The 123,975-nt window shown below is 30.8% G+C and overlaps 9 protein-coding genes and 1 pseudogene across 15 annotated transcripts; 4 read left to right on the forward strand and 6 right to left on the reverse strand.

Moving 5' to 3' along the window:
* Positions 1–15,358: 15,358 nt before the first annotated feature.
* Positions 15,359–18,992, reverse strand: LOC114173231 (uncharacterized). Of its 2 annotated transcripts, none has more exons than XM_085669702.1 (4): positions 18,713–18,992; positions 16,651–17,771; positions 16,097–16,237; positions 15,359–15,810 (listed from the first exon to the last, which is right to left on the reverse strand). In XM_085669702.1, the coding sequence occupies exons 2-4, from the start codon at positions 17,568–17,570 to the stop codon at positions 15,585–15,587; spliced, it is 1,287 nt and encodes a 428-aa protein (XP_085525828.1). In that variant the 5' UTR covers positions 17,571–17,771; positions 18,713–18,992; the 3' UTR covers positions 15,359–15,584. The 2 variants fall into 2 exon arrangements, with proteins under 2 accessions (XP_085525828.1, XP_027913298.1); XM_028057497.2 differs by having other exon boundaries at positions 16,651–17,774.
* An 8,361-nt stretch (positions 18,993–27,353) lies between these two features.
* On the forward strand, positions 27,354–34,569 carry MGT3 (magnesium transporter 3). Its single transcript, XM_028057535.2, has 7 exons — positions 27,354–27,550; positions 28,232–28,844; positions 29,159–29,229; positions 32,787–32,915; positions 33,006–33,341; positions 33,629–33,676; positions 33,785–34,569. Exons 2-7 carry the CDS (start codon positions 28,415–28,417, stop codon positions 34,013–34,015), a joined length of 1,245 nt encoding a protein of 414 aa, XP_027913336.1. The 5' UTR covers positions 27,354–27,550; positions 28,232–28,414; the 3' UTR covers positions 34,016–34,569.
* Positions 33,658–39,937, reverse strand: LOC114173261 (Purple acid phosphatases superfamily protein). 2 transcript variants are annotated; one of them, XM_028057534.2, is made up of 13 exons: positions 39,621–39,937; positions 39,168–39,347; positions 38,931–39,022; positions 38,721–38,787; positions 38,457–38,579; positions 37,921–38,013; positions 37,564–37,693; positions 37,372–37,453; positions 36,824–36,956; positions 36,149–36,354; positions 35,933–36,058; positions 34,725–35,034; positions 33,658–34,474 (listed from the first exon to the last, which is right to left on the reverse strand). In XM_028057534.2, exons 2-13 carry the CDS (start codon positions 39,336–39,338, stop codon positions 34,169–34,171), a joined length of 1,839 nt encoding a protein of 612 aa, XP_027913335.1. In that variant the 5' UTR covers positions 39,339–39,347; positions 39,621–39,937; the 3' UTR covers positions 33,658–34,168. The 2 variants fall into 2 exon arrangements, with proteins under 2 accessions (XP_027913335.1, XP_085525992.1); XM_085669866.1 differs by lacking the exon at positions 39,621–39,937 and having other exon boundaries at positions 39,168–39,359.
* Positions 39,938–47,495: 7,558 nt separating this feature from the next.
* Positions 47,496–49,360, forward strand: LOC146888450 (uncharacterized; annotated as a pseudogene).
* Positions 49,361–51,229: 1,869 nt separating this feature from the next.
* Positions 51,230–56,776, reverse strand: LOC114173288 (uncharacterized). Its single transcript, XM_028057577.2, has 3 exons — positions 55,925–56,776; positions 53,362–54,655; positions 51,230–52,829 (listed from the first exon to the last, which is right to left on the reverse strand). The coding sequence occupies exons 1-3, from the start codon at positions 56,719–56,721 to the stop codon at positions 52,731–52,733; spliced, it is 2,190 nt and encodes a 729-aa protein (XP_027913378.1). The 5' UTR covers positions 56,722–56,776; the 3' UTR covers positions 51,230–52,730.
* Positions 56,777–58,685: 1,909 nt separating this feature from the next.
* LOC114166753 (ureide permease 1-like) lies at positions 58,686–61,594 on the reverse strand. The gene is made up of 7 exons (XM_028051549.2): positions 61,056–61,594; positions 60,710–60,848; positions 60,342–60,516; positions 60,195–60,232; positions 59,993–60,093; positions 59,289–59,663; positions 58,686–59,077 (listed from the first exon to the last, which is right to left on the reverse strand). The coding sequence occupies exons 1-7, from the start codon at positions 61,281–61,283 to the stop codon at positions 58,925–58,927; spliced, it is 1,209 nt and encodes a 402-aa protein (XP_027907350.1). The 5' UTR covers positions 61,284–61,594; the 3' UTR covers positions 58,686–58,924.
* A 12,124-nt stretch (positions 61,595–73,718) lies between these two features.
* On the forward strand, positions 73,719–78,060 carry A3 (probable ureide permease A3). 5 transcript variants are annotated; one of them, XM_028058253.2, is made up of 8 exons: positions 73,719–74,009; positions 74,716–75,021; positions 75,933–76,071; positions 76,299–76,473; positions 76,635–76,660; positions 76,753–76,853; positions 76,985–77,359; positions 77,645–78,060. In XM_028058253.2, exons 1-8 carry the CDS (start codon positions 73,998–74,000, stop codon positions 77,816–77,818), a joined length of 1,308 nt encoding a protein of 435 aa, XP_027914054.1. In that variant the 5' UTR covers positions 73,719–73,997; the 3' UTR covers positions 77,819–78,060. The 5 variants fall into 5 exon arrangements, with proteins under 5 accessions (XP_027914054.1, XP_027914057.1, NP_001362973.1 ...); XM_028058256.2 differs by having other exon boundaries at positions 73,725–73,744; NM_001376044.1 differs by having other exon boundaries at positions 73,747–74,009; positions 76,638–76,660.
* Positions 78,061–88,957: 10,897 nt separating this feature from the next.
* Positions 88,958–95,157, forward strand: LOC114173239 (alpha/beta hydrolase domain-containing protein VTE7-like). The gene is made up of 10 exons (XM_028057504.2): positions 88,958–89,324; positions 90,430–90,524; positions 90,609–90,706; positions 90,808–90,857; positions 91,354–91,449; positions 91,568–91,657; positions 91,954–92,046; positions 92,981–93,076; positions 94,573–94,638; positions 94,817–95,157. The coding sequence occupies exons 1-10, from the start codon at positions 89,151–89,153 to the stop codon at positions 94,970–94,972; spliced, it is 1,014 nt and encodes a 337-aa protein (XP_027913305.1). The 5' UTR covers positions 88,958–89,150; the 3' UTR covers positions 94,973–95,157.
* A 16,452-nt stretch (positions 95,158–111,609) lies between these two features.
* Positions 111,610–113,661, reverse strand: LOC114174709 (PLASMODESMATA CALLOSE-BINDING PROTEIN 2-like). Its single transcript, XM_028059548.2, has 4 exons — positions 113,394–113,661; positions 112,904–113,143; positions 112,755–112,791; positions 111,610–112,190 (listed from the first exon to the last, which is right to left on the reverse strand). Exons 1-4 carry the CDS (start codon positions 113,443–113,445, stop codon positions 111,917–111,919), a joined length of 603 nt encoding a protein of 200 aa, XP_027915349.1. The 5' UTR covers positions 113,446–113,661; the 3' UTR covers positions 111,610–111,916.
* A 5,489-nt stretch (positions 113,662–119,150) lies between these two features.
* Positions 119,151–121,260, reverse strand: LOC114169053 (PLASMODESMATA CALLOSE-BINDING PROTEIN 2-like). Its single transcript, XM_028054073.2, has 4 exons — positions 120,951–121,260; positions 120,430–120,669; positions 120,281–120,317; positions 119,151–119,760 (listed from the first exon to the last, which is right to left on the reverse strand). Exons 1-4 carry the CDS (start codon positions 121,000–121,002, stop codon positions 119,475–119,477), a joined length of 615 nt encoding a protein of 204 aa, XP_027909874.1. The 5' UTR covers positions 121,003–121,260; the 3' UTR covers positions 119,151–119,474.
* Positions 121,261–123,975: the final 2,715 nt, after the last annotated feature.

Below are 123,975 nucleotides of genomic sequence, written 5' to 3' on the forward strand. Positions count from 1 at the left end.
GTTTTTTTTTATAGTTACAATATAATTTTATGATTAATTTCATGTGATCCCCTGTTTTTCTTTCCTTTCTTATTTTTCATTTTTTAATAAAATCTTAATATAATAACAACGATATCTACCATGACTTTATTAAAAAAATGTTATATTATCTATCAAAACTTATATGATATATTATAAATGAAATCATTTATTTTTAATGATGAAATATGATTATGTTTCATTCTTTATTATTTAACCATTTAATAAAGAATTTAATAAAAGAATATTTAGTGTTGGATCTTCCTTTAATAGTTATATACACTAAATATCGAATGTAACTTGTTCATCATGTTTTATCTTATTTTATTATATATTTTTGGGTTAAATATGTTTTTATCTTTTAATTTTTATTGAAAATTAAAATTAGTGTTTTTTTTAAATTTTGGTCCAATTTAATTCTTTAACTTTATAATTGTGTAGATTTAGTCATTCTAACCAAATTTTGTTAAGTTTATTTAATGTTTTAAATGCATTTCATGATAACATTTGAGTTGTTTTCACAGTTTGACATATTTTTTGTTCAACGCTAGCTAAGAAACTATTATGAAATGTCTTTGAAACGTCAAATAAACTTAACAAAATTTAGTTAAAAGAAGTAAATTCACACAATTCTAAATTAAGGACTAAATTTGGTCAAAATTTTGAAGATAGACTAATTCTAATTTTCACGAAAAAAAACATACTTAACCCTTTATTTTTCTATCAAATAAGTAATTTTTCTTTTTGAATTTAGCGTTTTTATTTAACATATAGAAAACCCTTTATTTTTCTATCAAATAAGTAATTTTTCTTTTTGAATTTAGCGTTTCTATTTAACATATAGAAACAATTTTATAAAATGTTAGGAGTTGAAAATATTTAAATATTCAGTTTATGAAAATATTGATCAGTTAACTTGATTTTCTCCACCATAATTGTTATAAATTATCTTACAATTGGAGAAAGAAAATGTGGATTGCTGCATCTATTTTGAAGAATACAGATCCTTATAAGTTATCTCATTCTACAAAGTACATATCATTCAAAATATTCCATCAGAACTTGTTTGAAAGAAAGTATTTTTATTCCATTCAAAATATGACACCTGTTAAATAGAACTTTCTAGTGATGCTAACGTGGGATTCTTCTCTTTGTACGTAGTCAATGCAAATTAATTGAATTTTCTCGGTTCAACTTAACTTTTTACTTTGTAGAATTAGAAGTGGACACATAGCATTAGCCTCTGCAATCTATTCCTAGACCTACTTTCTTTTATTGGTACCAAACATTCACTTCCATCATATTACCAATTTTAACATAAAAAAAAAGTTGTTTGAGACTCCTTTAGAAAAAAAATTTATTACAAACTTTTTTTAATAATATAATAACATATATTATAATTTTTAATTAAAAAAATATAATTATAATTAAAATATTATTATTTAAAAGTGTCAATGTCACTCTACCACTGCTCATCAAATTTGTCTAAAGATTATTTTTCATTACAAAATTTGACTGGCATTTTCAGTGAGATTTATTTTTTGAATCACATTTCATCTCTATTTGATAGAGAGAGAAAATAAATTAGATAAAATGAATAAAAATAATTCAAAATCAACTTTCAAACTTGTTAGTACTTCAAATTTTTAAGGTATGACTTTATCTAGCATTATTATATGGGTATATTTAATATCAAAATGGTATCATAAATAAAATAAAATATAACATAATGTATAATCAGTATCAAGTGATAGTATTTTATAGAGGAAAAGTAAAATGTAGTGAAAAATAAATTTATTATTAAAGTGAAAAATAAATTCATTATTAATAAAGAACAATTAATTGAAAAGGCTTGTATCACTTTTAATCCAAATATAAAATTAGTTTGTTTAATGAGTAATTTCAATTGCATGCATAATAGCAATAATACGCCTCAAGTGCAATAGGTTTAATCCATAGTAACATCTATATATAACTACAAAAAATCCCACTCAAATGTACTTCCAAGGAAGTACCATCACTTGCATTTAACCCAATCACACTCACTAGATTTCCAATATTACATTGATTACTACCTATATTAAACATGGGTATATATAGCATTCTTAATTTTATCATATAACCTACAACATCACTAAATCTAATCAAATTTTATTATGCTAGATTTTAAAAATGACAAACAATTATGATAATAAAAAACAATTTTAACTCGACAAGTATAGTAGTTATGCACTATAGAAAGAACACAATTAATAGAAGAATACTCAATATATATATATATATATATATATATATATATATATATATATATATATATATATATATATCTCGCTATTATATTTTTTGTGGTCATGTTATCCACATCCATGATATGTTTAAAAAAATAAATTATTATTTTTCTTGTAATCATATTATTGTGACTATTTTATCCACATTCATACATATTTTTCTCTTTATGACTTATCAAGTGATGTTTCAAGCTTACTATTAAATCTACTATTTTGAGTCACTTTTTCTCCACCATTTTTCTCCCTATGTTTGTAATATATATGGATCTTGAAGAATCTAATGTAGTTATTTTCTTACTTGCACTAATATGGTATGTTGATACCTATTTTTGAGATTTGACTATAAAATGGGTAAGTTGTCAACAACATTAAAAGTTGGTTGTGTAAGACCTTAAAAAAATATAACAAATAATAAACTAGACTAATGGTGTCTGGGAAAGAAAATAATATGTGAAGATAAAAAGTATATAAATTAAGAAATTTATAAAAGGTTATGAAGTGATAGAAACTAGATGTAATTACAAAGGTCAGACGATATATGAAATTATACTGGATAGACAATATATTTGACAAAAAGACCTCTTCCATCACTTATAAAGGGACTCTTCTAGACTTGTAAAAAGGTTGCATATTTGGAGTTTATATATAATATATTTGACAACTTTGTAAGAGTTCTCTCTTAAGGGTGATCATTCTCTTTGTCTTATCTTGATTCTAGAGCTCAAGTGGCAGCATACACCATTAATCTTGAGTTTGGTGAGTGCCCTCTTAACTGGTGTGTCATCATCTTTATCCCCCCCCCCCCCTTTCTAGTCTTTCATCCTTCAATTCCATATTTGGTTCTATTTTGGTTTGTTAATGCATGTTCTATTTGGCATTTATGCTTATCTTTGTGTTCTTGTTTTTGGTTCCTTTTAACTTAATCATCTTATTCTCTTGAGCTCCTAAAAGTGAACCTTCACATCTATATAGTCTTTGGTTATTTTAATGTCCGGTGGGGATCTTCCTTGAGCTTTCTTCACCATCTTAACACCATATTTACTAAAATGAAAATGGGTCTTCATCATGATATGTAACTCAGAGGCATAAACGATGCATCAGAAAAAAGGAAATGGAAAATGCAGAGTGCTTTATCAGATGTTTGGTTAATATAGACCTATTAATTTGGCCAAACCCACATGACTTTGCCCTAACTTACATGGGTCAAGGTAAACAAGTCCATGTTTTGATTTGTACATTCAAAGATTTTCAGTTTTGATTTGTTCTTTCAAAAAATTTCAACTTTGAGATTCGAAGATCTTCATTTTTGATTCGTTTGTATATTTATCTTTATTTTGTTTTTTTTTGTTAAAATAAATTTACTTTGGTTTTTTATGACACTGGTGTGCAAAGGTTAGATCGTATCAGTTCCGGCGCTCGCGCTTCACAAAGTAGGATCGTGTATGCTCCGACATGTCTATGGACAATGTCGTGTCAAACTCAACAATATGTGTTCAATATCACATCGTATGCGCTCATATTGTGTCTGTACCCGTATTACGTAGGAAGCGAGGAAACATGGTCACACCATCGAGTCAGAGCTTCATAGACTACAAATTGCTTAAACTTTACTAAACTAAAAAGTACTCTAAAAACAAATTATTAACACATTTACGTAAAACACTAACTTTTACAAGAAAATCTAAAAATCAATTAAAATCAAAGAATTAAAACAAAAGAACACCCAAAAGAAGTGCATTTAACTATAAAAACATGTCAAATTTGGGATTTAATAGACATTATCTATTGTGAACGAAAAGATTTTGTCTTACAAACGAAGTCTAGTAATGTTTTATACTTTATGTTTTGTAAAATGCTTAATTAAAACATGGACTATTAGACTTTTTTCTAATAAAATTTAATACAGGAAGTTCAAACCTATTTGCAAAAATCCTTAATAATCAAATAAAAAATATCACTATAATTCTTGACTATAAGGTATTCACATTTTTCTATAGTCATACAAACCAACAAGCAATAAATCAAGAGAAATTTACTCTAAACAGAAAATTGATAAGTAGGTTTGATATTTATTGTCGAATGAAATAAAATATATTAAGGTTCTCTAAATTTTGAAATATAAAGCACAACTAGGCCGGATTCTCAAAGGACCCTTATCCAATTGTATTTAGTCTTTAGTGTTGTTCGTTTAGAAAGTAATTTTAAAACAAAAAAACATCAGTTTTAAAACAAAATTAGTAGTCTAAAACCAAAATTAAAATAATTAAAACGTATCAATCACATATTCAATAACGAAATTTAGAGAATCACTAGTTTAATCTATTAATCAATTCAATTAATCAACTAAACCGATTTATACAAATTAAATACTAATATCATTCAATCTTATTCATATATTCAATTATAAATCAATATCCAATAGATTTCTAATTTGAAATTTGATTTCATTAAAGTAAATTGGTATCACAAGAATAAACCGAAATTAGAGAAAAAAAGCCAAGCTTAGAGAAAAGAACTATCCATGCAAAACTCAATGTGTGTTGTTTGATCTTGATTTCATGAATTGATCAAGAGATTTATCTCTCCATTATTATTGAATAAGAGAAAATGCAACACAATAACATAAAATGAATAAAAAGAGAAGAGAGAAAGAGAAAAACTAAAATTGAGCCTAATATGGACTTTAATTATATTCTTAGGCTTGATTATAAGAGTTTTACCTAAAAAAACAAAAACTAATATGCATATAGTAAATGTAATGCAACTGAAATCATTAAAAAATAGTACTTACATAGAATATTATAACTAAAATAGTGACTAAAATCACATAAGATAAAAAGAGAAATTTAAACAAACATGTAAAAAGAATCCAATTTATTAATAATGAATGGAAACAATTTAAGAATAAGAAGTGCATATGAAACATATAGAGTATTCTATAACAAAACTGCAAATTTTTAAATAAACATTTACAATCCTTATATTTTTAATCAACAAATACATATATTTGTATTTTTAGGAAAATGATAGTCAGTTCTCCTATCGTATTTAGAAAATATGTTTTTGCTATATTTTGGTTTATAAATATTCTTAATTTTCCATTTTAAATCTTTTACTTTTTCTATTTTTTATTAAATGTTAGTAAATATATGTTTTGAATTAAAATAAGATAGAAAAAAGTGTTACTTTATTAGTAATATAAGATACGTGAGTATTGCATATTAAAGTTAATAGTTGTGAAAAAAGAATTTATGTTGTTAGAGGAAGAAATGGAGAAAGAGTGTGATTGTTGACCCGAAAACAGCATCAAAGAAGAAGTCAACGAAGGAGGGTGGAGGTGGGTGACCGGGAGAAGCGGTGGAGAGAAAGAGGAAGCGACACGTCACATGGTCCCAAAGAGAGGGTCATGATGGAAATGGGACCCACATGCCAAGTTGCACTTATTTCGATTAAAATAGAAAAGGAAAGGGATAAGAAAAGGGTCTGAAAAGAAAAGGACAAGCAAAAGGACTGGTGTACGTGGGAATGCCACGTGTGTGACAGCCAGAGGGTGCCACGTGGCGCCTCGGGTGAGGGCGAGTGTTCTGTGCCACCGCACATCAATCAACTACAGCTGAGAGCGACCTTTCGGTGTCTCTTGGAGCCAACGTGTTACGTCATCATGCGCACGTGTCACTCTTACCTCACGTTTTCGAGTAAACCCAAAAACTTCCATCTGTTTTTTAATCTAACCATTTTCTTGAGTTTGGTAAAGAAGAGAGAGAAAGTTTCATCTCTCGAACGTGTGAAAAAAATGTTAAACAACTTTTTACTTTTTAATTATTATATAATTATGATGTTAAATTATATTATATAATATTTAATCTTTCTATTTTGTGAAATTATGTTCCTAATAAATGATAACATAAAGAATTACTTTATGTAAAATAGAGTTTAAAATAAATTATAATATAATAATTACGTATTATTTGTTAAAGAATTATTTTACATGATTTTCATAAATTATGAAAATAAAATATATTGTCATTTAATCTAAAGATGTAATATGATATTTTGTATCAGTTTAAAAAGAATGTTTAATCTAAAACCATAAGAATCAAAGTTTTAAATATTCTTTTATTATTGAAATTAGAGTTATCAAAACGGATCATTTGATCCAATCTACTATAAATTGGTCACCTAGTGAATAAACCCAAAGCGGGTCACTTATTAATAAGTCAAAAAAATTCGAGTTCGGCCCGTCTCACCATGAGTTGGTGGGTTAAATAGGTTGATTCACTTAATTAAAAATAATACAATTTTTTTTTAAAAAAAATTAAATTATAATTCTGATTAAGATCTAAATGATTTTCAATACCATCCAAAATGATATTAAACTCCAAATACAAACAAAAATTACAAAAATACAAATTACCGATCAATATTAGTCATAATTCCATAATCTTCGGAGTTATCACCACATGATTGACCGACGATGATCGGTTGGTGTAACACATAATTCCATAATCTCTAGAGTGATCGCCACATGAAATGTTACATAAATTTTCATATATCGAGCATTGTAACTTAAACGTTGGGGGGCCAGTCGGTCGGTAGTTGATAAGCCGACCGACCTATACAATACACTTTTTTATGAAGAAAAGTACAATTTTGAATATAATTATTTCAATTGTTTTATCACCTTCAATTATATTATTTTAAATTCTCTAATTTTGTATTTGTATCTATTTTGTTGGTTAATATACATTCCAATTAGAACTATTAAATTTGGCTAGAACCCGTGAACTAACCTACCCCACCACGGGTTTGGGTTGGGTTAGGATAATTTCATTTTACAAATTTCAGTGTGATAATTTTTGATCTGACTCACCCAAGTTGAACCCATAGTGAGCGAGGTTGGCTCACCAACCCGTTGATAAAGGCTCACACATGCAATTGGGTCATGATTAAGCCAAACCTAATCATGAACTCATGTAGAAAACTATAAATAGAAGTTAAAGGTGTGATTGTTGGAACTTTTTCTCTCAAATTTGTTACAACATTAATTGCTAATCCTCGATTGCAATTGGGCCATGATTAAGCCAAACCTAACCGCAGACCCATGTAGAAAACTATAAATAGAAGTTAAAGGTATGATTGTTGGAACCTTTTCTCTCAAATTTATTACAAAATTAATTGTTAATCCCCGATTGAAACAATGTCGACTTAAGCATTAAAGCCTTTTTAGTAGGTACCCCAATGGAAATAAGAACCGAGCGAGCGGAAGGATCACCGATCGAACGACTGAAGCGAAGACCTGAAGATTGGAGAGAATTGTTTAAGTAGATGTTAATCCCTTACACCCGAAACATTTTGGTATCCACTGTGGGGTCGAGAATTTATCGAACAACAAGAAACATGACAAACAATGTACAAGTGGAGGACACCTCGGATGACCAGACAAACACAAGGGATATCTTACAGAGGATGGAGCAGCGCATGGATGAGATACAACACAACTATGAGAAAGAGATTTGAATCCTAAGGGATGAGAATGCAGCGATGAGGCTACAAGGGGTTGAGAAAGACCTTATCCTTTCAACCCCTACCTTGCCTAGACTACCTAAGTAAACTCGGGTAGAGCCTGCCCAGGAGAGGGAGGAACAACCTCAACCTTCTTGGGTGCAGCCCATCAATCAGGCATAAGAGGAGTGCACCGGAAAGCACTGGTGCCAACAATGGCTACAACCCATGTAGAATGATAGTCCACACAGATGGGGATTTCCCCTTAACACAAGAGGTCTTAGAAACCCTGTTACCCAAGCGGTGGAAAATGCCCCAGTTTGAGAAGTATGACAGAACCGAGACTCTTGATATAAGTAATGGGAAATGGTATACTTCGTTGGGGCTTGCTATGAGAGAAATGGGAAGTGAAATCTTTGGTAAATTGTGTAAGAGAATTGGTTGGGTGGTTAATTATGAGATAACGTCATTTCGTTTAATATTACTTGGTGGTAATATGTTGACAGTGGCGAACTATTATAAGGGCAGAGGGGCCATGGCCCCCCAAAAATTTTGATTTATTTTAATTTATGTATTTAAAAATTTTAAAGGTTTTTAAATTATGTATGCTAAAAAATTTTGATATTTTTTATAATTTATGCAATTAAAATTTTTGAAACTTTTTAAAGTATGTATAGTTTTTAAAGTTTTTTAAATTATGTGTAGTATATAAAAATCAAAGAAAATTAAATTAAACCTTTTTTATTTGACTTATAAATCATAATATTTAATTATTTGATAATAAAATTTGAAATCAAATATAATAAAGAATAAAAAATTTATTAAGATATTTTTTATCTGTCTCCTGAGTTTCTCCCATATTGTTCTCATTTTTTACTTTTACTTGTTTTTTTTATTTTTAAAGAGAAAAATAAATCGTTGTCTCTTATCTCTTATATGTTCTATTTCCTTCTTGAAAAAAAAATATTTTTTGTCTTATTTAGTAGTGAAATATTAGTTTAATAGTTAAAATTATTTTTTATCTAACGAACTTTTTGTATATAGTTATTTTCTATGTATTTTTTTTATAACCGATTTTTAATTGTAACTTAATTATCATGAATTTTTATTTTAGTATTTACGTTTCTATTTTTTATTAGATTATGACAAATTATTCTTTAGTCTTAGTCTTTAAAAAAAAATATTGGTAAATAATAAAAGAACAAATTATATTTTAAAAATGATAAAAAAGGAAATTGTGTGAAGATGAAAAAGACAAATTCAACTTTTTGACATATATTCTGAACCATGATACCTCATTTAATTGTCCAATTATAAATTTGTTTTTCTTAAAGTTCAAAGAATTACAGGTGACTCATTACTATAATAGAAAAATTGTTTTTTGTAATGAAAATTATCAAAACAAGATTGTTGAATAAAGATGGAAGGTGATTTTTTTTGCTGACAATTTGTTTGTTTACATTGAAAAAGAAATAGCTGGAAATTTTAGTTTTGGTCCAATTATTGATGAGTTTAAGAATATAAAAGAACAAATGACAATAATTATTATTTCTTTATATAGTTATGGTTATACTAAATTATGTATTCATTATCTTTGCCTTAGTGACAATAATTAAATATATAAATTTTAATTGTATTATTTTGGCTCCCCCTAAAATATTAACAAGATCCACCACTGTATGTTGATGATTACATGTTGTGGCTTTGAAAACATCTTATAGTTGATAGCTTGGATGAATTATCATATATTATGGTATGATTGGTGAGTTGTATGTTGATTTACATTATTATGTGATATGTTACATAGTTAGCTCACCCTTGCATGTTTATGGTTTTGGTTTTCACTTGCGATGATCGTATAACTTGTGTTATACGGTAGTAGATATTTTGATGCATATAAAGTTGGAGAAGCTTAGTTGTGAGGAGCTCGTACGGATGCTTTTGGGAGCTTTTCTTTTTCATTTGAAAATTTTATTTCGAATAAAATGTAACAGTTAGTCGTTTTCAGTTTTGGACTTGAAAGACCTTGTCTTCAGTTTCATTTTGATGATTTAAACCAATTGGTGGTTGAACAATGTTTATTTCTGGAGAATAAAACTTGTTTCAGTCAAACTTTTGGCAGGTAATGTAACATCTATTACGTAATGAAGAAAATTTATAATTAAAAATAAAATCGAACATAATTATTATCCCCAAAACATGGGAAAATTTAAAATCCTCAATGGCGGTAAATAAAAATAAAAATAAACCGTTAACTATTTATTGCAGGCTCGAAAGCCAAAGCCAACTAGTAATTAACAATTACAAGTTCTAAAAACATATGTTTTTCATAAAACCCCAAGCTCCAGCCCTCGGTCCTTCTCGATGCCTCACCATCAGCACTTGAATCATCATCTACTCCTGTGTGACAAGTCATAGATCATCGTCAAATACAAACAGAAAGTGTGAGCTAAATAAACAAACTCACATAAATAAAGATAAATACCCTTCACCCAAAATAACTTAACCATGTTATCATTTTTAAAGACCTTCATACCATAAGGTACAATGAAAACCCTATTCTTATAACTTCTATTAGATTAACACATAATCAACCATGGTCTTAGGGATTTCATATGCTTCCACAAACCCGTCCACTCATGGTCCAACTCTATGAACCTCTCCGCTCGTAGTCTGACTCTACGAACCTCTCCGCTCATAACATCCTCAAGTGTGAGTACAAAATATATGAACCTCCCCGCTCGTATCCCCACACAAGAGTACATTCAATGCGAACCTCCTTGTCCATATTAATCACATGTTTCCAACTCCATTATGAACCTCCTCGCTCGTAATTCATCCAAGCATATTCCAAACCAAGACCCTCACAACAAACCATACAAAACACACCACAAATGCACCCTGTCACTAGACTATGACCTAGCACAGCCAGGCGAAGTTTCAGTGTAGATCGCCTGCCGATCCCAACACGTTGTTAGGCGTCACTCGCTCTAGGGACTTCCCTGGGTAACTTATCGCCTAGCAGTCTAACCAGTACCGCCAAGCGCTATACCAGTTGCGTGAGCTTCTGGTTTAGCACCCCAATGCAAGTTTTTTTTTTCACCTCAAACGTCTTAGGTACAAATACAGACTACCAATTTACATGTCTATACATTACAACGTGATTCAAAATTACACTATCTTCATGCACACCAATCATATAAGATCACATATAGTCAACCATTTTAACTCATGCCAATGCTTGAATGGAACCAAAAATCAACCATGCTCTTATACATTATGAAACAACAACATATTCATTTATTCATACAAGGAATAAAACTAAATTCAAACAACACCTATAAGAACTCCCCTCTTACCAATTCATCATGTCAACCCACAATTAACATCACACTTAGTCTTATAATTCCACCTATTAATTTTACATTATGCCCCCTAAGGTATATTCCAAAAATAGAACTCATCTTCTACAAATAACTCATACCAACAATCATACTTTACCTCAATCCCATCTGCACTAATTCCTTTACTCGATTACATTACCAATTCCAACTTAGCATCGTCCCCCATTCATGTCCCCATGAATTAGATACACAACAACACATTTTGTCCAGTTCCTATTACTACCACATGTATGATTCAAAATAAGCTCGAACAAAACCCACCCACAACACCACACACCAAACACACACCCTGCTGCACTACAAGCGTCGCCTGGCAGGGCCTTACTGGCCGCCAGGCGGTGCATCAAAGTTCTTGGACATAACTTAGATTTCTGCACCTGAGGGAAATTCCAAAAATCACAACAACTCGACACAGGCATTCAATTAAACAAAATCCACATTAATTCATGTTCCTAGTACTCAGATACATCCAACTTAACGCATACCAGTACAAAATTACAACACTTTTCACATTCAATCATGATTTTGATTCAATCCCCAAATCCTCATTGAACCCACATGGTTGTGTAATCACATAATCACCGGAATAACAACACAATAGCTATTTTCAACCCTTTATAACGAAAATATTCAACAAGCATAAAATCAATTTACCCAGAGGATCAACAATGACCCAAAAATCCAACAAAAACACAAAAAAGAACAACACTATTTGTGTCGTCTAACGGGCCACGATTGTCACCAGGCGGTTTCTGGGAAAACCCAGGAAACAAGTTTATTCTACACGCGTTGCCTAGTGGCCCAAGAACACCACCAAACGATTTCTGGCAGAAATCCAGAAACATGAGTTTTATAGCCTAAAGAGAAGGGAAAATCATGCAATCATGCTTCAACATATCATGAAACACATAACTAAAATTAAAATCAAGAAGTACAACTCCCCTTACCTGGATTTTCTGCTCCAAACTCGCACCTAGAACCCTTCTTGCACAACCCTTGATCTACCATTGACCTCTTAACAAAAGAACTATCTCTAGTCCTCTTGCACTCGTTAGATCAGGTTTTTAGTGCTATCACAATTCACCCCAATAGTTGTATAGAAACCCTACACTTTCCCGTTAGTAACTCCTTCCTTTCCCCCTTTTCAGCCCTAAAATAATTAAATAAAAATAAAATACAAAAATTGGGATTTATTGCCATTCAAGTGACATTACTTGGAGGTTTTTCCTATTTAATAACTGAACTACCGACTCTAATCATCTACCAACGTAGCAAAATAATTCAAGTGCAAAAAGGAACTATTTAACGCCAAATAAGGTTCAAACTCACCTCCACCCAGTTACCAAACATATGCACAACCAACAAGTCATTTCATATTTCATGTTATTTCATGCTTATAAACCAATACAAGGACACATCACACGTTTACGCATACTTTCCAAAAATAAAATAAAATAAATAACACATTAATGTTGTACACAAGACTTAAACCTAAGTCCTTTCAACACATTTAAGTACTCTCAGTCACTTAAGCTACCACTGATCCTTTTCATGATTGGCTCATTTAATTCTTTTAAATGTATCTCCAATCCACAATTATTGATAATTAAAAATTTATTTATATTTTATTTTCACGGGTCTTACAAGTGATATTTTAAGATAAGATAATTGTGGAAATTCTTATTTAATAGGATGGTATCAATGATTGTGTTTTAAAGTTTGGAAAACAAAACAACTTTCACATGTGACATCTTGAAAGGGGTGTTACACATGAAGCCATGCCATATGAAGTAAAGGCCAAGACAAGTGGAAGTTAGAGTTGCCATTTGAACTATTTGCTCAAGATAAGGCTTAAAATGAAAGCAACACTCAATTACTCACAATTTCAACAAATATTCTTTATCATATATCAAATTTGAAAAATACAAGAGGTGTGGCTCTCTATTGATAAATGAGAGGCCAACTAGATTAAGGAATTTAAAATAGGTTAATTCCTAATTATGTGCCACTAAACTATTATCTTTAAATCTAAAACATGTTGCAATTTAGCATGTGCACAATGCTAGCCATGTGATTCACCTTTGTAGAAGCATTTCTTTTCCTTGCAAAGTTAACATATACAGAAATTTGCATCTTACATGTGTGCATAATGCAACCCATGCTCATCTAGACGCACCTCCATCCCTTATGTTCAAACCATATGTTCCTCATCTCCTTTTGGATCTAAGGAAACCCAATGTGCTTGCTCACTCCTAACACACCTCCCAAACTATTGCTTGCACCTCCTTTGCTAATGACTCTCCTTTTATTTGTTATTTATACATTTGGGTTGATTAAGATTTCATCATCCTCCTCGGGTTAGAGAGAATTCGCCCACGAATTCTAAAACACCGTAGACACTTTATTACCTACACACAAACATACAAACATGAGTTATAAAAACATGCAAATCTAAATTAATCCAAAAACAAAAATCTTTTTAAATTGAGAATTGGATCTTATGAGAGACCAATCTCTTATTATGAAGGTATTGGAAGATCGTCCTCGAGGATCAAATACCAACGTAAAAAACACATCAAATACTTTCAAAATAAATGCTTTGTTTACAAGGGAACACAAAAGAATATCCATACAAACAAAAAAAGTAAAAGAATGTCTCTGAATGTTCATAGAAATTTTATGAAAGGACAAAAAGATACAAGTTAGTAAGTTTTCCCAATGAAAAGTAATAATTCTGATTTAAATGGGAACAACACTTCAAAGTATTGCAATCACCTTTAAAGGATTCTTTCTCAACCATGTATGTAACCGATACTTATCCTCTTTTTTGAAAGTTTCTAACATTCTTCTTCTTCTTTCATGATCACGCTTGCCTTTAGAATCCTCTAAGCAGTAGAATCTTTCCAGCATGCTACACATGTCTTCTTCTATTTGAGCGAATGTTCTCTTTTTTTCTTCTACTTCCACCATAAGGTGAGCTTTATGAGGTAAAGGTGAATTGGAAATGTTCCTTGAAGATTTCCAAGACACAGTTGTTCCACAAGAAACAAAAAACAAGTCAACGAAGACAGAAATAGTTAAAACTTTCTCTTCCTCTCTCTCTCTAAGTGTACCTCTCGATCAGATTGGTGCAAGGAGGGTTCACTCAAGAAAAACCAGAATGTCACTTCAATTTAGGTAAGTTCTTAAGCGAGCAACTCAAATCCAGGAGGAGCAACTCCACTCCATGTTAACATAAGATGCTGGAAAACCCCATTGGACGAGCCAAACATCAAGTAGGTTTTGATGATAACAAAATCCATAATGAAAGAAGAAAGATAAGTCAGTATAACAATGTTCCAAGATAGATAAAGATAATTAGAGACCAATTTAGACACTAATTCCTTTAGTAGTAAAAACATTGGTAACTAATGCTAAAGAACAATTTAGTAACCAATTCACAAATCAATTATAATTTTTTATTCATAATAAAGACTATTTTAAATACCAATAATCTTTGGTTTATAAATTAATATCTAAATTGGTCACTATAATAACTAATTATTTTTTGTCTTTAAAATTAGTTGCTATTTAGACATTTTCTTGTAGTGTTTATCGATAAATATTAGTATTTTAAATTTCTAATATTTAATTAAAGTTAATATATTTAGAAAAAAAAATCTAACTATATCACAAAGGATTGCTTATGTAAATACTCCATAGCTTACGTAGCAATGAGCCATATGATCACATTTTTTACTTACAATTAATTTTATGCTATAGATCAAGACGATATATGGCTTAAAATTTCATGGTCAGATTAATTAAATTTGTCAGTATGTTAAATTTTATACTAATGATAAATGATGTCTCTATGAAACAAATTGCAGGATTTCATTGAAATACAACATCAAAACGATCTCTGGATGTCTTCAAATTAAGTCCTCCACAATTATGGAATGATTTGTCAATAAACCTAGCAAACTAGTACCAGAATCATCAAGTAGTTCAATTTTTAGAGCAAAGTCAGATTGCAGGTTCATGGTGATTTTCTTTATGAGTGCTCCTATCATACCCAAACACTCTAAGGGTTTTGGTATGCTTGCCTTTTAGACCTTTAATGATTTTGAACACACCAAGAAGAGACACTAAGAGAGAGAGAGAGAATTTCTCAGGAAGTGTCAAAACCATTAAATTTTCGATGAAACCATATAATTTGTCTTTACTCATTATGAATCTAGCCCTCATATACATTCATAGGTACTCTTTGAAGGGAAGAGTGGTTCCATGAAGCTCCAACATATGTGTTCATTGCCATGTGATCAAACCTATGTACCTAAAGGTGGTGTTAAACTATAAACAAACGAGGCATCTGAATTCTGTAAAAGATCTCTCAACGACAACAAGGTTTGGAAGGAAGGTTCCATGGACAAGAAAAAGAATGGAGCCAATTGGATTTATTGTCTTTTGATTTGGAAAGCACTTTGGATTCTTGTTTAGTTTGGATGGCTGTAGAGTCCGAAGTCATTCCTGATTCTTCTTTATCTGATTCATGTGGTTTATCTGATTCATGTGGTGAAACATCCATCTTCGTAGAACCATTTCCTTCTTCTTTCAACCTACAATAATTCCATAACAGATTCAAATCAATATGCGTGTACAGTTAGACCTGAAACTAAAAGAACTTTTTCAGAGAATCTCATGACAAATTATAATGCCTCAGCGTGTGCAAACATCAAAATAGATAACAAGGACATACTTAATGCAATAAAAAGAAGCATGTTTAACAATAAGGTAAATAGAATGCAAAATGAGACATGTAGCAAGAACCAAAGAACAACTTTAAGTTGTTTAACTTGATGTCTAAATAATAAATGTGATATCGGTGAAGAGGAGAAAACATACGTTTGGGAGGTGTGATGATGACACTTTGTACGATTACAACTCCAACAAGAGGAGAATGATGGGCAACAACTCAAACACTTGCAGCTCGGCCACAAATTGTTCATCCAGCCACAACTATAAGAGTAGCCTTTCCGCCTCTTTCTGCAATGTACATAAGGGGATATTCCTCAATAATTGGATTTGGCTGAGTTTTGAATATCTATGGATCAATGTCCTTGTAATTTACCATGCTAATAGTTAACATATATGCTTGTCTATAAATCAGTTGTAAAGGATGTGTACAAATATAAGAATTTCCACATGGACATTGGTTTGGTCTCCTATTTTGTATTTTTTTTTTTTTTAAATATAGTCTGGGAATGGTGTAGCTGACTAATACTCGCTGATATGCAAACCTAGTTAGTATTGTAGTCAGAATGGTGATGCTTTAACATTTTTGTTTTTTTACTAAAAAAGGTACAATCCATAGAAAATATATATATATATATATATATATATATATATATATATATATATATATATGATTAAAGAATTAAAGATGAAAATGAACTCACAATGGAGGATCAGGTAAAATTTCATTGTCACTATGAGAGGGAATAGACACTTTGGACTTGGATGATTTCAAACTTTTTGTTTCAGGTGATGTCTTAGTTTCAGGTGAAGTCTTTGTTTCAGGTGAAGTCTCTGTTTCGCTATTGTCTTCAAGGTGACTTTCTCCTTCTAACTTGAAAGATCCATATGTTGTTGCTTGCAATTCCTTTTCGGTAGCATTATTTTCGGTAGTGCCTATCTCTTGTCGTATAACTGAAGGTGCTTGGTTGTTCAGCTCACCAGATTTGGTCAATTCCGTTGACGAGCATAATTCACCATACATATGCGCTTTTTCTCTGTTCAAACTTGGTTGCCCTATTTGAATACTAAATAGTGAATCATTAGAAGCAATACTCCATTCTGAAGTATTAGCATTTGCTTCAAAAATTGAAGATGGAACAATAGATGCATCATTACTTCCAGATCGATCCATCACTTGGATGGGGGGACTAGCAGTTGGTGACATATCCTTTTGGCTGTTGCTCAAATTGTTCATTTCAGATGTTGATGTTGGAAGTACAAAGTTGTTGTCAACTTCAGACTTGTCAGAGCTCTCAGAACTAGAAACATGATCTTTCCCAGATTTGGTGTACTTAAATGATTGGTCCATTGCAAAGAAATCATCTGATGATGATTCGGATGAAGAGCAAGAAGTTCCCGTTCCAGCTGATGGAGATATGATTTTAGTGCCATCGCTATGTGTGTCAGAGTCTTTAGCCTTATCACTTTCAACTTTACTGATGACATAAATTTGCTTTTCTGAATCACTACTGCTTCCACTCTCACGGCTGGAATCTTTACTTCTCGGACTATCACCGATAGTTTTTGAAACTTCTTTTGCTTGTTTCTCTTGTATACTATGATCAAATGACTCTCCATCCATTTGAACACTTTCTACTTCTCTTCCCTCACAAGATTTCAAATGGTCGGGCTTGGTTTTCAATGCCCCAAATCCCTTATAAATTTTGCTTGAGTACCTGACTTACGTTATACTATATTTCCACATTTCAGTGTCAGGATATTGACATGTAAACTTGAAGTGCATTTCCATTTGTACTGCATGAATAAGCTCAAAAGCTTGTCTCTTCTGAAAAAAAACGAAGATATTATAGAAAGATGACAAAGAGTAAATGGTGTTTCAGGATTAATAAATATCACATGAATTATATATCACGTAAAAACATTGAAAATTTGGAATTTTCTATGTGACCCAACAATCAGAGAAAAAACAAAAGACCTTGAGAATAATAAATTTGGGCAGACTAGTGCAAAATTTAATGACTTCAAAGCATATCAGCAAACAATATATGAGATATTTAATATTAATGATTAAGAATCACATTATTAAAACACCTTAACTTAATTAAGCTCACTGGAATTGTTATGTCGTTTGTTATTGAGCTCTAGATAGACTACTTCTAAATATATAATCTCACACTGGTTTGGTGGAGATTCTACATTAACTAAGCACATGACCAAATCATAACATAGAAGTGAGGTACATATCTCCCATTTACAAATTAGCTCACTTTCAAAGAAACTAACCACAACGGTGTTTTCGACCGTAGTGTTAAGTTTTTTGGGGGCTCGACGGCTGCAACACAACAACATCGGTTGTATTTAACTGACGCTTTAAGCAATAACAAGGATTGCTGCAAAACCACAGTTAAAACCTTGAATCCTTAATCTCATTATTCCAGTATCCATTTGCAATGTACGCTTTCAAATATTCAATAACACAAAATTTAATAAAATTGTTATCATCCCGTATCTTGCTTCATTTCTCACGTTACTCATCTCCAAAATGAAACATATTCAACCTCAGATACCCCTTTCCGAAGATTCCACCCCCGTCCCCTTTTTGATATACACGTTGATTCATTTGTTTGTAAAAAGAACAAAAACCAAACACAGAATAATCGAAAAAAAATTAAAAAAAAAAAAATCTAGATTTCAAAATTTAAAAATTGTAATTACCCAAGATACAAAATCAAACGGATTTGATTGAGTAGATAAGAGATGCACCTGAAAAATCAAACGACTGAGAAAACAATTTTGTGTCTGAAACCTTTGCTTATTTGACGTTGACGATTGCAGCTGGCTACAAAGATGTTGTTGAATTTGAAAGGGGGTGGAGAAGAGAGGAATGGCAAGTTGATTAGAAAGGAAAACGAGATGAGAAATTAGGGTTTGCAGAAGAATCAGACGGAGAGGGTTGTTGCGACAATAAAGGAACTGGGTTCTGGATTCCATTCTGTGAACAACCATTCCGTTTGGCGCCAAATCTCCAACTAATTGTCTTAGACACAAGGTATGTCAGGTAACTTCCAGTGACAGAAGATAATTGTATTTTATTAGTTTTTAATCAATATTGTAATTAATTTCAATTTATTTGCTTTTAGTTATATATATATATATATATATATAAATAAACGACAGTCAACTTATAAAAGGGTCTAATTAATTTTTTATTCATGATAAAACTTAGGATAAATATGGTTTTTATTAAGATGAGAATGAAAACAAGAACATAATGAAGATATAGAATTTTATATTTGTTCTTTGTTATTAGGAGATCGATATAGTATCTTGTAAAAATCTCAAGACTTATGAATAGATCTTCTTCTTTAGGTGGTGATCGTCCTTTTAAGTTCTTATCCTTTTTTAAGTCAAAGATGAAGATGTAATTGCAAAAGGTACTCCATTGCTCATGTCAATTGATAATTTTTTTTCGGTGGTCAAATTTTTAAGATTAGCGATCAATGACAAAAAGTTGGGTCCACATGTATTTATACTAATTTTCTATGAATTGTTATTGACATTTTACAATCTTATGTGTATTATGACTTGGTTATGGGCTTGGACCAAATTATGAGCCTTGTGGGCTTGATGTTGGAGGCCTGATTTATTAGAAAGTTTGTTCGATCTTTAGCGAATTCTTCTAAGTTACGTCTATGAGAAGGGGTTACATACCTACTGATTTGTCGACAAGTGTCCTACTACTGGCCGAGCATCTTGTCACTGGCCGCTTACTTTGTATAGTTGCTTAGTTTTGGTGTTTATCCTATTAGGGTTGTTAAGTGGTTAGTCTAGACTCTTGGAAATGGCTACTCTTGTCGACCTTCGGAAGTGTGTCAACTTCTCGGTTTCTTGTGGGGTTATTATGCTGAAAGTTCATGATTGACCTTGCTTTTGAAAGAGTGGGTAAGTATCTGACCTAAGGTCTAGCCATTGTCTGGAGACTTGTCAACCTTATACGACACAATATTTATTGGGTATGAAGTTTTTGTCTCATCCTCATTTCTATTGGACAATGGATATACATGTATCCATAAATAAATAAAATTTCATAACAACCAAAATATCTATCAATTTTAAAAATATTAAAGAAACAAAGTTGATAAAGTTAAAAAATATTTCGAAAGAATATCAAAAGAAAACAAATATGTAAGTTTAAAAATATTTTAAAAGTCTATTTACTTCTTTCCCTAAATTGCAATGAAATATCTTTTTTATTCATTAATAAAGATTATAATACACTACTTAAATTAAATCACTATTTCAAAAAATGATTAAACTAATAATAATTCAAATTTATACATAAAATTTTCATTTTTTGAACTTCATGATAAGGAATGACAATGCGGGCCAACTCAGCCTGTATAGGCTCGTCCCTCATTTGGTCTGTTGGGCTAGGCCGTCCCACTTTACAAATATGGGTTCAATCTTTTGACCCATCTGACATAGATCCTGGCTCGCTGGCTTGTGGGCCATCATGCTTTAGTCGGTGCCTTCCGTCACCAATCAATAAACTATGTAATCAGGAACCCTTGATAAAAGAACAAACATTATGCAGAAAAATTAGGGCGCTCACTATTTCGCAACAAAAGCAATTCCGACAACCACAACAACCATCTAAAAAAATGGCCACCACACTCCCTACACAAGGGAAGAGAACTCCCCATAAGTATCACCACCAACAGATCGGGAAAACAAGACAATAGCAAAATCACTACACAAACAAATGGGAACCACATATCCTAATATGATCTTGAATGGTCTTTTGAGTTTTCTTTATAATTTTTATCTTTTAATTAAATATAGAAAATAATGATTCATATAATGAGAATTAAATGCAATATTAATGGGTATTAAATATTAGTTATTGAGAATTAATATGGAATATAGAGGATCTTGTCTAATTCATCCTATAAAAGAGTACACTTGTAATACAATTGGGATATATATGAATTCTAAAGAAAATTGAGTATAGGAACCCAATTTTTTTGAAGTTTTTTGAAGTTCCAAGTTATAAGAACCCAATTTTGATCTTATTTGGATAACTTGGCGATCAACCTCATGACTTATCACTCAAATTCTCATCTTTCTTGAGTGTGACGTTAATATCCTTCTCCAAACATAATACCAAAATGGTGCCCCCTTGATTTCTCATTACCTCTCTAGATCGGAACCATACACAACACAATGATGCAAGTGAGAACAAATAAAAAATGTCACAAGATCCCTATTGTTGTCGTGAGGATGGAACACGAAAACCCTTATCATTGTCGACAAGGGTTGAACAAACTAAGAACTCGTATCGTCGTTGGTAAGGATTGAACAATCTGAGAACCCCTATTGTCGCTAGTGAGGATGGAACAGACCTAAAAACCCATGTTATCATTAGTAAGGATGAGATGGCAAATAAACCTGCCCCGTGGGTATTGCTCGAATCCGTCCCCGTTTTGATGGGGAATCCCCGCATTGACTGGATATGGGTATGAGAAATCCCCGATTTTTTCAATTGGATATGGGTATGGGTATGGGTATGGGTATGGGTATGGGTATGGGTATGGGTATGGGTATGGGTATGGGGATGGGGATGAGGATGAGGATGTACATATATAATACCCGTCCTCGCCATATTTTCATCCTCGTTTAAATTATTAAAATATTCACAATTAATTAGGTAAATATATATATATATATATATATATATATATATATATATATTCTATTTTTTATTTCTTCTAATTATTTGGTTTGTCATGAAACTCATTCGCATCTCCAATATATTTTTATCTTATCATAACCTTTATGTAATTATGTTAAAATGATGTATGTCAATTAAAAAAAATTTATGTCTAACATTTAAATATTTCTATTATTTTTTAATATTTTTATTTATTGTATATTTTCCTTTCACATGAGAATGTTTAATACTCTCAATTTAAGTGTTTAATAGCATAAACCTTTCATTTACTAGGTAATATAAAAAGAAATTCTTTACTTATTATTATTAATTTTTGTTTCATTTGAAGAACTTTTTTCTTTCACTAAAACAATTAAGATATTTTTCATCTTATCATACCCTTAATTATACATTTGTTTTCTTTTGTGCGATTATAGTCTCCAAATTGTTTATAAGACACACATTTGTTATTTTTTTAATATTTTTATTTTCATCATGTAGAATACTATTTCGATAAATTTTATCTAATTATTTTTTATTTTCTAACTCATTACAATCATACTTTAATTTTTCCACTATAATTGTATAAATAATTTTTATTTACTACAATATAAAAATTTAATGTAATTGTCATGAATATTTTTTTTATCATCATTCAACATATATTGGAGTTCAAAAGATACAAGATCTATGTTAAAATTTTATTGTTATATTTATTATTTGTTCTTTGCGTCATTTTCATCAAGTGATGTATTATAACTTTTATTAATGTATAAAAAAAAGAGATTCATTATAATTTAAAAAATTGAAGTAAAAAAACATTTAAAATATTTTTTAATTTGATTTTTTTTCCTTTTATATTTTTTAAATTTTATCAACTAGGTTTCACTAATGTTTGCAAATTTAATAAATGTTTTGGTTCTCATGAAATTTTATTTGGTATTCCAATCTAAAATGTAAACAATTATAATTTATTTCAAAGTATTTGATATCAAAGAAACAATCATCCTCATAATATTGAATATTTGATAATTTTATGTTTCCTTTACCGTAATTTTTTATTATGTTATAAAAATTAATTAAAATTAATATAAAGTAGTAAGAAAATGGGTATGGGTATGAGTATGAGATTATACCTGTTATCCGGTGGGAATGGGGATGGGACAAAAGTTTGATACCCATTGGGTTTGGGTATGAGAATGTGGATGATTTTTTTTACGGGGATGAGTATGGGATAGCGAAACTCGTCCCCACCCCGCCCTGTTGTCATCCCTAGATGACACTAACCCAAGCTCCTAACTTTGGACTCTAATTGATTGAGAGAAAAGAACTAAACAAAATAATATTCACAGGGACCAAATTGAAAACAACCAATGATATGCTGACATGTGACACGACCAAGACCTGATATGTGACATTTTTTTTTTGCATTAAAAAATAAAAAATTCCACAAATTGACACATAACAAGACATGACGTGAAATGTGATAGTTTATGTTTTTTTTTAACAAAAAAAGTTAAAAAATTAAAAAAATTAAAAATTTCACAAAATAACATGTGGTATGTACGAGCATGAAGTTAATGTGAACTTGACATAAATAATTAAATTGAACATTTTGAAAAAATTGGAAGACTAAATTGAACCTAAGAGAATAAAAATGAACCAAACTAAAAATTAAAGAAGTAAATCACTAATTGAGCCAAAATTAAATTAAGTATCTATTTAAAGTTTAGGTTATTCATTTTAAGAAAATTACCTTTAATAAATTATATATATATATATATATATATATTATTTCCCTTCATCATTTAATTCACTAATTTTATTGAACACTTATAATAATGTAATTAAATAATCTATGTACTCCAGAATTTATCTTGGGTCCTTTGTCTTCGCGTTGTTGTTTAAGACTAATTAATGTGAATGAAAAAAAGGAATAATTTAACATTTTAAGAAAAACATAAGAGAATTAATATCATTTGCCTTTAACAAATATATATATATATATATATATATATATATATATATATATATATAATGATATTTCCCTTCATCGTTTAATTCACTAATTTAATTAAACACTTATAATTTAATTAACCAATCTAACTACTCATAATTTATCTTGGGGTCCACTGTCTTCGTTGTTATTTAAGACTAATTATAGTGTGAATGAAAAAAATAATTTAACATTTTTATTAAAAACAGTGAAATATATTATTAGACATAGTAATATAACTGTTGTGAAAAAAAAAACTAATATTTCAACTGTTATAAAATAAAGTTAATAAATAGAGAAGAATAAAAAAAATAATGGAGAGTAACTTTTACGTATATTTTATCATTTTATATTTATAGATACAAATTATAAAAATAAAGGATAGAAAATGAAATAGTTAATGCAAATATTATAAAATATTATAAAGACTAATTAATTATATGAGTAATCATAGTAAATCAATTTATCAATCATATGTATAAATATATCAAAACAATGGACGACTATTAATTCATAACACTCCTCTTTGAGTATCCATTAAGAGAATGTGTCTCATTGAAACCTTACTAGGAAAGTCTCTTTGGGATAAAAGCCTAGTGAAGGAAAATTAGTACAACATTCTATATTCTTTAATGCAGTATGAACCATTCTCTGGGTTCTACAATGTGATGCAAGCCCTGTTGATTATTTTCTATGGTTTTGGTTGGTACTGTGGCTATATTGATTTTCTAAATGTTTTATTGCGTTTTGTCGAGTGATCAATGATATGAGTTGGTGAAATTCTACTATGTAACTAGAACTGTCAAAATGGGTTGGAACTTGCGAGTCAACCCGACTCACCACGGGTTTGGGTCGGATTGGGTTGAAATTTTTTTACAAATTTCAATAGGGTTGATTTTTGACCCGGCTCATCCGGGTTGAACTCGTAGTGAGCCGGGTTGGCTCACCAACCCGCAAATAAAAGGTCACACAAATGTTTTCTGTTAAGTTGAGCTTTGCATTTGGGTCATGCTAAGTTGTTTTTTTAGCCAACACATAGATAATTTGTATTTTATGATTTTTGTTTGTATTTGGATTGTATTAAAGTTTAATTATATTTTAATTAGAATTATAATTTAGTTTTGACTGAAAAAAATAAAAAATTGTATTTTTTTTAATCAAGTGAGTTTGTGAGCCAATCTGTTTAACCTATCAACCCGTGATGAGCCGGGTCGGGTTCAATTTTTTTTGGCTCACTAATAAGTGAGTCGGGTTAGGTTGGCTCACTAAGTCATCAATCTGTGGTGGGTCGAGTTGGAGAGCTTCGTAACTGGATGTGGTCACACGTCTTAAACTATGAGTGGGGAGGTTCATAGAGGTTGGACTACGAGCGGGTAGATTCGAGAGGTTGGACCACGAGCGGGTAGGTTCGTGGAAGCATATGATATCCTTAAGGCCATGGTCGAGTATGTGCATGATGTGATGTGATGTGCTGGTCTCATATGGTTATGAGACTATGAATGTATTTTTATCTTGTGTTATAAGGTTTTAAAGGTGTCAGTATTGCCAAGTGAAGTTATTATTTCCTTTAGGTGAGGTATTTATGTGGTCTATGCATATTTTATTCTATTTGAATTCATCCTTTTTTTTTGTGTTTGACGATGATCGTGTGACTTGCCACACAGAAGCAGATGTTATTATAGGTGATGATGGCGAGGCATAGAGCCAGAGTGAGGGCTAGCTTGGGGAATCTTATTAAAGAAACAAGTTTTAGAATATTTGTATTTTGGATTTTCGATTTGTATTAAATTATTTATAAAGTATTGCCTCCTTATACGCAATTATTAAATTTTAAATTTTCCTGCGTTTGGGAATGGTATCAAATGTTGAATAGTGATTTTTAATGATATTTTGCTTGATTTGCTTTTTAACACTCTCATCACCAATGAGGTGATCAATAATGTTTCCATTTGGTTTAACAGAGAAAGCAACAATATAAAGATGAGTGACATCCATATCGTCATAATCAAAATTACTATCATCATAAGCAAAATGTGTTTCTATGTTCTTCTTTTTATTTTTTAAGATGTTTTAGCGCGCGACAAGTACAACTCAAATTACCTTTACCACCGTAATATAACTTATATTTTCATCTTGCCATTACTTTCACCTTTTTTTTTCCTTTTTTCACATTTTGTTTTACTTCTAATGATAAAATCCCTCTTTGAAATTTCCTTTATGACCATGTCCACAACCATGATCCCTAGCACGACCACAACCACAATCAAAGTCACGACTATGACCATGAAAATATAAATCAAAGATATATTGCGACATTTACTTTTGGGAATTGAGCATAGCCAATTCATCGGGTCTTATGATTTTTCATTCATCCATAAGAATACATGAAATAAATTCAAAATATTTGTGAACTCCCTTTCCACAATATTGTTGTTGCAGGAGGAAATTAGTTTCTTAATTGCTTTATTTATTTTTGTAATGGCAGCACCAAAACTCATTACATCTACATGTATTTCAGCATCTAATATTTAATATAAGTAATTCTTCCTTGTAATAATAAAGGACCACAAATTAGGTTTGACATGTTTAGAATTACCACATAAAATAAAATTGTAAATGAACAAAGGATTAGAAAGAGTCTAGATAAAGACACGTAAAATATTGTCTTTAAAGAGAAATTGCCTCCACTAGTACTCAATTGGTTGGAACATCATATTGATAACATGTTATAAAATAAAACTAATAATATAGAAAAAAAGATAAGAAAGAGAGAATGGGAAACAACTTTTACTTTTAGGTGTATCTTACTAGTTATACGAAAAGTCTCATTTCTAGATCAAAATGTAACCAATAACAAATAAAGAATACAAATTGTTAATAAAATATTTAAATCTGATAACGAGTAATCATAACAAATCAGTCAATTATAGCAGTCATTGTATCAAATCAATGAACCATTGATTCATAACATCAACTATTAATAATTTTCATCTTTTAATTAATTTTTAGGTTACATATTTCTTTTTTCAACGTAAGAAGAGAAGATAAGGAAGGAACATTACCTTAGTAGGAATTGCATTATATTTTCTCATACAAACAAAAAATTTAAATATGTCTTTTTGCTTTTAAATTATTTCAAAAATATATATTTTATTTTTAAATTAAACTATAAAATATTTAATATATACTTTTAGGTTACAAAGCTGATTTTTTTTACCCATATAAGAAGATAAAGAAGAAACATTACCTTTATCATACAAACAAAAAATTTAAATATATTTTTTTTGTTTTTAAATTATTGTAAGAAAATATATTTTATTTTTAAATTAAAATATAAAATATTTAATATGAAAGTAATGTAAAATATCATTCTAACAAATTATATGTGAAGTATGTTTTTAATAAAAAAAAAGAGAGATTCACACTTCATAATATAACACACACATATAATTTATTTAAAATATTATTTTATAAGACTTTTATATACAGCAAAAATAAATATTTTATAATTTAATTTAAAGATAAAACACATTATATATATATATAAATATATTTAATAAGAAAACATATTAACTAAATTAAAAAATTACTTAGATGAAGAAACCTTTTGTGTACCGCATAACATATACAACTAATAACTACCTTTGTCAAGCTGTTTTACTCTTTCAAAAACATAAAAAAAAAGAAGTTAAATTGCAACCCAAAAGGTTAGTAATCAAACACTTAAAGCAATTCGGATGAAAAGCGCTTACGTACATTTCATAATTTCTTTTCTCGTAATGCAGTGTTCGTAATCTTCTTCGTCTCTCCTCTCTGAGAATAGAAACCCTTTCGCAATCTTACTTCAACCCATCTTCCACCTTTCAAACCTTTTCTGCATATTCTCGACCTTCAGGTAACTCTGGGTTTTCGATTTACTCCACTGTTTGAATCTGATTTGACAAAAATTGTTAATGGGGTGGTGGTATTTATGCAAAAGATGAAATCTTGTATGAGACTCGGGAATTGGTGGGTGCTGTCAGTAAAAGGTTAAGGAGTGGGAGTGTGACTTAGTGTGAATTGGTATTTTGGCACAACGTTAGTGTTGGCAAGTTTAAAGGATAGTGGATGAAACTCATCTATTAGTATCTGGCCGAGTTTACTGGCAAAGCAATTTTTTGAATCTTAATACAAATTATGTATTGAATTGAATGATGGTAATTATCACATCATTGCGTTTTTTCCCCCTTTCGTTTTTGTTATTGAAACTCATCTATTATTTTTATGTATTGAAACTCATCTATTAATTGATTGCTTATTTTGGTTAAGGTTTTATTACTCAATTCAGTTGAAACTACTTGTCTGTTGCTTGCTTCTTCAATTAAAGCGTGATATGTGGTTAAAGTGTAACATTCTTTTTCCTATTTGTTAGTTTTCATATCGACTCATGCGTCACTTTGCTAGTTTTCTTATTGGTTGCGTTTAATTCTCCAATTAGATGGATTACGTGAATATGGCCTCTTTCTGTATTTCTTTTATTTTATTTTTTTTCACATTCCGTTGTCCAGTAATTTTCTTGTTGGGGTGCCAATTTCAGGTTTTAATTTGAGAAAGGCACAACGTATGGATCACCTTAGATGCAGTTCTTGATCCGGTTATCACCTGTATGTCAAGGTTGTGGTGGAAATGAATGCTGAATATTGAATACTGATGGAGACTACCACAGTTAAGAGTAATTCTGTATCAGTATTGCAAGTGAGAAAATTATAATGCAATTGCTATGGATGAAACACAAGATCAGTATTATTCTCCCAGTCTACCTGAGATTTCCTTGTCTCGCGATGGCAGTGAGAGGTCTTATTCCAATGCGCAAATAAATCGTGGGAGTGGGATATCAGGCCTGAAGAAGAGAGGTCATGGAAGTCGATCTTGGATTAAAATTGGTCATGATGGGAATTTTGAGACAGTGAGACTTGACAAGGCAACTATAATGAGAAATTGTTCTTTGCCTTCTAGAGATCTCCGGCTATTGGATCCAATGTTTATTTATCCTTCAGCAATATTAGGACGGGAGAAGGCTATTGTAGTCAACCTTGAGCAAATTCGATGTATAATCACTGCTGATGAGGTCATCCTGATGAATTCATTGGATGGTAGTGTTGGTCAGTACAGGTCCGAATTATGCAGTCGCCTTAAGAATGAAAAAGCTGGTAAGGAAGGATTTCAGCTCATTGATGTAACATATAGATTTAGGTGCAAGGAAGACTCATAAAAAATGCCTTATATGTATCTAGGTTTATTGTGACGATTTTAACTTACCTATTTGTCTTTTCTGTTGGGACACTGTTAGGGAATGGATGAAGAATAATAACGGATTGACATTGAGTTTTCTTTTAGCTGTGGAGTCTTTTCTTCGTAATACTTAAATCTACTATATTTCCAAGCTATTAAGCACTTTTTTAAGCTTTTTGATGGAGATGATTACTGCATAGGATTGCTTACTTTGTCTTCCATTTTTTAACAGATGATCTACCTTTTGAAATTAGGGCACTGGAGTTGGCTCTAGAATTGACATGCACATCTTTAGATGCTCAGGTATAAATTGACCTAAAGGTCCACTTCGGGAATCTTCCACATTAGGGCTGTGAATGTGATAGTATATTTTCTAAATTTTTCTATTTTACATTGAAAATGGCAGCAATATACTTGATGCTTGTCAGTATTATGGTTAAATTACTTCAGGATTTATCATGTTGGAAATATTTTCATCATCCACTCTAAGTATTTCCCTGCAAATTCAAATAATCTATATAACTTGACCGTGATTATACTCTATTGACTGCCCACAATATTTTCCACCATTCACTGCAATCAAGATTCTGGCTGGTTAAAAAACCCTAGGATTAATTGTGCGTAGCACAAAGGTAATATAGTGTGCAAGGAGATTTGAAACACAAACAAAAGGGTGGTGGTCGTCTAGCTAATATCTTAGGAAATATAAGAAAACATCTATTATTAAGGAAAACTTTATCTCTTATTATACAGCCAAGGGACCTATTTGTATAGCATGAAACCCCTAATAAAAAAACAAATCCTAACCCTTAGCTCTATATATCCAAATCATCTAAAACCCTATAGAAACTAATAGGCATAAATAGAATAGACAGAAATCCATGGTAGCGACTAGTGCATGTCTCAGTGAAGGAGAACAGTTCTCAGAAGAATTAAGGCATCATAACTATCAAAACACAAGAATCCAATGAAAGAAGAGAGGAAAGGATAGAAGGAATTGTCTGGTGTATGCAAAATCTGTCTTAAACGATGTTATTTATAGACATATGGAATAATTCTCATTAATCATTAAATAAGAAATGAACGGGCAGATAAAAATGTTAAATACCAAGACATTAGTACGCATTAAATAAAAATATATCTCACAGAGTAATGGCGCAAAAGCATAGTATGACACTTTGAATAATGGTAACATAAAAAAACCGTAACCTGACTCAATATAGTGGCTTTGCATCAAAAAGTATTTTAATTAAATCACATTGTAGCAACATTTATGTGTCCCTCCATCACATGTGCAATGGAAAATCGAAGCAAGGCAATGTCAACCACTTGTCTTTTTGAAATACCTGAACTTAACATCATGAATGGCATGTGGGTAGTACTCTGCTACATCAGCTCATCAGTATCAAGTTATAGTACCTTGATTAAAAGTCCAGGTGTCTGACATATAATTATGTATGACTCCTCTTTGTCCCACGTCAATTTCTACCCTATCATTGTTTATGGTAGAATAAAAATTGGGGGTGGGGGGATAACGTTGCCAATGATCTTTGATTGTCAGGATAACAAACTTGAATTTTGGTTGTGGCTGCTATCATCATCTGATGTGTGCAATTAGCAATTAGCAATTACCAATTACCAATGTTGCAGGACTCTTAATCCATAGACGACAAATTAAGAGGGTGAAAAAATGTAGAATAAGAGTAAAAATGAAGTAGTGCACAATGGAGTAATTTGCAGATACAAACACAAGGATGTCAATTGTAGATGAATCTATGGTTCGGGACTCAGTTGTGTTGAATTACTATAATTCCAAATTCCCATATAAAAGGCAAGTTCCTATCATTAGCTAAGTATTTCAACTAATTCTCTTGGAAACTAGGTCACATTTGTAATGATCCAATTCCTAACCAAATCAATTTTTGGCTCATAAAATTATCTAGAAAAGCGTTAAGTAATAAGAGATTGTTGGATGCTAATCCATTAACCAATTGAGGTAAGAAGAGTTACCGTTTGGTTATATCTTACCGTTTGGTTATTGAATAACCATTGACCTGATTTGCCTCATATATATGATGATTAATTGTGTCATAATTAATAAATCCATGCTCATACATCTAAGAATGGCCAATTGAATGCAGCTAAGTGCAATGTAACAAACCTAATGAACAGAAATACATAATATATTTAAAACTGGAAAGATCCACAATCAAATCTGAGTCCACCATAGCCCAAACTGTGGATTTAGATATAAAATGAAATATTGCCTGGTACTCAAACATATATTTTCAACCATAAAGATCCAAAAGATGGTAGAAAAAGAGAATAAACAAATAAAATCCCTTTCTCCATGCAGCAATGAACTCAAATCTTTAAGAGTACTTGCTTGAAGTTTTGAGATTATATTGAATAATTTATACTAGAGTTCTATAAAAGCTAAAAAATAAAAATAAAAATCCAAAATTTAAGGTATATTCATAAATAATGGATAGAAGTTATACTTTAGGGGAAGTGCCTTTGATTAGGATTTTGAAAGACTTTTTTATGAAAAATTCTTCTGGTATCGAATCAAGACTCTTGAATGATATAAATAAGCATTGTGATATTCAGTTAAATTATCAGAATTTATTTAAGGAAACCAGCAAAATATATAAGTTTGTTGGCATTAAAATGTATACAAATTTTGACGTATTATTTTTAAGACAAATTTTGTATTACTTTTTAATATGTATAAATATTATACCATCAAACAATCTCACCCAAAACCTTGAGACTTTGCTTGACTTTTTTTCCCCAGCTTGTTTTATCTCTCTTTGTTTAAATCCATATAGACATTCATCTGTGGCAATTGATAACTTAATTTGCAAGAATATCATTACGATAAATTTCTATTGAACCTGGTGTCGAATCTTCAACTTTGGTATTACTACATAACAAAGGTCATAATTTTAAATATATTCTTCATACCCAATTCATACCCAAGAGTAGAACGAGAAGTGCTGCTACACTGATTGATGTAAGGAGAAAAGGATTTTTCACCCTGTTTTCAGTTTTTCCTGCTACGCTAACTAACCACTGCAATAATGGCAATAACTCTGGGTTGAATTATATCTGCTATTGTGAACTATTGACAATTTATGTTTGTGATGCTCCAAGATTGACCAAGATGACAAAATATTGTGAATGATGAGTAAAAAATTCTAGGTATTATGAATGATGATAAGATGATCGAAGATGAGTGTATCCAATCTATAGTTCCTACTCTTTTGATACGGATAGAAAGAGGATTACTTCATTATATCCACCAAATTTGGGATTGAGATTCGATATATTTTGTTTGGATAGAGTTTCTTTAAATTCATGCCTCAATAGATATCTCTATAATTTTCTTCAAGAAACCCTTTTTGTTAATAATATCTTCATAACATCATTTGGGTTAATATCTCCATCAAATGTGCTTACCTATTTTTCATCTGAACTCATCGAATTCATTACTTTTGCTGTAAAACAAGAGAAATTGGGCAAAAACCAATGCAAGATTTAAAATTAACATATGAAGTTTCATGATATCCCTCAAGAAATCCATAGGAATGAAGGTTTATCACTGTTCTCATATCTTAATTTTATCTTAGGACCTAGGTCATCGAAGTGCAAATTTCAGTGGCTCAAGACTAGGTATAGTCGTATAGCTTGTATGTTTGCAAATTGTTGTTTCAGCGTTGGAATTCAGGTCATTATGTTTATGTCACATTATATGCATAGCTTAAGGCACTAGAAAAAGATGCTGAATAAGCTTCCAGCCTTATGCAATTAAATTGTTATCTTGAATCCCGTATATTAAGAAGGTTGTTATTTGACAGGTAAACGAACTGGAAATGGAAATATATCCTGTGCTAGATGAACTAGCCTCATCTATCAGTACTTTAAATCTGGAACGTGTTAGGAGATTTAAAGGTCACCTGCTTGCTTTGACTCAACGAGTTCAGAAGGTTGATCAATGTTGAATTATTATCCTTGATTACTATCCTCAATTTTTCTGTCTTTCTATTACCTGCAACCAGTAACTTGTTAATTCCCAGGTTCGTGATGAAATTGAACATCTTATGGATGATGATGGTGACATGGCTGAGATGTGTCTAACGGAGAAAAAGAGAAGATCTGATACTTGCACTATTAATGATTGTTTTCAAACTAATGCATCTGGTGGATTGACTTCAAAGTCAGCTCCTGCTTCACCCGAGCGAACGACTAGTGGAGTCCAGATGTTGCAAAGGGCTTTCAGCAGCATTGGAAATTCTAGCAAACCTGGTAGCTCAATGGTGTCTTCTGATAATGGGGAAAAGATTGAGCCACTCGAAATGTTGCTTGAAGCATATTTTGTAGTCATTGATAATACTCTTAACACACTATTATCGGTATGAGAAGTTTGACCTACTCAGCTGTAGCATTACAATCTACCCATGTTGCTTATAACATAGGGTATCTTATGTTGGATATCATAGTATTGGGTAATATAGCTAAGGTACTCATATAAACATTAAATTAGCTCAGGCAAGCCTTCTCCCAATCAACCCGTTGCATTATGAATTTTTCTTATGAGTAGCAGCCACAGTGACATTTTATATTAACTAATAGCATATGGTTTTATTATTTAGGCGCTTCATGCAAATGCTAAATATTTTTTTTTCTGCTGGTAATGCAGCTCAAAGAATACATTGACGACACAGAAGATTTTATCAACATAAAATTGGTAAGCTGACATTAACAGTTTGCAACATTCTGCTGAATATTCCTTCAATTCTTTGATGCTCTAAACTGTGTCCACAGGCAGCATTACTTTTCACTCTATTTATTACAGGGAAATATTCAGAACCAGCTAATACAGTTTGAGCTGCTTCTTACAGCTGCTACGTTGGTAGCTGCAGTATTTACTGCTGTAGCAGGTGTATTTGGAATGAACTTTGAAACCACAGTTTTTGACTATCCATCTGGATTCAATTTGGTTTTGGTAATTACTGGTATTGCTTGTATAGCATTGTATTTTGCTCTCCTATCTTATTTTAGGTACAAGAAAGTGCTTGCAACTTAAACTTCAATACCAATAAATTGAGTGTGCGTTCGCATTGGTCAAGATGACAGCTTGCACCCGAATATAACATCTATCTGCTTGTGGAAGATAATTTTTTCATAATTCACTGCTTCAACATTGATGGATAAACTGAATTTTTCACCATTTCATCAATCAAGATGCCATTGTTATACTTGGGCAACTATCCATGGTGCAGGCCAATATGTCTCTATAATCGCGTGATATATTGAAAGAGTCATAAACTTTCCCATCTCGGCTCTTCTTGTACTCAAACAACAAATTTGAGTGATCAAAAGCAGTTAGTTTTACAAATCCATAGTCATAGTCTTTAAAAATGCTCCATTTGGTTTTGATGGAAGTAAATGTTGAAAGGCTAGCTCCACCACCACCAGCAACAATATGTATTGTCCCCTTTAAGGTTCCCTTATAGTGGTGTTTCTCTTCATTAGTGCAGATATTCTGTTGCAAAATGTAAAAGATAGTTGTTAGTAGAGAAAATTCACATTGTCGTACCGATTTTCAGGTTTAAATAATGCTATTTGTGGCATGTAAAATGTTATCTGTTTCATTTTTGTCAAGAAGAGCACAGTAGGGATTAGGGAACTTGACATTTTGATTTCTTTACGCCTAATTCTTGATGTGTGTTAATCTAAATATTAGCTTTATATTAAAAAAAATTGAATGGAAGAAAGCACATGGTTGTAGAAACCTGGTATATGGGGCATGTCCTCTCATAATTGTGCACATGGCCATATATGGCAATGTCCACCTTGTACTTCTGCCATAGCTTTTGAAGGCTCTCTCTCCCCATTGGTTCAGCAAATGATCCCTCTTCTGCATAACAGATACAAGAGGAGTATCCAAGTACCCTATGTGCAAGGAAAATTAGCCACGGCTGTTTTTGTCTGTCAACTGAAGCGAAACAATGCTCAATGAACTTGTATTGTTCTGTTCCTTCTCTCCAATCATGTTCAGTGTCAGCAATACAGAAGCGGAACATGCCATAGTCAATTGAATACCTGGTGAAAGAAGTAGAAATGTAACATGTTCCAAATACCTGATGTGTTGAATATTCTATAGTACCTAAAGCTTTTAAACCAAAAGCAACCATTAGTGAACTTTATTATAAAATTATTACAATGCCTCATTACATTATCCTTCCAGATACTAAAATGTAATATTTTGCCATAACTAAAATAAATGATATTCCTTATCACTAAGCTTTACATATTGAACCTACCTCGTTATCTTTTCCCTCCTATTTACTTTCAATCTAAAGAGAGTATGAATGAACCCTTAATTTAGATCTTGATGCCTAATAACTCAGACTAACTGCATATTTTAGGAACTGATGATAATATATGATTAATACAAGGTGGTGGTTCTTTTTGCTTTACTCTTTTATGTTGATGGCATTACCCTTTATTCATTTTTTAACTGCTATTCCAAAACAAAATAAAAATGTCACCATTTCTTCAAAATTTTAATTCCAGAACGTAATGTATATTCTATAAGCGAGTAGTAAGCTCTAGCAACATTCTTTTCCCCTGAATCACTTCACAGTTCAAATTCAGGAAGAGAGTTTTAATATTTCTTGGGATTAACTTTTCAAAAGTGATTTGTAAACCCTTTCTGGGTTAAATGGGAATAGTTTTGGAGTAATAGTTAAAAAAAAAGGGCAGCATCATTAACAAAAAAGAGATGGTGCAAAAATGTAAAGCCTTAGAATGAATTATTTTGACTATTTACACTTCATTGAATAACATTGCAATTCTTAGTAATTCATTTTGTTCATACCCAAATCATGAAACATCATTAAAACCAACAGAAGGTAAACTTTCTACACAGGAAACATCATACAATTTACAAAATTTATTTTAGTGATTATCATCTCAAATAGACGTCATATTATCATACCAAACCTTAGCCCTGTTTGAAGCAGGGTTGTAGAACATAGTCTGTGCCAACACACCACATTCTCCTCCAGAATCCATGTTCTCGTAAAAGGATCCTGTTCCAGGCCAGTCTCGTTCATGGTTCCCACTGGCCAAAGACACCACAAGAGCATGACTATCATAAATAAATAAAATAAAACACATCCTAGACTAATTTTTTGGTAAGCTGTATAAAAACCTTGCAGTCATGTAAGGCACAGCTGATGCAATTGGCTCCACCTGTGCTGTAAATTGATCCCATTGAGAAAGGTAACCATTTGCATAACATATATCTCCAATATGGAAAACAAGGTCAATGTTTTCCAAGTCCTGGATAAGCTGCAGAGTAGTGTTTATTGAGCCATGCTGAAAATTGTTGTATTCGTTGGAACCATCAACTTCCTCCTGCATGATTAACTATCAATCAAATACTCATAATTGATCTCATAGGCACAAGGTTTTGAATATAGTCGTGCTTAGTCTCATCAAGATTGTTGATATAGATGAAAATTACAGACAAATATGATTGATGCAATTACAATTGCAACCATTGTATTGCTAACAACTATATCTTATCTTACACTTAAACAATTATCCCCTTAATATGCAGAACACATGAAACTATATCTGCCTCTTGAAGAATGAGTAAGGAAACAAGTCTTCTCATAAGCATTCATTCATTCTATAGTACATTCTTTGGTTTGAAACCATAGACTAGAATTTTGAATGTCCAGCAAGATAGAATTGATATAATATACTGAGTATATGCATATATCACAATTTTAGATATCAAATTATCAGCATATACTAAGAAACATGACAGATGTCATCCATTGAATATATGAATGCATAACTTTTTCGTAACAGTTCAAACCTTTCCCATATCTCCAAATATGACAACACGTTGTAAGGACTTCTGTCCAGGAAAAGGAGGTGCTCTAAACTGATAGTTTCCGCTCCAGATAAATGTACCATTGTTTAATTTGTGTCCTATCGTGTACTCATATCTGCACAATAAGCAGAAAGCACAATTAAATTGTCAAGACTTCATTATAGCAAACAAAATTTAAGTAGAAAATATGGTGCAACGCAATAGGTTTTACCTAGTTTGGAGCTCAATAACAAAATAATAGTTATTTTTCATTGGCTAACAGATCTAAATCAAGCTGAAATCTATGGCATACAGTGACAATGCAACAAGATAACAAGAATCTACTAGGTGGTGTTCAACCATAATAGATAAGAATATCAAATAAAAATTGGTGGCTTCAGAGTGAAATTCTCACAATTAATGAAAAGGTAACGTACTTTAAGGTAAATCAAAACCTAAATATCAGATTCATGGATATGCCGGACACCTTTCCAAGGGAAACATAAAACTAAAAAGTGCTTAAAACTAGGCCTAATCTAGAAATAACATACATTCTATTGGGCCACAGCTCTTTTAGATGACTTGTGTGTATATATCCAGGGTCACGCCATCCCACTGTTCTTGCTGGTGCACCTGTTCAGAAATAGATAGTCGTTGTGTGCAATGAGAAACCTTTTTGAAAAAGAAAATCCATCAAACTGAACGATGAGTGCTTAAATTTACAGGTAGATGAGTTCCCTTACCACACATGCTATCGCTAGTGAAAGTCAGTGTCTCAGCAGGTGAATGCATATGATCCCCTCCTTTTAGACCCCATTGAACAAAAGGTTCAGCATCACTGATCCCGTATCCACTTGTCCATGTTACACTCATCTGATTTAAGTTCATAGTTATACTGTTTTATTTTGATAAAATGAAAGAAACCATTTGATGAAAAACAGCAAATGTAACAAAAATGTAATTTAAAGTAAAACTAAAAGAGATAGTAGCAGCATGCTGTATGGTTTTTTCCTTCAAAAGTTCACATAACATTTGCTAACATAGGAAAATTTCATCTGTGTAAGTTTTATGCAATCTAGGACTTGAGAATAAGAACTAACCTCGTTCCATGACTTTCCTAGTGCCAGGCGGGGGTAAACTGGAGCATTTGGATTAGCAAAAGCTATTTTATTTGACACTGCCACAAGCTTTGGCTGTCATGAGGTAAATACAAACGAATGAGAAATTGCATTTAGCCATTTCATAATTGATGAACAAATTAGGAGTCTTTACAATTCATGTAAACATAGATAGAATGGGAATAGAAAAATCGGAAAAGAGGTAATGCTAAGACTTCCACAGTATCTTAAGGAAAATATGACTGATAGAAAAGCAGAGCAAAAGTGTACAAAAAATGCATGCAGAGAAAGGGAAACAAATAAAAAATGATAATTGCTACTCATCCTTGAAGTAGCCGTTAAAGGAATTTGCTAACTTCCATTCACTGTTCAAAAAAGAAAAACAAATATGGCAATATTCTCACGGACCAAATCTACTTCGAAATGATTTGTGAATGCAACGTGATTTGTAGAAGAATAAAAATCAAAGAATATTAGCATCCACTTAATCAAGCAAGTTCAAACTAATGATGGCCTACATTTGACAAGCCACCAGAAAATAGTGCAAATGAGAAATCTGATCTCTGATTGATCAACCGAAGCTTCAGAAACCCTTTTCCATGTACTTTGTATAGGGGGCTTGAGTAATTTGCATATTGATACTGCACAATGGGGTAAACATTCGTTAGACCTTCACTTCGACATTTTCTTTGATAACTTTCCCTAGCTTCAAGAAAAGCTACAGAAAAAAACAGTTGTGCTGTGGTGATGTCAGTACTAAACATAGTACAGGTCAGTGGTACCTTAATGGGCGCAGAACACAATAGTGGTGGATAGACTCTACGGTTTTCTTTTGGACATGTGGAAGCACTGAAATGCCAAAAACAGGAGCAATCAATTAAAACTCAGCAACCAGGGTTGTAACAAGGCAATAATTTGATTGAAACAATGAAATAGAACCTTTATAGGGTTCTAGGGCAAGATTTAAGAAAGGCATCTATTTTGAATGTTACCTAAAGTTTGCAGGAGAGAATACTCCAATCCAATCATCAATGGATGGAATTGGAGAACTGTACTCTAGGGTTATCCACTCAGCAGTTTGCCCCTATAAAAGAATCCAGTAAAACTTACATCAGCAATGAGGCAATATGCAATATAGCAATAATATGGAAACTAAAACAAGTTGGTTATCATCAAGAGAGTTTACAAGTGACACTGCTGATGAATGAATTTATAGTGTCAAAACTTACTTCTTGTCCAAGAATAGCTGGAGATGCTTTGATGTAAGCAAGGTCAAGAAGTGACACTGTTGCCTTATGAACAGCTACTTTTGAAAGAGGCTGATCTCCATGTGACCACACCCTTTGGAGCATGGTACAAACCAGTAGAAAGGCCAAGGAGACAAACTTGGATTCTCCCATTTCAGGTAGCTGTTTGAGCATGATCTTTGATTAATTACACCTCATTCTATATGTAATTACAAAAATAGACTATATTCTTGTTGCAAATTCTAACCCAGATTCACAAAACTTGGTTATGCACAGTCAAGTATGTCTTATAATATATACTATATGCTACTTATCCTTTCCCCAACTAACCCAAAAGTCATGTAGCAGAAAAACAGAAAAGATAATGGCAAATTATAGAATATGAAAGGCAACTACAACTTTTCTAAGAAGTAGATGAGATTAGAGTTCACTTGCCTTCAATAATCTTAATTGGTTTCTTGAAATTCAAAAGGGTGATTTTAATTTCAGAGAGAGATATTTCACAGGACAATAATCTGCAGGATAAATCGTGGGAGCAAAAACCAAAGATGCCACTTTCACTAATCAACAATGTTTTAACTAAGCTTCAATTAACAAATATAAACTACTGAACACGTGTACCACTTGTTATATCTGTCAGATATATGAAATTTTTAATAAATGGCTGAAATTTGCAAGCTGCAACTTGTTGAAAGGGTGAGTGTGCTATTTTTTTTGAAAATTGCTTAGTCGTCCCTAATCAGAGTTGCTTTTTCTCATTCATCTCCTCAAAGGGTTGATCTTCCTTCTTTCCTTTTTGTCATTTCTCAATCAAACACACAAAAAAGTCTCTTTCTTTTAGCTGAGTTGGGTTGATTGCGTAGAAAGAAGAATGAGAATATTTCTTTTAATTAAAATTGATTGTTAAATAACAAGCCTTTCTATAAATCGACTTGTTAAAACTTTAGATAGAAAAAAGTAAGGAGAAAAAAAAAACAAAAATATTTGTTATAAGCTACGGATAACTTCAATAACCTTATTTTTCAATTTTTATATAAAAATTATTTTTGTTTTTACATATTTTAGAGTACCAGAAAGTTTGTTTAATTTTGTTCAAAGTTTTCTTTCAAAACTTGTATGGAGAAATTTATTTAAATATGCCCTAACAATAGTTGGTATAATTAAATTATGTTCGAAGAAAATCATTAAAATGTCTTTTGTGGTAAATATGCTTGCATAAAAAAATTATGCAAAATTATGGAAATATTTTGATTATTTAAAACTATATAATTTTAAGTTTTTAAAAAATAAAGTTTAAAATAATTCGTACTCTGTTTTTTGTCTTTGAATCTATCATGATTCTCTACTTAAAGTATTTCGGACAAATTAGAAATTTTAAAAATAAAAAAATAATTAAATTTTTTATAAATTAAAAAATATAAATTAATTTGCATAATTTTTTTAATAAATTTTTATTTTTAAATTTATGAATAAACTAATATTAACTTAGGAATAATTTTACCCTATTTTTTTTTTCTCATCGAGAAGTAATTACGAAAAAAAGGTCTATCGTGTACATAATATCTAACAAATAAGGATTTAAACTCCTAACCACGTTGACAAATTTTGTATCAATAATATCATATCAATCTCATAACATTAATTTGTAGGAGATTTTAAATTTAAAATTACATTTGCCATTCAGAGTTTTAAATATTTAAACTACATCATAAATTTTGTAATGTTAAGTCATATATCCTATTTCATAAATATTCTATATAGGTATTCTATATCAATTATTTGTTGAGGTGAGTTAATAATTTTGTTACTAATACGTTAATATGTTAGTTAAATTTAAAAAAAATATATATTATTTATAATTTGTCACATTAACTATATTAAAGGACAATAATTATATTAAAGGTTATACAATAGCATTCTTATAAAAGGATTAATATTTTATATTTATTATTACTTCCAATATTGTTATTACTCTTCTTTTTTAAGCAAAGAGAGATTTTATGTTTGGATTTTAATCCCTAAAATTTATTTTTTTTAAGTTTATAATTCGGTACAATGGTTTCACCCTTTTCAGCAATTTATATAAAGGTATTTTTGTTTTCTTTAATAAGAACATTTCATGTAAATCATAAGATTTTGGTAAAATAATTTCCTGCTACACATAGTCTCTTATAAATCTCGTATAAAATAAAAGTTTTATTTTTATTTGCTAATAAAGCCATTCTTATATGAGCGAGTTTGAGTTTTCCACACCTAATCGTCTTGGTTATAGTTCTATGATCGTTTTTTATATATAATTTTTTATGAGTGTGTTTCTTACATTTCAATGACCTAGTCATAACAAGTGAACCTAGTCACAATTAAGTGGTCAATCTATAGTATAATTTTTTGTCTAAACAAGTCTTTTGTACCTATGTAGATATAATAACAATACCGTTTTGGTTAAATCTCTTGTGCAATTTTCTGTATGAGTATGTATCTCACACTGATGTGGATCTTACACCTATGCTTGAACCCTTTGTACAATGTTTTATATGGCCACACCTCCCACAACCATGTAGACGCTACTAGACACTCTTGTGGTTGAATCTTTCATACATTTTTCTATATAGCCTAATGAGTGCATAATTTTGTCCTTATTTGATCTTTAATTCTAAATTTTTGACTGAATTTTGGTGATTAAAAAATTTATTTATTCAGGATTTGTGATATTTGGATTTATTGAGTTTGTGAGATAAGAAAGGACTTAAAAAGTAATTTTAGTAACATAAAATATTTTTGGATATTCTAATGTTTGTTTTTTTTATTCTAACGTTTGTTGATGCAGTTGAAGTTAAATTTAGTTCATTAAAGGTGTAGAATTGAAAGTTCCAAGTTGCAACAAAATAAGGCTAAAATTAGTAAATTTTGAAAAGAAATATACAAGGAGTTGAATGCACCCATATTTTTTACATATACACTCCCTTTTTCAACAATGGGCCAAACAATCAGAATCAGACCAATAATAACTTGACGTATGTCCATCATCTTCATTCTCTCACCACAAACCAAAAACCCTAGGCACCTTCGAACCACCATGGAAACCACCCATTGAAGACCTTCGCAACGCTACCAGACCAGAACCAATAACACCATTATCACGCTTGAATAACCTCACTATTATTCAACCACATCACGTGTCAACATCCATGGTTCAACCACTAAGCATATGCAACAGACCACCACGAGCAGCAACAACTGATTGACAAAGAAGAGCTGATTTTGAGAGAAAGAGGGATTTGCCATGTGGCAATCCCTTATTGGTCAGTCAACAAGTCAAATATTCAAAATTAGTCAAAGCGTGGTCACAATTCAAAGTTGGTCAAACAAGAGGGACTAAAATGAAAATATTGATATATTTATATTTTCTTGCAAATTTGGACTATAGGATTGCAAAAGGGCTTATTTGGAAAATTAATGTAAATATTATTTGGTGATAATTTATCAGATATCTTTAAGTAATTAATTTATTTAATTATATAAAAAATTATCAACTAACTATATATGTCAAATAGTTTTAAAATTGGCTATATCTCTCCAAATATTTTTAGATATTCATAACAACTATAAAAATAAATTATATTTATGATTATTTTAAAGATATTTGAGAGATTTTAACAACGGAAAATTTTAATCCAAGTCCAATATAAAGAAACCAATGAAAACCAGAAACAAGACAAGTTTAGAACTTTAGAGTTTAGAAACCCTTTGGGAGGTCTAATTTCTTCCTCTCTCCACTCTCTTTTCTTCTATTTTCATGTTACTTTTGCATTCCATGGAGGGCTAAGCTTTTAGGGTTGGTTTTTATTTTTCTATGTCTTTTATCTCTGAATCACATGAAAAGTAACGTTTTTTACATTGTAGCAAGTTAGCACAATGTTAAATCTACATAACATATCAATCATATGAGTTTCAAGGTTTTTAATTTTAATTGAGAATGTACTTTGATTAAATTTAGAAACTTTCATATGATTGAATGAGTTTTTGCCAATAATTGATAATGTACTTTGATTTAAGGTGAATTAATAAAAAATGTATTTTGGTTAATTAGTTTTTTAGTTGATATAAGAGAGAAAAAAATAGATATGATTAGGCATAGTAATATTTAATTGAGAATGTACTTTGATTAAATTTACTATGATTAATCTACAAAATTCTTGCGTTTAATTGAGAATATACTTTGGTTAATAGTAAAAACGACAACAAATTAATTAAGAATTTACATCGATTAATTTAAAAATCTAAGACAATAATTAATTGAATGATACTTCTTAGATACCAATGAAGAATCTATTTTAAAAGCAGTGAAATCAATCTAATTTCTTTATAATTGATTTCATATATTTTTATCTCTTACCAATATTATTTCTTATTTTTATTTGATTAACTCCTTTTGTATAGTTTTTTATAAAAATCAATTTGTCAAAAATCAATTTCATGTTCGTTGGAAGACGACTTAGAGTTGACTTTACCCTTTCTATTTTAGTAGCTACCATCTTAGCAATACCGAATTTGCTATAGTTTATTAGTATTAATTTGATTGCGTCAACAACAACGTTATCACATGTCTTTCACACCCACGTGGGTCCAGACATAGCCCTATAGTCAAATCTTGGGTGCAATTTCATGAGTATGTCTCTCACATCCATATGGACTCATTCACACCTCTATAATTGAACATCTAGTGTATTTTTCTTTATGTACATAACTCCTACAACAATTTAAGTTAGCCATATTGTTATCGTAAAATCTCTAGTACAATCTTTTATATAAACACAATTTTTGAAACAATATGGATGCAACCACATTCTTATGGTCCAATCACAAGTGCAATTTTAATTATGAAATGTCTCCCAAATTTATGTAAAAGAAAACACACCCTTGAGGTTCAACTCGTTTTGAAATTTTATGTGAGTACATCTTCCACACTAATGTAGTTGTAATAACAACATTTTGTTCAAACATTTAGAACAAAAATGTGGATGCAACTACACCTCTCTAGTTCAATATTTTCTATGAGTGTTACACCTATGTGAAAGCAGTCACAGTCCTATGTTTGAATATATATATATATATATATATATATATATATATATAATCCAGGTTTTTTTTATGAGTATGTCTCTTGCACTCATGTGTACGTACTCATAAACTTTTAATTGAAACTTTGGTACAACATTTCCCACATATATGTAGATGAAACCACATATGGTAAAATCTCTTGTACATTTTTTGTATGATTGCATCTCTTACACTAATATAAACACATACATAGTTTTTAGATCAAATTTCTAATATAATGTTCTATTAGTTCCTTCTACACTACTGTGAACAAAACCACAACCATGCAGTTGAATCCTCAGTTTAATTTTCATTATAAGTGTGTCTTTTAAACTCATGTGGATACATTCACACTTTTATAGTTGAATCTTTAATGTAATTTTCTATATAATTGAAACTCCCACAATTATATGGTTATAGTCACACCCTTGTGGTTGAATCTTTAATGCAATTTTATATTAGTTGAACCTCTATTGTATTTTTTTATAAGCATAACACCTACAACTATGTCGAGGCGGCCACATCTTTATGGTTAAACCTCTAATGCAACTTTTCTTAAATGGGTGCAACTCTTACAATCATATCAGCACAACATACTCTTATGGTTAAATATCTTATGTAACTTTTTGCATTACCACATCTCCAAAAAATTTTGCAAATGCATCCATGTGTCTCAGGTTAAACATTTAGCACAATTTTACATGGTTGAGAAAAATAAATTGAGAGAGCTTTATCACTCCACTCATATGTTTTGCTATTTATATTGATAGAGTTTTGATATAATGAGTATAGGGAGAACAAAGATAAACTAGAGTCCTAGGTACAAAGATAGGTGCAACACATGGTAACTTTTTAATACAACTACTTCCTACCTACATATAATGCATATTCATCACATATTTGAACGTATAATCACATGTTCAAAACATGTCATATAGTAAATAATACAACTACCAGTGATCGTAGTGTCAGGATATGGGTTTGTAACTCTCACACATAGCTTACCAATAACCGTTCCACTTCCTCTACTCCCCAAGAGTCTTATAGGCGAAGCTCGCAAGTTCCATTTCAAATTACTCTCCTCCTGAGCCCCAACGAAGTTCACCTCCGGTACAACTACACAAAGTTACTTTCCCTACTGCTCCCTAGGAGTCTTACGAGCGAAGACCTCTCCCCTCTACTCCTTAGAAGTCTTTTGGGTAGAGTGAACACTCACGCTTACCACTAGAGACTGATAGAGGGTACCTTTCGCTAAGTCACCACACACAAACATGTCAAAAATCTCCCCTTGTCCATGAAACTCATAAAATCATGAAAAATATTATTTCATCAAAATATCATCTTTCTTAAAAAAACACCCATTGAAAAGCTAATCAATTATCAATTTCTCCAAATCTCAACATATTTAAATAAAAACTCTTTTAAATCTCAAAAGATAATAATCACAACAAATATAACCACTGTTTAACGCAACTCATCATGCACACATACACACTTTAACCCAGATCAGAGAAAGATTAACCTTTGTGTATCTTTCACCTTTATATATTGATCTACAATCCATTATACATGGCACAAAAGGTCATCACCATAGAATTTGTTAATTTCTTCTTGATATCATATAATGACTCAACCTCTTAAAGATCTTTAATTCTTCAATAGCAAATTGGACTTCGCTCATAAAATACACCATATTGTGATTTGTTTGTTTAATAAAAGCAAGCCAAGTCATAGAGGTATTGAATATCACTTACAAAATATTTTGAGTCTTTATCCAAAAAGAGTTATGTGTTTTAAATGATCTAGGAGTATTTAATAATTTGAGTTCCATATATTTCCACGATAATTAATACAATTGAAAATTAGTTATTTTCCATTGCCCAACTTGATTAGATGGTACATGACTCCCATCTTCTTCAAGGTACTTGGGGAAACCTTGGCCATGTAATCAAAGTTTAGTTGAGGTTGACCAAGAGAGTTAACTTTTTCCATTTAGTTTTTCAAAGGTAATAGTAAGAGTTCCAGAGAAAAATACAACAAGTCTAGGCATTTTTGTTGGCAAAGAAGAAAAATGCGAAAAGACATTAATGAAGAACCCTAAGGTGACCTTCATGCACACCAAAATGGAGAACTAGTGGTTAGAAAGGAGACAAGGAGGTCTAGTGAGTGTTGCCAAGGAGGAACAATGTCGCTCTAGAGAGAGAAAGGTGGCATATGGATGAAATGCATCTAGCAGTAGTGAATAAATATTGTGCAAATGGTGACACTTAGAGCTCATTCAGCTTTTGGAACCGGTAGGGTTGGTTATCACTGGAGAAACCACTCCAAATTTTATGGTTTTTTACGAGAAGTGAGATAGTGGCTAACGGTGGATATTTCACCAAAGACTGAGACTAGAAGAGCAGGATCAACCCGCTTTGATACCAAGTTGAGATAAGTAAAAGATTGTATTAGAGAGAACTTGATCACTCCACTCATATGCTCTACTATTTATATTGATAGAGTTATGATACAATAAATATAAGAGTAAAGGTCAACTAGAGTCCTAACTAGAAAGATAGGTACATCTCACAAGTGTAACACAAAATAGCTTTCTAATACAACTACTTATGACCTACATTTAATACTTATTCTAACACGCATATATTCCACACTTATGTGAATGCCCTAATCTTGAGGCCAAATTTAGAACAACTTTTTTGTATACACCTATGTGGATGAAGTCACACCTTCATAGCCTGACCTCTTGGGCAATTTTTTGTATGAGTGTATTTTCAACACCCATGTAGACGTAATTATGTGAACTCATATGTTTTATATGAACATGTCTCACTCTTGTGGATGCAACCATAACCTTTGGTCGAACCTCTAGTGTAATATTTTATGTAAGCATATCTCTCATACCTAAATGGATGCATGGTTATCAAACTCGCGAGTTAACTCGTTAACTAAGATGATTTTACATGTCTGGTCATGCCTTGAGGGTTAACTCGCAAGCAAACTCAGTTTTCAAGCAGAATCGGTGGACTCAGACATGGAATCGTTAGGATCATTCAAACTTGCGAGTTTTCAGTGAGTTGGCGAGTTCAAAAAAGGAAAAAAATTCAAATTCAAAACATGGTCGTTTGGAGAGGAAATCTCACTAGATTAGGGCTTTCTTCTTTTGATACGAGGCTCGTTCTCTTTCGTTCTTCGCAATTGATTTCGAATATGTTGCATCAACCTCTCGCGTCTCCCTCGTTGTTCGATTTCGTTGGTCATGTGTTCGCCATGTCTCATTCTATGGTGGCCACACTCGCCTTTTACGGCCGTCTTGCCATCGTTCTTGCTTGCATGGCCCTCACATCTTACTGGAAGGTCGTTGTGCTCGTCGTCAACCACCACCCCGCCGTTGAGGTTGCAAGCATTGCGACCCTCTATTGTCGCACACTCTCACTGGTTCAAGAGTTTAGGAGCGTCATTGCAACTCTCTATTGTGTCTCACCATTTTGTTGGCATTGTTTGTGTAAGTGAACTTTATTTCATTTACTCCCCACTACACTGTTAAGTGTTTTGTTTTTTATAAAAAAAATTCGAGCATAGTACACCTGCACCGATGAATAATGTTTGTATTTGTTAATTTTGTAGTGAAAAACTTAGACCATTATGTTTGGAAATGCATCAAATTCAGTGGATACTAATCCAAGTGCATCCTCACCTGTCAAGAATAAAAGTCAAAATGCTTTGGGAAACCGATCTAATATTGGATGAAAACACGAGTTTGATATTAATGGAGATAGTAGAAAAGTTAAATGTAATTATTGCTCAAATATTATGAGTGGAGGGATATTTAGATTCAAACATCATCTTGTTGGAACTAGGGAGGATTCTGAACCTTGTGTCTCTGTTTCGGAAGAAACTAAAAATAGTTGTAGAAGCTAAGCAAACTACATTAAAGAGATGAAAGTTGAATATCATTGATGAAGAAGATGAAGAAAGTGAGAGTGTTGAAGGAGGACATAGGCTATTTGGCTTTAAAGGAAAACAAACAGGTGTTGATACTTGTAAGGGGGAGTCCAAGCAACTTAAATCAAATGATGAAAAAAGGATTCAAAGAAGAGGTTGATGCTCAAGTGGCTGAAGTCTTTTACACCAGTGTCATTTCTTTCAATATGATTAGAAATCCAGCATTTGCAAATATGTGTGAAATGATTGGTAAATATGGAGTTGACTACAAACCACCATCTTATCATGATATCAAAGAGAAGCTCTTAAAATAAGTTGTGAGCAAAACATATTTAATGCTTGAAGAATACAAAGAGGAGTGGAAGAGAACTGGTTACAACATTATGTCTGATGGTTGGACGGGCATAAAAAGACATTTTATTTGCAACTTCTTGGTGAATAGTCCTAAAGGGACGATTTTCCTTTATTCACTTGACACCTTATACATTTCAAAAATGGATGATAAAGTATTCAAGATGTTAGATGAAGTTGTTGAGTTTGTTGGAGAACAAAATGTAATTCAAGTTGTTATTGATAATGCTGCAAATTTCAAGGCAGTTGGAGATTTGTTGATGCAAAAAAGAGAACAATTGTATTGGACTCCATGTGTTACACATTCTATTGATTTGATCTTTGAAGATTTTGAAAAGAATTTGAAAGTCCATGAATTAACAATCAGGAAGGGAAGAAAGATTACCACTTACATTTATGGAAGAACAATGTTGATTTCATTGTTGAAAGAGTTCACTAAAGATAGAGACTTGATAAGACCAGGTGTGACTAGATTTGCCATGACATATTTGACCATTGGTTGTTTTCATTTATGAAGAGATTGACCGTGCAAAAGAGAATATTAGGTCCAATTTTAACAATATTAAGAATGAGGACCAACAACAGATCCAACTCTTGATGTTCTTGATCTTTATAACATTACTTTTGATGTCAATGAGAATGCACAAGTTTCATCGGAAGAAAAGTTAGATGAAGATGATGATGGAGATGATGATGTTGATGATGAAGATAATGATGTCATTAGAGGATTAGACATAGACATTTCACGTTTAAATTTATGTTTTACATTACTTGTATGAACTTATTTATTTGAAGTACTCTTAAGTCATATAATTTTATGCACTTATTTAAATTAGGATATTATTTATATAAAAAAAAAATTCATGTGAAGTAAACTCGTTAAAGTTTATAATTTAAATTTATTGGGCTCTCGTGAGTTTACATAAATTAAATTTATGTAAATTCTCGAGTTATCAAGGTGGATCTAATCGTGATCCTGTGATTAAATATGCAATTTATGTCTCTCGCACTCATGTGGATATTTTGGTCAAATCTCGTATGCAATTTTCTTTATAAGCATGTCTCTCGTAACTTTGTGGAGGTCACCACAGCCGTTAATTGAACCTCTGCTGCCATTTTCACTCTTAATAATTATTGGATTACACTCTTTATGAAACCAACAATAAACATTGAGGTTCAATATTTAAAAACAAAAATCAAACACTATTTTTCATTCTTTATAAATGTGTATTAAACATTGTTTTTCAATCTTTATAAATGAATACTACAAGTCATGTATTAAATATTGTACTTCTATAAATAAATAAATAAAAATGTACTAAAAATTATACAATATGATAAAACCCATTTCCTTAAAAGCATGATGAAGGAATTAAATCATGTACTTGAAACTAATGAAAGTTATTTGATTTCGAATTTGAAGTGATATACCTACCCATCATCGAATATCTTGAAAATATTCAGATACTATTATCAACCAAAAGTGAATTAATAATTCTACCAATATAGCACATGTAAATAAAGTTTTAATTACTACCAACAGTTATGAGCTATCCAAGAAAGAAAATGAGGCTGAATCATAATATTATATACTTTAACATACATGTCCAAGGGAAGAACAACTCGTGCTTCAAACCCTCTTAATTTATAGCGCTTAATTCTAATTTGGTTCAAATAAAGATAATGATTTTTTTTAAACAACTCACACGAAGCAAATTGATCTCTACTATGTATGATGGTATTAATTTGAGCCTTAAGTTACAGGTTTCTTCATGCTTCCACATCCTTTAGCAACAACATATATAAGATCTCTTCTTGCTCAGTTCACACAATAAAAGAAACCAGATTAGGGTTTTCCCAAATCAGGCTGTGATTCTTGTTAGAATCGCAATTCATGCAATTCTCTGACCAATAAAAAATTGATATTATATTCAATTAAAAAATATTATGGGTTCAAAAGGGAACATTAATTATAATAAAAGGAACAAGATGAAATTAAGTTTAAAAACTTCACAGACCGTTTGAGGATTTAATGATAATGTATTAGTTGTGTTCATTCGAGTCAAACATTATAAAGAGTAAAAAATAAATTAGAGAAACAACATAAAAAAGAACAATACAATAAGATGACCAAAAATTGAATGAATTCAGATTATAGAACAAGAACCAACCATATGCATTTGTTAATATATAATTGATAAGCACTCAAGCATTTGCAGAACCCACCCTCAAAAGCAAGCTAGCTATTAGAGAGAGAACCAAACATTTACATACTCCACCAAGCATTCCATACAACTCCATGTGGAACTTAGGCACCAGATAACTAAGTGGAAACATAAAATTAAAAATGAAACCTGAGCTCAAAGTAACATATGCTTGCATATAATTCACGAGATATAAGTATGAGAAACAGGTTACAAGCTTTCTGCTTGTCAAATTGAGTGTGTGTGTGTGTACACATGAATAATTCAACATAAAACATTATAATATTCAACTAATCACATCCTGTTCCCACAGGTAAGTCATTATCACCAACAGAATCACTTTTCAAACATATTACATAAGAATTGGTTAAAAGCTTCAAATGATAGTATAGCAGCAGAAATCAAAGAAATTGTGAGAAATACAATTATGCTGGGAGATAAAAGTTTCGTAAATATTTACTTCACCAAATGGCCTAGATATTTAGTATGATAAGTTCAATGCATCTTGGGAAGTTGTGATACCCTACACTGTTCTGATGTAAATTATGACAGTGACAATACAGGTAACACTCTTGCATAGAATTCACAGGATTGTGGGTTGAAAATACATTCAGAAAAATTCTATCCCTTTTTCTCAATAGAAATCAACAGCAGCAATAAAATGCAATTTTTCACATGGGTTACAAATAGGAAAATATTGACTTTTAGTCCCTCAAAAAACTCACCAACATCAGCACGAGAAAATATTTCTCAACCAAGACATGTCAATTAATCATAGACAAGTATGTCTGATCCTTGCAGGAACATCATCCTTCTAAAAGTCATTCTTGCATCTTCAAGTCTCCCAGCTTTACAGAAAGCATAGATGATAGAATTCCAATCATGAGTACCTACATCAATCCTATCAACCACCTCATCCAAGAAAGCTGCCATCAACTCAGGCCGATGTTTTTCCATCAAACCTGTCATTATAGTTAAGTAACTCCATTTCAAGTCAGGAATCCTTGCCTCTCTCATGTCCTTAAACAGTGAAAACGCTGACTGAAAATCTTGGATGCACATGGATGCTTCTATCAAAGCATCATAGGTTCCCACATTCAACAGAAGACCTGAATTACTAATCTCCATCACCAATTGAGTAGCCTCAGCAGTTCTATTTTCTTTACAGTAAGCCTTCAAGATAGATATATAGACCCCAAGACCCACATAGGCCCCCAGAACATTCATCTCATCAAGAATATTATGTGCTTTATCAGATAGTCCAATACCAACACACGCATTAACAATACCATACCCTATAGACCTATCAACCACAATATTTGAACCCTCTATCTTCTGAGCTTCAACAACCAAATTAGCCAACCCCTTTAGGCATAAGAACAAGCTAATCACAAATCAGCAATTAAAAACCAACTAACATAACTTTTACAAGTTTAAAACAGCAAAAGAATACTAGAATTACAAGCAACAACTGAAAATTATGCAGAACTTTATATTTCACTATGTAAACCCAAGAAATACAGAAAATACTATCCTAGTTAACAACTTAAATAAGACTATAACACTGAAACAGACATATAATGCTAAAACCAACCAGAACATTCAAATATGCAAATTCAACTTGCTCTAACAAAGCTAACACTAAGTATTTATAGGAGTAAAACTAAAATGCAGAACTTTACTAAATACACAGAATTGTTATACTGAAACAAGACAATGCTATAAGAATTATGAATATTGACTAATCATCATCAACAGAAAAGATTAGAGGAAACAGGGTCAGAAAGATTGAACCAGAGAGAATATGCGGCCTTGGTTAACTTTTGCTGTTAAGACTGAACTAATGCAGCAGACCAAACTGGAATTCACATGCTTCTCAAATCTGGCCAGATTTTGCATCTCGGTATTAAGTTGTTGTCCCATAGTGCTCTGCTGCAGCCAATATTCATTCAGAATTTTGTCCTTGAAATTGCCTGAACCCACTGATTTCCCTCCTTACAGCAGCTGCCATTGATCCTGGAAAGAACTTTCTCAAGAATTTTCTCTGCAAATAAGCCCAAGTAGTGTTTACTGAGTCCGGGTGCTTACGTTATCAGAAAGCAGTAAACTATTCCAGTGATGTTCAAAGCTCAGCCATCTTCACAAACATCACGTTTTGACATCACACAATTGCTCAGATTTCCAGCCTCCTCAGGCAGATGAGCATAAAACAGATATTCACAGTGGCCTAAATATCCAATCTCATCAAGGATTAATAAGGCTAGCACACACGGTTCTACCACTTCATTAACACCAGAGAGGGAACTCTTAACTTTTAACCACATCTTTTCTAGATAATACCGAAGATGAACTCCTTAAAGTAGCACACGCCTAGTTTTCAACCACGCAATGTCAACGTACAAATACAATGTGTGAAAGATATTGCTGATTGAAGAGGCAGCATAATGTGATGTATACTCTTCACAGCTAATATCAAGAAACTCCTAATAATATTGATTCTTAGAGAAAAAAAAGTGTGCCAAAATTGAACCTACAATTCTTAGAGAGCATTGTATCTTAACTTAATGTACACTTACATCAGAATTATTTTTTCTTACACGTCTTCTCTTGTAGTACTTCCAAAACTCATCTTTCTGCCTGATCACTTTCACACCTGTCTTACCTTTAATTTGTGCATGCAAGGCTCTCCAATCCTTGTTTTTCCGAGCAGCTCTGGCCTCCAGAATGTCCAGAAGAGTCTGATAAAAACTGACATCCATAGTCTGTTTATTCTTGACCATCTGCTTGTGATAAAGAAATGCCCGCTTAAAATCATGAACTCTGACAAAGCCAAATATCATAGTTGAGTAAGTCACAGAATCTGGTTGTAAATTAAGAACTGCCATCTCTTTGAATATCTGTGGCAGTTTTGAGTGTTGCCCTCCCTTTGCATAAGCATTCATCAGCATATTGTATGTCATCACTGTTGGCTGCATTCCAAGCTTTCCAAACTCAGATATTATGCCTCTTGCCTCCATGTAGAGACCTTGTTTAGCAAAACCATCAACAAGAACGTTGAATGTTGTCCGTGTCGGTTCAATTTTGTCATTTTTCATCAACTTCCATATTTCCATAAGTGTTTGAGCTTCACCTGCGCGCCTAAGCACATCTAGTAAAGTATTGTAGGTTTCTACGCAAGGTTTAATACCTTCCATTTTCATGTTTTCAAATGCTATGTAAGCTTTCTCGTGCAAGCCATTAACTGAATATGCATGGATTAGTGCTGTATAAGAATGTGAGGTGGATTTTATACCAACTTCCTTCATCCTCAAGAATGCATCTGCAGCCGCCAGGTCACTCGGGGTTTTTTGCTTACCATATGCACTAATTAGACAAGTATATGATTCGGCATTTGGCTTCAAGCCAACATCTTGCATTTCCGCCATTAGCTTTTCTACAATCTTGGGTTGCATTCTTCTGCTGTATGCATGCATTAGAATGTTGAAGGTAACTACAGTAGGCTTAATCCCTTTGGCTCTCATCTCCACAAAAAGGCCTTCAGCTGCTTCTACATGGTTGTATTTACAGTATGAATCCATCAGAATGTTGTACACAATTGCGTTTGAAGAAACCCCTTTTTTCTCCATTTCGGATTGAATGACCAGAGCCACCCGCATCAGACCCTCATCACAAAAAGACTTTATTAATGCACTCAGGACTTCTTCACTCCATCTGACCCCTTTTCTGTTCATTTTTTCAAAAAATTGCCATGCATCTTTTGCACTATGGCCAAGTTTTCTCATAACGGTAACCATAATAGAGCATGTCACATGATCTGGATGAATATTCTCCGTTTCCATTGACTCATACACCTTCCAAGCATCTTCATACCTAAAATAGCAACACAATAAAATCTTACACAATACATTGTATAGTATTTCACACAAAAAATGCTGACCTAAACAAAGTAAGATAATTTGTAGTAGGAAGAGATGAAATAACTTTTTGTAAGATCAAGTCCTTGTTAAGGAATTAAATGTGTTCATTATAATTACTTAATTAGTATTTTCCTAACGTAGTACAGTTTTATGTTTGAAAGCAGTGCCTAAACAGGTGAAGTGATGTGAAACATCAGCTGCTTTTTTTGACATGTAGCTAATTAAGTTTCATAAACTTTATAGTCATTTATAAGCTTTCTTAATAGCAAAATTACCAACAAGTCATAAGACCAAGCTAGCCCAAGAGGTAAACAACAAAATTTTCCTGCCATAAAGGAAAAACTAAATTGGTAGAAGAGAAATGCGTATGATTTGCTCAAGCCCTAGAAAGTCAAATCATCAACGTCGTAACCAACCAACTAATGTTTAACATGCAATTAAAATTTTAAATTATATTCTATCAAAAACCAAATTAAAACTATATTTTCACAATTGGACACTTATAACAGAATACAGAAACATTTAGAAAACAAAGACATTTAAGTAAATATGAGCTTCTGGTTCTGCCTTAGCAGAGCAATACACAAAAATAATGGTTTCTCACCACAGAAGTAATAGAGTTTGGAAGCAAAATTATACCCCTTTTTAAGAGATTTTGAAAAGAATATAGACAACCTAAAATATCATGCCAAAACTGATGCACTAGTATCAGCACAGCAAGCGAATATGCATGTCATAAGTCACAACATTATCTTGTTTGGTCTTTGTTCAGTTTTCTAAATATCAGCATTAATTAGAATTACAGGAATGATAAGATAACAAACATGTTGCACACAATTCTTTTGTACATTTTCCTAGAGATGAGAGAAGGACAATTAAAAAAATTATAATAGACACACAACCCAAATAGTATACAAGGAAAATGTGATATATCTTATCTAAGCAAAAGACAGAGGTTTTAGAATATGATCTAAGACTGATCGTGACAGCAATGTCAAGGATTTTGGAGTCTCCACAATCACATTTAAACCACAATTGCAACCGTATATCAATGAACTCAATTAAGCTGCTCCACAGTTTAAAAAACCTCAGAAAAAGGTCCAAACATTTTTTATTTTGATTAGAATCCTTGTTACGTAAGCTAATCTTACCGGTCCTAGGAACAACAAAAGCAGCAAGGAAGAAACAAAGCAAACCATATAATTGTGCAAGAATTGTGTACCTGCCACCATACAGAAGTCCTAAAATTGTGGCATTATAAACATGAACATCTCTGAACTCCATGCTAGACGGCAAGCTTTCGAACAAACCCATCACCTCATCACCCATCCCTCCTTTTCCCAACAATGGAAACAACACAATACAGGCCCTAGGTGTAACAAGTGATGGTTCCTGCAACCTCATCCACCGAAAGAAACACACACAACACAGCAAGAGGCGCTCCTCCCCAAGTATTTCTAGAACCTCCCAACAATCTTTCTCATTGACCCTTCCTTCATACTCACCCAAAGCCTCCTCCAGAGTCAGATTTTGAGGCAAGTTCCTCGCAAGCTGAACAATTTCCCCCACAACGCCCTCAGCCTCACGCAATTCCCTACTTTGACAAGACCCCATTTCTTCAATCTCCAAACTCATTTCAGGCTCTTCATCGATGTGCCACGAGGTAAAAGGGTTCTCCTCAATGTACAATTTTTCTTCGTCTTGAGGGTCTTGGGAGGAAATCCATGCGTCACTGTCGGAGAAATTGTAGTTTGGATCATCTGGGTCATGACCTTCTTCTTCTTCTTCTTCTGTGTCTTCTTGGTGTTGTGATTGTTGGAGATGTGGGAGAGAAATGGGGGTTGTTGAAGAGTGAAGGGCATCAAATTGAGCTGCACGTAGAGAGAGAGAGGAGAAAGAGGTTTTGGATTCTAAGAGCAAGAAAGGTTTTGAAAGAGTATTAAAGAGTGAAGAGTGAAAGATGGAAGAAGAAGCAGAAGTAGAAGAAAGGGGTTTAAGGTGGATGAGGTTCAGAGACATGTTTCGTCTGTGTAAATGCAAAGGCTATCTTCCTTTACTTTACACATAAACCAGTTAGTTTGCATTTGCATTCTTTATTTTAAAAATATAAAAAACAGTTTGAGACGTTTGCACGGGTCGGGTTTTTTTTATATATATATATTAGTCTGTTAAATTAAAAAATATTTGAGTTAGTGGCTACACCAAGACCTTTATTTAAAAGAAAATAGTGTTACCTTTATTTAGTTTATATCTTTTATAAATAAGAACAATAGAAATAAAGAAAAAATATAGTAAGAAAGTCATTTATAAAGGAGACCGTAAAAAATAAAATTTATATGATATGTAAATAGTCAAATTTTTAAAATCACATGATTCGTTAAGAAAGCTATATAATTTTAATAAAAAAATATCACATAATTTATTCTCAGCATTGATTATTAATCATAAAATGTAATTTAGTCAACATTTGTTTCTCTTACAATCATATTTCTATTAGTACACTAAAGTTAGTAGTTGCTGAAACAAATATTTCATTTTCCTTTTTTATGTGCAAGTATGAAAATTAAATTATACTTCTAGCTAATTCTATGTAAATACTGATTTAAAAAAAAAATCATCAAACGACAAACTATTATAAACATAAATTTCATGTTATATTTTTAACTCGTTTAGAGATTAGACTTAAGAGATGTTTCGAATGAAAAAAAAAAAGAAAAACCTTTGTAGATGTTTAGAAAATATATTTGAATGTAAAAAAAACAAGAGAGAGTTTGAAATGATAAAGGGATAATTTTTTTTTTTAACATAGACTAATGTATAATAAAATGCACATTAAAAGAGTGAGAAAATGTCTCAAAGATTATTTAAAGAATTCACACTTCAAATTATATATTCTAATTTATAATATAAAAAAGTTAATTAAACATGCATAAGATCATAAACAGCCTTATTGTCATCTTTATCCAAATATGTAGTATTTATTGATTTAAGATATAATATAGAGATAACACTATTAAAAAAATAATATTTCATTTCAAGAATGTTATTATTGAATTAATTAAAAAACATGTTTAGTTGAATTTAAATATTTCTAAAATTCAAAATTATGAGATTACAATAATCATCATTGGATTAAAAATAAGTTTCATATTCTTCATGTAAATGTAATTTTTACACTTCATTACGGAGGGTAGTAGTAAAGTGAGATATTACCATGTTCTTATCTCTTCATAATAAGAGTAAAATCAAAGTAAATTATTCAAATATTAAACCGTTCTAAAATAAAATTAATAATAGAGGAAAGAAGATAAAAGAAAAAGAATAGAAGATGAGAGAATGTTGAACAATTTTTGTGTGTGTCTTATTAATGATAAAAAAATGTCTTATTTATAAATATAACAAGGTAACTCATATATGATACAAATAAGTATAATTCATATCGGTGTCGATTCATATCAATTATATGAGTAACTATATCAAATGAATAGATATGACTAGAATATAAGATATGTTTTTTTATTTTGCTGTGGATTTTAAAGTGAACACTCAAAAAAGAATCCCACCAATAATTGTATCATCGGAATCTTTGTTAATTTATGCTTCTCAAGGAATATAATTGACCAACTCATTTGAAATTAGACTATAATGGCATCTTGAAATTTCTCCGGTACCATTCTTTCCACTCCAATCACTAAATGTCAATAATTCACTTTCAAAACTACACCAATCTCGCAATTATTCAACTTATATTAATTAAACTAAGTCATATTAGTCCACCAAATCCTGCAGAAGTTAGGATTTTTTTAATTTGAATTTTGTAAATCAAGATCAATTTACAACAAACCTGAACTATTAATATAATATTAAAACCATTAAGAATATATTCTAATTGCTGCATATAACCATTAATTAGTTAGTTAATTCAAACTATTGTTGACAACAATTGAACCATTTATTTTGATGTGTTACAATTGGGATATTGGTTCAAATACGAAGTTAACCAACAATTATATTAATTTCATATGTACGATACACTCTTTATTTCCCATATAGTTTCCTATGTTGTCTGTGATTAAAAACATTCAACTTTGGAAATAGTTGAAAACACTGCATGTTTTTGGAACCATAACTACTAATAGGTTTAGCCTTTGAGCACTGAATAAGTGATTTCAACAGCTTTCAATCTTTGGTATGATACTATGATTCATCCTTCAAGTGTTGATCATTTTCGATGCCCTGATGATGCCATTAGCACAGCAACAGCCACAATGAACATAAGCAACATGCTCCCAAGTAGCATATATGTTCTTTTCGATGATTTCCGATATTCACCAAACAAAACAATGCCCCAGAAGGTACTCACTAGTGGAAGTGCCTATCAAAACACCATATATAATCTTTAGTCAGTAAGAATTGGTGGTTTAATTTTACGTCAAAAGGAAAATGAAATTTTGACTTCCATAATGCGACTCATACTTGTACTCTGTGACGTAATTTAGTGTTAGATATCGATTCAATATCTAATACTAAGTCACGTCATCACGACGTCAGACGTCAGAGAGTACAAATGAGAAGTAAAGACTAACCTGAACAGCATCTGCCGCTGCATATCCTGCAGCCTGACCTCCCATAAATTGGAGGCCATTCCCAAAGCCACAAAGGAGACCAGCCAAGAAAGCCCAACCTCTTCCATCCCAGTCTCTCAAATAAGCCTTCAGTGAGGACTTTGGTAAATTTAAGACAGGGTGGTAAAGGAACGTGACGTTAAGAATGATTGCAATAACAAAGCAAGATATTGAGAAGTAAAAGAAGGCTGTGTAAACACTCAAATGGTGAACCCCTTTCTTCAGAGTGTGCCATTGATCATTTGTTGCCAAATTGAATGCTGGTGAGAATAGAGAAAAGCAAACTCCAGCAAAGAATGTTATAGCCAATCCAATGAAAGTGCTCTTCCCTAATACCTGCAAAAAGGTTTAACACAACACCATTTTCATCTACATCATTCTTCATCACCAATGACACCAACAAAAATCTTTCAAAGACTTTATTTCACATTTTAGAGAATACAACAGTAACATTTTATACATCTTTGCATTTCTCCATTCTTCATTGTGTAATATAATATGCAACATAATATGAAAAAGGGTATGTGAAAAATTGGATCTCACTCTTCTAATGTGAATAAGTATAAGGTAGTAATCTCAGTTGTTAATGAGAAAATCAATAGTTTATACTCTGTAAATTAGAATGATCTCAACACATTTTATCCTTGAAGCATATAACCACTTGCCTTAATGGATCTTTTTTTCTCAAGCTCTATAAGGAAAGCTGCAGTTCCTGCTTTTGCTTTGTGTACAGAAGTACTTCCATCTTCTAGATCCTTGGAATCAACTATATATATATATGTAACAAAGGAGATGAAAAATGCCAGAATTTATCAAATGCAGCAATTCCATTTGGCTAAGCTGGCTAAAGATGGCTAGTTAAGTTACCTTCACTTGTTTCTATCGAAGTGGTCAAAGTAGTGTTCCTGGTTTCAAGAGTAAAATTTGGTGGTGAGATCTTAGCTAAAAATTTGAAAGCAAAGCTCACTAAAATCATAATCTAATAACTGCATTCATCAAAAACCAAACACATACTTAGCTCCATCTTTGTAATCAGCCGAAAACTCATTGAGCTTGGCCTTATTATCAGCAGAGTTAGATGAATGAACAGCAGAACCTAGACATACAGCAATCAAAAAGCAACCAACTCCTGGGAAAAGAATCTCAGCTTTGTTGATCTTGTCATCCAAAAAGTAATTGAAGGTTGTTCCTGTTACACCCACAACAGAAAAACAGTACAATGAAACTTTTTTCTCTATGAGTATATTAGGATCCATTGCAATGTAGAACTTGAGTCTAGTAAGTAACATTTAACTTTTGTGGTGTGTTCTTCCCAATGTTCTTATCAGAGTAAGAAAGCAACATAGGTTCAGAATCTAAGAGGTGCATCCATGATGGTATACCTATAACAACAGTTATGCTTGATGTAATCACTTCTACAACTGATAAGCCAACAAAAGCCCAAGCATACTGCGTTGAAAGATTTCCAACACTCAGCACCACTCCACCCCCCATGGCAAACAGAACTGAAGGCCAGTTTTCCTGCATCACATAATTGAAACACTTTCAAAATAAGAGTAATTGAAATCCGTTATTTTTTATCAACAAAACACTCACCCAATCAATTTTATTTCTCCAAATTATTAACAGAAGATCGAATTCAGGATTTTTCCTTCTTTATTACTAAGTCATTTTATGATTCCTACTAAGCTGATATAGAAAATGTTTGTGTTGAGAGAAGAAAAGTACCTGGTGGAGTTGAGACAAGAAGTTGGGGGCAGTGTTGCCAACCTCTCCAAAGGTGAAAGCAATGATAACAGCAGCCATGAGATTGGTGAGTGTGTAGTCAAGGTAAGTGTGCTGAGGAAGACGACCTCGTCTCTCCAGAAGAGTCATCACTGCAGGCCATGTCCCCAAGAACAACAGGGACACCAGCATGCACGCTATGGCACCACCCTTGCTCTCCACCACATACATTGAAATCAACTCCAAATCAATGAAACAATCAAACTCTAAAACTCAATTCACAACACACCACAAGAGATGCTACGCTAGTTGATGCTCTCATATATTCATTCATTCATATACACCCCAAGTCAACCACACCATAGGGCACGAATCTTCAGAGCCAGGTCACATCCATAATAGTAATATCGAAAAGTTTCGCCAAATATTATTAACTACTTCATTGCTTCTTTATGACCACGATATCCCAAAACTATCACTCGCTGGTCAAAATCCCACATCGTTATCTATAATATTTAGATATTTTCATAGAACTATAAATCCATATTATGTCACCTCCATGTGTTTTTTTTTCTCCCTATTTCTTGCAACTTGCATAAAACCTTTCAAAGTAGTACCGTCAAAGTTATTAGTTTAAGGTTATGTGTATCTTAATACAGAACCAACAAGACCTCCACCTCACTTAATAATATTTATATCAATTATTACATCAATAATAAAAGTGTGACGAAAATAATTAAAAAATAATTTTCCAAGATTCTCGCAACAATGCATCACTGTATTCTCTTTGGTGACCATGCTTCACACCGCTTAATTTGTTTATCTTTATAGATATTATGAAAAAAAAAGAATTCAAAGCTATAAATGAAATAAATTTAATTAATTTGATATGCATCAGTATTGTTGATCTCATCAATATCCATGCTTTATGGAGATCTTGCTAGAGTAACGGTATAGAAATAACATTCTTTTTATGGATATGTGTTTTAAGTGAAGATTTTCTCTACATTTATATCCTATATATTATTATAGTTGACAGTATCTAAAACCTTGTGGAACTTCTTTTTATTTAGTTTTCGTTTTCTTATTGGTGTTATGAAAGCGAATCTCATAAGAATTCGCGTAAGTGATGCAAGAGATCAGAGAAAATGACCAAAACTAGAGTCATGTATTGAAAATTTTTAATTGTATAAATATATATATAATTCACAAGTCTAAGAAGACATAGAGTTTTTTCTTTAATGCTTAAAATAAAAACAACTAGGAAAAGCGTGTGAGTAACAAACTTGTTCTTATTGTGTAGTTGAGTTTGACAAGAATATTATTTTTTTCCATTTCAATTTCAACAAACAAACGACATACTATTTGATCCTACGTACTAATCACATGGTATAAATAAATTAATAAATTTAATACTTTAATAGTTAATATTCCTATTCTATTGTAATAGTTTGGTTTTTAAATCTTTCGTAATTTAAAGATAAAGTCAATAGAGTAAAGGTGAAATCAAATTTTATTTTATAAAATTGAATTAGAGTTTTATAATATCAATATATTCCTAATTTTATTAAAAGTACTTCATAAACGTCTGCTCTTAAATTATTGTTTTTTATAGTCACCTAACTTGTTTAAGAAACTAATTTTAATTTTTTTTATTTACCTAATCATGTTTACGAGGAGAAACGACTTACTTACTACGTATATTCTATCATTTGCAATTTTTATTTTCAAATGATGATGTTGTCGATCACATGTATGTACGTTACAAATATAATCGCTGGGGCTATAATTATGTCCATAAGAAACAAACAATTTTGACATTATTATCAATGCAACATTTCAACTTTTTACATATTTTCCCATTAAAAATATATAAAAATTTATCTTAAATTTTTTTTTCTCTTGTTTATAATAACTTCTAAAGTTTCTTCTTTTCTATATCGCAACTCTTTCCTCTCTAACTTTCAAATTTCTTTAATTTTAAATTTAAATCTTTTAAACAATGTCTCCAATTTGAAAAGAATACATAAAAATAAATAAATTATAAAAGAATATGTATTAGAATTTATATTAAAAACAAAATAATAAAAATTATATCAATAATTAATTTTTAACTCAACAAAAGAAAATAATATGATAAAAATGCAGATACAAATAAGCATCTTATTTCCGCTTTAGTATCAAATTTTTATATCGTCAACTAATTAAAAGTAAAAGAGTATTTATCCTATTAATATATTTTAATTATACTCATTACAAAATAGAAAGTGTCATAATATGACTATATTTAAAAGTATATCATGCATACTTATTAGTTAGATTTTAAATCGCAAATTGTATAAATTTAATTTGAAATACGATAAGTACCAGTTTTTTTTTTTTTTCTTCTTTTATTAATTTTAAGTGTTGATCTTAGCAAATTGAAAATATTGGGAATTGGCTTAACTACCAATTTTAAGTTAGTGCTTACTTTAAATACTCGAAAAAAGAGTTTTGTCAAAAATAATAGTATATTTATTTACTCGAACAAAGTTGTCTGTAATAAAAAAAAAAAAAAAAAACATGTGATTACATCAAAACAATAATTTGTTTTATTTATGATTTTATAATAGTTATTTGGTAGTGGAGGCCAATCTATCATGATTAAAATACTGATCACACGTTGAAATTTAAAAAAATTGAAGTAGTTGACCTCTTGTCTTAATGTATATGATAAAGTAACAACTACCTACAAGTAATTATTAAATGGTATTAAGTATATATAAATGATAAAGAAAAAAGTGGAGATTTGAATAAAAGTCTAAGGCTTTATAAATGAGTAAGAGAATGTGGTTTAGGAGAAAAAAAATAGAAAAATGTAAAAACATGATGTTTCCATAATCTCAATCTATGAATTTCAGTTTTTTTTTTTTTTTTACGTATATGGTGTACTTTTCTGGTAAAGTAAACTAAGAAAATGAACAACTTTTTAAATTGTTGAGTATGTTGGTGTAAGTCGTGCTTTTAGGAAACGACTTTAAAATAATCAACAAAGAATGGCAACATGCTCAGAAATAAAAAGTCGTATTCCCAAGGCACCACTCTTCTTACTAAAGTTGTGGTCACTAAATTCAAATTATATATATATATATATATATATATATATATTGGATATGAAGTCATGTCGTATAGGTATGCAGAGTTCCATGAATTCGTTGCTATTGATACAAGTTATTTTTATATTTATGTAATAAATAAAAACAAAACAAAACAAAAATTTAAAATTGAAATTAAAGACATAAATTTAAATGTGTAAGAACTAAAAATAATTCTATTTTTGGTGGTTTCAATATTTTTCTGTATCAATATTTTCTTTTTAGCTCCTAGACCGAACTACCTTGTTAAAGAACCTTTCATCTTGAAATTTAGAGACATCAACATCTCCTTCCTTTGTTATGGCTTTAGTTCTTTGACTACTTCGCCAGCTTCAGTACTGCCAATTTGTTTTTCTGGTTCAAATCCTTAACTTGTTTAGTCAGTTTCAGTACTAGCTAGTTGTGTCTTTTAAGTGCTAGTCAAGGATTCAAAGCCCTTTTATTCCAATTCCCTTCGTTGCGCGCAACATTTATTGAATGTTTGAAGGTGAGATTATGGATTCTCGTGATCTTTTCCTAAAAATATATGTGAAGAATAAGGTTAAGAAATGCATGTTTTGTTTCTAGTCCTCTTGTAGCAGGTGGAATGATAAATCTTAAAACATTTTTAGATTTTAGGTGCATGGCATAATCTCCTTAAAGCATAGGGTCCACTAATAAAACCTTAAATGATGATTCTGCCAATTCCTTTGTCTGTTTGATTAGTCATCTCACTTATTGAAGAAGAGTTTTCTTTTAATCTTTCTTAGCCTTGTTCTTACTTTTGCTTTTTAATTTTTTCAAAGATCAAATTATCTGCAAAGTAAAACAAAATATTTTTTTTAATCTTTCTTAGCCTTGTTCTTGCTTCTGCTTTTTAATTTGTTCAAAAATCAAATTATCTGCAGAGTAAAACAATTTTTTTTTTTTTGTGTTTGAAACGTTTCAAAAAAGTGGGGATCAAACATAGCAAGAATTCACAGCCTCTACATATTTTTCGCTCAACACCAAAAATGGAGCTAGCCACAAAGCGAAAACTCAAATCTGTTCTACAATTTATTAGAGGATTGATGACTTCTCCTCTGAGATCTTTTTCTAGTAGACTAAAACACAAAATTTCAAATAAGAAAACGGATATGTGTCTCTTGAACTTACCTATTTCTTGAGATTTGTGTGAAAGCAAGAAAGAAAATGAAAACCAACACTTTACAAAATGCAAAATTGAAACTTTAAAACTATACAAACCTAATATTTACTAGATATGTACATATTTATAGAAATAATGGTTAGACTTACCAAATACTTGAACTAAATCCTCGACAACGGTGCCAAAAATTTGATGACTGTTTCACAACAATCATTTCCCAGCAAGTGCACTGGTGTGTAGTAGTATCAACAAGTGTCATTTTCACATGGATTTAACAAGTATATTGGTAGTTTGATTTTTGGGTTTCTGGTTTGGGATAAAGAGTGCAAGTAAATACAGATAGTAGTAATTAGATTGATTGAATGGAGTAGGGGATATGAATTTATTTCATCTCATCTTCTACTACACCACTACAATCTTGTTTACTTACTATGCAAATCATTTAATGTCCTGGGAGTACTCTTTCTATGTAGACCTAGGTTCATCCCTGATACACTAGAACCTAAGGGCTTCAAACCTAGTGTGATTCCTCAACTCTTGATAGGATGAATTCTTGCTTTAATGTGTAAGGCTCTCTCCTCCAGCATCCCCTCTGGCATGCCATGGAGCATCCAATACAGGTATGATTATTTGATTGGACCATAATTTGAGACCAGTTTCCCAACTCAATCCAAACCAGTTAAATAGATGAATGATCAAGTCATCATTAAGCATAAATCAAACCACAAACAATTGAAAGTAGAGATAAATACCCAAGGAGTAGAAGTGAATAGAATCAGAATTGATTACATCAAACTTGGACACGAGGGAGTTCAGTTACCCATAGAATATTACAATGTAATTCCAACAACATCTACACATAAGATTTACACTAAGAGCATCTCCTTCGTGCCTCACAAACCCTATTCTATTCTATTGCTACATTTGTGTGCCTCCACTCAATGCTTCAAATGAGAACTTAAGGTCTTTATTTATAGAATTTTTTTGGATGGTGCTCAACCCAACTTTTGGCGCTCAGTTGTGCACCGTCTTAAGTGTTGAGCACATTCTCTTATGGCTTAGCCATACACTGCCTTAAGTGCAAAGCACATTCTCTTGTGGCTCAACCATGCATCGCCTTAACTGCTGAGCACATTCTCTTGTGGTTCAGCCATGCACCACCTCAAGTGTTGAGCACCATTTTGTTGTGGCTCAGCTCCAAAAGTCACATTCTGGATACTTCCTTGACCGCCACACTAGAGCTCAGCCACAAATTTTGGGGATCAGCTACATCATTTTTAATTCTTTGAGAAATTGCTACAAAATAATAAAAAAATCATCAATTTCTTATTTTCTTCTTTTTAGTACCTATTTTTGTAAATATAAGCTAAAAGGAGTTGTTCACTTACAAAATATGATCAATTAAAGCGTAGTAAGTGTCAAATTTATATGAAAATGTTACGTATTCTAGAACACTTATCATGTAAGCAATTAAAGTAACAATAACAAGTTCTATCAACAAAATGCATTAAAAAAATACAAGATAAAAGTCATATCCAAAAATTTCAATTTAGTCCTAACTTTTGAAAAAGTATTTCAATTAGGTCCATTTCAGCAAAAAATTGTTAACCCCATTAATGGCGTGTCATGTGTCAAACTATTTTTTATAATTTTTTTATAATTTTTTATAACTTTTTTATAATTTATAATTATTTTTTTTCTAATTTTTTTTTGCTACTTGTCAGATCCTTGGTGTGACACGTGTTGTTAGTGTCACATGACAAGGTACTTTCACGTGTCAGTTTCCCTACCAAGTGTCGTTGTCTTGATTTCAATTTAGTCCCTACGTATGTTTATTTATTTTAATTTAATCCACACATATGTCTATTTATTTCAATTTATTCCTATTTTTTTAATAGAGAAATATTATATCTTTCTTAAGACAAAATTTATTATTTATATAAATGTTATATTGATATTTATTATTAAAAAATGACTTAAAAAAATTAAGTATTGATATTTATATTAAAATTTAGTGATAAAAGTCATTAATAACAAAACATGGGTTAACAATTAAGAAAAAATATAATATGTTATGATGTCATCTTTAATAAAAAAATATGAATATTATTGTTATACTCATGTTTTGTTATATATGATTTTTACTACAAAATTTTAATATAAATATGAGTAATTAATTTGGTAAGTCATTTTTAATAACGAATATCAATATAACATATATATAAATAATAAATTTGTTCTTAAGAGAGAGACAATATTTCTCTATTTTGAAAAAAAAAATACATTCAGACTAAATTGAAACAAATAGAGTGGAGACTAAATTGAAACAAATAAACATGGAGACTAAATTGAAACAAATAGACGTACGTGGAGACTAAATTGAAATCAAGACAATGACACTTGGCAGGACACTTACACGTGGCAGTACCTTGCCACGTGGCATTGATAATGCTACGTGTCATACCAAAGATCTGACATGTGGCAAAAAAAATTTAGAAAAAACATAAAAAAATTAAAAAAAAATTAAAAACTTAAAAAATCCAGAGATTGACCCGTGGCACGCACACCATTAACTACGTTAATAAATTTTTTTTGAAAGGGACCTAATTGAAACACTTTCAAAAGTTGGGACAAAATTGAAACTTTTTTAAAAGCGAGTATCAAACTGAAACTTTTGAATGAAAGTGAGTACCATTCGACTGATTAAGCCAATAAAAAATTAATACAAAACAGGATCATTAAATAAATTATTAAACTAATATTTCACTATCAATTGACCAAAGAATTACGTTCTTCTTTTCTCCCTCGAGAATGGAAGAGAACAGAGAAGAAATAAAAGCAAAAATAATAGATATTTTTCTCTTAAAAAACAAAAGAAGACATGTGAGAATTAGATATGAGAACAATTTATGAGAAATTTAAGACATAATGAAACCACAATTAAAATTCGGTTATAAGAAAACATACAGTACAATGTTTTTTCTTCTATGTTCATAAAATAAAAATTACTATAAGAGAAACTCATTAAATAAATTATTAAACTAATATTTCACTAGACCAAATGATTATCTTTTTTTCTCCCACAAAAATGGAAAATGACAGAGAAAAAATAAGAGTAAAAATAATAGATATTTTTCTCTTCAAAAACCAGAGAAAACCATAATAAATAAAAAAATAAAAAGTATCTTCATAAATCTTTTTATTCTTTATTTTTTATTGTGTTTGATTTTATATTTTATTATTTATTAACATTAATTATTATGTTAAAAAAAATAAAATATTTGATTTAATCATTATTAATTTATAATATATTTTTTAATATTTATAATATAAAAAAATTAAAATATTTATAATATAAAAAAACTTTCACAATATTTTGGGGGCCATGCCCCTCCCTCAGAGTGCCCCGCCACTGCACACAACACTTTAAAAATTTAGAATTTTTATAATAGATTCATCGTCAATTACACTCAAAAACAAATTCTAAATCCATCTATAACCATAGTGTCTATATAATCACATTTGTTTGACAGAAGCAGCGGGTGAGGAATCGACATAAATTCTAGAGAATTATACCCTTTTAAGAAAAATATCATTATATATCCTGATAAGTAATCAGGTATAAAAGAAAAACCTTATGAAGATCTACTTACAAATATATTATTTTTTTATTTAAGTTAATAAAACAATATATAAAATAATTCAAGTAGACTTATTATATTGAGATGTTTTTATATAAACGTTCAAAACTCTTAATTTTAGAATTAAAAATATAAATAATTATCCTTTTACCTATTATGATTAATATTATATTTGAGATATTATATTTTAAATATATATTTAATACGACTCCACGTCCTTATCTAATCCTAGATAGTTCTCACTGCTTATCCTTACATACCACCTCCTTATCATCATCCAACATTTGCAAAGTTCTTTCCTCATTAATCTTCACACTGTTGCGTCAAGTTTTCTTCTTCAACACAAACTCCTAGCATAATTATCTTCAGAAAGAAAAAAAAAAACCTTATCATGATTCTTTCTTGATATTTCGTGTTTCTTCTTATTGGGCGAATCATAACTCAATGTTGTTGTTCTACACAATGATCAATAAAATTAAAATATATATATATATATATAAAGAAAGAAAAAAGCTCATATGTGATATGATAAGAAGTTTTCTTCAAAACTTAAGAAAATCAAGTGCATAAATTAACTTTGTCTTCGAAAGGAAAAGGTTTCCCAAAATAAATCATCCCAATTTTTTAGTAAAGTAATTAATTATTTTGTAAAGGTCTCATGGTTTTGATAGCAATCAATTTCTATCTCAAATGAGTTTGAAATTGATTTTCTAGAAAGAGAAATCCAACAAAATGTATTAGATCATGATATAATTATTAAATTATATAAATAATCATAAGTGTTAAAATTCAATCACTCTCATAACATAGATAGTCATGTACTAGGAAAAGACGTAGAATATATATATATATATATATATATATATATATATATATATATATATATATATATATAACAGTTAATAGAAACCTCACTATAAATTAACAGTTACAATTTAAGAATATTCTTTAAAAAGTTTAAGTTTTTCCAAACACGTGTCTGGAACGTAATTGTAGTGATTGCAACCTTTCTTGTTCATTATGAAATGTCTTTTTCAAGGAAGATGTAAAATTTTGTTGGAAGTTCTAGGGAACACAGGTTGATACGTGGTCAATAAGTCAACTGTTATTTTGGACCATTAGATACCATAAATAAATGATGTATGGCTAGGATTACTTATGTAAAACTGGTCGAATAATTGGTGGGTGGTTTTTAAAATTTATATTTCTACATATTTTAAATTTTAGAATTCCTATTGGAAAGAAAGAAATAACTTTAACCCTATCTATACTATACAGAGAATTTCCTGTGCATATTTTATTTTCAATTTTTTTAAATACATTTTTCAAATTAAAATAAATATTTTACCAACCTTTTTCTTTAAGTGATTTTGTTTTTAATTTTTTAATTTTTTATTTGACCGTTTAACTATTTATAATGAAAACCTATCTAAAATAAATATTGCTATTATTTAATTTTACTTTTAATAATAATAATTATTATTATTATTATTTTATTATTTTTTGTTACCATAAAAAAGAGTAAACACCTCAAGGAAGATAGTTCTTAAAGCCTTATTCAACAATTCATCATTTGTTATATTACAGAATACACGAAAATGTCTTTATACAAGCTTCATAAAATACACTAAATAATTATAATAAATTAGAAAAATAAAACATACTTTTTAAATGGAGGGAAAACCCACAAATAAAATAGAAAAATAAGGTGACTTGGTATGTAAAAGATTTAATAAAAATCGTCCAGAGAGGTTGAAATTATTGAATATCAATTTGTTGATAAACATCAAGTTTGAGATGTTAAAGACTAAGATAACAATGATTATTTATAAAATTGACAAAGTTTAAAAGTAACTACAACTATAAAGTATAATTCAATTATATAAAAGTGTCTCATAATTGATTTCATATTCTTATTTATATGTTCCTATCCTTTTAAGTTGATGCAAATATTCCAAGTATTTTTTGAATTAATTAATAGTCATTTCCTCCTGATTCTTTATGAAGTAAAATTGTTCATAATCCCTTTAGGTAGTTTGAGAAACTTAATTAATAGAATTGTTAAGGACAACAACAATAATAATTTCAAATGTAAATTAATTAAGCACATCCAATTTTCCAATTGTGACACAACTTTATTTGTTATATCTGTAATCACAAATAATTCCCAATTTTTCAAGTGTGAAAGTTATTCAAATATAAAAGACCAAGTACACCAAAATAATTATAATAACTTTAAACAAAAAATATTCAAAATATATAATTCAAAATTACATCAATCCTTTAATAAGACAACGTTCACTTCTAAAAATAACACAGTCAAATTGTTTTAGAAAATATTTATAAATTTTGTTATGAATAATAATTTATAAGAAATTATTATTATTTTTTTCTACAAGATATTTTGCCAAAACATTTTTCACATAAAATTTTGTAGAAAATATTTGTGAATTTTATAATTTTGTAAAAAATAAATATTTATGAAGGAATTATATATCAATCGGGCGAAACTTGGATAAACAATTTAAGAGTGTCAAATTAAATTTTTTATATATAAATTATTTTTTCTAATTAAAAAAAACATTTTCATTTTGTTTACTCAAAACAAACACACATTATAATAGAATCCAAAATATATCACAAAATAACCATAAAAAAAACTATCATTAAATGTCAAATATTAAATAACATGAAACAAACTGAAATAGTTAAAGTAACATAAGTCAAACAAACTCAAATGTCAAAAAATAAGTTGTAGACTTGTTTTCTTATAAATCCAAAATAACATGCTAACATAGACCAAACTACTTGTATTATGTAGTATCCACTTGGATACCGAAAAATTGTGCAATGCAAGTCAAGCAAAAAATCATCTAAAAGTCAATATTTTTTTATAGTAAGTCATATATATATATATATATATATATATATATATATATATATATATATATAGAGGTAAATAATTTTAAAATATATAAAAAATTAAATAAAAATTTTTTGGAGGAGCCTTGGCTCCCATATGTCACATAGATGATTCGTTCTTGTTGTCAATTAAAATTCTTAGAAAAAAAATATTCTTACATAATTTTATAACAAATTTACAAGAAATTCGCATAAAATATGAAAATTTCTAGTAGTGGTTTAACAATGCATAATGTAAAAGAAAAAACACAATATTAATAAAACAATTGGCTACATAAAAGTAATATTTCAAAGCATAACTTATACTCTCACTACAAGAAAATCCTCAATTAAAAATCAATTTTAGAAGTAGTTAGTCACTATATGACCAATTTAGATACCAATTTATAAAATTAAAAATTATTGGTTACTAAAATAGTCTCTATTATAAAAAAAATTATAATTGGTTACTAATTAATTAACGACCGATTTAGAAACTAACCCATTTTAGTAGTCAAAACCTAGGTAGTTAATTTTTAGTGATTAATTTTTTTTTTTGATAGCTAATTTTAAAGACCAATTTAGTGATCAATTATAATTTTTTTATTCATAATAGTGATTATTTTAGTAACTTATAACTTTTAATTTGTAAATTGATATCTAAATTGGTTACTATAATTATTAATAATTATTGGTCACTATTTAGATGTTTTCTTATAGTATATAAAAACATTTATTTACAAGAAACAACAACAAAAAACCAACAATGTTATCCAAAAATAAATACAATGCATGATAAAAATAAACGAAACAATATAACTATGTATGCTATTTAACTAAATTGAAAATTCATGTATAGACAATTGAAGCACACATCATCATGCTCAAGTGACAATGTTATAGGTTAAAGGAGGGAGGATCAATAAACTCTCTTGTATTTTAGATGGTGAGAGTTGATTAAGCTCTTGTTGCTCACTTAAATGACGTGAAGTTAATGCATGTTTCTGTTCAATTAACGAATGTATGACTGTGTAATTTTGTTTGATTTTATAATATTTAAGATTCTTAAGCTTGCTTTTGAGTATTACATGAAAAAATATTGAATGAATGTATGCCATGTTGAGTTGAATGATTTTAAGTCACATACAGAATAAAATGGTTATATATTTTAATTATTCCTTGTCATTAATTTTATAAATAAATAAGAGAGTTTTCGGACAGAAGGAAGGTGTATTATTCTATATTGATTTAATGTTTCTTTACATAAATCAGATTTATTTAAGAATCATATTTAAGATACTTTTTAGTTAATTGATGATATAAAAATTTATTGCATGTATCAACGTTAATAACTTTCCTTCTTTTAGCATAAAAGAGTCGTAATTAACATTATCAGAATCTTAATTTACACTAATACGTAATAAGTATGAAAAGAATCTTAATCAACACTGATTATACAAAAGATCTTTGAAAAGTCAGATTCGAATGGAATCTAATAGATCCGATTAGTATCTCTCGAATTTCCCACCACAGCCGACCCGTTACTTTTGAGATTTTATCAAAAGAAAAAGCAGAATCACAGTGATTTATTCATCATCCAATGAAAGCAAAACAATAATGGATCATTAATTCATATTAAAATGTGCAATAATTGGGATTAGGACCAAAGAGCTAGAATCATTATGTACCAAGATTCCAGTTCACTATATATCTATGAAGTGTTTCTCACAATTCAAAGTTCTCATCATTGTACTAGATATTTTTTTTCATTGGTATGTGACAAAGAACCATTTGCATTCACACAATCACCCACTCTCTACCTTTTTTCTTTCTTGTTTTCAGATCCGTACAGTTCTTGGTGAGTACTTCCAATAATGCAGATCAGCAGAGGTGGAATATTCTCACCCATCAATAGTTTTTTGAGATTGTGAAACCATTTTCCGGGAAAATTTGGCCTGCTTAGTGCTTCAAAAGTTTCAAACATTTCTCTATCAGGTGGCCCACTGTTGCTTTTTGTGTGTGGCTGGAAGCAACTGGTGGATTTGTATTCACTGTTTGACCTTTTATTTAATGGCTGATTAGCTACCACAAAGGCTGTTATCTTTTGACTTTTCCCTTTGTGACTTCCTCTTCTTTCTCATCCATGGATTCCAAGGTAGCTGGATCCTTTCTCAGTTCTAAGCCATTCAATGTGAATTTCCATGCTTGACTTTCTGAAGATTCTTCGTCTTTTACATCTTTTATTCCATTTGGGTGCTTCATGCTTAACTAAAAACTGAATTTTTACTCGTTTATATACTTGTCTTTTGGCTAGTTACCCATTTCTTCATATCAGTGAAGAGGATCAGCTGACTTGTTAAGGTTTCAATGACTTATCATGGATGCCCTCATAATCAGTCTCTATTTTCATTTTTTTGTTTTTTGAAAAAATCCTATTTGAAACACTGTCATCTGTCAACAATAAATGTAGACAAGACACTCTTTTTAAGGATTCAAACCTTGTTCACCAAATTGTTGGAACTTGTCCTTCTGCTAGATTTACCCCCTGCCAGATCTAACACCTGATGTCTGTGTTTATGTGCACAGTGTAGTTAATGCTTCTCTTTTTCACACCTATTCAAATTGAGTTTTTCATTATCTGAAGTAACTTTTAAGCCGTTTATATGCAGTTCTGCACAGTTTATCCTTTGCTTTTGTTGACCCTGATTTTCAAACAGTTTCAAGAGCTTCACTTCCTCCTTTATCTTATTGCATGAATATCTAACCCCTTTTGTGTGGATGAACATGAACTCATTGCTTAGTAATAAATAGCTCAGGATCTTGTAGTTTTCTGAAGAGTGACTAATTCATGGTGATTTCAGGAGTTCTCTGGGCTTTGCTCCTTGCTTCCCTCATTATCTGAGAGCAGTTTGTGCAGTACTGGGTTGAAAATGTATTTGGTAGAGAGCAAAGGAGGAGCCATAGCATGCATGTTCTTAGCTCTTTTCTTCTTGGGAACATGGCCTGCACTTTTGACCATGTTAGAGAGGCGTGGTCGTCTTCCTCAGCATACCTATCTTGATTACTCAATCACCAATTTCTTTGCTGCTTTACTCATTGCCTTTACATTTGGTGAGATAGGCAAGGGAAAACCTGATGAGCCAAATTTCTTAGCTCAACTTGCTCAGGTATAGTAGCTATTTTCATTGTATTTTTGCTGTTGTTATCATCATAGAGTAAACAGTAGAATGCATTTTGGTCTTAGACCTATACAACTATAATTTGATTCAGGAGTAGTACCTATCTCTAATTAGAACTGAAGTTTATTCTGTCAGTAGTAAGAGATAATATTTAATTGAGTTTTGTATACTCTAAAATAAAGGGAAATTGACTGATGGGATATACACAGATTTGTCTTAAAAGCTTAATGATGGATGGTATTGAATCCATCACTTAAATTCAATATTCATCTGTGTAGTTTTTTTAATGTGCAATTTTTATTTTTACAAAAATTTAATTATATATTTGGTTTCTCAATTTTCGAGTATTAAACAATTCTAGTCCACTGCTGATATGTTTTTCAATTTCAACCGGAAAATGATGATCAATAATTATAATAGCAAACTCCTTCCTTCACTGCTTGTACCAGTTTTCCACAATCCTTCTTTATAATCTGGATAATATATACACTAATCCTTTTCAAAGTGAAGAGAGCATGTACATGCAGAATTTTAACTATAGAGAACATGAGGAATGGTCACTAAAATCTAGAGATGGTTGGAGTATTTTACTTAATAGTCGAATATATAGAAGAAAAATTGTTAGGTGACAATGAACTGTCACGATTTCTGATAATATTTACATCACATATAACCAAATGTAATGAATTTTTTCTTGTCAGATGCAAAATTTAAAGATTGCCCACCTAAACATTACTTCTGAATCTTCTAATAATTTCTTCATTTAAATTTAAACTCTAGTAACATCTACCACATCTAATTTTACCAATCTGTAGTTAAAAGCATGTTTTGCTTTGAACGTCATATGCAGTTGTGTTTTCTCTTTTTTCTTTGGCTTACCATAAAGTTATTACTTGCAGGATAATTGGCCCTCAGTTCTTTTTGCAATGGGGGGTGGTGTGGTCCTTAGCCTAGGCAATCTATCCTCACAATATGCATTTGCCTTTGTTGGGCTATCAGTTACTGAAGTGATCACAGCAAGCATAACTGTTGTTATAGGTAATTCAATCACTCAACCACTCCAAGATAATTCATTAACTATAACAACAAAGAAATGGGTTGGTTATACAAATTACATTGTAAGTTTACATATATAATTGAATGTTCAAGAAAAAATACACTCAATGATGTGTGCATAGGCTATCTACTAATAAGTTCTGACTTCTGTGATGATTCTGAGTTTGTTCCATTACTGAACAGCACTATCTTTGTTCCAATTGTAACAGGCACAACCTTGAATTACTTTTTGGATGACAAAATCAACAAAGCTGAGATCCTTTTCCCAGGAGTTGGTTGCTTTTTGATTGCAGTTTTTCTAGGTTCTGCCGTTCATTCATCCAATGCTTCTGATAATAAAGCAAAGCTCAGCAATTACACAAGTGATTATAAAGAAGTAGCCATGTATGTGCTGTTTGCTTTTAATAATATAGTTTATATTGAGAGATGAATAGTAGTTAAATTTATGGTTAATGCTCCTTACTTATTCTCTATTATTGTTATTCTGTCAACTTTCTTTATTAGTGTGTTGCTAATTCTATCTGCAACCTTTTGTTTTGTGCCAGCAGCTCTTCAAAGGAAAGTGATTTAGGTAAGAAGCTCTCATATGGTTCAATGTGTGAAGGGAATTGCTGTCTGAAAACATGTCAACTTATTCTACCTTTTCAACATATATTATTGCAGTTAAATCAAAAGACCTCGAGAGGGGAAGTAGTTCTGCAGACAATGTTGAAGCAGGAACTGCAGTTTTCCTTTTAGAGCTTGAGGAAAGAAGAGCAATTAAGGCATGTAACAATACTTTTTGATATGTTTAATGTCTTAGTCATGCATTCTACTAATCAACCTTGTATGGCACATAATACACTTGCCACAAACCAACTCCTTGGTCTAATATCTCACTTAAATTCTACTTCAGGTATTTGGGAAAAGCACTTTGATTGGATTGGCTCTAACTTTCTCTGCTGGACTTTGCTTCTCGATGTTCTCACCAGCATTCAACTTGGCAACAAATGATCAGTGGCATACCTTGCCAAACGGGATTCCCCATTTGACAGTTTACACTGCCTTCTTCTATTTTTCAATCTCTTGTTTTGTTATTGCCATAATTCTAAACATCACCTTCCTCTACCACCCTGTCCTAAACCTACCCAAGTCATCATTGAAGGCTTATTTGGCAGACTCTGATGGCAGAATCTGGGCCTTATTGGCTGGTCTCCTTTGTGGTTTTGGGAATGGCCTTCAATTTATGGGAGGTCAAGCTGCAGGATATGCAGCAGCAGATGCTGTGCAGGTTAGTCCCATTACTTCTTTGAAAAAAAAAAAAAAGGAATTTGATTGAAATGCTGTGACACTGTAAAAGTTGTTCACATTGTCATTGAATCATATAACTGTTGTGCATGATAAAATCTTTATACTTGCAGTACATCAGCTTTAAACTCTTAAAAAGTATTCCTAGAACTTTGTTAATCATAAGTATAACAATTAAAAATGAAAGTAAAAACCAGCCAAGAACCACCAAATTTAATAAACTATTGAATCATTTCACCATTTTGAACAATGTGTATTGATCAAACAGGCACTTCCTCTTGTAAGCACTTTTTGGGGTGTTCTTCTCTTTGGGGAGTACAGAAGATCATCAAGAAAAACATATATGCTGCTAGGGAGCATGCTGTTTATGTTTATTGTGGCTGTTGGTGTGCTGATGGCATCATCAGGACACAGAAGCAGTTCTCACACTGCCAAGGAATAATTGGGCACAACACAAGTTGGTGAAAGAGTGCCCACTGCAAAGAGAAAACCATTCTCTTTGTTCATTAGTGTGGAAAAGAGAAGGGCAAAAGGGTGTGGAAGAAGAAATAAAGCAGGAACATAGTTATAATATTGTTACTGAAATATACTCGTCTTTGTTATTGCAGAGTTTTTGTGAATATTTCAACTTTCAAACTGCAATTTGTACCATGAAATATATATCCAATGCTTCTTCTGGTTCTATTTTATTGTTCATTTATTGCCTTATCATATGCTTTCAAAATATCAGTCACTACAATATCAAACATAAAAATGACAAAGTCTCAATTTATCAGACAAAAATGAGCAAATCTTGATAAATAAATAAAAAAAAAAAAACATTATATCTAAAATGAGTTAATAGCACAGCATGTTCTGTACATTCCCATTGTCCATAGTTGTATAAAGTATATATAATCAATTTTGTTCATACTGGGTTCGGATTCTGGATCTGACAAGACATGTTGTGAGATCCTGAAGACGTCTTTGTCGACAGATCGGTCCATAGAGGGGAAGATTCATATACAAATGTATGAATGAAATTGGGAATATGAAAACATCAAAGGTATGGGAAAACTAAAAGCAAATGTATCTTTTTCATATATAGTAATATAATGACGAAAAAAGAGAAAATAGTCATTTATTTAAGGAGAAATAAATGGTACAATAATGTGTACTGAACTTCTTTCGAGACATGGTTGTCTGGTCCTAAATTATGTCTAATAACTCTGTGTTTCATACTAGTTTGTATTGAATTAGAGTGTCTAAAGACGCAAATATTGAACATTTTTTTTGAGTTAGCTATATTGTATATTGTAATTTTTCTACTGGGAGATATATCAATAATGGACTAATCATTTCATTATTCTCAGGCTCAATTTGGTACTAGGTGCACAAAAAATTGGTACTAAAGTTAGTTTCAATTAGTTCTTAAAAGTACTTAAAAGAAGAAGGATGAGTGTGACTTTCAAATTGAGAAATTCAATGAAAAAAAGTGTCAACCCGTGAAGAATTAAGATAAGAGCTTTACTCAAATAACAAGGAGCGTTTGTGTCACTTTTTTGCCACAAAACGCACACAAAGAGGCATACTTCCAAAAAGTAATCATTTTTGTAAATTTTTGAAATTTTCCCATATTGGTAATTTGGGAGTCAAATTGCACCACTTTAGTAAATATTTCGACTACAAATTTAAGGACCTAGTGTTTTTATGTGATTATATAGGTAGGTGTTATTAATTTCTTGTAATAATTAAATGCTACATATGGTTAAGATTTACTTAATTTAGGATATGCATGTATGATATATGTGAGCAAACGGGTTTAGTTTAATAAAATTTGACTATCTTTTTTTGTTTTCCGCTTAATTGGTCTACAAAAGAATATGAAAATGAGAAGAGGGAGGTGGGGTAAGCTTTATTTCTTAGAGGTTGCAAATAGGGATGTCAACGGGTGGGTAGGGTACGGGTACCAGCTCCTCCGTACCTTATTGTTAGATAAATATTAGACACAGTGTATTCGTATCCATATCCGTGCAGGTATTCGTAATTTTTTTAATATTCACGGATATCTACGAGTACCTGCGGATATTTACAAAAAAGAAAAATTTAATATTTAACAAATATTAACTATAAATTCAAATAGAAATACAATGCATAACATTTATAAATTTCAAACAAAGTGCAAATAATTCATTTAAATAGTGTTGAATGTGACAGTTTACAAATAAATTGAGATTTTTTAAAACCAATTGATAAAAAATAATCTATTCAAAATCAATGTGTTAATATTTTAATTTTTTTAATTTAAATGAGAGTATAACGGGTATGGATATCCACGAGTACGGATACTATGATATCCGTACCCGTCCCGTTAATATACGGGTATAAATAATACTCGTACTCGTTACCGCGAGTATCCATTTTTAATATTAATTTATTATCCATTGCAGGTTTTATCCGCGAATACCCACTGATACAAATTTTTTTGACATCCCTAGTTGCAAACAATAAAAAAAAGGTGGAAAATTTCTTCTTTAACATAATATAATTAGCAATTATTTTCTTGTTCTCATTTATCATTCATGTCTTTTGTACCATCCAGGGAATGATCGACCTCAATAGACTCATTTTTTATTCCAACCCGATAAATATTTGTCATAAAACAATGAGTTTCATTAAAGATATGTCATGGACCAAGAAAACTTGCTAGGATTTGGACCGAGCAAGAGGTCAAGCCAACGTTTGGGCCAAGCAGAAAGAAAGGGTCGACCTCAACATAATTACTTTAGAGAGTGACTCGGTGAAGACTTATCATAATGTGTACCGTCTCAACCTAATTTCCAGTAAGATTCAAGATTCTAGTCCTTCCCATAAAGCAGGTAGGTCACAGGACGAGCTACCCAAAAAGTAGCTAGGTTATAGGACGAGATGCCCAGAAAGCAGCTATGTCATAGGACGAGCTGTCTCACAAGGATAAGTTGATCTCATAAGCTTAGTCCTTCCTAGACAGTAGTTAGGTCATAGGATGAGCTGCCCAGAAAGCAACTAGTTCATAGGATATACCTCGATCAGGAGCCAAGGCCCCGCAATGGATCATAGAGGAAGTTATTGAACAACCATAGCAAAGTTTGGACTAGGCCCAGAATGTATCTACAAAGCCCATGCCCTGATGAAAATATCAACACGCTACAAAGCAACGAGAAGGTCAATCGAAATCCTAGCCATGCGGATAGGAGTAGGATTGTGGGTTGTTGTTAACTTATGAAGTTCCGCTTGTTAAGGGAAAAAATATCTTTTGTACACTTTATTTCTCTATAAATGCAAACCACACTCCCATGACCAAGAGGGATAAATTTTACTAACCTAAGTAATTCTGACGAACATTGAACTTTCTATTATTCGTCCTGGTAGAGGAGAACTCTTATATTCTTTGCCATAACATCTTTCTTCCTTCTTTTCTTTAATGTTTCCATCCTCAATTATTCTTCTTTTTTTATAAGATTCTTCCAAAAATAGTTAAAGGAAGTATAGAACACTCTAACATGAAGCTTGGTCATAGGTAAGTTTTTTTCTTCCCCTTTTCTTTTCATGGTTTTCATGAAAGGATTTTTAGTTGTGGAAAAACTTAAGTTGATTCTTGAAGTGTTAAATACTAGGTTTTATCTATTTGAGGTGATAAAAAAAACTCTTTAATTCAAAAAGTACATTATTCTTTTATCCAAATTAGAGTTATGCCTTAGAGCTAATTGCAATTGTGTTTTCCTTGAACATATGGAAACACCATCTTTATGGTACAAAGTTTGATGTATCCAACGTTCATGAAACTTTAAACTATCTATTTTATTAGAAGGAGTTGAATATAAGACAAAGAAAATTGATGAAACTCTTGAGGAGTTATGATTTTAGTTAATGATTTTCGAGAAAATTAAATGTAATATGAAAGAGTGAAATTTTAACCAAAAAATATATATATAAATAATAAAATATAGTAGATGAACTAAAACCCCCTACTATTTTTATCATTTTAGACGATCTACCAAAAAATCTTAAATTATGTTAATTTGTGGAAATTTTTTATAACCTCCTCTGTTTTGTTTTTTATAGTGAGAGATACTTTAAGTTGAATGCTAGTTCATATCTTACTCTGATATTTGCAAAAATTTGACTTGGTTGAGCAATTCAAAGACCTAAACTTATACTTAGAGTTGATTTCGAGTCACATTTATTATGACATGCTTGATATCTTAATGATTTCCTTAGAATTACAAAAATGTAATTAATGGATCATAGTCCAAAATGGACCATGGATTTTTTATATATCAATCACGCGTTTTGAAGTTTTTGTTGTTCTTAGATTATTCATAGTCCAAAATCATACTTTTACTTTATTTATTTTTTTATTATTTATATATATCGACTTTTTTTTTATTTTATTTTAATTATTGATAGAGCATGAGGATAGAGTTTCATCCTTGCAAACGACCCCAACTAACCATTCCTTGAACGACAGAACAACTCGTACAAAACGAAACTTTTTGTAAGGGTTCAAAAATAAAAAAAATAATTATTGTAATATCTTTTGTCATCTCACACTACTAGTATGAAAACCTTTTCTTCTTTAATCAGTCACATCGTCTAAATTATTTTTGAATTGACAAATAAACAAACTATATTTAACCTTTCAATTTATACAGGACAATATATAAATAAAAGTTCAACCATAGAAATATTTGAAAGCATCTTAAAAACAAAATCAAATTACAATCAAACCCTTTGTTTACTATTCATTTAATGTTGAAACATGAACAACCTAACCTATATCTAACATATCTAGATAAACTATATAACTATATATCTAACAATTCATGATTTTAATAATAATAATAAATAATAGTAAATTCTAGTTGATTTAATCAAAACTATTTAATGTATATCTAGAAATTCAAGAAAAGTTAGATGATATTACATTTGGATAATATTATGTGAAGATTAAATAATGTTATACGAAGCTTTAGATATTACACGTATTGCACAAGAGTGAGAATGAATAAATGCATTATAAGTGCAACAAGATGCACCACAATCTTAAATGAAAACTAGATAAGATGGAGTCTTGAAATCACTTTGGTATTATAAGTTTGATTAAGTACATAGTTTTAACCTTTGATATGGAATTAGAATTTATTTTTATTTTAAATGGTATATTTTGATTTTTAAATTTTAAAAATAAATAAATATAATTTTTTAAATCTAATTATATTAATGTTTTTTACATGTCAAACGCACTCTGTAATAAATATTGATGTAAAAACGTATCAAACTGTATATACAACTCAAATACTAGCATGATATATTGTTTAACATATATATTCTTTTAATATAATTGGACTAAAAGTTCTATATCCATTCGTTTTTAAAGTTTAAGAACAAAAATATATCAAAGTTTCGTTTTTGTTTCATTTTAATTTCACATTAAAGTTCAGAAATTATTAATATATTAACCCTATAAGTTTTAAGTATTATGAAATGTTTGTAAAATCTAATTAACAATGTAATACGATTTTTTTTTTATAAAACTAACATTTTATTTCATACTCATGTTTTTCTTGAATAAAACAACATTCACAATTATTGTCCTTTCCATTTTCATTATCCACCCACACTTTAGAAAAAATATATTCACAATTTTTTTCTGTCAAACCGGAGTTTTAATATTTACTTTACTATCTGTCTTATGATTTTTTGCAGTCATTTCTATATACTTTATTTTCTAAATTTTTTTTGAAATTAAAAGTTTTAGTATGTGAAGATTACATTTTTTTTAGTAACAATTTTATAAAACAATGTGATATTTGAAGTTAACTTTTTTTTTTTACACATTTTTTTTTGTCGCGAGTTTTCTCAAATCTAGAGTGTTAAATTAAAGACTATAATTTTATTTATCATATATACTTTGGTACTCACTAACTTTTAACGATGAAATGAAATTAAAGACTACCTTCTCATTGTATAATTTAAGAGGGGTCAATACAATTCATTTATCTTTAAGGGATCAAAATTACTTCAATTATAGTGCACGCATGTATTTACTTTTTTTATTATATTAAAAAATAATAAAATTAATACTAATATTTTTATTATTATAACTATAAAATTAAATATAAATAATTTTATAATTTAATTATAAAGAGTTTTTATTTGTTTTGTAGATAATTTTTTAATTAAAAAAATTATTAAGTTTTAAAAAAGTGGTCAATTTTAGAAAAATCATTAATTTAAAAAGAAAACAGTTATTTGAAGGGTAAAATTGATAAAATAATAATTTTAATTTAAAAAAAAATACAAAGAAAATGTTGACACCAAAAGAATATATCTCTTTATATATAAGTATAAATAATATGTGAGGTTAATGAAATAATTCTATAATTAGAAGTGTTCTTGATCTTCCATACTTGACCAATGTTTTGACTTTATGTTCATTCAAATAATATAGTTAAGATTAATCAGCATTTTCGATGTATTGTCACTTGGTTTTTTTCTTGAAATTCTTGAAAAGAGTTTTAAAAAATTAAAGAAAAAATGTATTTAAACATATTTTGATATATTTAAAATGATATTAAAGTAGATTTTTAAGTTATGTTTCACTATTAGATATATTAAAATATATTTATTTGAAAAAGTTTTTTTATTTCTAAATTGCCTTACAACACATTTTTTTAAAACATAGCTTTAACTTTTTAAATATTACTTTTATAAATGAATAGAATATCCATTTAATTATGTTGTATAAATCAAAAAAATAAACTAATAGATTTGTTAACAGGTTCATTATAATCTGAAATAAAATCTTCCAGTTTTCTTCAGAGTAAATACCGATAACTAGTTTAGAATTAAACCAAGTAAATTTCATTATTCTTGCACAACCAATTAACTATTTATTAAAACATTTTGAAAACATCATGTATATCATGTTTTTAATATTTTTGCTTTATTTTGTGACCATTTTATTACCAACTCAATCCTTAGTTAACTTAAAAAATCTAATTTAACATTTTTTTTATTAAACGTTTCTCTCTGCATGTACTTTAATAACGTATTTATTTGGTTGTGAATTTCATCATACATGAAACTACTTGAATATATTTGTTGTTACACGTGTATCATCATTGTACTTAGAAGAAGACTTCGAAATTTCACACCACAAATTTCACCAAATAATTCACAATTTGATATTAATTTGATATATCGAATATTTGGTACTGTTCATGCTTTTTATTTATTATTTTAATTTTAGTAAATAAATTACGCAGAGAACAATAAAATATTATAGACTTAAACTTACTATTGGTCCAATACTATCATAAAAATAGGAAATGTTAGTTTCAACAAAAACTTATTTGCATGGTACTTCTATTTTTTAAAAGTTAAATATGATATTAATCTCTAAATTTTTATGTATTTAAAATTAAAATTCATTTACATATTAAATTTAATTCAGTTTAATCTCAAACTTTAATAATATATAAATATAATTTTTTCAAATCCAATTACTTAAATTTTTTTTTCCTTACATTTTAAACGATATTTGAGATTAATTTCTAAATCAATTATACCATCTAACACGTTCAGTTTAAATATTAATTTAAAATATTATTTAACACGTAAAATAAATATTTATATGTTTAAATTAATATAATTATTATATCCATTTATTTTTAAATTTAAAAATCAAAATTATGAAAATTTAGAATATCGACAAATTTTAATTTTTCATCAAAATTTATAGATTAAAAAATATTTTTTTTAAATTAAGTAATTCTTATAAAAGCGGTTTTAATTCTTTACTATATTTCAATTCCTTTCAATTCCATGAGATTGGTTAAATAGAATAGATTTGATTTAGACATGATCAGGAAATCTTATATTGATTTGAAATAAAATAAATTTATATTTAGATATAAATTTTATTTTATAAATTAATTTTATAAAATAAGTAATAATTAAAATTTATTTTTTAATATAATATTAGATTCATGTTAAAATCAATTATAAAAAAAATTTATTATTTATTCAGTATATTGTTTTATCTGTAAATGAATTTTATAATATTAAATTGGACTTGAACTTTATTTCTTAGCTCATAATTGTAATATTAATAATAAATTAATATATAAAAAAATCACTTATAATTTACAACAGAATCTCGAAAATCAAAATTTTGATAAAGGGGATTGTATGCCAAAAAAAGTAAGTTTTTAAAGTTATTCATTGATATTATATAAAATGTCAATTTATTATAAATTGGTGGTAATACAATGTTTTTGTTAAAAAACCATAATAAAAAAAAATTATTCTTCATTAATTTTGGAAGGAAATGTGGTTATTTTGTAGTACATATTAGGAGTGATGTCCAATCAAATGTCTATCTTGACGTGAATTGTTTATTATTAGCTTAGCGTTAAATTGGTGGACTTTTCATTTTCACACAAATAAGTATCTCATTTTTTATATAAAAAATATTTTATTTTGATAATTAAATTCAATAATTTAGCTTATACACTTAAATATTTTAGTAGAATATTATTATTAGAAAAAATAGAAATAACAAAAAGAATTTGTTTCAAATGCATTTTAAAATAAAATAATGTGAGAAGTTTTGGAAATAAATTAACACATAAATGTATTTCTTATTAATGATTTTTAGTTAAAGGGATCATGAATGTCCTTACCGGTAACCTCTATCTTTATTTATACACATTAATATACAAAGAGAACTGCTGTTATATTTCGATATTTAATAACAAATATTGGTTTCAAACATTCACATCAACAAAAATATCTCATCTAACAACTAAAAATAAAAAATTATTAATTGTTACAATGATTAATTTACAAGTGACGTGTTAAATATTTAAGTGATCTAGTGTATTTTCTTTTTATATTCATCTTGGTGCTTGCTAATTTTAGTTATAATGATTTACATTTGATTACTTATTAATTAAAGAATTAAAGAGTAAAGTTAGAGTATCTTTCAAAATAACGGTTTTTTAATAGTCATCACTACAGTTAAACAAAATATCATCATTTGCAACAAATATAAAATCATAATATTATTAACATTTTGATGTGTTAATTGATGTAATATATTTTATAAGTCAAGTTGTCTCCAAGACTTGTACTCATTTAGACAATTAGTATTAGTGTGTTTTAAAAGAATTAGTATTTGAAGTCAAAATTGATGTAAATAAACCAATTACAGTCCTAACATTACAAATAGTGAAATAAGAATTTTTTTTATAATTTTTAAAAGAATTTGGGCCAATCCAACTTAATTTGACATGGTTCTAATTTGATGTTTCAATTTAATATGGGCCAAATTTGACTTAACCAAACTTGATATAATCTTTCTCGATCCTACTTGGTCCTAACTCGACTTGGACTTGGTTTGAGCAAGACTTGATCACACTATCTTTTTTCAACTCGGCTTAATTTGGACTAAAGTCGACTAAGTTTGACTTAGGTTTGACTTAGGATTTGGATTTTGATCGGACAACTAGGCCTGACTTTAGTCATTTGAAGACATGTATGCTCTAACTCGGATGAACATGTAAACTCACAGCAGTTCAACTCAACCTAAGTTGAGTTGACTTAGTTCGAATAATGCAAACTAACTTAACACGACTTAGCTTGCTCATGCCAACAACTCGGGCCTATTCAATTCGAGTATATTCAAGACTAAAAAACAATCATAATCAAGATAATATTTTTATCAATATCAATATTTTTAAATTATTAAAAAATAATGTTTAAATAATTTTTTATTTAATAATATCTAAAATATTTTGTTTTCAAAGAAATAAAATAAAATTTAATAAATTTAAATTATTAAAAAAATTCTTCAAACATAAAATTAAGGTCAATGGTGGAAAGAAAAGTTAATGAAAAACGTTAAATAAAAATAGAGAGATAAATAAACATATATAAATATAAAAGAAAATAAAAATATTAGATTCAGAAAATACATAAAAGTAAATAAAATAGATAAAATATAGAATAAAAAAGAAACTGTGAATTTCACAATTAATTTTTTTTTTCTTCCCTGATGCTTCTGTAATCAGACAACTATTTTTCTTCTGATAAATAAGAGTGAAAAACTATCATATATTCAAATTAAACCTAAAATATATCTTACTAACAGACAAGAATACTTATTCTTCTACTGGAAGCCTAGTCTTTCACGCAAGTACTTAATTCCAAAATACTGTAGGTAAGAGAAAATAAAAGAAATAAAAGGACAAAATAATGAGATAGAATATTTAAACGAGAAGAAATAAAATATAAATAAATGTAAAAACAGTGCAACTTTGTACTATTTTTCCTTTCTCTTATTCACTTTAAAAAAAATAACTTTTATAGAATATTTATTTGAAACCATAGTGTAAGACAAACCAAAATGAAAGTCTAACATTCTTTCCCCAATACTTCGGCACAAACATAAATAGTATTCTTGAATTTCTCAAACACAGAGAGTAGGTAAGTAACTTGAAAGCTGTGTGAGAGATTAAAGTTATCTTCAACTCAAAATTTTACAATAATAAATTAGTAAATTTTTCTTTTCATTCAATAAAATATTTGTGACTCCAAAATTTTTCACAATTATTTATCACATTATTTTTTTAACTTATTATTACCCCACTTGTGAGGAAGCTCAGATTTGGAAACTAACACTTGAGATGAATAGTTTTTCATCCCATAAAAGAAAAAAAAAAAAATAAAAGCATGTACTTGGCTTGATGTCCTTGATGACGATTTGATTTGTTTTTGCAGAGTGAAAGAGAAAAGATGAAATGAGTTGCAGAAATTGAAGTACTTCTGACACCACCACATGGAGTTGTTGCCATAACAAAACGAAGGATCATTCAACTTCTTTAATACCTTACCATCTTTGGATATTTTTCTTACATTAAACTATACATGCCAAACAACAGTGAAATATAGTAAGTTACACTTTAATTGCCCTACATATTTTTCATTCTCAAAAACTCATTATTTTTAGTTTGTCTTTTGTTATCAAACATTTTTATAAAAAAATAATTATATATATAGATATATGATTTAATGAAAAATCTTAGTTTAAATTATTAGCAAACATCAATAATTAGTGAAATAGAACACAACACAGTCCCACATGTACCATACAAAAAATCAAACACAGATGTTCTTTAAACTTAGTACTTTTCCTTGCTACATGTGAAGGTTTGTTAACAAACACAAACTATTACATCATTTTTCACTTTCTCTGTGCATTTTCTTCGACCTCCAAACTCAAAAGTAGGTGTAATGATAACAGTGTGCATATGTTTCCAAAGTAAAACGTTTATGTACACAAACACAGCACAAGTTTTCTGGCATTGCATCATGTGTCATTAAATGCAGACAAGAGACACATTTGAACAGAAAACGGGGTAGATGGGAGTTAGTTCACTGCACACGATAATAGTAATAATTATCGCTATTGACACAGCACTGTTGTTTGATGTTAAGTTGGCAGAAAGTGGAGAAGTATCTTAAGTAGAAGAAGCTACCTCTTATAAGGGTACCTACCCTACCCTAAGACACTTTGTCCCTAAACACCACCCCACATGAGCCACCACCTTCTAACACGTACTCTCACCAGTTACACCACTCTTCTACACACAAAACTCTGCATGTCTGACACTGTGTGAGTGACTGTGGCATAGCATAAGATACGACACCGTTTCATCCCCTTCCTCACTACACTGCACCCACACAACATGTTTTTCTCTCTGTCCATTGGTTCTTCTGCGGCATTGCCTTTGCCACTCAGATGCAACGCCAAAGTTGGTTCTCTTGATGCCTTCCCTTCCTTTCTCCCCAGAGAAGTGCACACCATTCAAGACCCTTTTGCCAGAAATTTCGCCATGCGGATTCAGAGGCTACCTGTGCCTGTAAATGTTTCGTCTTTTTACTCTCTTCCGATTCTTTGCATTTTTTTTCTTTGGTCTTCTGCATAGTGTTTTTGTATCTTTGTTGTGTAAAGTTAAAAGGGTATCTGAATCTTTTGTTCCTTTCAAGTACAGTGTGTTTTTGTTTATACTTTTTTTTTTAGTTTAATAGGGTAAATCTATGTTTCTGGAAAACAAGCTTTTGTAAACAAAGTGTTGATTGACATTTTGAAGGTTTTTATTTCTTTTAGTTTCCTACAATTTTCTGAACAAGAAATCATTTTTTAGGCACCATCAGTGCTAATTGTGATGTGTGAACACCCCTTTGGAAAAGAAAAATCAAAATTTGTTGTGAGGGATTGGCTTAAACCCATTTTTGCTCTGGTTTTTGGCATTTTTTGTTTTGATTTTTATTAAAGGTAAACTCCTGGTCTTTTAATTTTTTGGATGTGAGATTTGCTTTAGATTCAAATGGTTTCTGCAATGAAAACTTGTTGAGTGGAATTATATTTGGGGAAGTATAAGAGATTGGATGGGTTTGCATTTCATTGGATTTGGTTCCTAATGCTGGTTCGACACTGCTGTGTTGTGGTCTTTTGGAGTTTCTTTTTTTTATTTTATTTATGATTAATTCATGATTTTGTGGGTCCTTCGACACACTCTGGAGTTTCTTCTTGGCCAGGACTGAAAAATGTATGTGCTTCTAGAATGTGTCTTTTATTAAATAATTTATTTCTGACACACTATTAATCCAAGTATTTTTCGCATTAGAAAGTTACCTTCATTTCCCTTGCTGAGATCTCTTAATTTCTCTGTTTAAAATTTGTAACTAGTCTTAACTTTCTAAGCCTATGAATGTAGTAGATTTTTCTCTTATTTTTGTTACATGGACACAGTATGAGACAATCAATTAAAAGCTTCAGAAAGTATGAACATAACTTTATACACAGATTCTGGTTTTTGTTTATGGACACTGAATTGATAAGTATTGATTCATTCGTGAACTCAGTTTCACTGTTTGTTCCACTGTGATGCTTCTTACCTGCCACATTTGCTTAGAGTCCCAACCAGTGTGTCTCACATTCATATAAATGTTTGATTTAATTAGGTTAGGTTCTCAGAAAATCCCATCATGAGTAGTTGTGTGAAGCCAATGGTGCAGAGCAAGGAAACTCCAGTTGTTCTTCTACATGGTTTTGACAGGTGCACATAATACACGATAGACAAATTTATTTATGCATTTTATGCACAAGTTACCCCTGAAACTCATGCTGTGTTGTTATTCAGCTCTTGTTTAGAATGGAGATATGTATTACCATTGCTTGAAGAATCTGGTATTGAGACCTGGGCCATTGACATTCTTGGTTGGGGTTTCTCTGATTTAGGTTTGGTTTTTATTACTTTTCCTATTGTATGTTACTTACCCTTTTGTTCATGAGATTTTTAAGATGCTTTCTCCTCTCTTTTTTCTTCTTCTGTCCATCAGAAAAACTTCCTCCCTGTGATGTGGTATCAAAGCGTGATCACTTCTACCAGGTACTAATTGTACTGTATCCCCAACTCATAATTAAATCTGAAAAGTGAAAACTCAATTGGAGTCTGCACAGCTATAAGATGGTAAATAAATCTGAAAAATCTGCATCACCTACTAAATTCTTTCCCTAAATTATCTAACTTTGTGAATTGAGTTGGGTTTGGAATAAACTTAAATATATCAACTATTGGAATCTGGGTAGTTAATGTATTAATAGTTGGAGTCTTATAGATAGTTAATGTGTTAGCTGTGTTGAGTATAACGATTAGGAATATCTGAGTCTATAGATTGTACTGTTTATTGCATGAATAACACAACAACATAGGTGAATCAGTTTATTCAGAGTAAATTTGTTGTCATCAAATTGGAGCAACAGATCATATATAGGCTATGACTAGTTCATCAACTATGGTCTAAAGAAATTGAATAATGGATACCTTCAATAACTATAGTTTCTTTCTGCATCTGTTGAGACTGAAATGGATTTATCTATGACAGTTTTGGAAATACTACATCAGAAGGCCAATGACATTAGTTGGACCAAGCCTTGGCTCTGCTGTTGCCATTGACTTTGCAGTCAATTATCCCGAAGCTGTACGTAGCATTCAATAATTTGACTTCTAATTGCCCACCACAATCCATTTTGCAAAAGAGTTCTTCATCAAATGACTCTGGTGTCCTGTGGTCATTTATTTGCAGTTCATCTTTTCAGGTGGAGAAGCTTGTTCTGATTGGTGCTAGTGTATATGCAGAGGGAACTGGAAAGCTGGCAACCTTACCAAGAGCAGTAGCCTATGCCGGGGTGAATATCTCTCCAAACTTTCTATAATTTTACCAACACCAGAGATTAACAAGAAAATCACACCAAACTTGATCTCCCTCTATCAGTGTTTGTCTGGCTGAATAAGTTCATTTGTTCATTCAATTACTTTTGGCTCTTTATGATAGAGTTTCATAATATGACATTTAACCTTTGGAAATGGAATCTTTGTTTCTTCATTTTGGCTTAAATCAGTTGGTGTAGTTATGAGAGGATTTGGAAGTTAAGAACTTTCATTATTCAAGTTACAACTCACTACTGTTGTTCTTCTGGATCAGGTTAATTTATTGAAGAGCTTTCCATTACGCCTTTATGCCACCTATTTGACCTTCACAAACATTTCCTTCAGCAATAGTCTTGATTGGACTAATGTGAGTTTCCTGATTCTAGAATTACTGTTTTATTTGTTGTAACCTGGTATACATGTTTTTTTAATCTATTCTTTGCTTTACAATGGACCATTCTGCTTTTTTTACTTTTGGATAATTCAGCACCACATGTCACTGTTATGAGCTGAGCTGAAGATTACATGTCTATTGTGTGATCTTATGTGCAAGAGCCTAAAAAACAATAATTGTAATAATACATTTACATAGGCATTGTTGGTAAGATTGAATCTTTGGAGGGTAGAAAAAAAGAGATAAAGAAAGCTAGGGATGATGTCTTCAAGGCTGGCTAAGCACTTTCCTTTAGGCTGTGTCATTCATGAATAGTTGATGTCTATTCATGCTCTTATTTCATGAATGGTCACATCATTTCTCTTAATCAGTAGAACATGGGTTGAAAATATGCCTTAATATCTTTAATTTGAAAATGAATTATTTAGTATTTTAGGAATATGTTTATTAAGGCAGGAGCAATGTTAAAAACATGCCTAAATATGTTGTTCTAAATTGAATAATATAGTCCTTTTTGTACGAAACATATTCTCTCTTTTCTAAACATAATTATTCTAACAAAAAAATCTCAACATGTTCCTAGATTCAAATGATGTTATGAAGCATTATATTTATAACCATTGGATTGAACCTAGAAAAGACAATTCTTCCTCTTGAATGAATCAAGAAAACCATTCACTTTGAATGAATGAAGACAACTCTTTAATTTAAATGAAAAATGATGAATTTCATGTTCTGAAAGTATCTCACATGAGAATTAATATCTCAATAGTTATCCTCTTGCCAAAGGATCTCATGTCTGTCCAAGGATATATCAGAAGACCCTTCACACAATGAGCTTCTCATATCTGTGATTTTGAATGTGCAAGAATCAATAATGCTAACAGTTATCATATGTTCTGCATAGGTTGGCCGATTGCATTGTTTATTGCCTTGGTGGAATGATGCTACAGTGGATTTTATGACAAGTGGTGGTTACAATGTGTCTCCTTTGATAGGAAAGGTATGTGAAGCTTTCCAAGTCGTTGATGAATGCTGTATTTATTACATCATTCTTATGTCATTTAATCCTTAGAAGTGGTTTAACTCACATGGATACTCGGAAATGTGAATCTTCATCAAAGCTACTGATATTTTCATGAGATACCATGACTGTTCATCATACCCTTTATTGGATCACTCAACTTTTAGCTCTCTCTTAAGTCATGTACTCATGGATTTGGATTCTTTGCCCAGGTTTTTGTTATTGTTTATATGCGGTGTCTTCAAAATACACTGATAAACACTGATTTTGATGTTTTAAATGGTGTCTTCAAAATACACTGATAAACACTGATTTTGATGTTTTAAATTATATTAGAAAGATTTTTAAAGTACTAACATCAGTGTATTTTTAATGGCCATCAGAGGATAGCACCAAGAAATCCAAAGAAGCTGGACTTTACTGTTTGTCAGTTGTTTACTTTTCTCATTGTTGTCTTTCCAGACGAGCAACAACTGTATTTGTGTTCATAAGCATCAGTCATATTTATTAACTGTCTCATGGCTTCAATTTGTACTGCAATTAGTTCATTAATCTCCTGGAATGAGTCAATTTTTTATGCAATTTTTATTAATGAAATAAAAATGCTTCCTAAGAATAGGGCTTATGGTCCACATGACCATAATTTCAAAATTTCACTTGCAACTCTTTATCTGTATATATACATATAATTATAAGGAAAATGCTTAAGATGATTAATTTACATAGCTTTTTCAGTAAATTTTAAAGCGAACAATTTTTAGATGGAGACTGTTATCAAATTTGTCTATTCCACTTTCAATATTATTTGAGTTTTGTTAGAATTAAAGGCTGCAGCTGCATAAACCGGAATGTTTGGAAGGTTGTCTGCATTATTTTGATCACTGTTTGAAGTTTTCTATTTTTTTTTTTATGTAGACTTATTATGCCAGACTAGACATGTAGGATTACAGGAATAGTGTGTATTATGGGCATGCATACACACACTCATCTATTTACAATGCTATATGTACATGATGACTAAGGTAACAAGATAAAATAATATCACTACATATCTACTAGATATATCTTATATACCTAGTTACATTTAACCTAATTGAATCATATCTTTAACAAGACTTGACCAGAGCCATTTTTGCCATGAGAAAAAAGAGTAAAAGTATTCTTTTATTCATTGGGATGAAAAATGGTTTTGGTAGACATAACAGTTGCATAGAAAGCTAAATATTGTTATGAGATAATGTAAGAAAACATGAAAAACTGTTGGGTAGGTTGAACCACCCATATATGCAGCAGAACTGTTAAAATCCATTTGTTATGAGATAAGTTTCATTTCCTTATATATTGTTTAACGTTCTAATTTTTACCCAATGTTAAACTCAGACTCGAATTTCTAACAGATGGATGAACTGAAGGGAGTTCCATTTTTTGTTAAGAAACTTGATTTCATTCTCATTAAGATGTTTTGAATTTAACAGGTAAAGCAGAAAACACTGATAATATGGGGTGAAAATGACCGCATCATCAGCAATAAGTTTGCGGTGGTAAGTTACTTTCTGTGGCACTATTTTTTTAACAAAGTGATAAGCAAGAAATGCTGGAAAGTAACGATCAGAAAGCATAATTCTCTCTCACTTTGTTTCACTTGATTGGAGTGCAAGGGAACACTATTCCATGCTAATATCATAACTGAAGTTTGGTTTTGAACTTTTTGACTTGCAGCAACTCCACTGTGAATTACCTGATGCAACAATTCGCCAAATACCCCATTGTGGCCATCTTCCTCATCTGGAAAGACCAGACTCTACCATCAAATTAATTGTTGAATTTTTGCAGAGAGAGGCTAAGCAATTGGAACCATATGCTGCACAAGTATGAAGGTTGAACTAAATAAGAATTTCTCCTTAATTTGGCAAACCTGAAGTTTATAGAACTATAGAACTGATTAAGAATTTCTCCTTCCCCATTTAGAGGAAGATAGAAACACTGTTGCTAAAGTAACATGACATTGTTAATATTATGTCACTTTCTCATATCCTCATTTTATATATACTGATTTGACTCTTCTGGTGTTGGATTGTTTTCAATGATTAATATTATTCATGGTTATCTTTAAGCTGCTTAGCACAATAGCATCATCGGTTAGAATTTGGATTCTCTATCGAGTTTTTTACTGTTTCCTCTGCTGAGCCTTCACAATACACTGATGGCTCCATATTTTGAAATATATTAAAACTTTTTTAATATATTTTGAAAGCTTAGTAGAGGGTAAAAGGAAAATCTCGGTAGAGAATCTGGAAAAATGATTTTCATGAATGATCATGATTTGGTTAGAGTAAAGTGTTATATTTTTTATAAGAAATAAACACAGCAGTACCATCTCCCTGGAAAGCAACCCATGATAGATAAGCATGTTATGGTGATAACATGATTGGTTATTTGTTGATAGTGATAGAACAGTATAATATTTATGTGAGTGTAGCATGTGTACCATTTATTCAATTATTATTCTCTGGGTAAGAGGGCATGACAATGATAGTGTTTTGTAGGCTAGTATCTAACCCCAGAAAACTGAACATGAATCTGAGTTATTAATAGTAATGTTACTAGATTCAATTTGATTATGTTTTACTTTACATAGGATGCAAAACATTTGTCAAATTAAATTGTGCTCAGTATTTCTTCTAATGCAGAAAATCTAGTATTATGTTATTGTTGTTGGCTGTGTAAGTTTATAGACTTTTTAGTTAATGTAGTATAGAGTTAATTAACTCTTGAACATGACTATTAAATTTATTATAAATTTGTGATTATAATCATATAATGTTTTAGAATAATCAATGTTTTTCTTTAAATTTATTACTTGTTAATGTTTTTAAGCTAAATAGTTCTTCAATAAATAGTAGGCACCAACATTGTTTTAAAATCCCAAAATTCCAACCAACCTATGGGGTAATAATTTAGTCTAAAATCAAACCAAATCACACCATGAAAATCCTCAACAATTGATTCGAGTATAGAATTTTGTTTACAAATCTAACTAATAACAACTACCAATAATATATTTTTCTTATTATTTATTATGCGTTAATTTATAATATTATTATATAAATGTTTTTTTCTATTATTTAGATGAAGAAAGTCCATAGTGATATTAAAATATTATTTATCTCTTTTAATAAATAATTATATACGAACTTCTTAATGATATCGTTCGTATGTTTCTTTTTTCTTTTTTTTTTTTTGAAAATAATTTTTCCAGTTGATTTTGTTTAGATTTAATAAAAGAAAAACAGCTAACTGGTTGGAGTTTTATTTCCTCCTATTCCTATTCAAATTAATACATAAGCAACACTCACGCTTAAGAAGAACAAAATTCTTTTTAAGAATGCCTAACCTTCTTTTCAATAAGTAAAAATGTTCTTTATTAAGAATAATTAAAAACAACAAAATCTGTTTCAAAATTTCAAAGAGAAAAAAATCTGGCATTTATGTAATTATGTACTTAAAACTCAAATTTGAGACTATCATTACAAATATTATTGTTATTAAAAGTAAATAATCAAGGAAAATGAAAATAAATTAGGAGATTTCAAGTAATTTGAGTAAAAATTCACGAAAGAGTTTATTAGTACATACATTATTAATTCATTGAAGTAAGTAGTTATACTTGACGACTTGGGGTGTGACTATCTCCTAAATTTTAAATTGTACGAATTTCGGGACAAATTCTTTTCAAGAAGATGAGTCTCTGGTTCTTATCAAAGATTAACATCTTTGTGGCGAATCTTCACTTATCTTATCAATCTACTGTGGCGTCCTCCATATCTGTCTTATTCCGCGTTCTTCTCTGATTTATTCATGTCGTGCCTCTTGAGGATTCAAATTCAGAAACGATCAAACTCTTTCCTGAATAGAATCGTATGATGGGGTGGTTATGGATCCAATAACATCAATTTTTATCCAAATAATTTGATCAATTTTTTATCCAAATTTATTTTTTTAGTATAATTAGTTTGATTTTTTTTAAAATACAGATCCAAATATTTGGATCAAGATCTAGATCCAAATATTTGAATCAAGTTCAAAACCCAGATTTATTTTTTATAAAAGAAATTTATATTGAATTTTCTAAAACCTGTGTCTTTAGCGCCAACACAATCGAATTTGGAAAAACTTTAGTCGAATTCAGCTGAATTTTGGTTGGGATCGACTTGGCCAAATTCGAACAAATTTCGATTAGGGTCGACTCAGCCGAATATGTCCAAATTTCGGTTATGACCAATTCGGTAAAATTTAGCCGTATACGACCGAATTTTGGTCGATGATGACGTGGCCGAATATGGCCAAATTTTGGGTAGGATTGACTCGAAAAAATTTCAATTGGGCTTTGGCTCAACTGAAAATGGCGAAATTTCATTTGGGGTTGACTCGGCTTAGTACAACTAAATTTGGGTTAGGATCGACTCGACAAAATTTTGGTCGGGGCCAACTCAATTGAATTTTGCCAAATTTCGGTCGAGGCATACTCGGTTGAATACGACCAAATTTCGGTCGCAACTGACTTGGCCAAAATGGCCAAATTTCGTCTAGGGCTAACTCATCCGAATACGCCCAAATTTGGGCCAGGGTTGACTTGGCCAAATTTCGGTCAAGGCCAAATCGGTTGAATTCGGTCGCAGCCGACCTCGTTGAAACGATAAAATTTTGTCTGGGACCACCGACTTGGTTGAATATGGCCAAATTTTGGTTAAGGTTACTCAACCAAATTCAACCGAATTTCCATTGGGCCCAACGCGACTGAATATGACCAAATTTTGATTATGACTAACTCAGATCTTAAATGGATTTTAAATCAATTGAATTTTTAATAAATAGATCTTAAATGGATTGGATCGGAAAAAAAAATTAAATTGGATCAAGAAGATTGGATTTGTTGTCTAACCCTCAGCGACTAAAAGAAAAAAGTTAAAGAGTATTATAATTAATTTATGAAGAGGAAGTATAATTAATAAGAGTTTGATATACTATTTTAAAGGGAAAAGGATAGATATTAACACTGACAATTCCATAGAGCCAAAGGATAATAAAGAATTCAATATAATGTTCCTTCTTGCTTGAATGTATTAAGTATTCAAGTTCTTCATATATATTATTTCTCTTTTCGAATTGCTTGTTTAATAATTTGCATTTATTTCTTTAGAGTTACATCCTTTCATCCTTGAATTTGTTCTTCGTATTTATTTTCTTATGTTGCTTTTTTTAATTCTAATGTTAGGATTTTAAATTACAAGGTCATTTATGCTTACTTTACATTTGCGGATGATCATTTTATTTTCATAAAGGTTTACTTATTATTCAATTTATATAAGTAGTTGTTTAATTGGAAGTTAAAATATAAAAGTTACAAGTTTTAGTTTCGAATGTTTACATTTTTGAAATCATAACCTTTTAGAAACAAGCATAAAAATGTTTTTCTTTGAACTTGACAGTCAAACCAAATTTTACTACTTTATCTAAGATTATTTAACTAGTCTTGCACTTTCATTTATTTAAATTAAAAATCCCCAATTTATAAGTTTAAATAAAAAAAAACTTCACAATTAGTATTTTTTTTTAAGTTTAAATAAATTAAAATATTTATTTTTCACAAAAAAAAAAGTGGTAAGACTTTTAAGTTGTTATTATAAACACTTAATTGATTAGTTTTGAGTGTTAGAAAGTGTATGAGATTAAGTGATAGAATAACAATGTTCACTAATAATGAAAATACAAACACAATCAAAATCCAGAACAAAATAATAGAGTAACTATGCAAGAAGTACAAAAATGTCACAAAGTTTAGAATTCTCAGTAAAAAAGAAATGAGTCAATTGGTTGATAAAGTGAGAAGGATTGAACAAACAAAATCTATAAATGAAAGATTGAGTAGCATATCTCGACACAAATAATAAAGACAAGCATGAAACAAATGAAGATAATTGTGTATTATACAAAGAAAATATATTAAACATTGTTGAATTAAAGAGTGATACACCCTATGTTTTTCAATAATTACAACAAAGTGGGATAAAAGATAAGATAGGAAATTGAACTTATAATTTCCATGTAACAAAAAAGTTGGTAATATTTTTATGTCGATAAACAAATCAAGTTAATCGTTACCATAATTACCTACTTTAGAGCAAAGGAACTGTAGAAAATATTTCAACTAATAATCGTATTCATTTCGATGTAATTAATTTCACTTAATTCGTGAAATTAGTTGATTAACAATTATGTTCAATCGGTTAAAGTGTTCATAATAAATTTTTCAAGAGACTAAGAACATTTCAGCCAGTTAAAATTCTACTATAACATATTTAAACAAGACTCTAACCTAACTTCATATTTACTTCATCAAAACTTGCTTCACTCCATCCTTGTTTTAGATTCATCAAATCATCAACCACGATCTTCTTCAAGTTTAACACATGAAAATCTAATGAAGTTGAGTGAAGATCTCTTCCAAACCCAGTATTTTAAACCTCTAATGATAGCCAATACTGCTAAAGGAGTTAAGCCACAATCAAATTTTATGGTAGATATTACTAAAGATAGAAACCCTAAACATGTAAGACCATATTTAGCATAAGAGATTTCAGACAAGAAATGGAAGAGTTTGTGCAAGAGAAAAAGAATTTTATTTCCAAAAAACTTGGTGGAAGACTAATATATTTCCTTAATATAAAAAAGGGAAATGATTAAAGCATGTCACTTTATCCAAATTTTAGTGTCGTTTTAAACAAATCAACAACAAAGAACCTTGAATTAGAAAAAAAAAAAGCTAAGAATACGAAGAATCTTCAAAATTACCATAATTTTAAAAGTAAACAAACGGTGAAAATGTCTATATGCCCAAATCAAAGGTTAATGAAGACTTTCCTCCTCTATGCTACAACATTCATTAACCAATGGGTAAAGAAAGGTACTTATATCAACCAATTTCTTTACCAGATAATGATGGAGTTTGAAAGTTCTTTGATGGGATTCTTTGAGGAAACCTTTCATTATTATCTTTCAAAATTTTAAAAAACTAATTATTCTAGGACACTATGTATAAGGAATATAAAAAAGACTTAATGGAGGAGGTCGCAAAGGATGAGTAAAATCATAACAGAAGATCAAAAGATCAAAAGGTGATAGAATGACAAAACAACAATTTTGGTGAATCATCAATCATCCAAGAGGGAGTGTCTTCACTTGAATGCTATGAAACTACTAAAAAAATTTATATTTCCTGTCAATTTTGTTTTGAATTTTTTTTTTGTAAAAATTATTTTTAAATTTTGTTATGAAAATTCTTTTTTGCAGAAAATGGATGTTAATTTGTTTGTAAAATATTTTGTATAAAACACTTTTTGCTACAAATTTTGTAAGAAATACTTATGAATTTTATAATTTTGTAGGAAATAATTACCCACGAAAGAATTATCTGCCAATTAAAATTTTTAGAAAAAATAACAGGAAAAAGTCTTTTCTTGCAAATTTTTTTGACAAATTTACAAGAAAATTATCATGTAATATAAAATATAAAAACTTTTAGTAATGTGAAAAACCTTGTAAGAATGAAGTGGGTGTGATTTTGATAACATTATGGCTTTAGATTTTAGTTGTGAATCTTCATGATCATAGAGAATGTTTTGCCTTGACGTGACTTGGGACATACACTAGACTAATAAGTTTGCTCTCTTAGAAAAGATATATACAATTTAGACTTCCTCATAGGTGAATTAATTCACATACAAAAGGATACAAAATTATCACACTCTCACTACAACTTCAACTAAGGGATAATTTGGGTGAATTTACCATCTGTGTCTTAACAAATTGAACCTCAAGTTCCTTTAGAAGAGACCAATTTAAGTGACGACAAAAAAAAAAGACCACCTTACAAGAATAAAATGTTGGATAATGATTTTCAGGAGAGTTTTATCATTTTTTATTCTAATTATAAAAGTTGTTTTTATTGGGGCTGTGATGAAATGTGAGGTCTAGAAAAAAATCCTCATAAAGCATTGATTATCTATCCAAGAATGTAAAAGTCAATCAAACAAAGTTATTAAAGGTTTGCACCTGAAAGGATTAGAAAGATAAAAGAAGAAATTAAGAGGTTATTAAAAAAAATTATCAAAAACAAATGAAATGCCATTTTTTTCTAAATGAGTATTTTGGATATAACCAATTTTTTAGTGCAAAAGAAGAAATTTTGAGATTGGCATATCTATGCTCAGGGACATTCAGAACCTTTGTATAGTCAGTCATGCTTTTTAGTTTAAAAAATGTTACTGATAAAAAAAATAATTAATTTAATTGGATATTTTTTAAGATGATAATATGGACTGACCCTTTTAAACTTGTCCCATAGTTAACTCACGAAAAACAAAACGGATTGACCCGTACTGCTTTGAAAATGTAGACTAAATTTTCTAACTCACCCCATATTGTTCTTGGCCCTTTGCCGACCGCATGTTTTTACTATTCAAGATTATTTTTAAACTAAATGTATTTTTAAATTCAAATAAAAAATATTGCAAACATATACTGTTTAAGAATTTATTTTTCTTTTTGAAGTCTTTGAATTTTACTATATGTATTCTACTAAAGGGTTCAAGGTCCATTTATTTGTTTTCATTTTTATTTAATTAATAAAAGAAATTAATGCATGTGATATTTATATGTTTTTTGGATGAAGCTAATACATAGGATTTTGGTAAATCATAGAGTCGAGATTCTTTGTTGAATTTTTTTAATATTATTTTCTGTTGAGCATTAAAGTTGTACTATTTTAATATTTTAAATTTTTTTTAATATATTTTAAAATTTTAAAACTAATTATTATCAATATATTTTGAAGACACAACACTAAAGCAACAGTGAAAAAACTCGATAGATAGTCTAAATTCTAAAACTTAATGCATGCAATATTCATGATTATTGAATATAATGATATTCTTATAAAGAAACAGCAGAATTCTTACTTGAATTTAGAGTTTTTAATGGCTCATAGTCCAATGTTTAAATATTGTAGTTACAAAGTGAATGAGGGTTTTTCTTCATTCATTGCTTGACGAAAGAGCCTCTAATTTAAGTCTAAGAGCAACACAACAAGTGTTAGAAGTCTCACATCAATTAGAACTAAAGTCTATTTACAATATATAATGGATGCAATCCTATTTTTTAAATCGATTTTGTAGGATTGAGTTAAGCTTAAAACTCACTTCTAATATAGTATCAGACATTCTATTTCATATCTTTTAAAAACTTGAATATTGTTGTGATAATGAAGACTAAAGAAAGAGGTTTATTTAAAGGAAACAAATTCATCAAAAGGAATATGGGATCGAGAAAATAAAAGTTACTCGCCCAATTGATCGAAGTAAAGAGTTTAAGGTTGTTTATCTCAGCATCGGAAGCGAATATAATTTATATGTTAACTTAGGAAAATTCAAATGAAGTACATATTATTCAAGTGGCATTTTTAGTTAGTATGAAACTTGATAAAGTTTTATTGAGAGCTATGTCTTTGTTTGTACTATTTATGTTGCAGACATAAATATTAAATGAAGTTGTGATGCAATTGTATTAATTGTATTTTCCAGGAATAAATCATTGAATTTATGTTATCAAAATCTATTTTAGGTAATTGAATTGACATCTTACAGAGTTTTCTGCACAATTTGAAAATTTAAAAGCCAGTAAGTTATGTATAGAAATAAATCTATGAATTTTACATTTTGATGGATTAAGTACTAATAAAGGAATTGGAGCAGGAATAATAATCACATTTCCCACTAATATTTTCCTTTATTTATTTTTGAGGTAAGACTTTTCTGTTTAAATAATGAGCTTGAATAAATAACTTGTTTAAAGATAATCATTATTGTTGAAAACAAAAAAAAAAAAACTTTTTCTAAAGACAATGACTAATGGGTCTCCGACAACATGGTGAAAATATTCAACATGTAGTTTTAGTTTTTTTTTAATTAGTCAGATGATACCGACTTTTGTTTAGATATGTCAGTTTGGTACTCGTTTTTAAAAATGTGTCAATTGAATCCCAACTTTTGAAGAAGTGTGTCAATCAGGTCCTTTTCAGACAAAAGTTATTAAAGTTGTTAATTTAATTAATGACTTTTATCACTAAATTTTAATATAAATATCAATACTTAATTTTGTAAGTCATTTAAAATATCAATATCGTTAACCATGTTAATAGTTTGTTGCTAAAAAAGACCTAATTGAGGCATCTTTTCAAAAGTTGAGACTCAATTGACATATTTTTAAAAACGCGTACCAAACTGATACATGAACGAAAGTGAATATCATCCAACTAATTAAACTTTGTTTTTTTTTATTTTTGTAAAACAAACTATTGAAGTAAGTAAGTGTATATATATAAGAGTTTGATGCAAAATTTTAAAATGGAAAATAGGCATCAAATATTGATAATTTTGTAACGCCAAATCAGAAAGAATAATGAAAAACTAATGTTCATGTCTCTACTAAATTGTATCAAGTATTCAAGTTTTTCAAGTCTACTACTTCCCTTTTCCATTTGCTTATTTAAGTATTTGCACTTATTTTTTCCAAGTTAATTACAACTTGAAAGTTTAATTCATGTCTATATTTTTTTTTCACAAATTTAAGCTTTACATTTTCCCAAATGATAATTTTATTTTCATGAAATGTACTTATTATTAAATTTATATAATGATAAAGCATAAGGTTAATCATCACAAAATACATTTGTTAAAATAGAAGTTCGAAATTTAAAGATTTGATGTTTTTAAGCTTGAAGATTTTATGCTATGTTAATCCTACTAAGCTCTTAATTAATTCCCCTAATCTCTCTACTTTATTAATGTCCACAAGCAAATAATTAAGTTTTTATATTTATAGAAAATTACAAAAATAAAGTACATGAAACTTGTGTTTTACATAATGATTAAAAACTAATATATGTGTAATAAATGTATTAGAGAATATATTAGATGCTATGATTCCTCTATGTTTTGATTCTCTAGAAAAGGAATGCCATTGATGCAAAGCATGCACCATTTATTAATTTCCAACATATGTCGGTGAAGCAATTATTGATTTTCTCATTCAGTCATTCGGTGGAACTTGACATCATCATCATCAACACATAAAGTGGTCCTCATTATCATCAATGCTCAAAAACTAACTCATAAGGGAAAAGAAAAATGGTGAAAGATTAAACTTCAAATTATCTCCTATTGTTGCTCCATGCTTGAATCAACTTCACTTTTCCTTCAAGCAATTTCACTCCATTTGAGCCATTGTAGAACAAAGATGAACAAGTAGCACAAATGCATGTTTGGAGTAAAAATAAGACAATGAAACGTATAAGAGTTAAATATTTTTTATTCCTAAATTCAATATATAAATGTTCATATAAGAGTTGGATATTTTGTATTCTTAAACTATTTTTAAAATTATGTTTTATTTTTAAATTGAATAATGTAGTTTTTTTTAAGTACAAATAAATTTAAGTTGTGCATCGCAACTATTACATGAAAATTTGTATTTTAAAAAAAAACATGGATAGATCACACTAAATCCAAAATAAAATTATATTGCGGTCAAAATCAAACAAAAATTTATTATGAAAAATCAATATTTTTTTTACAAAAATTATATCATATTTTAAACTTCGTATACTTTAAACTTCATATATATATATATAAAAAATAAAAAAGGCAAATTCTCCGTTCTATTAAAATACTTATCATTATCAATACTTTCATATTTCTTAAAGACTTTCAATTTTTTTTAAATTTTATTTTTCAAAATTTAATATTAACTTTTTTAGCTTATCCATTCTTTATAATTTGAACCCTTATCATTTTGTTGAGTATTAGAGTTTTCGCCTTCATAAATCATATAGATAATGAAACTATGTAAAACATAAACACAAATTATATAATAATTTACTACAAAATTTTGTTTGTTACACAAAAAAACTAATCCACAGTTATTCAAAATGATATTTTATAACATACATAAGATATATAAACAAAGAGTTATATAATTTAGAACTAATAAAACTATGTTTGTAATTTCTAAATTTGCATATAAAATTAGAATATTTATTTATTTCAACCTTGATACAATTTTTTATTTCAAATCTTGAAAATATGAATGTCGTTAATTTCATTATTGTGTTAATGACATTTCATTTAAATCGAAACCTATGAAATTATAGACATCTCAAATATTATTTAATATAGAAACGAATTTTAATTTTATCTAAATACATATTTCATATTACAATTTAATTTGAAACTAAAATTCAACTTTTAAAGTTAATTTAATAAAATATATTGGTTAAAATACTTCTTTGGTTCATATTTTCGCACAAAAATCTCAAACAGTCCACAAATTTTTTTTAATCTCAATTGGACCTATAGTTTTGAAAAATTGTTACAATTAAGCCCAAATCGTTAACCATGTTAAAATTAGTAACGATTTTCTATGTAGGAATGCATATGTGTCATATTTTTTTATATTGAGTGGCACTCAAATGAATTACTTACTACTACAAACAGTGATGAGGAAGATAATGATAAAGAGAGTTATGGAAGGTTTGGAACCTTCTCAATGCCAAAAAGTATGGACCAATACAACTGGAAAGTAGGTACTTATTTCACAGAGAAAAAGGAATTCACATGTCATTCAAACGTATGATTGGCAAATGGGAAGAATTTAAAATTTGACAAAAATGACAAGAAGAGAGATATTGTTGTAAGACCCGATAAATTTAAATAATTAAATAAATAATTATTTAATAAATACGGGTAGTAGAGCCTTTATAACATTTAATGCGAATTATTATGATGTGGAAAAGTATTAGCTCAAATGGTTAAGAGTACTTGGTTGTGTTAAGAGGACTTGGATTTGAGTCTTATGTATGCCAATTGTATGATATTTTAAAATGTGCATTATTGTAATGTTCTGATTGAATGTGAGTAGTGACAATGTAATCCTAAAATTATAGGAATTATCATGAAACATGAAGTGGTTGAATTGGTTATTCACTTGCTTGTGATTGAATGTTAAGGACACACACCAAACTCGAATTGAGCAAGGATTCCAGGTAAGGGGAGTTGTCTCTTATATTTTTATTTCGTATTTGAATAATTATGCTTTGCCATGTACCATTGCATGAAATCCCACTCTTTGTGACACTGTTTTTCGTGGTTTCTAGGTTTCTGCCCAAAAACCGCTTGGCGGTAAGAATGGAGCCGCTAGGCAATGCTTCAGACTTTCCTTACTTTTTTGGGTTCTGATATGAACCGCTTGGCGACGATGAATATCCGCTAGGCGGCGTGGTGCTGTCCGTGGTTCTTGGTGTGTTGTTTGGTGCAGGAGTCATTGCAACTTCTGAATGTGTTTTTGTGAATAATATTGTATGTTAAATATTATAACCTTTATATAATTGGGGTATGATGGTGCTTGGAAGAAGTCCCGTATGATTAATCATGGGCAGAAATTGGATTCTTGGAAGGGGAAAAGGAATGAATTAATTTGCCATAGATCAATGATTATATGACGTGTAAGGAATAATATTGTGGTGTGTTTTTTGACGAATTTTATGTGAATTAGTGTGATTGATGGAATTGGATCGTGTGTCAAATTAGGAGAAATTGGGATGCCTCGCATGTGCAGAAACCTGGTTTTGTGTCCAAGTACTGATGCACCGCCTGGCGGCACCCTGCTTGCTGTCAGGCGACGATTGGTACAGAGGCAATTATGTCCCTTGCACTGGATGGTTGCAAGAGATGTTAGTTGGAGTGAATTGGAATAGAAAAATTGGTCAATAAAATTGGAGGAATTGGTGCATAGGAATTTATTGTTATGTTAGGAGTGGTTTTTAGCAATGAGTGTGGAAATCTGTCTTGGTGGTTTAATTAGTTGGGTGATAAGAAGAAAAGATATAGAGTACATACTAAGAGGGTTTGGGAACTTGGATACCTTAATGTGAGAATTGGTGACTTTTGGCCTATAGGTAGAAGGATGGATAGAATGGTTAAATCGAGAGAATAGAAATATATTGCTTAAATGCGTTGAATTGTCATTAGGAATTGTGAACAGAACTGGTACTATTGAGTGTTCTTTGAAGAGAGGACTTGGTGAGGTTACTTTGGCATTTTGGAAGTAATTGGATGAAAGTAAGGTGCATGAGAGTAAGATTGAAGAACAATAGAGGTGTTTATGTGTCTAGAGTTAAGCCATACTTTTGAGGATATGTAACAAAATATTGGGATGAATTGTATCAATTAAGATCGGTTGAGGTGTTAAAAATAGTAGCAGGTGCGCTACTGATATAACGCCTGGTGACACACGAACGGCCGCCAGGCGAATGGAGCAATAAGGATGTCCCTGCAACGTGTGGCACCTGGTGGCAAGGTGTGATCCGCCAGGCGATAGACCCTGAAACAATGGGTCTGGAAAGGTCTGGCGCCTAGCGGCAAGGATGTCCCACCAGGTGGTCTGCGCCTGGCGGCGCTTAGGCTGCGCCAGGCGATGACGCTGTAGGAAGTAACTTGCATGTGTTGCTTGTACGCAGTGGTGCGATACTTGGATCAGGAGATGTTGTGTCATGAACGGGTAGGTTCATGGATGGTGGTGAACACGTGATGATATGAGCGAGGAGGTTCATATCTTGTTACTCTCGTGTGGGGATACGAGTGGGTAGGTTCGTATGTTCCGTGCTCACACTTGAGAGGATGCTGTGAGCGGGCAGGTCCGTAGAGTAGGACTATGAGCGGAGAGGTTCGTAGAACAGGACTACGAGCGGGGAGGTCCGTAGAGGCAGGACCACGAGCGGGCAGGTTCGTGTGAGCATCATCAATCCAGAGTCCAAGGCTAACTATTTGTGTGAATTGAAGGTTGAAAAGCCTTGGGGATTAAGGTCTTGGCCAAGAACTAACTAGAATAAGATAGTCGGGTGTCTTTTGATATTATTAACTTATGTGTTAAATTATTATGAGCTCACCCTTTCTGTTTGTGTTTGGCGATGAACGTGTGACTTTTTACACGGGAGCACATGATATTACAGGTGATTCTGGTGATGCATAGAAGTGGAGAGAGGGCTAGCTTGGGGACTTTGAGCTAGGAAATTATTTGGTGTTTTCTACTATTTTGTTGGATTTTTGGAAATTGTAATAACTTTATTACTCTTGATTAATTAAATTAAGGCACGTTGAGTAATGTTTTAAATTTCCCTGCGTTTGGGAATAATAAAAATTACGTCGTTTGATTTTCATTTCTTATTTATTTATTTTAATTAAGTAATTTCTAGTAGGGATGTTACAACTGTCAAATGTGTTGGTGCCAAGGAAAAATGCAAATGGTATGTTTATTGTGCTTATATGTCGTGAAGTCATGGCAACTAAGGAAAATAATAAATGACCATAGTTGTAGTAGAGACTTTAACTTTGTGTTCTCATTTTGCTTTAAGTACGTGAATGTCACATTTATGGATTTGTTACTGAAATCAGGTGGTCAAGAGATAAATTATTTGAAGTCCAACATGTGTCAGTACTTGGGGAACAATTTGTGGTTAATATTGACAAAATGGAATGCACATGCAGAAAATAGAGCATAAGTGAAATTTCATGCTATCACGCCCTAAGTGCAATGAAGTTTTTGAATATCAATGCAGGAGACTTTATCTCTCATTGGTTTAGGAAGTCAACCTATGAACAAACATACTCATCAATTGTTTACCGTATCAACGGACAACAAGTGTGGGAGATTACATCTTATCAGCCATGATGCATTATATATATATATATATATATATATATATGTTTTGGAACCTGCTACTTTTGTTTTTGTTGTTTAAACGTGTCTGTTTTAACAGTTTCATTTTGTGGACTTGTGATATTTCAAGTGTTGATCCCATTTTATTTTGTGCATATACTATTATGATGTAAGCAATGCAAATATACTTGTGTTTTGTGCCTATGTTTGCCTCTGTTATGAGCAACATTATGATGTAATTCTATAGTAAAATTGGTGATCAATACCTTTATATCAGCACCAGATTTTACTATCACTTTTTATAATATACATTAGAAGGATCAATAGAAAGATCACTTTTTATTATCACTTCTTATTAAATACAACACCAGATTTTATTATCACTTTTAATTGCAACAATGTATTGCAAGATATTTCTATTTGAAACACAGTGACACAATCTAATCAAACTTTTTCATTCAATTTTGTTATTACACGAAATGCTCCACCATTTTACAATGCATCATGGATTTTTCATTAACACTGAATATAAGATTATGTTCAATACACAAACAAAACAAACCCCCCAAATTAACACTGTCACCCTGTTTTCCGAAATGAAAACAGATTTTTCTAAATTCACTATTTTCATCCTTTGCCCATCCATTTCTTCCATCTCCAACACAATAACATCCATTTCTTCATTCTTCATGATGAGACCATCGTTTTCTTTAATTTCATATCCACTAAACCAATTGAAATAATTGCACTCAAGCAAATTGTTCAGATCCTCTCTGTCTAACTAAGGCAATAAAAACCCATCAAAATTATCACCAAAACAAACTTTTTGTTATCTAAAACCAAAAAATTGACTTCCATGGATCTTACCTTAAACTTAGGACAACCTTAGAATTGTTTCCTAGCAATCCTCAAGACAACTTTCTCACCACAATAAAATATTGATATTGAACCCAACCTCTTCGAACCACCTCCATGTGAATAATCACTTCTATTTTGCATTCCCAAACCATTAAAGGTGCAAAACGAGCATGAATGAGAATGAAACACTAACAAGCGAGGAAGACAACATCTTCTATAATCTTCTTAGAAAACCTATACTTGCAAATGCTAGAGTAAACTCATTCATAATGATACTAAAAGGAGATCAACCATACCATTTTACTATCTTTTAAATTTAAAGGACACAAAATAATATACATAAATCCAAATTATCATGTGTAAATACTGTTTATAAACAAATAACGAAAATATCTTAATTGTAAGATTAGGGATGGCAAAGTAGGCCAGCTTGGCCTGTTATGGCCCGTCCCGCGTTTTGGCCCACAAGTGCGGATCGGGTTGGCCCGCCCCATAGTTTAATTTCGGGTTCACTTTTCTGGCCTACCCTACCCCGCGGATTGGCCTGCGTGCTCGCAGCCTGACCCGTATTTGTGATGAGTGAAATATATTTTTTGTGTTAAGCAAAATAATTTTTTTTTTATTTTTTCATAATAACTGATATTTATTTTTTATCGAAATAATTCCAATTAGTTTACCTAATCAAAGACAATAAAAATAACAACGAAAATTATAGCTAAAATACAATAACATGTCACCTTACAATACATTTACTTAAAAATGCATAAAAAAATATTTCATATTCAAAAATTAAAATCATTATCTTATATACAATGATTATACATAAACATAATAATAATGATAAAAATAAAAGGAACTTAAAGAAACAATGATGAATGATGTGAAAACCAAAAACATGAGAACATATAATTTTGTAAGCGGATCAGCCCACCCGCCCCACCTTTAACCCGCGCAGGCTACGAGCTTATACAGAACGTGTTATTGCGAGTCAACGGATTCAACATCCCAACCTGCCTCACGTTTTTTTGTGCGGGCCTACATGCCAACCCGCCCGTCTCGAATTTTCATATCCCTGTGTAAGACTAAAATAAATCTATGAACCTATATGAAAATTTTGTACAAAAACAAAAAACAAAGGAAGATTTTAACTAAACATATTTAATCAACATATAAACTAAAATTCAACTTTTAAGAATAATTTAAAACACAAAATTTAATCCAACATATAATAGCATACCTAACTCTCACATCAACATCTTTTTCTCCAATGAAATGATTGGACATAAAATAAAAATAATAACAATTAACATTTTCTACATAAATCCTCCTTTATTTTTACATCTCAATTGAATGTGATGATTATTCCAACCAAAAACACAAAATAATCTGATGATTAAATAATATAATTTAATATAATAAATCGCTATATTTTGAAGAAACCCAGCAAAAACACAAAATCCATCACTAAATCCAAATTCCAATTCCTCCTCAAGTTTAACTCGTTAATCGTCAGATTCTTAAATCTCACGCCACATTCTATTCCAAATTTCTGAATTGTTCAGATCCATAATTCATAAATTGATAACCGTGCCAAATCATCAACATGTCCAAATGGAAAACGACGAACCAACTCACGGACTAAACATTAAATATATGAATATCAATCAGTTTGTAGAGTTATCAAAACGGTGTCAAATGGTCCAAATCCAAACTCCGCAAAACCATTTGAGAGAAAAAAGAAAAGAAAAAATGGTCCAACAAAGAAAAAGGTAACAGAAAAGAGAAAAATATCAAACACATAATACAAGGTATTCGCAAGGCTCAACTGAATGAAAAAAATAATGGCTCTCATAGTGATGATAGATACTAGATATAATAATATACAAAAGGTTCCACCTCATTTGCAGTCACATATCAAATATTCACCACTGAAAAGGAACCAAATTCCCTAACTTTTTTTTTTCTTAGGAACACAACAAAAACAAGAAACAGGAGGCCAAAGTGGGGTCTGCTTCTGGATGATTCCAAGTGATGAACTTACATGAACACCCTTCTTCTGTATTTGCAAAATCTCATCCATACAAGTCTCAATTTCACAAAACCCCCCCCAAGATTTTCCCAGAACTGCACCATTTAGACCCTTAACACTAGCAAAAAGGTGAGAACAAAGGACACCAGCAACATGCATGTGTTCTTCAAGTGAACCACTCCTTTGTTTGGATCATAGCTTGTTCCAGTTGAAGATGTTGGACTGATTCCAAACACATTAGGGTTACCTGTGATGCTGCCAGTGCCAGTGCCAGTGCTGGTGCCTGTACCAGTGGGAGTGGTTGGGGTTAAGGTGGATGGTGTGCCTGTTGTTGGTGTAGTGGTTGTTGGGGTTCCTGTGGTGCCTGTTCCTGCATTGCTGCAAGTGGAAGCCAAAACAATTTAGCTTATGATCATCACATAGTATATTAATAATTTAGTAAACTATTATATACTAAGTATAGAATTAGTTTCATTGAATATTATATAATCTTGGATCTAGGATCATGGGAATGAAGTGGACAAAAACAATTGTGGAACATCATAATCATGACAGCTAATGTTCCAAAAGGGTTCATCACGATGTCATTGGCTTCTGGGTAAATATGATGCAGGAGGTGGATGCATACACCGCAAAAAATGGCCTTTTGGCTAATGTAAATGTAAAAGTGTGATAAAAAATAACAGATTGCTTTTGCTTTTGCAAATGATATAATTGAAGTTGAATGTAACCAAAGCCCTCTGAGGGAACCAAATTAGGCAATTGATTAACGAAAGCCAACTTCAATATAGAGAGAAAAGGTTTTCTTCATGTTCTGTAAATGGAAGAAAAAACTGGTTTAATGCAGCATGCAAGCAACAAAAAAATTGAAACCGAGAGAAATAAATAAATGATTGTGGATTAATTTAAGCAGATCAGAAAGATCCATGATGAAGAACATACCCAGGGCTTGAGGGGTAAACACATGTGGATGCTGAAGCTGCAGATCAAAGAGGTAGGGACAACAAGAGACACAGAAGAATTAGAAAAAGGGAATTTTGTGAAGAAAGTCCAAAACTTTTGAAGGTGACTAGAAAGTGGTGGCCACTTACTAGGTGGGTTTTGGCTTGGGGTGGCAGCACCAGAAAAATCACAGCTTCCCTGAGCCTGACCCTTTCTCTGGAAATAGCTATTAACAGCATAGTTGCAGTGATCCTTCACAGTGTTAGGTTGGAAACATGCTCCATTTTGAAGAATAGGGGTACAATCAGCTCCTGCACCACATGCGTAATCTATAGCTTTCTGAAGAGCTTGATCACCCACACCATCTTTACATACACAGTAAAGAGCACCTGTTCAAGACCAGAAAATGTAAACAGAAGAACAGTTAGCCCATTAAAAATCCCATCTTTCCTTAAAAGCACCAGCACTAGAAAAGTTCCTAAACAAAACCCATCTCAAAATCCAAGCTTTATCACAAAACCAAAACAGAAAAACAGCAACAGAAAGCAATCATAGACACAAATCTGAGATTTTATATATCCTGATGAAAAGCCCCCCATTAAGCTTAAGAAAAAAATACAGGCAAGTCCAGGAGCTTACTTGAATGGCCAGTGAAGGCAAGAAAAAGCACAAAATACATCACAAGAACCATGATTGATGATGGTTAAGATGGATGTTGAGAGGGTAGAAGAGAAATTTCTGTGATGAAATTTGAAGAAAATAGCAGAGGGTACTCCAGAGGCCAAGGGAGAAAAGAGAGAGAAAAACCAGAAGAGTGAAGCAGTTTTGAAGAATGGAGATTTCTGGACAATGGGTGAGGTGGGGTGAGCCTGTCTGGTACACTTTTCAAGCACCTTTATGTGTAAAACATTATAAGTATTTCATAATGATTAATAAATTAACACATAGTATTAAGTAATATAAATTTATGTATTGTTCTGAGGAGTGTGTTCTGGGGAATTGTACTAAAGCTGAAGCTTTTATTATTTTGTTATGCTTACATTATTACATTATTACAGTGTGTATATAATATGTATCTAAGTATTTTAATTTTGTCTATATTTTCAAACGGTCATAAACTGATAAGGGTAAGTGGGGGTGGTGGCACTGTGAATGAGGGTGGAATAGACAAGTTCGATGTGGGACTAGTTGGCAGGGAGATTCCCATAGATCTTTTTCTCTGGCTGTGTGTTGGCACTAGAACCATCCATTAGTTTGAGGGGTTGGAACTTCTATTGTAGAAACTATAGATTGTTATCATTTCCTCTTTTGAGTTAACTAGTTTTATTTCCTCTTTTGAGTTAACTAGTTTTATTTACTTCTTTTTACCAAAATTGTATAAATTGAATCAAATTATTATAAAATTAAACTCAATTATATTATCATTTCAGCACATTAACGTGTATTCATTGTTTGAATTATTGTTTATGTTTAAGTTGCAATGTAGTTTAGTTCAATTAATCTTATTTGAGAGCAATTAATTTTAACAATTAAATTAATATAATAATTACGTGTGGTTACTTTGGAAATATATAGTAGGAATGATGGGATAAATGTGTTTTATTATTGTATCCCGAAATAAAAAACCATTCTCTATCTCATTCTTATATTCATCTGGACTAAAAATTGTGTTCATTTTCATTTTTAATTATTATTTCGATATCGATATAATCTATTTTTTTATTATTTCAGTATCAATTATTAAATTTTATAAAAAAATTAAAATCACAAAGAAAACAATATTAGCAAATATTTGATATTAAAATATATTTTTTTTAATGTCAAATATTTAATATATATATATATATATATATAATTATATATAATTATATCAATTTTAAATACAATACTAAATAACAATAACAATGAAATAATTATATAAAATATTACATATTATTTATTCCAAAAAATATTTTATAACTCAATAAAATTTAAAACTAAATATATTTATTGTGACATCACATTTAAATAGAATAATCTACTAAATAAAACATCGCATAGTTATAATAATAAGGAGCACACGAGATAACAGCACACTTAAAAGGATCCACTATTACAGTCATCCATCAAATGTATTTAGAAAGGAACTTAGGCATACCACCAATGCCATAAGTAAACAGGGAATTTAACAGTTTTGCAAAAGAGTTGCTCCTAGAGCAATGAATTACGAAAAGGCATTAGGCCATCAACTATTCTTGAGAGCCACGTATAACAGGTTCAAATTACACAGCACCGCTGCCACCACCGGGTTTACCTTCAACATTTCCTCCATCTGCTCCCACCGATAAAGTGATCATCGCAAAAGAGAAGATAAGACAATAACATACACAAAAACGAAAGGGTAAGCTAGTGAAAATAAATTTAACATGTTATAGCAAACAGATACTTAAGACAGTCCTCAAGCATGCAGCAAAGTAAGCACCAATTCATGTTATAGCAACCAAGCAAGACACTATGACTCAATTATCCGGATACATATACTAAGATTGGATTCCGGATTCACTGGACGCTTGCACTTGTGGTGGCCTCTACTGCTCTGTAGAGCCATTGCCAATGGGTTTCACCCTACCACACACAAGGTTAGCCTTTAAGCGTCTAAGGCCATTATCTTGCCAGAGACTAGGACCTCCCGCTACTCTCACCACTTGAGTTAGTTTGCTCTACATGAGACTCACTAACCCTTTAGAATTTCGGGATGCGATCCTTACTTGAATCCTTATCTTAATATATACACTACACACCACCATGAAGTCTTCCCACGAGACTCATGAAATTACGCCTATCTCACACCAATTTCATGATCCTCATACCATAACCACCACTTGTTATCTCAACATTAAATTCTCATGCACGTTCTCAACCAACCAAGCAGAATCCCATGTGTTACTCATGCTAACATACCAATTTCAGTGCATACAACTCATGCAATTCTACATAAATCATGCATGTTCGAGAAAAATAGCCACACACAACGTAAACAGGAACATAAAGTGTAAATCTGCATTGTTCTCGCTTAGGCTAGAAGCCCTCGCCTAAGCGACAACAACTGTCTCGCTTAAGCTAGGCATTCTCGCCTAGGCGAGGCCTATAACAGTGGCACTCTGCGAGCCCTCGCTTGGGCGAGATCACCATTCGCCCAAAACTAAAATCCTTCGCCTGGACGAGGATGCGAGTAGAGCACACTAGCTTTCCTCGAGTGCTCGCTTGGGCGAGCCATTCTTGCCTAAGCGAGGCAATGCGTCGCTCAAAACAAGAGTTGGTCGGCTGAGCGAGATGCTCGAGCAGCACCAGGGCGAGCTTCTGCTATTCTCGCCTAGGTGAGACGAGCTCGCTTAGGCGAGAATACCACCTCTCTCCCATTGTTTCACGCATGCAGCACCCAACACAGCCAAGTACAATCCATACAGTCCACTCAAAATAGATACAAGCATTTTTAAATCACTTTATGCATACAACAGAAGCAGAAACTGACCACATACTTTAAGACACACGAAAAAAAACAGAGACCTAGCTTACCTTACCTTGTTAGACGCAAGAAAAGGAGCAGCAACTCAAAGAATGCAACTTAGGCACAACAGCTCCACGGACTAAGATGGTGAGCTGAAACAGAAACCCCAGGACCCAAACGAGAGTAAGAGGATGAACCCTAAACGCAACAAAAGCACCCAACTGGAAAAAGGGGAAAGAAAGGCTACAACAGATCTGAGGAGTAACTTACTTGGTAGTAGAACAAGCTGAGCTAGCTCGAGGGTGGAAGGTTCTCTATGAGCTTCTGCTTTCGTAGAGAGATAGGAGAGAAACTATTTTTCTGAAAAAGAGTAAAGTGAGATTGTGAGGGGGCTGGACAAAGTATTGGAGTCCCTGGTGGGCTGACCTTGGACCTACGAAAAGGCCAGGTCCATACACTTAGGAACAAAAAAAGGGCTTATATTTATACGATACAAAATCAAAATTTATCTTTTCTTTTTTTGAAATTTTGTTAAATTCGTATTTCAAACTTAAAAATAAATAAATATAATATTTTAATGTAATAAGGTTATTTTTCCTGTTAGTAACATTTCGTTTGAATGGAAACGTAAATATCCCAAATGTATCTCAAATGTTGTTTAATATTTAAAAATATTAACGTAACTATATTAAAAAATTATATCTGTTTATTTTTTAATCTTCTACAACAAATTTAACAAATATATATATATATATATATATATATATATATATATATATATATATATATATAACCTTACCATTTATTTTAAAACTAAAACACAAATTAAAACACAACTTTTAAAGATAATTTAAAAAACATATTTAATCTAACATGTAATAGCATACCTAACTCTCACATCAATATCTTTTTCTCCGATGAATGATTGGATGTAAAATAAAAATAATAACAATTTAAATTTTATAAAAAATCCTCCATTATTTTAGAAGGTTTAAGTTAAAAAAAATAATTTTAACATTTCAATTGAATCTAAATTATTTGTTGATTATACCAATTATTTGCTAACTTATATAATATAATTTAAAATAATAAATCCATATATTTTGAAGAAATCCCACCAAGAAAACACAAAATCCAAATCCCAATTCTTCCTCAAGCAGGGGTGAGCATCGGTCCATTGGACCGAATTCGAGCCCAATAGATCAAATCCATCAAAATTCGAATACGAATTTAATATTAGAAAAAACAGATCCGACCGTTTCACACCTTGAGTTGTTGTGTTTGGGTAGTTTCCGATCCGATTAAACACGGATGGATATGGTTATCCAGATTTCAGTTACAGTTCAAGATCAAATGCATTAGCCTCAAGAAGATCTGCACTCCTCACACGCGTGACCAAAATTTTAGAAAAGATATCTTTATTTCCATGTCTCCCGGTCACTTTATTTCCCTGCCCACTTTGTTTTCGTTTAATTTCACGTTTCTTACAATAGATATCCGAACCGTTTTTGGATTATAACTGGAACCCTTTTTTTTATTCATCTCACATTAATAATTCGACCTTTATCGCCTATGAGTAATTTTAGACAAGTTTCCTATGAGGTGGATATCTGAATGCCAAGTATAGCTAATCTATCTTCAGGGAAATATGAGGATTCTTTTGCCATTTAAGGTGTTAATTTCCCCACTAAAACATCTCCCGTTTTGACCCACAGTCTTAGAATTACAATTCCATTTTGGTCTAAATTTCGGAATAATTTGACTTCTAGATGTGAAATTTTATTAGTGATTCTTTCATAACCATAGCTTGCCCATATGAGTGAATTTCATATTTCCACATGTAAAAAGAAGTAAAAATATTTTCATGAACGAGGCGCTCACTAATGAATACACCATCTTCAGAACTGTAACCTTCTCATGACATATAAACTATCACCGCCAACTATAGCAGCACCACCATTCGCTAAAATTCTCCCTTTTTGATGCATTTACCTCTGTGAATCTGGGATTTTTACAAGCAGATATGTGTGCAGGTAAAGATCCACCATCGTAGGTGTCTGAAGTGAGCAGATATGAAATGGATTGCGTTGTTGTAGGTGCATATGGCTACTCGTTCCACTGTTTTGCATGGCTAATGTTGTTTCCCGAAAAACTGCGACTAAACAGTGATAGTCGCGTTTTGGCGTTTCGGTGGTAGTCATGCTTCACTAGGTCTAGGTCGCGATGTGAGAGTTTTTAGCCAAATAGTGATTATAGTGAGCATATATGTTGATATTGATGGTTATTAGGAATAGGAGAATGGAAAAAGGAATGATAGGAAAAAGACGATCCTTCTGAATGTCGAAGAAGATGATATGTAAGGGATTCCAAATGTTGGCGGTAGATTGCACAAGTTCATAACGAAATATTAGGGTTAGAAAAGTTCAGATTAGGTCGGTTAACCGTGGGTGGATTTTGAATTCAAAATCCATATAGGACCGTTTTAATCCGACCCGAATTTTTTTTAACCAAAGTAACCCGATTAAAATTTAATTGACCGAATAAACATCCTCCTTTTCGGGCATATCCGTCGGGTTCCATTTTTTGCTGAGGCCTATCCTCAAGGGTCAGATTCTTAAATCTCGCGACACATTCTACTCCAAATTTCAGAATTGTTCAGATCCATAATTCATAAATTGAAAACCGTGCCAAATCATCAATGTCCAATGGAAAACGACGAACCAACTCACGGACCTAACATTAAATATATGAATATCAATCAGTTTGGAGTCATCAAAACGGTGTCAAGTGGTCTAAATCCAAACTCCGCAAAACCATTTGAGAGAAGAAAGAAAAGAAAAAATGGTTCAAGAAAGAAAAAGGTAAAAGAAAAGAGAAAAATATCAAACACATACAAGGCAAGGTTCAACTAAATGAAAAAAATAGTGGCTCTCATAGTGATGATAGATATTAGATATAATAATATACAAAAGGAAACCGATGAGGTTCCACCTCATTTGTAGTCACATATCAAATATTCACCACTGAAAAGGAACCAAATTCCCTAACCTTTTTTTTTCTTAGGAACACAACAAATAAACAAGAAACAGGAGGTTAAAGTGTGGGGTCTGCTTCTGGATGATTCCAAGTGAACTTACATGAACACCCTTCTGCATTTGCAAAATCTCATCCACGCAAGTCACAATTTCACAAACACCCCCTCCCCCCCCAAGATTTTCCCAGAACTGCATCATTTAGACCCTTAACACTAGCAAAAAGGTGAGAATACAGGACACCAGCAACATGCATGTGTCCTTCAAGTGAACCACTCCTTTGCTTGAATCATTGATGCCTGTTCCAGTTGAAGATGTTGGACTGATTCCAAACACATTAGGGTTACCTGTGATGGTGCTGCCAGTGCCAGTGCCAGTGCCTGTACCTGTACCTGTACCGGTGGGAGTAGTTGGGGTTAAGGTGGATGGTGTGCCTGTTGTTGGTGTAGTGGTTGTTGTGGTTCCTGTGATGCCTGTTCCTGCATTGCTGCAAGTGGAAGCCAAAACAAATTAGCTTATGATCATCACATAGTATATTAATAATTTAGTGAACTATATACTAAGTATAGTATTAGTTTCATTAAATATTATATGATCTTGGATCTAGGATCATGGGAATGAAGTGGACAAAAACAATTGTGGAACGTCATAGTCATGACTGCTAATGTTCCAAGAGGGTTGATCATGATGTCATCGGCTTCTGAGTAAATCTGAGTAAAATTGTTTAAAAAATAACAGATTATTTTGCTTTTGCAAATGATATAATCGAAGTTGAATCTAACCAAAGCCCTCTAAGGGCACCAAATAAGGCAGTAGATTAATGTAAGCCAACTTCAATATAGAGAGAAAAGGTTTTCTTCATGTTCTGTAAATGGAAGAAAAAACTGGTTTAATGCAGCATGCAACCAAACATCTTGCCATTACCAGAAAATTGAAATTGAGAGAAATAAATGAATGATTGTGGATTAATTTAAGCAAATCAGAAAGATCCATGATGAAGAACATACCCAGGGCTTGAGGGGTAAACACATGTGGATGCTGAAGCTGCAGATCAAAGAGGTAGGGACAACAAGAGACACAGAAGAATTAGAAAAAGGGAATTTTGTGAAGAAAGTCCAAAACTTTTGAAGGTGACTAGAAAGTGGTGGCCACTTACTAGGTGGGTTTTGGCTTGGGGTGGCAGCACCAGAAAAATCACAGCTTCCCTGAGCCTGACCCTTTCTCTGGAAATAGCTATTAACAGCATAGTTGCAATGATCCTTCACAGTGTTAGGTTGGAAACATGCCCCATTTTGAAGAATACGGGTACAATCAGCTCCTGCACCACATGCATAATCTATAGCTTTCTGAAGAGCTTGATCACCCACACCATCTTTACATACACAGTAAAGAGCACCTGTTCAAGCCAAAAAAAAATGCAGAAAATGTAAACAGAAGAACAGTTAGTCCATTAAAAATCCCATCTTTCCTTAAAAGCACCACCCTTCAGTAAAACAGAACAAAAATAGAAGAGTTCCTAAACAAAACCCATCTCAAAATCCAAGCTTTTCCACAAAACCAAAACAGAAAAACACTAAGACAAAGCAATCATGAGAAAAAAATCTGAGATTTTATATATCATTATGAAAAGCCCCCCATTAAGCTTAAGAAAAAACACAGGCAAGTCCAGGAGCTTACTTGAATGGCCAGTGAAGGCAAGAAAAAGCACAAAATACATCACAAGAACCATAATTGATGATGATTATGATGGATGTTGAGAGGGTAGAAGAGAAATTTCTGTGACGAAATTTGAAGAAAATAGCAGAGGGTACTCCAGTGTGAGGCAAGGGAGAAAAGAGAGAGAGAACCCAGAAGAGTGAAGCAGTTTTGAACAATGGAGATTTCTGGACAATAAGTGAGGAGGGGTGAGCCTGTGTGGTACACTTTTCAAGCACCTTTATGTGAAAAACATCATATGTATTTCACAAAGACTAATAAATTAATACAGAGTAGTAAGTAATATAAATTTAAGTATTGTTCTGAGGAGTGTGTTCTGGGGAAATGTACTAAAGCTGAAGCTTTTATTATTTTGTTATGCTTACATTGTCTATATTTTCAAACGGTCATAAACTGATAAGGGTAAGTGGGTGGCGCCGTGAATGAGGAATGGAGAAGTTCGATGTGGGCCTAGTTAGTACGGAGATTCTCATGGGACTTCTCTATGCACCTTCAAAATTTTGTTTAGTACTCTCAAAATTTCACAGTGAAAATTAAAATGTAAAAAGTAATTATTTTCTCTTCTCTGTTCATGATACGATTTATCTAAAACATTTCTACCATTTTTGATCTTCAAAAAAAGAAAGCTAAATCAGAAATTTGAAGATGGAAGGAATGTTGTTGAGAGCTAGAGTTTACATAAAAGAAAAAAGATTTTTTGAAAGAGGATTTTCTTAAAGATTTTATTGGGTTCTAAGACCGAATTCAAAAATGAAGTTTGAATGTTTATAAATTTATATGTATATTTTAAGTTTTAAATTTATCTTTGTAGGATTTTATTATTAAAAGTAAATTGTATAAAATTATAGTTCATTACAAAAATGATTACTAAAATTACAGATATAATTTTTTTTATTAAAAATTTAGTATATTTATTTTATTTATTCGAAATTTAAGGAGAAGTTAAAGAAAAAAATTAACCGAACAAAAATATGTAACTTGAATAACTCATTTAAATTAATAATAATTTGAAAAAATCACCAATTCAATAAATTAAATGATTGAATATATAAATTAAAATATCAAATTAAATATAAAATCGGATCAACCCAGCCAATGTTGAGTCCTATATGCTATCAAAGGTTTTAATTAGATTCTTACAAATCAGTATAACTTTAAATATTATTAATGTAAGAATTTATCTGAACATGTTTTTATTATTTTTACTTTTTTGTTTTGAATAAGGTGTTTTTATAGTCAAAGATTAAATGAATTTTGAATTTTTAATATTATTTAAATAAGAAATTATAAAAAAAAAAAAAACAACGGAACAATTTAAAAATTATAAATCTATTCGTGTGTCTGTTATATCTCAACTATTTTCTTTTATTTTCATTTTCCCCCATGTTATGTATTTTAAGCTTTCCAAAAGATAATAAATCCTTACATTGCTTAGTTTTGTGAATATGTAATTCAAGAAAACCAATAACAATAAAAACATTTGAGATAGCTTTTAAACCTTTTCACATTGTTCATGATTACCAATAATGAGATAATGGATTCTGTTATACTCTATGATGAAGTGTGGTGAAGACTTCAAAAGGAATAAGGAACTTTAACCTTTTTGAGAGTCAAAGAAGCATTCCTTGGAATTTTATGGTTACTTTTTAGGTTTTTTTATAATGTGTCTCTAAAGTGCTTAACTGGGTTTAATAAAAAATGGATGATGAAGGGTTCATCACCATCCAAGCCAAACTGTGTGAAACTTTATGCTTCTACCGGAAAGTACATAGCCAAAGTTCTCACTTTTCTACCTTCTTTTTATGATCTGTCTTCCTTTATTCTTCTCACCTTTCATAGCGGTTTTTCTCCTCAACTGTTTCCACATTGGATCCATTTCTTGAATAGTTTCATGTTTAAGTTTTGTAGATGTTAAAGTATGATTAGTGGTTTGTTTTGGATAGAAGATGAAAAGAAATAAGAAGAAAAGAGAATAGAAAAAAAATGGTATGGATTAAAAGAAAAATAGTAAAAATAATGAAAGTAAAGTTTGTTTACTTACGTTTTTATTTATTTTTTTAATAGTATTGTTTTAATGGTTTATTGTATCTATGAATAGAAAAAAAAGGCAAACTTTTAAAGGTTAAACAAAACAAAATTAACTAAAAGTAGTAATATAAAAACACTTAAAATGGAGACCGTAGGTATTCTATTTCTCTTATGCGTTTCAATCTGAATCAATCTGATACACACCCTAAATTGTAATATCTGACAAAATTTAGTTTTTACACGTATTAAGCATCCGAGCATCTTCTACAAAAGATAAGAGACAAAAGATATGTGTTTTTATTTTATTATTCTCTACATATTGTTTCCATTTTCAAGAAACTACTATACATATCTCGTTGCATTATGTGCTCTCTATTTTATTTGAAACTTTTTGGGCAAATATGAATGTTCACTTCAATAATCTCAACATATACTTTCCGTTTAGAAAAAAGTAGGTTAAATTACTTTTTTTTCCTCTATTTGTCATGAAATTTCAGTTTGGTCCTCAAGTTTTTTGTTGTCTCAATTTGGTCCTCATTTTCTTAAAAATGACTCAATTTGGTCCCCACCATTAACTTTGACCAGACGGTGTTAAAGTCAACGCCACGTGTCAATTTATGTTTTTTTATTTTATTTTTTTGATTTTTTTGAATTTTTTTGAATTTTTGATTTTTGATTTTATTTTTGACACGTGTCACTTCATAATTGTGTCACGTGTCAAAGTGACTCAATTTGGTCCCTGTATTTGTTTTTAGTTTTAATTTAGTCCCCTTTTTTATAAAAATAAAGTAATATTGTCCTACCTTAAATTGACACTAAATTTACTTTTTTAGACATTCTTACTAAAATTAACGTTTTTATTAAATATTTCTATAAATATTTTAAATTAACTTTAACTTCTACACAAAACATTAGACTTTGGTTTTGTTTTGAACTTGAATTTTAGTTCCTAAACTTC

Source organism: Vigna unguiculata, chromosome 2 (genome assembly GCF_037176805.1).
Source record: "Vigna unguiculata cultivar grain cowpea cultivar isolate G323 ecotype 2 chromosome 2, ASM3717680v1, whole genome shotgun sequence".
Taxonomy (NCBI): domain Eukaryota; kingdom Viridiplantae; phylum Streptophyta; class Magnoliopsida; order Fabales; family Fabaceae; genus Vigna; species Vigna unguiculata.

Excerpts from the sequence above, each read along its gene's own strand:
- LOC114173239 (XM_028057504.2), top strand. The coding sequence starts at position 89,151 with ATGTTTTTCTCTCTGTCCATTGGTTCTTCTGCGGCATTGCCTTTGCCA. Across the intron at positions 90,858-91,353 it reads AGCGTGATCACTTCTACCAG|TTTTGGAAATACTACATCAG; the intron begins GTACTAATTGTA and ends TATCTATGACAG. Across the intron at positions 93,077-94,572 it reads TGTCTCCTTTGATAGGAAAG|GTAAAGCAGAAAACACTGAT; the intron begins GTATGTGAAGCT and ends TGAATTTAACAG.
- LOC114169053 (XM_028054073.2), bottom strand. The coding sequence starts at position 121,002 with ATGGTTCTTGTGATGTATTTTGTGCTTTTTCTTGCCTTCACTGGCCAT. Across the intron at positions 120,670-120,950 it reads TGCCTTCACTGGCCATTCAA|GTGCTCTTTACTGTGTATGT; the intron begins GTAAGCTCCTGG and ends TGGCTTGAACAG. Across the intron at positions 120,318-120,429 it reads CCCAAGCCAAAACCCACCTA|CTTCAGCATCCACATGTGTT; the intron begins GTAAGTGGCCAC and ends TTTGATCTGCAG.
- LOC114173261 (XM_085669866.1), bottom strand. The coding sequence starts at position 39,359 with ATGCTCAAACAGCTACCTGAAATGGGAGAATCCAAGTTTGTCTCCTTG. Across the intron at positions 38,014-38,456 it reads TTTCTGGTGGCTTGTCAAAT|CCAAAGCTTGTGGCAGTGTC; the intron begins GTAGGCCATCAT and ends ACCTCATGACAG. Across the intron at positions 34,475-34,724 it reads GGACATGCCCCATATACCAG|AATATCTGCACTAATGAAGA; the intron begins GTTTCTACAACC and ends ATTTTGCAACAG.
- A3 (XM_028058252.2), top strand. The coding sequence starts at position 73,998 with ATGGATTCCAAGGTAGCTGGATCCTTTCTCAGTTCTAAGCCATTCAAT. Across the intron at positions 74,046-74,715 it reads TCAGTTCTAAGCCATTCAAT|GAGTTCTCTGGGCTTTGCTC; the intron begins GTGAATTTCCAT and ends TGGTGATTTCAG. Across the intron at positions 76,072-76,298 it reads AAGCATAACTGTTGTTATAG|GCACAACCTTGAATTACTTT; the intron begins GTAATTCAATCA and ends CAATTGTAACAG.
- LOC114173231 (XM_085669702.1), bottom strand. The coding sequence starts at position 17,570 with ATGGATGGAGAGTCATTTGATCATAGTATACAAGAGAAACAAGCAAAA. Across the intron at positions 16,238-16,650 it reads ATTTTACCTGATCCTCCATT|AAAGAGGCGGAAAGGCTACT; the intron begins GTGAGTTCATTT and ends TGTACATTGCAG. Across the intron at positions 15,811-16,096 it reads CATCATCACACCTCCCAAAC|GTTGAAAGAAGAAGGAAATG; the intron begins GTATGTTTTCTC and ends GAATTATTGTAG.
- LOC114174709 (XM_028059548.2), bottom strand. The coding sequence starts at position 113,445 with ATGGTTCTTGTGATGTATTTTGTGCTTTTTCTTGCCTTCACTGGCCAT. Across the intron at positions 113,144-113,393 it reads TGCCTTCACTGGCCATTCAA|GTGCTCTTTACTGTGTATGT; the intron begins GTAAGCTCCTGG and ends GGTCTTGAACAG. Across the intron at positions 112,191-112,754 it reads GTTTACCCCTCAAGCCCTGG|CAATGCAGGAACAGGCACCA; the intron begins GTATGTTCTTCA and ends TTCCACTTGCAG.
- MGT3 (XM_028057535.2), top strand. The coding sequence starts at position 28,415 with ATGGATGAAACACAAGATCAGTATTATTCTCCCAGTCTACCTGAGATT. Across the intron at positions 29,230-32,786 it reads GCACATCTTTAGATGCTCAG|GTAAACGAACTGGAAATGGA; the intron begins GTATAAATTGAC and ends GTTATTTGACAG. Across the intron at positions 32,916-33,005 it reads TGACTCAACGAGTTCAGAAG|GTTCGTGATGAAATTGAACA; the intron begins GTTGATCAATGT and ends GTTAATTCCCAG.
- LOC114173288 (XM_028057577.2), bottom strand. The coding sequence starts at position 56,721 with ATGTCTCTGAACCTCATCCACCTTAAACCCCTTTCTTCTACTTCTGCT. Across the intron at positions 54,656-55,924 it reads GGACTTCTGTATGGTGGCAG|GTATGAAGATGCTTGGAAGG; the intron begins GTACACAATTCT and ends TTGCTATTTTAG. Across the intron at positions 52,830-53,361 it reads TAAGAAAAAATAATTCTGAT|AGAAAATTCTTGAGAAAGTT; the intron begins GTAAGTGTACAT and ends GCTTATTTGCAG.
- LOC114166753 (XM_028051549.2), bottom strand. The coding sequence starts at position 61,283 with ATGTATGTGGTGGAGAGCAAGGGTGGTGCCATAGCGTGCATGCTGGTG. Across the intron at positions 60,094-60,194 it reads TTCGATAGAAACAAGTGAAG|TTGATTCCAAGGATCTAGAA; the intron begins GTAACTTAACTA and ends ATATATATATAG. Across the intron at positions 59,078-59,288 it reads CAGCGGCAGATGCTGTTCAG|GCACTTCCACTAGTGAGTAC; the intron begins GTTAGTCTTTAC and ends GTGTTTTGATAG.